This window comes from Salarias fasciatus, chromosome 5 (genome assembly GCF_902148845.1).
Source record: "Salarias fasciatus chromosome 5, fSalaFa1.1, whole genome shotgun sequence".
In the NCBI taxonomy this organism is placed as follows: Eukaryota; Metazoa; Chordata; class Actinopteri; order Blenniiformes; family Blenniidae; genus Salarias; species Salarias fasciatus.
This window is the reverse complement of record NC_043749.1, coordinates 15,045,166-15,181,657: the sequence shown is the minus strand read 5'-3', so window position 1 is coordinate 15,181,657 and position 136,492 is coordinate 15,045,166. Positions and strand designations below refer to the sequence as shown.

General features: G+C 42.3%; 8 protein-coding genes across 15 annotated transcripts in view; 3 read left to right on the top strand and 5 right to left on the bottom strand.

Moving 5' to 3' along the window:
* abhd14a (abhydrolase domain containing 14A) overlaps nucleotides 1-1,958 on the bottom strand; it is a 5,328-nt gene extending 3,370 nt beyond the window's left edge. The window contains exons 1-4 of one of the 3 annotated variants that reach the window (XM_030092617.1): nucleotides 1,647-1,958; nucleotides 670-827; nucleotides 252-532; nucleotides 1-103 (exon numbers count right to left, since the gene is read on the bottom strand). The exon at nucleotides 1-103 is cut by the window's left edge and continues 13 nt beyond it. In XM_030092617.1, coding sequence (XP_029948477.1) covers nucleotides 1-103; nucleotides 252-532; nucleotides 670-777 — 492 coding nt within the window. In that variant the 5' untranslated portion in view covers nucleotides 778-827; nucleotides 1,647-1,958. The remainder of the gene's footprint in view (nucleotides 104-251; nucleotides 533-669; nucleotides 828-1,646) is intronic. The other 2 variants (XM_030092618.1, XM_030092619.1) reach the window with 2 other exon arrangements.
* Nucleotides 1,959-2,216: 258 nt separating this feature from the next.
* hyal2b (hyaluronidase 2b) lies at nucleotides 2,217-8,849 on the bottom strand. Of its 3 annotated transcripts, none has more exons than XM_030092721.1 (4): nucleotides 8,741-8,849; nucleotides 5,266-6,245; nucleotides 5,017-5,106; nucleotides 2,217-4,922 (listed from the first exon to the last, which is right to left on the bottom strand). In XM_030092721.1, exons 2-4 carry the CDS (start codon nucleotides 6,214-6,216, stop codon nucleotides 4,533-4,535), a joined length of 1,431 nt encoding a protein of 476 aa, XP_029948581.1. In that variant the 5' UTR covers nucleotides 6,217-6,245; nucleotides 8,741-8,849; the 3' UTR covers nucleotides 2,217-4,532. The 3 variants fall into 3 exon arrangements, with proteins under 3 accessions (XP_029948581.1, XP_029948579.1, XP_029948580.1); XM_030092719.1 differs by lacking the exon at nucleotides 8,741-8,849 and adding an exon at nucleotides 7,472-7,608; XM_030092720.1 differs by lacking the exon at nucleotides 8,741-8,849 and adding an exon at nucleotides 7,446-7,600.
* Nucleotides 8,850-11,535: 2,686 nt separating this feature from the next.
* Nucleotides 11,536-14,840, bottom strand: tusc2b (tumor suppressor 2, mitochondrial calcium regulator b). Of its 2 annotated transcripts, none has more exons than XM_030091701.1 (4): nucleotides 14,704-14,840; nucleotides 13,225-13,471; nucleotides 12,390-12,510; nucleotides 11,536-12,302 (listed from the first exon to the last, which is right to left on the bottom strand). In XM_030091701.1, the coding sequence occupies exons 2-4, from the start codon at nucleotides 13,371-13,373 to the stop codon at nucleotides 12,237-12,239; spliced, it is 336 nt and encodes a 111-aa protein (XP_029947561.1). In that variant the 5' UTR covers nucleotides 13,374-13,471; nucleotides 14,704-14,840; the 3' UTR covers nucleotides 11,536-12,236. The 2 variants fall into 2 exon arrangements, with proteins under 2 accessions (XP_029947561.1, XP_029947562.1); XM_030091702.1 differs by having other exon boundaries at nucleotides 14,708-14,839.
* Nucleotides 14,841-16,018: 1,178 nt separating this feature from the next.
* rassf1 (Ras association domain family member 1) lies at nucleotides 16,019-19,400 on the bottom strand. The gene is made up of 6 exons (XM_030091877.1): nucleotides 19,061-19,400; nucleotides 18,347-18,471; nucleotides 16,894-16,998; nucleotides 16,500-16,791; nucleotides 16,300-16,415; nucleotides 16,019-16,222 (listed from the first exon to the last, which is right to left on the bottom strand). Exons 1-6 carry the CDS (start codon nucleotides 19,350-19,352, stop codon nucleotides 16,073-16,075), a joined length of 1,080 nt encoding a protein of 359 aa, XP_029947737.1. The 5' UTR covers nucleotides 19,353-19,400; the 3' UTR covers nucleotides 16,019-16,072.
* Nucleotides 19,401-24,387: 4,987 nt separating this feature from the next.
* Nucleotides 24,388-27,136, top strand: cyb561d2 (cytochrome b561 family, member D2). Its single transcript, XM_030090857.1, has 3 exons — nucleotides 24,388-24,714; nucleotides 24,793-24,830; nucleotides 25,836-27,136. Exons 1-3 carry the CDS (start codon nucleotides 24,591-24,593, stop codon nucleotides 26,337-26,339), a joined length of 666 nt encoding a protein of 221 aa, XP_029946717.1. The 5' UTR covers nucleotides 24,388-24,590; the 3' UTR covers nucleotides 26,340-27,136.
* Nucleotides 27,137-27,308: 172 nt separating this feature from the next.
* Nucleotides 27,309-39,651, bottom strand: rad54l2 (RAD54 like 2). Of its 2 annotated transcripts, none has more exons than XM_030090844.1 (22): nucleotides 39,512-39,651; nucleotides 38,114-38,309; nucleotides 37,663-37,972; nucleotides 37,440-37,576; nucleotides 37,206-37,346; nucleotides 36,863-37,095; nucleotides 36,579-36,761; nucleotides 36,328-36,461; nucleotides 36,034-36,230; nucleotides 35,578-35,920; nucleotides 35,297-35,474; nucleotides 34,967-35,197; nucleotides 34,764-34,882; nucleotides 34,357-34,475; nucleotides 33,863-33,962; nucleotides 33,528-33,733; nucleotides 33,226-33,401; nucleotides 32,882-33,078; nucleotides 32,560-32,744; nucleotides 32,057-32,146; nucleotides 31,548-31,640; nucleotides 27,309-31,325 (listed from the first exon to the last, which is right to left on the bottom strand). In XM_030090844.1, the coding sequence occupies exons 2-22, from the start codon at nucleotides 38,256-38,258 to the stop codon at nucleotides 30,319-30,321; spliced, it is 4,524 nt and encodes a 1,507-aa protein (XP_029946704.1). In that variant the 5' UTR covers nucleotides 38,259-38,309; nucleotides 39,512-39,651; the 3' UTR covers nucleotides 27,309-30,318. The 2 variants fall into 2 exon arrangements, with proteins under 2 accessions (XP_029946704.1, XP_029946705.1); XM_030090845.1 differs by having other exon boundaries at nucleotides 37,206-37,343.
* Nucleotides 39,652-40,819: 1,168 nt separating this feature from the next.
* On the top strand, nucleotides 40,820-48,599 carry bap1 (BRCA1 associated deubiquitinase 1). Its single transcript, XM_030090854.1, has 17 exons — nucleotides 40,820-41,035; nucleotides 42,477-42,506; nucleotides 42,617-42,671; nucleotides 42,858-42,990; nucleotides 43,814-43,933; nucleotides 44,158-44,219; nucleotides 44,369-44,511; nucleotides 44,635-44,713; nucleotides 44,798-44,921; nucleotides 45,158-45,299; nucleotides 45,378-45,562; nucleotides 45,776-45,906; nucleotides 45,984-46,447; nucleotides 46,591-46,820; nucleotides 46,966-47,058; nucleotides 47,147-47,219; nucleotides 47,384-48,599. Exons 1-17 carry the CDS (start codon nucleotides 40,999-41,001, stop codon nucleotides 47,515-47,517), a joined length of 2,235 nt encoding a protein of 744 aa, XP_029946714.1. The 5' UTR covers nucleotides 40,820-40,998; the 3' UTR covers nucleotides 47,518-48,599.
* A 1,419-nt stretch (nucleotides 48,600-50,018) lies between these two features.
* On the top strand, nucleotides 50,019-121,027 carry bsnb (bassoon (presynaptic cytomatrix protein) b). Of its 2 annotated transcripts, none has more exons than XM_030090843.1 (13): nucleotides 50,019-50,342; nucleotides 58,100-58,493; nucleotides 75,251-76,039; nucleotides 104,288-105,103; nucleotides 106,266-112,565; nucleotides 114,247-116,341; nucleotides 116,730-117,559; nucleotides 118,220-118,331; nucleotides 118,426-118,572; nucleotides 118,723-118,778; nucleotides 119,029-119,137; nucleotides 119,427-119,639; nucleotides 120,701-121,027. In XM_030090843.1, exons 1-10 carry the CDS (start codon nucleotides 50,164-50,166, stop codon nucleotides 118,761-118,763), a joined length of 11,703 nt encoding a protein of 3,900 aa, XP_029946703.1. In that variant the 5' UTR covers nucleotides 50,019-50,163; the 3' UTR covers nucleotides 118,764-118,778; nucleotides 119,029-119,137; nucleotides 119,427-119,639; nucleotides 120,701-121,027. The 2 variants fall into 2 exon arrangements, with proteins under 2 accessions (XP_029946703.1, XP_029946702.1); XM_030090842.1 differs by having other exon boundaries at nucleotides 114,244-116,341.
* Nucleotides 121,028-136,492: the final 15,465 nt, after the last annotated feature.

Here is a 136,492-nt window from a genome sequence, read left to right as displayed (position 1 = left end):
TGCGAGAGCCTGATAGCCGTTAACTGCCAGCAGGGTCATCGTACCAAGTTCTTCCCAGGTTTTAGATGTGAAAGCCTGGCCATGGAGGAGGACCACCTGCAGCCTGCACCAAGACATTGCTTTGTTATTCAGAATTAAAAAGAAGGCAGTGTTCACTTATATTTACTATAATCTATCCAGTTTATAGTTAATAAAGACAAAGAATGTTTGCTGCTGAGTCTTGAAATGGGTCCTTCCACTTGTCAACCCACCGTGGGAATATCTGCCGTCCGGTGCTGTCGACTGGCAACGCCTCTCGGAAAAACAGAGGCGGTTCCCCAGGTAGATGTCCGGTGCGGATAGTTATGTTGGTGCTTGGAAGTGGAGGGGGGGAGGTGGCCATCAGCCCCAACTTCTGAGCTTCAAGAGAAGGCTCCATGTTGCCCTGGCGGATGGATGGCAGTAGGAGATACAGCAGCAGGGTGGCCAGCATCACCAGGCCCAGAACAACAAGACGATTGCGCAAGAAATTCATCTTTCCACGAAGGTCGATCTGAAAAGTAATAGAAGTAGTAGTGTCAACATACAGTTTTAATTTTTACAAATGCATTTAATTGTCATACATTAAATACATATGCATTATGTTATACTGTCAAAGTAATACACATCATCTTCCAACTTTTTACTGACCATGGTAATGACATTCAAAAAAGCAAAAGAGGAGCTGTCATTAGATGAGGCTGCCTTATGTAAAACCACAATAGCCTGGAGCTTCTTCCTCCTGGTGGAAACCAGCATGCACGCAAACTGCTGTGGGATGGTGACAGGCAGAGTTTGGCCCAGTCAAACTGTGGAGATATGGAATTGTCACGTGCAGCAAAATTTACTCCAGATTTCTTTCTGCATGAGAAGTTGCATTGACATATCTGAAGAGCAAAATACCTAGGAGCACCAAAAGCTAAATGCAACACCAAAAATGCTTGTTAGCATTGGCAGAGAGATTCTTCCTCCAAGGGAACCACCCACATGCTCCCCCCCGTTCTGTACACCGTTCGGTACACCGTTCCTTGAGAATGTGGCACCAAGCAAGAGGAAAAATGATTTGAAAGTCCTTTATTTGTCCCACAGGGGGAAATTTCAGTGTTCCAGCACCACAGAGAAAAGATATATAAATAGAATAGAATAGAAAAAGGATCAGGCTTTTCATTGGTACACGTTTAATGGGCTATATGCACAGCTCCATTACTTCCTGAAGTTCAGACAGCACCTGTATTTCCCGTGTTTCATGATAGGATGAAATGATTAATCCAGATGTGTCTGGTCATTTACTGAGGTCAGACACACCTGGGTTAATCAGTTCATCCTGTGCCCATCCCTCGAAGAAATGTAACAATGAAATAATGTACCAAACACAGATGGCCATACTTTTGCTGTACATTTTTCAAGGAGGCAATAAGGATTTAACCATAATGGACTGCAGGCGGCTGTAGCTTGACAGAAACCACATCCCAGAAAAGATAAATTCGACAGAAAAACGAACAAACACAAAATGCGTAACATGACTGACCACATTCCAGGAGAGGAATGTGCATGAAAGGTAACATTAGCTGGATGCGCCGTGCTGTAGAAAGAGAGCCTCGAAATGCTACAGCAGATGGAAACATTACCTACGAAGAGGAGAAGCCCAGACACGCTCAGAGAGAGAAGGACGAGCGTTTCCTGTCCATCCTCACGTCTTCTGCATCGCTGTTCGCTTGAGATGAGAGCTGCGGCTGAGGAGCTCCAAACGATGCTGTCGGTGGCTAACTTGGCTTTTATAACTAAAAACCATGCACAGTGATAAAATATCCCTGCAGTTATGGGCGACTGCCAACCGGAAGGAGGCCAAGTGTAATGTGTCGTAGGTAAAAACGTCAAAAAGGCTTATTCACGTGAGAATATGTGACCAGTAAATCACCAGGATCTTAAAGCACGTGTTTCTCGTCGGGGCGCATTCAGTGCTGCACATAACAACACAGCGCAGCCGACGTCACTTCCTGTGGTAGATCTCGAAAGTGCTTATAAAGCGATGATTCAAGTTTGTTAAAATTTAACAACATATTTATAACTCCCTGAACACTTTAAAAATTTGTTTTCATTTAAAATGAGAAGCACTGATGTGATTAACACACATTTGTGTTGGTCTACTCTGCTTCAAAGCAACCATGTTTGTTGAGATAAAGAAGACAAGTCATCTGTACAGATCCAGCATTTATTTGTTCAAGTTAAAAAAAGATTTTACAAAGATTTAGACTGTATTATTTAGTTGTTGTTGGATCACAAAACACAAGGCACCGGCATCAAGTTTATACAGTGAGGATTAAAGGCTTGGCATATTTCATAGTTAGTGAAAAAAATTACAGTCCCTGGAAAATGCATATGCTAAATTGTAAAGTTCATCCTTCAGTAAATCCCGGGTCAAGTAGTTATGTTTTTTTTTTTTTTTTTCAAAAACAAATCTGAGTGAAATTTGGGCAAAACAAGACTCTCTGATGCAGAAAACATTTTAACTAAAGTTTGTCTACACAACTATCTTTTTTGAATCCCTTTGAGTCCCTTCGTAACTAGTAGTCACTGCCAATAATCGATCACGTGTTAAGAACAAAGGAATGTAGAAATAAAGCATAGGTTCTTTCACTGTTAAAAAAAAAGTTTTAAAAAAGTCATAAAAAAAACCGAAATCTTTCATTGCTGATCTGAAATGCTGAGCGGAGCATACATAGAAGTACCAATTTCATTTTAAACAAGATTCACAGTGGATCATTTCTTTAAAATTACATGTGAACAAAAAGTGTTCCTAAGCACATTTATACTGCAATGAGAATTAAAAAAAAAAAAAAAAACGGGAACACCTCACAAAACAAAGCCCAATCAATCTCAACAGACAAATGTTTAAAGTGCAAATAAAACATCCTACAAAAACACTTTTTTCTGTGCCAATCCCAGTTTTTCAGTTTGAAGAAAACAACACAAACACTGGTACTATGACTCATGTTTGCTCTCTTCCTACACAAGCTGCTGTATTAAAACATGAAACATTCAGTCCGGAAATTATATTAACAATGAAAGCAGATGCGATCATTAAACAATTGCTGTACAAACAAGTCAAATATCAGCAGATCCCCAGACTAGTGTAGATGTTTGAGGTTTCAAATAATTCATATAAAATGGTTTTTTGACATAAACACTTGAAAATACAACCCTTATGTTTCAGTTTTGTTGAAACCAAAATGTTCTGAAAACCATTTTACAAATAAATATATCTTTGGCATTTCTGTCATTGGGTTTCTCACAGATCTGTACTAATATTAACTAGATTTACTAGATAACTAATTAGTTGTATTAATATTAAATCCTATCAGATGTAACCTGCATGTTTTCATTCAATGAAAAATGTTAATAACAGTTTGGCTTGACTTGTCTTTATCATAAGTTACTTAAATGGCATGTTTAAATTAATTACTGACACCTACATTTTCTGTTATTCATTCCTTTTCTTGCCATACTTGTTTTTTTGTACATTTGCTTCAGCACATTTTTGTTTACTTACATCTTTGTAGGCATTTAGGAATTAATGTAACTATATTCTACTGAAATAAATTCCCAAAAAATGTAAACAAAAAGAGCTGTAAATATATACGTATATATATATATATATCACTCTGTAACCCTAATAAGGCAGTGATGGTCAGAAACAGGCAGGTCCAGCCATGTTGTTTCTATTACCAAAAAGAAAGATCTAAAAAGCCATTCAGTATCCATTCACATCCCTTCACAAGCAGGTCTGGGTCAGCATGAAGCATGACTGAGGCCTTTGAGCTACGGTTGAGATATTTAACATAATATGATATAAATGATAACCAGGAGTCGGGGCCATCGCACTGCTGTATGACAGATCCTTCATTTGCCTGTGCTCGGATGAAGATCTCCTTTCAGGTGACAGGCTCTGTAAATGTGACTACTGGCATCATCCGTACACTGTAGCTCACCACTGCCAAATGTGGGGTTGTTTTTGTGATTTTTATTATTAAATATCTGATGCAAAGTCCTGAAGAAGACACCAGAGTCAAACACAGACGTATATAACCTATCATGGAGGAGAGAGATTCCCCAAAACCATCAGACACCTTTCAAAGTGAGGCTCGGCTGGAAAGAACAACTGAAAGCTGGTGCTGAGGTACTTCTTCTCTCTAAATTGGCACTGAAGTCTATTTCAGTGTGCTCCCAGGACCAGGCTCACAATTTGTTAATTCCACCTTTTTGGAGAACCAATATGCTCCGCTGCATCGGGCCATGCTATTCTCCTGCAGGATCTGTGTTATTAAGCATCTCGGGTGAACTCTTCTGAACCCTCTTTGTTTCAGTATTACACTAAGTTGGGATACTGTGTTGGACTCATCTGGAATAAGTTTGGGACCGATTGCTTCAACCGTACCACATTTACGACAAATATTCTGAAGTGTCCTTTTCAGGGCTGGCAGAAGCTGTGAATAGTTTTGGTTTCTCCTATTTCCTCAATGCAGCAGAGTGAGGAGGCCAAGTGGGAGTAAAAGGCAAAGAGGCCAGGTCCCAAAGACAGAGGAAGCTCTATTCAGCCCTTTTTCTTTCTGAACGCAGCCGTCGCCCCTGTACCCACTGTAGCACTGGCACTGGAAGTGTGTACGGAAAGCAGCCAGCTCAGCTTGGCCGGGCGCTCCTGTAACCTTCAGCTTCCCACCCTGACTGCTGATCCTGTGCGTGGAGGGGCTGAGATGAAGATACACGTCGCTATCTTGCAGTCGGCGAAGGCAGCGGCCGTGGGATTTACACAGCTCCCGACTGCACTGCTCAGCCGCCGTGGACACGTTGAGGAGATACCGGCCCAGTGCTCCCTTCAGGTAGTCGTTCAGGGTTAAGCAGTTGGCCTAGAGGTTTTAGAAAAGAGGAGAGCTTAACCTCGAATTCTCTTAAATACCGTGCGACTCGGCATGAAACAAGTCAAAAAGGCAGAGGTCTTACACTGCTGCTTGCGTAGGAGGTGTCCCCCCAGAAGATGACCCCTGCAGCTCCAAGCGCGACGCTCTCTCCGATGGTGGAAACCAAGTCAGTCTGTAAAGAGCTCAACATTATCAATGACAGAAAGATGACACCGAATACATTACCACATGCAAAAGGCAAGATTTCAGTAACATTTACAGAAGTACGGTAGCTATTGGTAAGTTTTTAAATTGGCTATGACGGTTTGAACGTATGACCGCCTCCTCTCACCTCAGTTAGGAGTGCCATCTGACTGATGTAAGTGGGCCGTGTATAAACAAAAACAGGGCGAGCGAGTCCACTTCCAACAGACGCCAGGCGCATCGCCTCCTTCACCCTGTTTCGCACGAAGAGCCGCCCGTGATTTGTGGAGCGGAGCGCGGCGCCCATGTAAATGGACGGGAAGAGCGCCGTGCATTCCATCCACAACCAGTTGAGCTGATCGTTGCGAGACATCTCCACAGCCGGACAGCGGCCGGTGTAGTTCTGCAGGCCAGCCCTGTAGTCGTGGTTGTAACAATCCGGGAACAGATAGAAGCCCCACAGCTGATTGGGCCTCAGATTCTTGGCGAGTTTCAAAGTGTCCAGCATGAATTTTCGTGCCCATAGCTCGAAGTCTTGCTGCGCCACTTTCCCCACCTGTTCTGGGGTCCACGTCGGGTTCTTTTTGGCCACCATTACACGGGATTTATTCCTATAGATATCTTTAGTATCCCAATTTCTGATCCACAGTGGACGCCACTCCTCCCAGTCAATAACAGCCAAACCTTTTGCATCAGGCTCTCGTATATATTTTTGCACCCCCTCGGGCATCTTTTCATAGTGCTGAGTGAGGCTGGCGAGCTGGGGGAGGCCTCCGTTCACCGCAGTGCCACCATGCTCATAATAGGGATACAACCCGAGGCGTTCCTTATAGAAAATAGTGAGATTCTGTCGGACAAAGCCCTCATTGGGAGATGCTACAATGTGAAACTGATCTAAAGACAGAGCTACACGATGTCGTGGCGTACATTCCTGTGTCGGTGCGTTCCAGGCAAGAAGTACTGGCTTTTGGGAATATAAAGGCCATCTTGTCTGCCTTATATCTGCTGAACACAAGGCGGTCCATGTTGAAACCACAAGCAGGGTCAACCACACCAGCTGGCCAGCCGAGGTGAGAGGACAGTGGGACATCACCTCCATGGTCACTTCCCACCTTCACGCTCCGTTCTCTGAAGAGAGACAGCAGTTTTGTTAGATTAATCAAACATTTATCTGTATGTCACAATACATGGCTCAGTGATAACGCACAGTGATAAGATACATGGGAGAGAAAGGAAGTCTCATGATTTCAGTGTCAAAGACAAGAAAATCCACCAACAAAGAATAATCGATCTCCCACGGAACAATTCTGCTCAGAAAATTGCAGAATGTTATCCAGAACGAGGATGAAACCGGCTCCTTAATGCGAGTCATCAAGATGGAAACGAAGAAGAGACTCATAGAGACAGAAGGTCAGCTGGATGGTGAAGCTCTTTGGGCCAAATGATTGATTAACAAATTGTTTTTGAGTGGTTCACTATCTGATTGTTAACCACATTATGATAAGGACTATCTTCAGATATTTTCATCTCAAAAATTCACAAAAAACTATCTGTGGATCAAATATGAATTCTTGTTATTAACAGTTTAACAGTGAACCTCACCAGGTATACCCATGTTAAAAAAAGTTTATATATAGATAGATAGATAGATAGATAGATAGATAGATAGAGAGAGAGAGAGAGCTGTATTGTCTTAAGTGTTCATTCTTTGTAACAGTGTCCTAGTAGAAGGAACAGTAGTTTTTTTTTACTTTTTCTGCTGGTATCAGCCTTTGGTTTCAGGATTTTAAGATCCAATTGTAATTAAAATGTAGTTTTTTCTTGTGTCATTTAAGTAATCATATCACATAATTTAAAGGCTTAATTCCATTGACAATAGTCAAAAATTGTGCTTTGGGTCGAATCTGTCAAATTTTTTCAAGTTGGTAAAAATGAAAAGAAGAAGCAAGAAAACAACAAAATACATCTACATAAAGTAACATGATCGTAAGGTAAATATTCATTGCACTATTATGCCATCCATCAAACTTCTAGTTTTAATCTGAACAGTTACAATAAAATTAAGTAAAGGCAGAGATGCAGAGTCAAGTTTTAAAGAGCATCTCAAAAGAGACAGGCTAAAAGACTTCTGCCAGCTTTCCCTGACAGATGTTCATCAATCTTTCATAGTCAGATATGCATTGAAAGATGAGAGACTCAACGCCGTGTTCTTTATTAAACGAGACTTTTCCCTCCGAGTGTGTTTTAAAGCTCTGCAGTGAAGGGCTTTAGCCACATTAGCTCAAAGTTTCATTGAAATTGACCACCATGCTACGGGAGCTAACGGACCTCTTCTCCCTTCCGTCCGGTCTGACCTGTTCCGCTGAAGCCGAGGACGGCCGGCCGTTATTCCGCTAATGTAGCCACCAGATAAGTTACATTTCCAGCGGCCTGCCATGTGAAGACGAGCTGCCGGAGCCCGTTCAGTCCATCCCGGTGGTTTAACACCACGTCCACAGGCTGAGAGGAACTGGAGGAGCGAATGTGCCCGTAAATGTGTTGAGCAACAACAGTTCGCTGCATCTGGCGCTCAAGCAGGGGGGTGTGGGATTACCAGAAATTAATAACACGTTCTATTTAACCACTTTTCTTAACACTTTGTGTATTTTTAATCATTAGTGACTATTAAACTTTCTTTTATAGTGATTACGATTTTCTTAGCGTATTTTTTAGGGTAAAATGACGTCTCTGAGCTGCCTACCACCCCTCAAATCAAAATCTGAATAGTGTGTTCTCTGTGGAGGAAATTTCTCTGAATTAGTTGCCCCATCAAACCCAAAACTGAGATTTTTGCATTATTATTTACTTCGTTTAAAAGTAATCCATCTGCATCTGTGCTTATTCTTGGAAGGTTTTTTTTTACTATCCTGTTTCATGAGGACTTTGTTAAGAAATTTTCTGATTATTTACTGTTTTTATGAAGAAAAAAAAAGGTGTTCTAAAAAGAACACTGTATTTTGCATCAAATACTTTTCAGGAAATTGATATTTTAGGTTTTTTGAAAAGTACTGCTTTGAAATCCTAGTAATTTTATATGCATTTAATAGCATTGCAACAGTTAAAAATTTCTGGCAACTCACTCTTTACACTTAACCTTTATCTGTCAAACTAATCAACTGACCAAGAATCTTTGCAGAGCAAAGATAACATAATTACAACATAACTGTGAAAAGTTTCACTCTGGAGTAAGCAGATACAGAAGTGATCAAGAAAGTTTGTTTTAAAACTAAAAAGAGGAAAACATCAAAGATAATAATAATAATAATAATAAACTAACATTTTAATTATTGTTGTTGTGAATTCAAAGTAATCATGCAATGTTTTCACCTAAAGTTTAGATCCTAAACCAAATCAGAAGATCCATTCCATCATTATGTAATGTTTGACCTGTACTTGTATTTAAGAGGTTCGTAATCAGTTGAAGATCCTAAAAAGCACACTACTGTCGTTTCTGGAAACCAAGTGAGCTGGGCTCTATGACCAAATGAGAATTATTATAGATACAGCACTAAAAATAGCTGGCAATGATATTACTTTAGCTTTTACTTATTTTTCTCCAGAAGAGCCAAAATGATCTCTCTTACCTTATCCTCTTTGAGCTCCAGAGGAAAGTATCTCACAGTTAGTTCAAGTTGTTAAGGATCAGGCCGCATGAGGAACAAGCTCATTATTATGCTCCAGCATAAGCCTCTGAGAGCCTTTTTAACATGAGTGATAAAGTACTTGTTCATTGCTATTTAAATGTCAGGGAAGTCCCGCCTGTTTGATCTTCAGGTTAGTCATACATGCTGAACCTCTCTCACTTATGTAGCCTTGCCCACCTCTCATTCTGAGGAAAGAGGAACTACTGACCAGCTTTTGTAACATCTAGACTTTAGCATGACTCAGCTCAAGGAAATAAACAGCTGAAATTTCTGCCTGACGTGCAATAAATTAATGATCTGGAGTAGATTTGCATGGTCAACTGTGAAGGGCAGAGACTATATTTCATCGAACAATACTTTAATTCTGACGTTTGTTTAATTTTCTGTTCTTATTTTTCCTGTTCCCAAAAGTATTAATTCTTTTTTGAAATCTAAACTAAATGGAAAAAAACTAAATATATATATATATATATATATATATATATATATATATATATATATATATATATATATATATATATATATATGTATATATGAAAATGTAGTTATGTCATCAATTTAGCCAAAAGTTAAAAAAAAAAAAAAAAAAGCTTTAACATTTTCAGTGAAAAACTTTCCCATTTCAATAAAGGTTACAGGGGCACAGCTGCAATACACTTTTTCAGATTTTGATACATTTATCAAGAAATGAGTGGTTGCAAAGTTCTCTCCAATACAGACCTTTTAATGCCATCAGAGACAAGAGTTCATCCAGATGTTCAACCCTGAGTTGACTGAAAGAGGCTGTTTTAGAAAACGATGATCGGCTCTGGTCCCTGAAAAATTGCAGTTAAAAAGAAAAACTCATCCATCTGCTTTATCCAAACAAGGAGGAGCCATCAGTCTGGACTGACCTCCGGTCCATCACATTGAAAACACAGAGAGATAAACTGTCACACAAAATCACACCTGGAGTCAATCCAGGAAACTGATTTGCAAATTTTTGTGTGGAAACCTGAGAACCCATAAATAAACTACACTGGCATTTGTAGAAGATGCATATTTCAAACTGAAACTAGTCAAATTAGATTCTATCTGTGAAACCATTACACCTGTGGTTAACCATCTTAAATCTCAGACATATCGAAATTGAACGTCTGCTAATCGCTCAATCATGGATTATTGAATTACTTTGAAAGGATGTTCAATAAAAGTCAATTTGCTTAAAAATCAAACAAAAGTATTCACTGTAGACCTTTTCAAACACACATTTAAATGGGCAGCTCTTGATGAAGTAGTCTCAGATGTCATTATTGAACCTGTAATTATTTCTCCACACATTAAAATAATCGGCTGTATTTTGGCAATACTCCCTTTAAAAAAAATTGGCATTTGTGATTTCATAATTTAAACTGTACCCAGTCCTTTGTCAGCAAAACCACCAGGTGGGATGTTTTCTGAGTCAATTTCTGAAACGTAATAGCTCAGTTTTCTTCATGGCTTTCCGCATTATTTTAGCTTTATAAAAGTAAACAACAGAAAGTAATTGCACATCCATGTCTCCCCAAGACTCAACTAAACTGCAGTTACTCAGAGGGGGCAAATGCGCAAAGACATGAGCAGAGTAAAATCAATTCTTACAAGCAATAAAGTTGGGTGGATTTTGGCACAGACCTCCTTATCCTCTGAGGAGAGCAATAACAGACAGCTTTGCACAAAACCTGTAGGAAACCTTTTCCCATGGAGACTATACGGATGGCCTTTACTGCACTCTAAACTTCAGCAATACCTCATTAGCAGGCTCTTGTACATGCGCCTCGCTTCCAACAGTGACTTGCCTTCGCAATTTCCTCTGCAAGTGGATCAGTTCATTGCGGGTGGAGGTCAGGATCACCGCAGATATCATCTGGTAATTTCAGTGGTTCTTTCAGGCTTTGTGGACAAGAAGCTCTTTTAAACTCTGGCTGGAAATTCCTCGTTACCGTACAGCAGAACTCCAGAACCAGACATACAACAGTTCTATCCACAACGCAACTTTGAAATTCTAATCATGGTCCAGATGAAGCATGATGAGCAAATTCGACCATCATCTCATTATTTTAGCATAACTCGGCTAATTTTGGTCAGAGTGAAGATTTCTGAGATTATTCCACAGTATTCCGATGTAACTTCTCCAATCTGACCACCAATGCACCGAAGCTAAAAGTTTAATTGTACCCCTCTGATTTTTTTATACCCTTCATTCACATAACTCTCATATGGCTGATCTAACACATCACAATTCTCTTTATTATTCATATATTCACTTAAAACCTTTGTGATTGGTTACTCTGTATATACGTACATGAGTACGTACACCTGAATTCTTTAATTTTGATCACTGATCAATTTGGCTGCACTCTGCTACTTTGCAGTGCCCATTTGCCCCGCGGTCATTTGATACCTTCTTCTGTGATAACCTCCCACCAGTGAACATCAGGGATGCCGAGTCGATCTTTCCTGATAAGCTCCATCTGATCAAACCGCATCACTATTAGATTTATTTTGCTATTTCCTCACCTTGTGACAGATTGCGGATAAAACTCGTTGCCACCTCTGCGCTTTCCCGTCTGTGCACTGCAAGTAGATTCATCTGAAGTTGGTTATGAAAATGTTGCAGTGGTTCAATACACTCTTTGCGTGTGAAGGTTCCCTGCCTCCTGAAGTAAATCAACTATCATACGAGGTTTAAAAAAAAAAAAAACAAGACAACGCAGTTCAGCAATTCAACTTGTAATTAAAAACATTTATAATAAATTAATAGTGAAACATAGTTTGCTAAAGCAGCAAAGAAAACAACAGGATCTCTTAATAGACTCACTGCTGCTGTGTACATGTGTGGCTTTGCCGTCACTGAAGCCAGTCCTTGAAACATTACTTCATTACATGAATCCACTTCACAATTTGTGGGCTACTGATTGTCAACTCCCGAGGATATAATCCATAAGCAGATCCTGTTCCATGCATATTGAAGCAAGTCTTAGCAGTGTCAAAAAAACCAAAGTGTGCGCCGACAACTTTCCTACTTTGACCACTGGCTAGATTCTCTTGGAACTCCTCAGGTTATACGAATTATCCAGGAAGAGCGCCCGTCGCGGCCGTGCCTCATCCCGCACACACTCACACCAACATGCACACAAAATAATTCGTAAACTGAGCATGTTTTTGCCAACTTGGCACCCTTCGAAGGTCCCCACTGGTGACCTACACTGTGTCAAAATGCACACAAGCCAAAAACAGATCACATGCAGAGGCTCAGCACACGCTGCATCAGCCTGTCCACGGAAGGGCATGAAATATATCAACAGATCGGAGTATTTCAAAAGCTGGTTTTTGGGTTTCCATCATTTTGGGGGGGGGGGGGAAACCGAGGACGGAGTTGACACAGTGGCTTGTCCGGGAAGCTCCTCAGACGTTGTCAGGCTTCACACAAGACAACTGGGAAATCTACATGGATGCACGGGTGGTCCAGCTTTAGAATTCCCTGCAGGGACACAAAATACATCCCAATGATGTGGACTGGTGTGTTAAACAGCTGGCACCGATGAGTGAGATTCAGTTATTTCCTCACCTGAGGTCTTAAGTTTTTCTGAATCCTTTTCAGCGTGGCCCGTTTACGGCCATTTTTTGTCAAAATTGTTTCTTCATAGAACTCGTGTGCCAAGTCACCATCTTCATCGAAGAACATAGAGCTGCAAGCAAAGGTACAAAAACATTTGTTTCAGTCTCGCTGTAGTCATGTTCCATGCCCATACATTTACAGACATAAAAGGAGGGGCAAGCCACCAAACACAACAGAAAAGGGGGAAAGGAAAGGTTTTAGAGTGTGAGGTTAAAGTAAAAACACACACTCAGCCTGTGTTTTGGGAATATTCTGCGGAAAATTGTAATGAAAACATTCTGTCGGCTGAGACCTCCTGGTAGAGAAATGGTTGATTTTTTGATGTTGAAGGCTAACAAAACAACAGCTCAGTAAAACAACACCGTAGATCTGCTACGGCAGCAGTACTCTCGAGTCCACTGCTGCCAAATCAAAAGACTGCATTATCAGGAAAATTCAATAAACAGACTTCAGCTGCTTTAAGTTTTAAAAATGAGTGACCCGAAAATGTTGCATGGACCCGTCTAAGTTTATGGTTTCAGCTTTTCCACCGTCATCAACACTGGACCAGGATGAATGTGCAACTCAGCGATTGTGTTTACTGAGCAAACAGAGAACAATGACGCTGGATTATACCAATAATTTTCTGATGTACAATTGAATTAGTTTGGTTTGGGTCCGACAACTTAAGGCGTGTCCATAACAAAATACAAATATGAATAATGATAATCATAATATGATCTTAAGTGTACAAACGAGTGTGTTTATATTCCAAGAAAAACAGTGAGGGAGAAGCTGCATTTACCTTCGTCTGGTAAACACAAATGGTGTTGCACCCGGGAAACTTCGAACTCTTGCCAGTGACTGCTCGTTTCCATCTTTGGTTGAATCGTCCACATTACCTGAGCCAGAAAAAGGCCAAACTCCTTTGGATTTGGAGCCGCTACCACCCATCTTCAGCTGCAGCTCATTATTTTCTCGGTCACAAGGCTGCCAGGGGTGCTACAGTGTGACTGTATTTGATGAAACGTGTTTCAGGAACAAGATGACTCCTGTAAAAGGTGGCCCAAGAAGAAGGAGCTTCATCATTTCAGGAAAAAAAAATATTACCATAAAAACAGAGCTATTTTTCTTTCCAGTTATTTTGAGATTTGACACATTTCTGCAGGATACAGCATACAAAGGGAAAATGCACACACACACACACACACACACACACACACACACACACACACACACACACACACACACACACACACACACACACACACACACAAAAGGTTGTCTTTTTAGTGTATACACAAATTTTAGAAAAGCAGTAAAAAAGAAAGACACAGTGAGAGAAGTTGCTAGAAAAACAGAAATGATGTCAGATATTTTTAGAATCGCCATGATAAAACCAGGACAGGGACTTCTGCTTTGCTTCAAAGAAACATTGTGAGCAGAAAAATGAGCTGATTCAACCATTTTCAGACAGAATGAACTGACAGTCTATATAACAGTCATGATTTAGGTATGAGAAATAAAATGATTATTTTAACTGTAGAGACAACACTGAGGTCACAGATGAGATAATAAAATAAATAATTGATTAATCCCCATAATGATGTTGTGGTTTTAGAGGTTAGGAATTTAGTTTCATTATTAATGCTGATCATGATATTCCTGATTTCCTGGAAGAAATTTGGACAAATCACATCAAATAAATATGTATCTTTCATGTGAGTGTAAAATAAAAACAAATGAAATCTACGTGCCGGCGGATTTGATTTAAAGAACATTTAAACTAAGATTAAACAGAGACCAGTTGAGGAGGGTGTGTAGGCTCACTCCAGCTAATCTGAGCCATGTCCTGTACAAGTGTCAAAAACAGCAAGCCACTACTGACATGGCGGTACTTTATCAGGGCAGACCTCTGCAGACTTCACGTACCCACCACCCTGTCCCCTCCAAGGTCCAAAGTGTTTGATCAAAGTGAATCACATTTTAAAAAAATAAATAAAAAAATAACATGACACCAGATAGGTCTGATGACAGTCTACACAGGACACCGTGACACTACATAAAAAGATTTGACAGCTAACTTGGCTACATTTTCTTTTCTCACAGCACTAATAAGATTAATGCTATATGAGATACTTTCATGTCACTTTCTGTTGCCTGCTTTATCACTGCGAGCAGTTAGTCAGCAGGACATGTTTCTACAGAAAATAGCGTCTCACGAGGCTAACCTTAGCTGCTTTTTTAACCGGCGTTTGTCTCTTTATCAAGGCTGTAAACATACCTACTGCGGATTGCGGTGGGTTCGCAGGTGCAGTATGTTTCTTGGGTGAAACTGTCTGAAGAAATTCCTAATTCTGTACGACCGCAGACCTCGAAACGCACAACCGGGTTAGCTATTTATGCTAGCTCGCTCTTCTTCGTGTATTTGTATTTTTTTCACCCCTTTCAATTTTCAACTCACCTCAAAGCGCTTTACCGCCCTCTCGTGTTGTGGAGGCAGTATTACTCATCCGCGTCAAATACCGTCGGTAAAGTCGATGATCATTCAATACGGAAATAAGATAAGATAAAATAAAATCAATCAATACATTTTGACAGCAATGATATATCTAGCGAATAATTTAATTTTAAATTCTTGAAGCATCGTTGAGTTTTGTTAAAATACTTGATTAAAACAAAGCAGACATAACACAACCAAAAATATTACAGAATATTTTCAAAACCTTACGATTATGAGAAAAGGCCGCTATTTAACACATTTCTTCTTTTATTCATTTTATTAGTTTTTCTTATATATATATAAATTCATGAAATCATCCATGTGTGCAGTGTTCTTGCTGAGCAACACTGTATATGCTATGTGAAATTTGTCTCCAATATTATAACAAAAAACAACAACATAGCATTAAACATCAAACTCTATAGCAAACTAACAATACTGCCACAATCTAAATTATGTTATAAATACTCTAAATTAGTCAAAGAACAGTTTATCAATCAATCGTTCAATCATTATCTCTAAGCAAAGATGTGAATTAATTCATAAATTTGACTAAAGCATGTAGTTGGTTTTATTGTCTTATAATTTTGCTGCAGTAATTTTGCATAAGTACATTTTAAGCTGCTTTTACAGTTTGTATTATTTTTGCAGTGGTTTATGGTACTAACTCAAAGATGCAGAGTTTAAATTCAACAGACCAGATGACACATGATGCTTTATCGATCATTTATTAGAACGCATTTTACTTGTATTCAAGTTATATTAACTGGCACTTTAAAGTACCAAATTAAAAAAAAGGGTTTAAAAACAATTTAAGAACTAAATACAACACAACATGACCATAACAATTACAAGAAAAACTAACAATATTTATAATATCAACACTATAAAAAAAATTAAGCAGCATCAAGGGACTACATCCAATTAAGCTGAGAAAAACCTTTTACAGTCTGAGCAAAGTAATTTCACTGTTTACAAAAAAAAAAGTATGACCTGATCCTGTAAGTAGTTCACATTAAATGTAAGCAAAAACTTTAATTTATAACATTATCTCAGCCTGAGCTCTTTCCTTCCCTTTCACATTTCACCACAGATTCCAAGGAAACAGAAAGTGCTTTTTAATGATTAAATCTGAAGCCGGGTCTGAGCATCACCCAGGGGTGGTTATCCGGGCCATGGCCTGCTTCATCATGTCTCTGGCAAGAGTGTAGCGCCGCACAATCTGTCGTACGTGCTCCTCCTCCTCACGCTGCAAGATTCGCAGAAAGTTGCGCAGCTCCGGAAAGCTAAAGGCATCCCACTGTGGAGGAGAGAGATTTCACCTCAAAAGCAGCACAATCACAAGTGGATGACCATCAGAGCCAAACAGCAACTTACATTTACTTCTCCAGTCTGATTTTCTTTCAACACCAGACTGAGGACAGTCTCACTGGGGCCGGCACACAAGCGTAGGTACAGAGGACGTTCATCATGAGATAGTTTACGCATGGACACTAGAGAGAGAGAGAAAAATCTTCAAAATTAAATACTTGGCCCTGTTTTGTTTTCACAAAATACCAAAGTATCAAATGTCCTACCTTGACTTTGTTTCTCAGTGCGCTCAAACAAGGCAAACTTTGCTGGGTTGTCCACCACAGTGAATTTATTAAGCAAGGCCTCGATGACCTCTCGTACCCGTGTTTCAGAGCTTATGTGCAGGTGCTTCGCTGCATCTTTGGGGAGGTAGAAAGATGTGCGCCGCTTCATCCTCCCGCCCTGCGGATCGCCGTCTTCCGCCGGGTTCAGGCTCTGAGGAGGAGGAGGGAGGGAGATGGGGCGGACTAACTGAAAGTGGACCTTGATGAAACCAGTGTAGGTCCCGTCTTTATTCTGCAAGGGAAACAACATCAACATATTTCATCATGTCAAAAAAGTAAAATACATGTTTCTTTGTGATTTAATGATCAGAATGATTCACTTCTCGTTACTCACGTCCACCATGTAGAGGTTACTGTTGATCTGAGCATTGTATTCCTTAACCCTCTGCTGGATCTTTTCAGCACTCAGCTCCTGTTTCCCAATCTCAATCTGTTCATCCTGAAAAGGGAAGAATAATACGGAGGCAGGAAACTTATCAGCACAACTGGGCTGCGAGGATAGAGAGTGACAGAAAACAGACCGGCCACAGCATGAGCCCGAGTAAAGCCAATTTTATTTTCTGGAGTTAGAAGAAAAGGCATTCACGATCAAATATAAATAAATTATAAGCACTGTTAGCTGTCAAACACAAATGAACTCACCGCGGCAGCCTTGTGAAAGAAGGAGGTATATGCAGTGAAATACAGTTCCTCTGAGTCTGGGTCATCCTGGCTGAACCACGAGTCACTGGCTTTGCTTCCGTAAGTCATTTCACCGACTCAGGTGAGGAACAAATCAGATAGTTCTCTGCTGAATATCTATCACCTCTATCGTACGATAATCTCTGGAGCTGTGAGACCAAAACTGCTCCGCCGTCCCGTCTGCTCTTTTGACCTCAGCGTTTGCTCCTCCCCGACCATAAAACCTCACAATGATGTCTGGAGGACCAAACCACTCCCAGAGATCTGCTTAAAGTTTCCAAACATCACTGAGAATAACTCCAATCGGTCTTAAGTAAAGGTAAATACATTTTAACATAATAGAATTTTGACTTTAAATGCAGTGATGCATGTTGTTTTTTTTAATTCTCTTGGGAACAGAGTCTCTATCTGAGATGGATTTGAGCTCGCAAAAAATATTTTGAAAAGAAAATCAATGCGAAGCTGACTGAAAGCATGAACAGTGACCTTATTTTTGAAATTATTTATCTGATTTTGCTCCTGGCATTTGCTAAAATTCACTGTAAAATTATGCAGTTGGAATTCAACAAAGAGAGAAGGCTGTACTTCATCTGAAATGATAACAGTAACAATCTGAAGTAAATGCACAACTCAGCAGACAAATGAATGAACAAATACGTTATAAGTAAGATAAAATAAGAATCACCCTTTTAGGCCAAATTAAAACAGTTAAAATAAATAAAAACTGAAATCTGATTTTTCTATCTGTGGTTTTGAAACAATGACAGCTGTTGTATTGTTTAAAGTTGTTAAGTTATTCCCTCCCCTCCCCGTAGCTTTATCCTGACTTGCTTTGTTTACACACGTCTTGACAATAAGTAGGTAATAAAGCAGCATCTCTGAGGACATCTGGGTCAGTGATGAGTCTGGGACGGCAGCGGCCTCCATCTGCCTCGACACACCAGACATCAGCTCTATTTGAACCTGGGCAGCGTGAGGCAATATTTCCCCCTGAAATCTTTGGTTACACAGTTAACTAAGTACAGGCTACTTTGATTGTTATTTTTTTTCCAAGTAAAATCTGCAAATTGTACTACTGTTAAGAATTGTGTGGCTTTGTTCTTTACCACATTTGTGTCTGTTTCAACGGACTCAACGGAGAAATCTGCAGGTTCTGGTATCAGACTCCCATGTGCGCTGCAGTCCAGCTGGATGAACGGCCGGCAGCGGGCGTGGCAGGTGTAGCTGCAGTCTGAGGAAGAGAGAGGGAAACCGTCAGAGAATGCAGTGCATTCATGTTTAGGTTCCTGAGCTTTACAGCAAAGCCCTGTGTTTACTGGTCAGTCTATGATGTATGGTCGTAGACTTCAGGTCCTGACGATGAGTCTGCTGATCCAAGAAGGCCAAAGGCAGCGAGGCAGAGAGATTTCCAGGCGCTCTCTGCACCAGAAACGCCTTAAAACATGATGCTTTCCAGAGCTTCCTACAGATTAGTACAAGCTAAGTGATAAACTTTCTCATGGGTGTAAAACTCACTCGCATGTGTTTCCATGAATATACACTACAAAGTGGAAAATAAACCAAAAGAAAGTCGTGAACTGATCATCAGCTTCGACAACAGCTGCGCATCAAACAAGAAACTGACTCAAAATCAGTGGAAGTGGCCATGATCTTCACAATGAACACTGACAAAGCTCACTCATGTGTAGTTGGTGGTCTATAACACAGAAAAATAAGATAAACAGCCCATTAACAGACTTGTTTATTCGGATTTCCACGCGACTTATCCACAGTAAAATACAGATTATCATGAGCATTAACATGCCGGGGGCGGTACTCACTGGCACACCGTAAACTCTGCCTGTAGAGACCCCAGATGAATTCGCCACACAGGTCGCACCAGGCCAGATGAGTGTAGCTGTCCGGCTGGAAGTCATGACCCGAGTCGGCCTCCCCGGCGTGGCGGCCGGGAGCCTCGATGCTGACGCTGTCTCCAACCAGCCGGACGACGTGGTAGGCGCCGTGCGGGGCTGGGCTCACAGGCGGCGGCACGACGTGGCCGGCTGGAGCGGCGAGCTCTATGGGGTCATTCACACTGAGGTCCTTCAGCTCAATCAGCTCACATTTAGACATCCTGTCCTTGATGCAGATGCTAACATGTCAGAGGAGGGTTTTCTGTCCATGAACCACTATGGGTTCAACACGCACATGGGAAAGGACGGCACCGTGGGCTCCTTTGCATGCTTTGTGATTCTCCGCATCCCATGAGGTGGAAACAGTGTTGACAGCAGCGCCAGCTTTGACCTTTTTTTTTTTTTTTTTTACAGTAATTCAGTCCTCCTCCAAATGGTTGTTGTTCAGAGAGACCAGTAGCACCTAAATCCTCTGGAGCTGAAAGACAGTTTTGAAAAAATCCACGGTTGTGGTACATTAAAACAGCATGGGTCAGTTTAACACAGCAATCTGACATAAATCTGTTGTTAGGCCGCCCATAAGCGGTACATTCAGTGTCTGAAATGTGTTTTAGCAATAGAAAATCAGAAGATTAACCCCTGTTTCTGATGCTGGGATTCATACGATTATGATCAAATGTGGGCCAAGATGACAATCATAATCCTGCACAATCCCGGAGCAACTCACTATGTGACCGGTTAAGAGAAAAGTATATTCTAGTCAGAAACCTGTCACACACAATTAGGTCAATGCTACAGTACGTCACTGATTTCTTAACACATAGAACATATTTCTATTTTTATATGTTTATTAGCTGTATGAACAACAGTTGCAGATGCTGAATAGATGTGGCAAGTCAGACAGTGACATTGAAATATGTTGTTGCAGAAAGACAAAAATGATTGTGTTGTGATCAAATGCTTGTTTTTAAAACAATTGTTTTAAATGAATATCTGTTATTTTTTTTAACTGTGCATTTGAGTGAGACAAGTGTTACTGTAATGCAGAAATGCTTCAGCATTGGATTTCAATTAGGGGCTTATACTTTCTCACTGACAAAAACAACACAGGAATTTCAGGGAGCAACAACAATAACAACTTGTTTTCCTGAGCTTTAATAATCCACTCTTACGTCTTAATGCATACATTGGGGATGAAATGTTTACAGGTGCTCCTCAAACTTTGCTGAATGAGTTTCCTTGTGGAGCTGTGACTCGAATATGAACAAGCCGGGCTCTATCTGCCAAGTGGGTCACCGCACGGTGCAATTATCCACACAGCGGGCAACAAGAGCGCATTGTCCCGGCAACATCCCGGGGTTTCTGTCATGCCACTTCAATCCACGCTCAAAAAACTGTATAGTTCATATCATCTCATAATATGTCTTCATTTGTCATTTGTTGCTGTGTGCAGCTCGGCATGCAGCCCAGCGGGACGCTCCGGTCTAATCCAGCAGAGAGGAGCGGGACGACAAACTCACTCCAACAACAAATGTTCGCTTCGTCCGCGAGGAACAGGACAAGAAAACGGTTCCTACCTGCTTTGGTTTCATCGCTTTCCCCTCGTGGTGGCAGAGATTTGGAGAACGGAGGCAGTTTGTGGCTGAATTGACGCACCGGACCGTCCTCCCGCAAGACGCGCGCACTGGAAACCGCGCATGCACGTTAGTGTGGGATTACCGTCTAATCCCACATGTGTGTTATTACAGCCCGCACTGGCTGCCGGGGCAATCCCCCCACTCTCCATCACTGGCAGCAGCACAGGGACGGACTGGTCTATGATTAACAGCTATTGACTGAGTTAGAATGCACTTTGCATTTAATTTACAGTTAACAAACGGAACAAGTTTAATAAGTATTTAAAGCTGACCTATTATGCAATTTTTCCAGTCACGTAATATAGGTCACAGAAGCCCAAAAACATAGTATACAAGTTTGTTTGCCCCAAATTCATCCTGTGTTCGGAGTTTGAGCGGTCTGAAAAGTGGCTCTGAGGAGCCTGATTTTCACAGCCTACTTTCCGGGATGCACTTGAACGCATCTGGCCACTAGCACTCTCTCACACAGGGTGGGGGCACAGTCAGAGAAACTTTTCCTCAACCGTTTCAGATTCAAGTTTCAGTTTCATTTTCAAAAATGTGATGTAGCACTACAAGGAGGAAAAAGACAATTTTCAAATTTGAACGTCTTAATGAGGCTACGGCAACACATAACTATAACCACCTGTCCGGGGTCGGCCAGTGGTGTTCCTCTTGTTGACGTAGACAAAGTAAGATTTCAGACTCGCGTGTTTGAGTGTATATTTCCTTAAAAGTGGAGTGCGCAATTGAGGGAGGTGACTGAATTTTTCACTTCTGGGGGATCATACAGAGGCTCTGGGAGGTAATGTGACTGTAAAGACACATTTTTAAAGTGAATTTTGCATAATATGACTCCTTTAAATTTCAATTGAGAAAATATATAAAATAAAGAAATGTTTTGTTTTTCCTAATTTTGTAAATACCAGATGTTGCAGAATGGTTTATTTCTTTTCCTCACAGCAAGAATGTTAGTTTGAGTCTGGATTAGGTTTAAACTGAGGTTGCATGTTCTCCCCGTACTCCATGTCTTTGTTTTTTCAGGGTCATCCAGGATCTAAAAATGTGTGCTTGGGAATAGTTTGGGAATAGCTTGGGAATAATTGGTGATGCCTAAGTTTGTGTGTGTGTGTGTGTGTGTGTGTGTGTGTGTGTGTGTGTGTGTGTGTGTGTGTGTGTGTGTGCTGACAGTGTCTTCATCAGCTGGGATAGGCTCCATCCTCAGGGGGGCTAAATTGGATAAAGGCTGGATTGGGCGTTAAGGTGAACAGTCTTCTCTGAGGTCAGGTCAGCAGTCTCTTTGTCATTTGTAGTCTGGAATAAAGGGTTAACACCTTTCCTAATGTCATTTTACTTCAATTCTAATAACTTTCCATGTGATTGCATTTCTTTCATCCTGTTTAATTTCCTTTCTTTTTTGAACCTGCATCTTGTTTTTAGCTTTCACTGTCAAGCATGATGGAACCTTGGGTTTGAAGTTCCTTGTAAATAAACAAGCTGCCTGATTAAGTGGGTATGTATCAGTTCAGTTATTCATATTTCCAGAACAGAAATGGCAAAAATATTGCAGCTTTTGAAATCCCTTAACTGATTCATGATTTAAAGATGAATCTTCATTCCTGTAAATTGGCAGCAGGGTTTTTCTGAAAGTCATTAGGTGGCTTAGTTTGAACTGTAGTCCTATTTAATCTTTGATCAAGACACATTTGGAAATCATTCAGAAGCCTTGAGGCTCAAATATGGCAGATAAAGATGTCTCTGTTCTCCATTATCACTCCCATGCTGCAATAATTTAATTTTTAATTATGTGGCACTGTGTCATTTTTATCAATGACTTTGTTCAGTCTTAAAAACTGTGGAGATGGGAACAAGTCCACCTCTCAACTGCAAACAAATCCAAATAATTTTGGACATGTTTTCAAGATCAATAATCGTGATACAAACAAATATTTTCAGATTTGAAAGCTTTATTGAAATAATTAAAAATCTGAAATGATCAGACATACCCTTGATCTCAGTAGTGGATTTCTATCTATCCATCCATCCATCCATCCATCCATCCATCCATCCATCCATCCACATCCATAACACAAATCTAATTCCAGACATCTTTGGCTTGAAGCAGGTTTGATTTGAAACAGCTGAATGTGTTTGTGGTGGAGTTTTCAATAGTTTTGATATTACATAATTAAAGATGGTGTTGACTTTACCACGGTTACCAGACACATCCTGTTTTGAGATCCTGCCACAATTTAGACAATCCAGGTAATCATGACACACACACACACACACACACACACACACACACACACACACACACACACACACACACACACACACACACACACACATACGGTATTCAGCAAAGGCAACAACAACATACATTCAGCATTTAGGGCATGCCTTTCTCTGCTGTGTGTGTGTGTGTGTATAGAGGGAGGGATTGAGAGAGAGAGAGAGAGAGAGAGAGAGAGAGAGAGAGAGAGAGAGAGAGAGAGTCACAAGCTTATGAGAGTAAATAAACCACAATAGCCACTAACAGCGCGGTAAGTTTGGATGTGACATTCAACACAGGGGAAGAAATTTTCACTTTTAGTTGAACTGAGGATGTAATTCTGCTTTCACTATTTCTGTTCATCGTGGGTGACTATAAATCACTGCAATCTGTATAAAAGCTGATTTATAGAGCCTGCCAAGCTTTCACACCAGATGTACTCAGGGTAGTCAAGCCAGTCACGTGTGACCACACAGATGATGGTCAGTACTGTCACTTCTCTGTGTGCTCTGACTGTCAAACTCTGCCAGAAGTTTGTGTAATTCTGTAAAAAGTCATCCACGTCACCCAGTGAGTGAAGTTAGTCAAAGTAAACAGAGGGTGCTTCCGAACATGATATTTTCACAATATAACCAGGTAAATGGAGAAGAAACACAAATGTTCTAACAAAGTTTAGAAAGGATCACAGGTTAGATAAAGCAGAGAAGATTGTTGTCTTTACTGAATGTGACAATGTCGAGACAAAAAAAAAAAAAAAAAAATTGAAATAGGTCAGTGAGGTCTGACTGTGTCTTCCTATTCAGGTTCATGCCTCTTTTCAAAACCTCTCAGACATTAGGATATAGTGAAAAACACATGCCACATGCTTCTTTCATATTTCCATCATTCTTTGGTATTTTAAACAGCATTATCTCTCCTAATGATGCTCATTGTCTAAGAATAGATGTCATTCCGTCTGATATATACACCAATATAAAAATGTGTTTAATTGTTACTAAACACATTTCTGAGTCAAAAATTAGAATTACAGTGTGACTGTACTCAGTGATTCTGTTCAGATCTATCTCCCAAAAATCTGTTCGATGATCAACAAATTCAATCTGTATTCCTTTGAGGTGACAGTCTTAACCACAAGAATCGTTCATGTGTTTCAGTGAGATTTGTGAGAAAAATTTAGGTAACCACAAAATAAATAAATAAATAAATAAATAAATAAATAAATAAATAAATAAATAAATAAAAAGAAATTTGTGTAAATGCCGAAACATTTTGTACTTATCCACGGCAGTATTATTTTATTTTGAAAATCCAAACAGGAAGTAGCGTTCTCGTGGCTGGTAGGTTAATTGACACTGTGGCGCGGCGCGTGTTGACAAGTGCGGAGTTCTGCGCTCTTGTTGTTTCGGTTTTGTATAATTGTGGCCTAAAGATGGAGGAATGAGCTGAGGAGTGTTGCTTGTTTGCGGTGTTCGGATGAAGCGGAGCAGCAGCCGCAGCGGAGGAAACAGGACCGACTTCCGCTTCTGCTATCAGAGAGAGCTGAGTTCAGGTCGGGTTAAAGTCAGACATGAAGGAGGCTGAAGCGGAGCCCGGGCTGTACCGTGCGGCCCGAGCAGCCTCCTCGCTGCTCACACACCTCGGCTGTCTGCTCTTCACCGGGTTCGTAGCGTTTCTGAGTCGACCCGGAACAAGTAAGAGTTCTGAACTGCCTCACATCTCAGACTGTGTTGGTGAGCGGACCTGACTCTCTCCTCCTCTTCCTCCTCTAGGCTGGTTCTCCTGGCATCCTTTCTTCATGACCCTAGCTGTAAGTTCAAATTAAAACCTATGCATGACGAAAATTCTATCTAAGGCCATTCAGTTTGAGTCCATATGGGATTTGTCAGGAAAAAAATCAGTCTTTACATCATGAAAGTTTGTGTTTATTTATTTCCCAAACTAGTCAGAACATGGATTTAAGGTTCTGGCCTGCAGCCACGAGGTTTTCAGTTGAAATAGGGAGTGAAATACACTCACAATCGAAGGCAGAACAGTGATGGAAACACTTATTGTACAACAGTCATTTTCTTATTCACTGCAAATTTTGACATCACAGTATAGCAAACGTACATAAGAATGACATGGTGGTGAACAATGGTCCAAATGAATCAAAATATTAATCTTTGCAAATTCAATATGGCTTAAATATGGCATATTATTCAAAGAAAAATGGAGACAATTGATCAAATATGGAGAATACTTTTATACTCATAGGTGAGCTGGGCATATAATGAAATGTCTGACACCATCTTAGTTCAGGTGCAGCATCTTCAGCAGTTTGAAGCATCAGTTTTCTTCTCACAGTAACAACTTCAGCATGCAGGTTGTGTGATTCTTTCAATCAGGGGAAAACTTAAATATAAACATCCAACATTGTAAAATAGTATGTGATGGAAAGGTTGACTTGAAAAGTTTAATCCGATATGCGTAAATCAACCATCATAATATCAGGAAGTTGGTTAATAATTAAATAAATAAAAAATGTTAGAATTGAACTTGTTCCCATTTGAAATATTCATGAAAATAATGGATAAATAGGCGGCACATTGGATTAGTGGCCAGCACTGTAGCCTCACAGGGAGAATGGTTGAAGTCCTTCAGGGATCGTTTGGTACAGAATTTGCATGTTCTCCCTCTGCATTTTCCTCACTCCTTAAGCACGCATTTGAGTTTTTCTGTCACATACCAGTCCCTACTATCAAGCCCCTTAATATCAAAGAAAATCCAAAACATTAGTTGTTGACCTGTTTTCTTTTTTTTCTCCTCCGTCCAGTTCAGCCTCCTCATGACTGAGGCCATCCTCCTCTTCTCCCCCCACGGCTCCCCCATCAGGAAGTATCCACACAAGACCAAAGGCCGCGTCCACTGGCTGCTGCAGTGCCTGTGCGTGTGCTGCGCCGCCCTGGGCCTGGCCGCCATCGTCTACAACAAGCAGCTGAACGGCAAACCCCACTTCACGTCCTGGCACGGCCGGCTGGGCCTTCTCACCGTGTGCGCCGCCGGGGTGCAGTCCCTGGCCGCCGTCCCCCTCATCTACCACTCCCTGGCGAAGGGCTGGTCCCTCGCCAAGCTCAAGCGCTACCACGCGGCGTCCGGGCTCGTCACCTACCTGCTGGGCAGCGGCAGCCTGCTGCTCGGCCTGTGCTCGACGTGGTTCACGGCGTCCGCGGAGGGACCGGCGTGGTACCTGTCGGCGCTCGCCCCGGCCCTCAGCACGCTCGTCGTCATGAAGCAGGTCTCCTCTGCTTACATCGCTAAGAAACGGCTGCAGTCCTGACGGAGGACGGATCGTTGGACTGATAAAAACTTTGCACCAAGAGATCCGTTTAGGTCCAATCTTACAAAACTGATTTACTTGAAAGCTGATTTTGGCAGGTGACTTTTTTACAATTCCAGGAAAAAAATGTTGGATCATCAGCTTTTATTGTCCTGCTTTTTTTTTGTTACACAAAGTGCACAGAGCCAGCAGACAGACCTGTTTCCTGCTTTCTATTTTGCCATATTTTCAGTAAAATCTTACACGTACTGCATTAGCTGCTTCAGAAAATATATATGAAATATCAACTATGCCCTTAATGATGCTTTGTATGTGATGTTAAATGGTACAGATATTGTGAAGAATTCACATTTAAATTAATATGACTCAGGTATGATTTCACTTTGTTCTTTTTCAATTTTCTGAAAAATTTGTAAGAAAAAAAATCTAACCAGCCAAAGTGTCTATTTTTTGTTCTGAACGACATAAATTATTGAAGTGTAACCACTGTATCGTGTTACGATCTTGAATGATAGTAATTTTCCAAGTCGTCGTAGATATTTTAAATCTGTTTCAAACTGTCAGTTTTACTGTTGGATCACATTAAACCATCAGCCTGTTAGAATTAAGAAAGCAATATATATTTCTTAAATGTCAAACTGTGAAAGTGACACATTCAAACTGCAATTACTTTTAATTAAAGAGCAATCGAAACATAAATCAAGGTTATGTTAAAAAAAAAAAGCTTGTTTAAATTCTGACTGAACTGACAGACTGAATTGGGAGAGGAACAAAGAAAATCAATGAAGAAATCCAGAGTTGAGGCATGAATTTCTTTTTTTGTTTTGGCTGCAGCTCTGAATATATGAGTTTATGTTTGTAACGCTGATGGATCACTGTCCTGATAGACCTTTGCTGCTGCTGCTTTTGGTTACTTTGCATATAATGAATAAAACTAAACAAGAAAAATCACAATTTCTTGAATAAAACTACTTGTTGACACTACAATAGAAGAGTGTTTTATTGTTAAAATAACATTGATAACAGTTATAATTCGCTTAAATCTCGGCTGCATGTATGAAAGTCTTACTGGATCAGCCAATAATGGGTCAAAGTGAACAAAATGCTTAAAAAACAATTACAAAAACAATATATTTTCCATTATAAATAAATAAATTTCAGACACTTTAGACTGAAATGAAGGAAACAATGGCCAGGTGAGTCAACAGCAATAAAAAGTTATAAAAAACATTTTTGGGGAAAAGAAAAAAGAAAAAAAATCTGAAGCGACATTAAAGATGTGAAGTGCCGACAGACTGAAAATAAAAACATGGATTCAGCCTTGTACACTTTTCTAAACAGATATGAGCCGTCCACAACATGTTCGCTGTGCTTTCAGATCTGAAATGAACCAAATCCCGAGTTCCCAAGAAAACCAGAGGTGAAGGTGAAGCAGGGAAAGGAGCCAGCAGCTAATTCAACGTGAGCAGCGATCAAACCGCAGGAGCAAAACGTTTGACGGACAGATGCAAATCAAGAGGGAACGATGTTTTCTCTGGGGTTATCCAGTGTTTTCTAAAGGCTAAGAACCACCGCAGCTAGCCTAGGTTACCGACGGAGGAAGGAGACTTCCCTAAATCTAAAGATCCGGATGTGTCGGGACAACACGGAAACACGAGAACAGCCATGACCGGAACTCCCTACAGCACTGATACCTACACTGACTGACACTACGGACACAAGCTACTCACACTGCACTGCGGTCGGGTGAGGAGCTACCGCGATGATGGCACCGTCAGGTTTAAGAAGGCCAGCTCGACGTGGTTCCGCCACAGTCGCAGCGAAATGTCGAATGTCTGCTCGGATGGTCGGCGGCTACATTGAGTCAAAGGTTTGATCCCCTCAGGCTGCACCGACGCAGTGGGTTCTACAGTTTGTTGCTGAAGGCAGCTCCAGAAGGATTCCACAGTGGAGACTGGACAGGCTGAGGACCGGGGGTCTGCAAACTTCAGGATCAAAAGAGACGTTTTGGCCACTTTGAAGCCAAGAAAATGAGTTCAGAGCCTTAAGACGAAGATAAGACTATTAGTATTGCAACAACACATCAACAGGGATTGAAAACTAACCTGTCCCACGATGGTCTGTTTTACAAAATATGCCCAATTTATTTTCCATTTTGTTCAATTTCACAAGTCAGTTTGTTTCTTTTGTCCTTTTCACTTTTATCGATTTAAATCATTTCGGTTATTTTACATTTCAGGGCATTTTTTTTTTGAAAATGTGTCTGGTGTATAAATAGAATAATAATCCAAATTACATATGTAACAACCATTATCCATTCTGAATGTAACAATGCCAATATCATGACAACTTTCCAATAGTGTAATGATTGAGTGTTGCAGAATATCCTCAGTTAATCAATGTGACGACTATCTCATATTGGCAAGTTAGTACACTCTGTGTTTTATTCCACTGAAAAATGGCCAAATGATCACATTATTGGTTGCTGCACTGTAAAGTTTTGCGAACACGTGCAGGTTGCAGACCCCCGGTGTCGGCCGAACTGAGCGATCGCGTCAAATGGAGGGGCTACAGCAACTGAAGAGCGATGGGGAGCTTTAGTGAGCAACATGAGACCTCGGCTTGAGCCGTTCGGCTTTCACACGACGCCGAAGCTGCCCTCAACGGGTCTGGACTTCAAAGCAGACTGTCAGGACGTCAGTAGTTCTTCCAATAGGTTTGTAAAAACGACGTAAATGCTAAGACTCAAGACCCCTTTGTGTTATTTAAGGCTAAAAAACTGAAAGAACACAGTCCGAATCCATGTCCCGGCCCCCTGCGTCGTCACCGAAGGCTATCATGAAAGTACATTCATTTTAGTTTGAAGGGGAAACAGAAAAAGAAGTCATAAACATAATTGTATTCTTCCCCGGCGCCGACGCCGGGGTGTGTTTATCATTATGATAGTCGCTGTATAATAAACCATCTCCCTACCATGGAAATCTACACACTGCACATTTTTTACTTGCAATATAAACAATGATAATGACTGTTATTTACAAAGTATCAACATGTTCAGGTACCGGCTCACACAGGGGATGCTACGTCTATCAAACTGCTAATCACTAAAATTTGCTCTGAAAGCCTAAAACTTTAGTTGTTAAAAGGTAAAACCTGGAAAGGATTTTCTCCAAATGTATTCTGATGGTATAATTTCTGTGACTTGAACCTCAGGCTGAATTTATTTGAGTGCAGCCGCAGTCAAACGCGTCACAGCAATATATCGTGAGAAAATCCGCCGTTCTGCAGTTTTTCTATTTGTATCATTCCGTCTGAAGTGAGAAGATATCAAAGTAATTGCTCAGCCAGACCTTAAAAACAGAGCAGGCGAGGCTTTGAACAGCCCCGAAGGCTTCAGCTGGTCCCCGTATGAAAAAGGTGTGTTTCCCCACCCCCACCCACCCGACTCTGCCGCTCCAGCTGAACCAGTCTGAGATATTCAGCATCAGGATTTTGTTACTTACGACTCTGTCAAGTCACTAAAGTCCAAGTCCGCTCACTTGTTTGCAGGTGAGAGTCGCTGTGAACGTTTCAAGGGGGCATCAGGAATGGGAATTCAGGTTTAATTTTACCGAACAGCCAATAAAAAGTGCTGAGAAACATGTCAGATATTTTCAAAACAGGAGGAACGTCAAACTTCGGCGTATACAAAGTATCCAGTTTTGATAAATGTCACTCATAATTTTATTTTTAACAAAACCAAAGCTTCATCCAAGTTTATCTTTTCTCTAAACTGTTAAACCAAATTCTAAACGTGCTTTTTAGTTTGATGGCACGATGAAAATACCACGGACGATCCCAGCTGCCTGTGAGCCGCGGCGGGCGCCCGACACCCTGGACTCTCGGCGTTTTCACGCCAGTTACTGAATGATTCCCATTCCCAATGAGCTTGAACATGTCGGATTTCGCGCGAGCTGCTTCTCGGGGTCTTTGTGAGGCTCTACTGTCCCGTCACCTCGATGACGTCGTCGTCGGAGGTGTCCCCGCCGTTCTCGGCGCCGGGATGTCTGTCGGGCTGGGTCAGCGCCGCCCCCAGCAGGCTGGAGGTGGGACTGTTGAAATGGGACAGGAAGCTGGACGTGGTGGAGCTGGAGTTTGGCGCGGAGAACCCCCCGGACCCGGACAGGAGGGGGGCGGGGAACATCCGGGGCTCGGAGAGCAGCGACTGGCTGTAGCCGAGCGGGAAGCTGGACGAGAGCAGGCCGGCCATGTTGGGGTTCATCAAGTACGGCGGCAGGGAGGAGGAGGTCGTCGCGGAGGGCGCAGACGACATGGGAGCCGTGGTGGAGGCGGAGGAGAAGACGGTGGGCAGGGAAGACGAGGAGGGGGAGGGGAGGTGTCCGTTCCCCGTGGCCGGCTGTCTCAGCAGGTCGGCGCCTGCCGAGGGGAACATGGTCTGTAGGTCGGCCAGCGCCTGCCCGGGAGTTTGAAGGAATGATGACCCGCCGCCACTCGCCATCAGAAGCGGGTGGCTCATGTGGCCGAGGTTCCCCAGGAGGGAGGAGGAGTTCAGGCCCACGGGGGGGAAGCTGAGCCCGCCGGAGCCCATGGACAGGCCGGGGAAATGCGCCGCAGCCGAGGCACGCTTGCTCCCCGCCTGCGCGTTGCCCTGGCCCTCGTTGCTCTTGCGTTTGTTCCCTCGCATTTCCAGCGCCGTGCTCAGGGCGTCGCCGGAGAGCTGCCTGCTCAGATCGCCAGACTGATAGTTCTGCGAGCCGCCTCCGTCGGCCGCCGGCACGGCGGAGGCCTCCGACGGCGACGGGAAGGAGTTCCCGAGGCCGGCAGGGGCTTCGCCCGTGGACGAGGTGTAGCAGCTGAGCTCTCTGAGAATCTCAGAGCTGAGAGGAGAAGAGGAGGGCCGCTGCTCGCCGTTCGGGGAGCGGTGCTGCTGATCCACAGGGGACGAACAGCCGTTGCTGACTGGATGGATCAAAGAACCCTGGGTATCTGAGCAAAAAACACACAACAGAAAGCACGTACGAAATATCATTAGAAGAATTAATTAATCAAATTGACAGTTTTTGGGCCATTTTGTCTTTTAAAAAAGACAGAATACATCCTCCAGCTTGACTATTCATATTAGTTTGATAGGTAGGACCACTGGATCTTCCTGCATGCAGGACTTCTCTGGTTAGTCTGAATGTAACATTGTGAGGAATCGAGTTGTACCTCTCGAAGCAGCAGGGACTCCAACTACTGGCCTGCTGATCTTTCCCGATCGAATAGCAAATATTCTTCCGTCGTTGGTCCTGATGTAGGTTCCTGTAGGAGAAAACATTGAAGAACTTCAATAAACCTTGGACAAAACACAACAGCAGTGTCCTGCGTGTTGAGAATGTGCAGTTTCATTGTGGGCACACGCCCGAGACAGCAGTCGCTGAATCAAAGAGAGAAAAAAAATCCTAAACAAATTTGGTCTTATGTAGATAGCAGTAATATTCTTTAAGGCTATGGTTAGATGAACAACTTGCACACTTCAAAAAGGAATATTAAATTAAAGCCCTCATACTGACAACATGCCCATCAATAAAACACTTACCTTCTTTTAAACTATCAAAAGACAACTTAATGTGCTTCTAACATGAGCTCACATGAAAGTTTCAATACAGCTCCAAGGGGCTGAATCAAGATGGATATGCTTTGCATGCAAAGAGAAGTGAAAATGATGGTGAAACTACCTTTAGATCCTCTGATAACGTGGATGCTCTCTCCTGCGCTGATTCGGGCCTGAACATCTGTTGTGCTGTTGGCTCCTGGGATTACGATATCTGCAGGCAAACGGCCGATGTTAGTCGTTTCTCTTCTGCTCACAGATTAGAGGCATGTTCACGCTTGTTTGGTAGAATTAACTGCGACTGCTGCGTCACTGCGGTCCGGTTGGGAAAGCGCGAACGCCGCTATCTGACCGCCCAATGCAAACTGAACAAGCATCGCTCTATCCACCCCCAAATACAAAGTAGCGAGACGCGGTTTTGCTCAAATACGGCTGCAGGCTAAACCGAAAACAGGATGCGGCAGGCTTTAGACGGACTGCATCTTATTAGCTGGCGTTGGCGTTTGCAGTGAGTACACTGAACACAGGACAGAGACGAAAACTGGAGCTTTGTATGAATGATTTTTAGAAACCTCAACCATTTAAAACTTTTTAAAACTACGCGGCAGTTTGTAAATGACACGTTACCAGTTGTGGTGACGATTCGCTGCACATAAACTCCAGCTTTTTGAAGGAAGTTGACGGGGAGGCTGCCAGCGGAGCTGGAGCCGGCCATCCCCATGGCGACCTGGCGGGGCATCATGGGGATCGGGGTGGACTGGATGGGCCTGACGCTCGCCACGGGCTTCTCGTCCGGCCTCGACATGGGCCGCCTGCGAACACGGGCAGACGTCAAAGAAGGTGAACAGTTTAGCAGCTGCGTCTCTTTTGAAAATCCTAAAAGAGCTGAAAATAAAGACTAACAAAAATGATCGAATGAAAAAAACGTAGGGAGAAATATCAAACCCACCATCCACGTTGGTTGAATGCTGGTATGTTTGCGAGTGAATGATCGCTGGTTGGATAATAGGGGGCGTACGACGGACGGGAATATGGCACAGAAGCTCGTTTCTCATCCTCATAGCTCTTCTTGGCAGCTCTCTTCTCTGCTTTGGTCAGCTTTGACTCTTTTCTGTCCACCAGTAGAGTCTCGTGGTGGAAAGGTTCCTATTGAGAAAAGTGGGAAAAAAACACAATCTGCATTTCAGGGAAGAGGATAAATGTCTCCACACTGCAAAAGTAATCTGGAGCCAATAACTTAAGACGTCAGTTGCTGAACATCTGAGCTGAGGAGTAGAAACAGTTCAACTGCACCTTGGTGATGAAGTGCGGGTAAAGCTCACAGGCGTTGTATATCACTTCCTCGAAGTCTTCTCGGGATTCCAAACAAATTTTCTTGGTCTCAGGCTCCTCTTCTACAAAGTGCAGCAGCGACTCCACTTCTTTACGAGTGAAGTTCAGCACTGGGTTCAGGTCGTCAACAACACGATCTGAAAACAGAAAAAAAATTACATCTTTCAGATCAAGGTAGATGTTGTTGAACCGCTAGATAAGATCCGGTGAGGAGCAGTGATCAACTGGTTCTGTAAGTACTCTCAGTGTGTGGCGCGGCTTACCGGACATGCCCTGTTTGGACACCTGGCGATCGTAGATCTTCTTCTCCAGGGTGAAGTCACAGACAAGACGGTAAATGTAGCAAGGCTTCCTCTGGCCGTACCGGTACACCCGGCACACGGCCTGGGCGTCATGGCAGGGGTTCCAGGACGCGTCGAACACAACCACACGATTGGCCCCGATCAAATTCACACCCAAGCAGCCCGCTCTGGGGGGGGGGGGGGGGGGGGGGAACAGAAAAAATTACATAAAAACCTATCGTCGAAGAGTATGTTGAAGAATGGTTAAAAAAAACAGAAAGAGAGAGAGCGAGAGATAGAGAGAGCTAGGTACGTACCTGGTAGAAAGTAGGAAGACCCATGCTGTGCTGTTCTCGGGGTCATTAAACTGATTGATCAGACGTTCTCGCTCTGATGCAGACGTACTCCCATCCAGTCCTGTGGTCAGATATACTTCTCTTAACACTAGAAGAAGCTAGTGAACTTACAGCAAAAGGGGTTGATTTGCTTTCCACATGTGACTTTTTTTGTAATACATATATAAAACTGTTACAAGACATGGATATCCTTGTAGGATGCAGATTAAAAATGTAGACACAAAGAAATAATTGGAAAAAAACGCGCGTATAAGCAGTATATAGAAGTGCCTCTGAGCTTTGTTGTTCTCAAGGCGCATAGTAAATATGCCAATAAAAATGCTCAAATGAAAGAAACTGCAGCCAGGGAGAGAAAAATCAATAAAGACAATCTCAACTTTGAGGTTTCAGTGTTGGAGCCTCCGCTTCCCGCAGAACTGATAGTGTGGAACGAGAGCACAGATTGGATGACTCACTGTAGTAATTGAGGTTGCGAACCCAGGTTTGGTTCTGACCGTCGGAGGAGGCGACGCCTTGCGGCATCGGCCTTTTTGACAAAAAGTCCTCGATGACCGTCAGGGTGGACAGGCTTTGGCTGGGGAGAACACATCAGGAACCCGTAATGTAGATAAATGTAGATTGAACTTTCAATCATCTGTGTTTTTTTTTTCTTTGACTAAAGGCTAACAGTAAAAGAAACTAAAAAAACAATGCAGAAAACTTCGAAAATTATAGGACAAATCTAGAATCGTATAAGCAAAAAAGCCCAGAAACACTACGAAATATCCAGCCTGATTAATTAGCTATAATGCAGTCAATGTCTTCTGTAAGCTGCTTAAGGGTGGATTTGTGTTTAGTGACACTTGCTAGGTGCAGAGCTTACCTAAAGACCAAGATCTTGTCTCTTCTCTTCACACTCTCATCAATCAGGTGGAAAAGCAGAACCATCTTGGCCGAATTCTCCAGAACTCCTGCCCGGTAGTTCGACATTATGTCCTTTGCCTGAGTTGTAAAAATGAACCCTTTAGTGGTTCAAACGATAATAAAAGACAGTTCGGCCTGAAACGGACTGTGTCCACGACGTACCCATTCATATGTGATGACCTGATTGGCTCTGTCCTGAGAGGCATTGAGTGTCGGCAGGGTGTTGTTGACTTTGCTGTTGCTGGAGTCTGCTACTTTGGCTTTGATGGCGGCGCCGGGCGCGTTGCAGCGAGGGTTACTGGCTGAAGTGAGGTCGTCCAGGTCCAGGTCCTGCTCGTTGGCCTGGTTCTCCTTTTGCAAGGCCTCATAGAGGACGTCCGGGTGATTCCAGATCTACGGGAAACGAGAAGCAACGGGGATCAGAGAGCTTATACACAAAAACACAATTTGGAAAAATCAGAAAGAAAGCATGAAAGGTTTCTGCAAACTCACCTTGCAGCAAACACAGAAGGCTTTCAGAGGATTCAGACCCAGCCAGCCGCTGTTTCCCGCTTCTCGAAATCGCTTCATGAACTCCGTATAGAGCGCCCTCTGGACCGGGGAGAGGCGCACTAGGATCACATGCTCCTCTTTGGTGGGGAGCTGGTCTCGCAGCACATCGTGACCCCGTCTGGGGGGAAAAAGCAAGGCATTCCAGAGAGCGACGGTATTGCGATCGTCTTCTGGTGTAGTGCTGATCTTACGGTGTGCAGTTTCGGACGATGACTCCTTACCTTTGGACAAAGCCCTCCAGCAGGCTGTGCAGCACGTGGCTGCGGTAGCGCATCAGGCGGACGTCTTGAGGAGTGCTGTCGACGCACTGGCCGTTGAGGATCGGGCGCTCAAACATGTTGCTGAACTCCTGGCGCGTGCCTAAAAAGTCCGGCCGAACAAAGTCGACCATGCACCAATATTCAATGAGGTTATTCTGCAGCGGGTAGCCCGTCAGGACCACCCGGCGGCGCGAGCGGATGTTCTTCAGGGCCTGCGACGTGCTGGCGTGGTAGTTCTTTATACGGTGGCCCTCGTCACAGATCACCACATCTGGGCCGGGGCGAGCGATGGCTTTCTCAATACCTGGAGGAGAGAATTAAACGGGGGAAAAAACTGAAAACACGATTTCTATTTGGGATTGAAGTTTTCACAGCACGGTTGCATTAAAATGCGACACGTCTGTTTGTGTTGGTCACCTCTCATGAGTTCTTGCTGTCTGTCTTCTTCATCCAGGTCAATGATGATCGGCCCGGCAGGCTTCTTTGATTTCCTCTTCTTCCCCATCACGAAGCTCTTCTTCATGGACAGCAGCCGGTACATTTCATACCCCATCAGCAGCACACCTCCGTCTCTGGACCAGTCCTCTACCACCTTCGCTCTGGCCAGCGTTGTTCTACAGGACACACACACACACACACACACACACGCCGTTACATTGTCAGAACTGAACTTCTACAGTCCCGAACTGAAGCAGACGGCTTGTTACTTACTTGTGCTCGTCGTTGAGGATGTGGACTTTGAATGTGCGTCCGGTCACAAGAGTGGGATCAGTGTCAGGAGGGAGCGCTTCTTGAGGAGGGAGCCAGAGGTTGAACTCTGACAGCCAGTTCTGAAGAGTGTTCACCTAGTGGAAGAAACAGGAAATTTTGATTTTTATTATTATTATTATTTTTTTTTTTACACATAAGGAATGTGATAGAGAATAATATCTAAGTATATTAAACATATTTTGTTTACTCACGGGAACAATAGCCAGCACAGTGTGGGCCTCTGTATTAATCAGCAGGATGTCAATGAAGGAAATGACCTGTAGTGTCTTGCCCAGCCCCATGCTGTGAGCCAGGATGCAGCCGAAGCCACTGCTGGACTTATACCTCTCCAGGGACTCAATGAGGTTGTCGTAGAGGAACCTAATTCCTCCGATCTTGGAGACGAAAATAAAAATATTTCCAATAAAACAACCTGGACAGTGACTCCACGCAGTGGAGCATTTCGTTTGAACTTGGAGTCAGACCAAGTGAGTACCTGGTGAGGTTTGACAGCCCTCGCCAGCTGCGGGGCGAGGTAAATGTCTTTCTCCTCTGCAGGGTGGTTGATGTTGACCAGTACCCGTCCCTGAGTGTCCGGCTGGTTCAGAGAGTCGTTGATGTGCGCTCCACTGCTCTCCTCGGAGCCGGCGGCCCCGTCGGCCTCCTCGTCGGCCGACTCGCTGCTTATCTGCAGCGAGTCTTCTTCCCCCGAACTGAGCTCAATCACATCTGCATCGCCGTCGACAAAGTAAACACATTATTAGCACTCAGTAAACCCCCGACGGGAAGTACTCGCAGATAAAATCTTTCTATCTGCACAGGTCTGTTGACCATCTCACCATCTCTGATGGCGAGTGCGGGAATCTTCGTCTCAACAGTTTCATCCTCCTCACCACTGCTGTCCAAACAGATCACGTCCTGCTTGCTTAGGAGAGCAGGGAAGTGAGACACCTCACCTAGAATTGAAGCCGTGTCCACTGCTGGAAACGTGAATAAATAAATGAATAGTTTAGAAAAGAAGCTGCGATTCAAACTAAAGCGTCGTTCACAGTTTACTGAAAGAAGACAGTCACCTAGTTGAGAGTCTGGGAGAGCGGGTGCTGGTGTGGGGAAGTCCTTCCTCTGCTGCTCCAGACGTTTCCGCCTCTCCATCTCTTCCTGCTGAGCAGCCTTGGTGCCAGCCTCCAGCTGGTCTTCCTTCAGCAGCTTCCTGTGAGCACCAGCACACAGGTTCCATTATGCAAACATTCAGGTTTAAGACATAGAGCGACTGAAAAAGAAGAAAAACAAATGTACCTGATATTCTTCCTCATGTGTGCTGGCTTAGGTGGTTTGGAAGGTTTGGATCCTTTCGAAGACTTGGAGGATTTGGTTAATTTGGAGGCCTTCTGTTTTTTTGTTTTGCTGGAAGGTGGTTTGCTCGGGCTTGAATTCTCCGGGCTGGCTGGAGGCTGACAACGAGAGGCGGGTCTGGAGGGGGCTCTGGAGGACGGGCGGGATGACGGCTGAGACGGAGGGTCAGACGAAGGCTCTCCGGAGGTAGCTGAGGACGAGTCCCTGCCATCCTGTGCAGTTTCTGCTTGACTCTGTGCACTCGCAGGTCGTTCTGAGAGAGAGAGAGAGAGAAGAGACAGTAGATTCATGTTTAAAATGTTGTTCTTTGTTTTAGAGCAACAAAATGCAGATCATTACACACTGGAGGTAATAAAATACTAAACACAAGGAGAAAAACTAATTTTCCACTCACCCACACTGTCGTCTTCATCATCGCCATCGTTTTCATCCTCATCTTCATCCCCCTCCTCATTGTCTTCCTCTTCTTCATTTTCCAAATATTCCTCTTCACTAAGGCTGGCCTCCAGGTCACTTTCTGAAAGGGCCTCTTCAGACATGGCGTCTAACGGGGCTCTCAAAGTATTACCTGCACACCTTCATCAGGAACTCTGAAACAACACATCTTGTGATGACTGTACTGTCCACCACCTCGCTAAAACAAAACTAACATTTTAACCATGATGGACAGTGATTGTTATATTACTGTTTGGTCACAGTCTGTTATTCAGACACTGCAAGGTTGTCAAGAAGGTTCAAAAAATGACCAAGTAAACAAGTGTGCTTTTGACATTCAACATACCAGCTTAAATAAATTTCTTTAACTCAATTTAATGCTGTTTTTGCATTACACAATATTTGATCACTAACAGCATTTCAACGATTGTACTGTCACTACTTTAGTCATCGCCTGTGAAGCAGTTTGATCTCTAAATTACACGAGTGACGCTATTTAAAACATGTTTGATGGACCAATACATAAGTTGCATGAAAAAAGCAATGAGAAGCTCAACCAGGTAAAGCAGAATCTGCATTTCATTTTCAACCAGACTTTGGCTACACTACAGGTTCAAACTGGTGAGTTAATTTTGTTAGTTAAAACAAAAAACATGAGCAAAAATACAAGAAACTACAAAAGAAGGTGCATCTGAAAATCCAATACTGATTCAATGAACAACACTGGCACGTCCTTTCAAAAGGGTTATAAGCACATATTGTTGAAAGTATCTCTACTACAATGTAGCTATGTGTGCAGGTCAGTGGATTAGCACTATCAGTGCAGAGCCAGATGTTTATTATTTAGACGTGGGGTGGGAGGAAATTCACCCCCAGTGAGTGGAGGATGGAGGCAACGAGCATGAGCACAAAGCCCCCTCCGCTACCTCCCTAGTACAATGAGGGTCCTGCAAATTCATACTTAAACAAAGCGGGTTTGCTTCCTAGTTTTCTTATTTAATCTGAGGTAACTCGTAACCTGCATAGAGATGCTGCTGCTGCTGCTTATCCGGGCTGAGTCAGCACACGGGACACGCTAGCTTAATTACACAACAATAAACGCATTTCCAGAAACAGTCGGAACCTTCGCGCTCCGCACACAGCAGCAAAGCAGCCCGGTCGAGATGCGAGTCGAGCTGGAGGAGAAGCGGCTTTCCCAGCCGAGCCGGCTCCTTTGTTAGCCCCGGAGAGATAACGATCAAATCCTGTGTGTAGGTGTAACGCTGGTGCAGCTAAAAGCTAGCCTGTATCACAGCGAGGCTAACACACTAAGACGACCCAGCACGAGCATAAACACCCCGCTGCGGTCAGCGCTTACCTCGTGAACACACAAGCTGAACTGCGCGAGAAGTCAGGCTATAGGTTCAGCCAACTATTGCTCAACCAATAAGTACAATAACTGTGCAAATGGACTGATAAACGTTGCTAATTTCCAATTTTTTTTCCAGTGTGACTATAAAAACGGTCCCCGTAGAGGTTACTCAAACTTTGGTTCCTGCTTCATGACGACTATTCCCTGTTGTACTGCTGCTCATTAACAAAACACACTGAGCGGAATGCCGTCAAGTCATGCTCGTATGAGTATTGTCATGCTTACGCTTGATTGTCTGAACATTGTCATACTGTGAAGTCTTTTTTTTCTGTTTTTTTAAAAGTTTATTTGAATTTTAATACAGGAAGGAAGCACAAAATACAAGGCCAGATATAAGATCACGCATTCATGAGACTCAACATCAAAGTCAAATGGAAAATATGTACTAATTGATAATATACTTCTGTCCTAGTATTTATAAGCTGAAGAAAGCACACATTGCGAGATCTTACCCTGGTATTGATATGAAGTAAAGCCAAATGCGAAGCATGTAGAAGAAAAGCAGAAAGACAACTCCAAGCGATTAGATTGCGTGTGTTCATCTGTCAGATTTTGTGCAAATTAATAGCTTTCTCTTCAATTTACATTTAGATATTCTAAATAGTCTTCTAAATAGGTTCATACATTTGAGCCATTTTGTTAATTTTACATTGATAGAATGTCCATGTAAACTGGCATATTGGAACATTAAAGACTGGAAACAATGTTTCAAAATTCCACTGACCACTGCACCACTGGCATGTTGTTTAGACATTGAAGTTAGTCCATGGAAACTGGAATCTCTTTTCTGTGATTGTTTCTGTTTTAATTTAAGAGCTGAATATTATTGAATGAATGAATGAATGAATGAATGAATGAATGAATGAATGAATGAATGAACTGAATTTATTTTGAACCAAAGTTCAAAATCAATTCAGTTCATTCATTCATTCATTCATTCATTCATTCATTCATGAACCAAAGTTCAAAATCAGGTCGAAAACCTGCAATCTTGGGATAGATATAAATGAAAAGTATAACTCCATAATGCTATTGCTTTATCAACATCATTTATTTACACAGATTCTCACATATGCTGCTAAAATACCCCACTGTTCCTCAATTTCCATATGAATATTACCGTGATATTTTTAAAATTTCAGAACTTAAGTTGAAATGAGTTCTTTGTTTGCGTAAGTTTGTTTCTTCATGCGGTGAGGGACTCGGTGAGACTCGTCCATTCATTCCACTCTCAGCTCTGCTTCATGTTTCCACTCGGACGGGTTTCAGCGTTGGACGGTGACGTGTTTTGTAGGCGGCCAGTCCATTGTGTTTATCTTGTGTTTGTTGCTAAATGGAGAAGACGCAGTTTGCGTTAAGGATTCTCACTCTGCCCTCGGACATGGACTGGAAATCCTCCTAAATCTTGGTCAGAGCTCTGCACAGATACGAAAATGAACAAAGGGTGGCTGGAGCTGGAGAGTGATCCAGGTGAGAGTTTTGGACAGACAGCAGAGCTAGCCAGCGTTAGCCCCCCATATGAAGGCTCACAGAGACCCTTCCTCTGGGCACAGACCCCTTCATCCGTCATTCATGAAATATTTTTATTGAAACAAACTTACGGTGTGCAACGGGTGCTTAAAATGAATACGTAGTTCATGTGTATACCACCATTCATGAAATACAGCTCAGGAAGCTTCAGTATAAACAACATTGAAGGCAAAGCAAAGGCAAACTTGTTTTTGTAGAATCATTCAGACACAGCAGGGCTTGGCATGGAATGAAAAGAAACATTTAAACAAGTCTTTTAAGGAAGACATGCAAGGAGAATAAGGTAGAATATAGGAGATGAAGGTAATAAAGTAAGTAAAATCTATTGTTTAATTCAACAGTAACCTCCTCCTGAGGGTCTGAAGGGTCTGGATGTTTCACAGTCTTCAAATAAATCTGAGATGTGTTTAGGTCCGAGAACATTAAAACCTTTATAAACCAGAAGTGAGATTTTAAAGTCGATCCTTGGACACACAGGCAACCAGTGCAGCTCAGGTGTAATGTGCTCCAAGAACTTTGGATGAGCTGCAGCTGTCATACAGATCTTATTTTTCATTGGGACATGAAAACATGCTTTACAATAATCTATTGTAGGGAAAATAATACTAATAAAAAAATCTTGAAAAAGTTTGCCCAAATTCTTCTTTAATTAAATAAAACAGTTCAAGTATCTGCCTATCTGCACACAGACATCAGCAGAGAACAGCAGATATTTGAGGACAGATATTTAAGCAATCCAGCAAGCAACAAATATTCCTTTCTATTGACTTATCAACAATAATGTGATTAATTATTTATTTCCCAAAAATAAGGCTTTAAAAAAGTAATCTAGATTTTTTGGGAGGCAGTTGTTCGTGGAGGTGCATTTTAAATGCAGAGTTCAGCCTTACGTCGGCTGCTCCCCTCACAGGTCAGCAGCAGATCATTTACCTCCACCTCACCCTATCCCCGGCCTCTTCTACTGTTACCTCAGACGTCTCCATGTACTCTTTCACTAAGGATTCTGTACAAAAGCTATTCTCAGAACATTAGTCTTGTCTTTATATTGCTATCGTCTATGTACTGGTTATATTTATCAGTTGTTAATCCATCAGGTGGTTTGTAAACAAATAAACTGAATTTTGAAAGTTGAGTTGATAAACAATTTTATTCTTGTAATTAAACATCCAGTATTCATGACATTGTCAGTAACATATTTTAAAGTTAAATTTCACATTGTAAATTTTCTCTCATTTGTTCATGAACTATATCTCAATCAAGTTTATTTTTCCTTTCTACTTGCTTTTCAATTAAAAGAATTTATACATACTGAAGTGATGTTCATTTCGTGACTGTGACAGTTTTAACCAGCTTTTGATGTGAAACGGTTTTGTACTTGCAGGACTGTTCACTCTGCTGGTGGAAGATTTTGGTGAATATCTGATGCAGACCAACACAAACTCTCTCATTTTCACAGTAAATACCTGCAGCCCCGATGGGAGCAACTGAAGTGTTTGTTTGTTTGTGTGTCTGGTGTTTAAGGTGTCAAAGGCGTGCAGGTTGAAGAAATCTATGACCTCCAAAGCAAATGTCAGAGGTATGGAAATGGAAATCCGTTCTGTGTAGATTTGTTTGATAAGCAGCTTCGATATGGAAGAATTCAAAGCATCAGGCAGGTGCTGTGAAAAAACAAACTCACGTGGGGAAAAGTGAAACTCCTGCACCATCTATGATGTGTCACATAAACATGTTTAAACTGCTTCATGTCATTGTTCTTTCACAGTCCGGTGTACGGCTTCATCTTCCTCTTCAAGTGGATCGAGGAACGCCGCTCTCGGAGAAAAGTGAACACGTTGGTGGACGAGACGTCTGTCATTGATGAGGAAATTGTAAATGACATGTTTTTTGCCCACCAGGTCAGTGCATTGTTTTTCAGTAAGGGAGACGTTTACAGGTTTATTACATGCTGCCCTGTTCTAATTTATTTTACTGTCTTTGTTGAAATTGAAAATGTTCTTGATTAAATATGTTTGATATCAATAAATGCATCCTCATTAAATAATCAAATATTAGAAGCTGTTTTATAGTTTTAAGTAGATTCATTCTTGTAGAAATGTGTGTGTCAGCAGTGAACTTCATTTCTTGTTAATTTTTGAGCCAATCACTTGTATGAATTTACTCAAAGCTGAAGTCAAAACCAATTCACGTTAAATAAGCAGGGAGTGGTGGAATCGAGTCATATGTACATGCATGTACACAAAGAAAAAAGATTACCTGATGACTTGTCCACTTTTTTCCTTTCATCTTCCAACTTTTATGCCTATTTTAGTCATGATGGGATCAAGTGTTGGTCTGTATTTCAACTAACATTCATAATATATTTTCTATTTACAGAAGATTATTCTCTTTCAATATGAATAACATGGAAAACGACATCACATTATAAGAAAGTGTCTTATTCCTGAAAGACATTATTCTTTTGAGAGAGCCATGAGTTTCATCATTATATGTATGTTGTTGTACCACTGTGCTATCTGTATTTAATCTGCTGCCATGGTGTTTACTTTTATGCTGGTTTAATGTTCTAATATGTAATTCTAAGTTCATACAAATTGTTAGTTGTGGTTCAAGTATGTAAAAAAAAAATGTCTTCATTTTCAAATTTTGCAAACAAAGCTTCATATAGAAAAATTCCCCGTCTAATTTTAAATGTGTTTCATGTTGTTTTTTTGCGTCCAGCTCATACCAAACTCATGCGCCACTCATGCTTTGCTGAGCGTCCTGCTGAACTGCAGCGGAGTTGCACTTGGCACCACCCTGAGCCGCATGAAGGCTTTTACAAAAGGCTTTAGTCCAGAAGTGAGTTGTAATTCAGTGGTACCTTTTTTTTTTTAATTATTATTTATTTATGTCTCTTGTAGGTATACAGTTTTAAAGAATCATAGCGAAAATATTGTTTCACATTTATTTCTGATGTCTCCTTCCAGGTCTCAGTTGCACATTTATAGAATCTCTCCTTGCTCCCTCTTCTTTTGACATGCTGTCATCCATAACTTTCAATTTATTTTTCAATGCATTTTCAGAGCAAAGGTTATGCAATCGGAAATGCCCCGGAGCTGGCCAGAGCACATAACAGCCATGCCAGGTGAGGCAGACTCAGTGGTTCCTTCTCAGAGTCGGCGAATAAGAAAAAAAAAAAAAAGTCTTCTGTTGATCTGTTCGGCTCTGGGAGATGCTCTGTGTTTTGTGTCAGTTTCCCGAGCTCTCTCTCTTTTTTTGTGTGTTTCTATGGAGACCGGAGCCCAGGCACCTGCCGGAGAAGCAGAACGGGATCAGTGCGGTGCGGACGATGGAGGCCTTTCACTTTGTGAGCTACGTGCCCATCAAAGATCGGCTGTTTGAGCTGGACGGACTCAAGGCTTACCCCATCGACCACGGTGAGACTCATAGTTCTCCATAAAGTGCATTGAATAAAAACTGACTCAACCTCAAAGGCTCATGCCTCTTCTATTAAATAAAATCACACTTAAATGAAGTATAATTCTTAAACCATATTTCAGGTCCCTGGGGCGAGGAGGAGGAGTGGACTGATAAAGCACGGAGAGTCATCATGGAGCGGATCGGACTGGCCACCGCCGGGTGAGTCCCGCGTCCTGAAGCTTCACTCTTCATGCACACGCCCTTCAGCTCTCATTCTCATGCTGCTGCTTCGCTCCCTTTCAGCGAACCGTACCATGACATCCGCTTCAACCTGATGGCAGTGGTGCCTGACCGCCGCATGAAGTACGAGTCCAAGCTGGAAATTCTTAAGAGGAATCGGCAGACAGTCCTGGAGGGTCTGCAGAAGGTCAGCGACTGAGCCCAACTAAGTTTGATCACAAGCTCACAACTCTCGCCGACCTCGAGAGCATTTCGAACTTTGTTACGTCTTCGTTCAATCTGAGACTTGAAAGGGAAATGAAATTGAACCAAAATGCGACCGCACAGCTTCTTTTTAATCATATGCAGGGATACCAGGGTCGTATCGTGTCTCGGTCATGTGGACTTTTGAGGAGTAATTTCAATCTTTCGTCACGTGTTCAGATGATTCGACTCACTCAGACCGAGCACGTCCACGACAAGAAGCAGCAGGAGTCGGCGCCCCCTGATGAAAGCGCCGCTGCCATCAAAAAGGAAGCCGACGCCGAGCCGGTTTCATCACAAGCGGCCGAAAAGGCCTCCTCCGGTACTTCACATACTATCCTCTAAGATCTGCGAGAACTGACCATGAATATCACAGGATTGCGTAACGCTCTAATTTTAGATGCAGCCGATGAGTCAGGAGCGCAGTCCAAAGACGCCCCGAGCCCTTCAGGAAACGCTAAGGTCATGGGAAAGCCACCGGTCCCCACAGCAGGAGGTCCTCAGCAAGTCACCAGTCCCAACCCCATCGTTCAGCGGCTGCCCGCCTTCCTCGACAACCACAACTACGCCAAGTCTCCCATGCAGGTGAAATGAAGACTGGTTAGATGTGTGCGTGAAAGCAGTGAACCGAATTCATACTCGGAAACAAAGCGGGTGTTTGGCATGTTTTGGTTAAAAAAAAAAAAAAAATGAAGTGTTGAGGGTTGTTGTCGAGTGTTTTACGTAACCGTGACGTGAATTTGTGAGCTCGTGGAGAGATGTTGTGCGTAGGCTCAACAGAGATTGCGTGATTGACAGGAGGAGGAAGATCTTGCAGCTGGCGTCGCTCGCTCTCGGATGCCAGGCCCCCCCCAGCCCCCGTACTCCGATGACGATGACTATGATGACGATGAGGAGGACGTGAGCGGCTCTGCTGGCACTTCCACCAGGTAGGCCGTCAGGAGATTCTTTGGTTTTAGGTTTCTTGTTGCCATTTGACCTGAGACTGTATACATTTTTTTCCTAGAATCAGGCGGAAAGCAAGTCTGCGTTCCAGAACGGGCCGGATTGGGACGGGCATCGAGAGCCAGATCGCGCTCAGCGTTTTGGCCGAGAAGCTAAAGAAAGAGGTTCAGAGGAAAGACGCGCTGAACACCCCCCTGTCCGTGCGCACCGAGGGCCGCACCGGCGGCATCTGCATCACGTCCGCCTCGCAGCCGTCGCCCACGCCCAGCAACGAGAGCACCGACACGGCCTCCGAGATCGGCAGCGCCTTCAACTCCCCGCTGCGTTCGCCGGCGCGCTCGCAGGCCGCCACGCGCCCGTCCAGCCCGGTCGCGTCCCATCTGTCCCGCGTGCTGTTCGGAGAGGACGAGATGCTGAGGCTGGATTCCAGACACAACCGCGCCGTGCGAGAGCTGGGGCCGTCTGTCAGCGTGGCCCTGCTACACCTGCAGGAGAACGGAGTCATCTGCGCTCTTCCGCCATCTGGTGAGCTCCAACTGCCGGCCACGTTTACAAACCTGGTTTAGACGCCTTTGGGCTGTGTTTGTGTGACGCATGTTGTTTTTCAGGAGGGATGTCTCTGTCTGAATTTTGTCAATAGACGGTCATTTCATTTGTCATTTTCGTAGCCGATTTAGCAGCTGACGGCACAAAGAAACCCTGTACTCCAGAGAAGATAAAAGACAAAGAGAAAACCAAGGAGGAAGAAAGCATCAATGAGGGCGATGAGGGACCGTCTGTGGAGGTGAAGAAAGAAGAGGAGAGCAAAGAAGCCGAGGCGAAACCCAGCAAGGAGAAGCTCAGCACGGTGGAAAGTCCCGCAGACAGCAAGCCCTCTGGGGACAAGTACTCACCCAAAGTAAGTCCAGACATTTCCACGTTCCATAATGCACCCAAGTTTGAACCTATCAGCCTGACACACTTATTTTAGGTTCACAGTTTGCCTCACCTTTTTCTTCTGAGAAACCGTTTTCTGTGATTAATAATGATTTGGTCTGTTGCAGGAGCTGCTCGCACTGCTCAAGTGTGTAGAGGCCGACATCGCCAACTACGAGGTTTATCTGAAGGAGGAGGTAGAAAAGAGGAAAAAATATAAGGTAGGTTTCCCGGAACTCCAGTCAAGTGTTTTGGGTGGTATTTTCATTTGAATTTTAACTCAATTTCAAAATGTTCTCTTTTGATTAGATCGATGATCAGAGACGGACCCACAATTATGATGAATTTATCTGTACCTTCATATCAATGCTGGCCCAAGAAGGTAAACTGGATCACTGAGAATGTCGCCATCTAGGGAGGAAAATGTGTGAAATGAGCTAGAAGTGCAGATTTATGTGCTTATTGCAATAAAAATTGTGTCACAATAACACCTTCTTAAGCATTTTGCATGATCTCCCGCCTCTCTCTCTGCTCATTCCTCCACAGGCATGCTGGCCAGCCTCGTGGAGCAGAACATTTCCGTGCGCCGTCGGCAGGGAGTCAGCATCGGTCGCTTGCACAAACAGAGGAAGCCCGACCGAAGGAAACGCTCGCGACCTTACAAAGCCAAACGCCAGTAAATTAAAAACAATCATGACTTCTGTGAGCAGCAAGCAATCACCATGGAGATAAAGAATATTGCTACACTCCTCTCTCCTCTCGTAGAGGCAGGTTAGCGTTGCATTTCGGTCTGAGCCTCGCCTGTTTTTTTTTTTTTTTTAAATCAGTCAGGCGTTTGCTCCGTTCTTTATCAGTTTTGTATATACGTATCCCATTTTTAGACTCTGTAAATGTCCTGCTTTGTGCCATTGCCATCCTTCCCACTGTAAATATGAAGCAAGGCGTGTTTCCAGCAATGCACTCGAGGGTATTCTCGTGGTATCTTCTCTGCAGTTTTATGAACCGTGAATTTTGCTGGACTTCCTTCAAAAACTTTCTTATGTCAGTTAATATACGCTTCATGTCAATATCTCTGCAACTGCATTCTTCTCATGTCTTCACGGTGCCAATGGAGTATTGAATTCTATTTAATTCACAGCATTTAAATACAGTAAAGTCAGTATAGACAATTCATAGTCCAACGTCAAAAATATCTTTTAATCACACGATAGGTGGACAGTTTGAATATCATGACTCGTCATGGTTTTGTTTTTACTTAAACGTCTTTTCAGCTAAGGGTCTCTAGTTGTGTAAGATCCTGCAAATTGGAAACGAGCTCTTGTTATTTTTGTAACTTAAAAAGGATCTCAAAGAGAGTGAATATTAAGTTAAATGCGTGAATCTGTGTGTTTTGTACATACGTATGTGTTTATTGGCTTGCCAATATAATGAATTCAGTTTTTTTTGTGCTTGCCAGTTTCTTCTGCATTAAAGTCTGTGAGAATATTTTGTTATAATCTACATTTCCTTGTGTCTTTGGGGTTGTGAATGTGCAATGACTGCAATGGTTCATGAATGAATATGGCATTATAGCAATGGAATAACTAGGTGTCCTTTGCAAAGATATGCTTCAAAATTCTTGTTAGTTTCTCAAATTGTCGAGATGCTTTTCAGATGAAAGCGCTTCATTGCAGTGACAGTTTGTGTACACTAGGGAGAGCACTCATTTAAAGGTGAGTGAAACAATGACATGGCTTTCTCTGGACACAAAGGAGAGTCAATTAAAAAAACTTCGGTTTTTCCACATTAAAATCCATGTTTTACAGTGGTTGTAATGAATTTGTTTATTAGTGTCTCTATTTAGCTCTGCAGTTGTTCCTGTTAGTCTGTTTTGTTCTTGTTCAGTCACTTTTAATCTACAACATTGCTGCAATCTAAGGCAAATACACTGCACTGCTGCTGCTTGCTTGATGAACAAATGTCCTACATTTCCTTGTCCTTGTAACCATTCGTTTGGAATATCACTGCTCACCATTATGTACACTGAGATTATCATAACTGGCCATCGATCCAACATGAAAAGGACTTCCGGCAGTCTGCATATTGTTTTTTTCATGGATGCTGTAGTTTTTACCTCTGAGAATAATATGATGAACTTGTAAACATGACACTGGGTCTTTGGCAGAGCAGCTCTATGTGGGAGAGGGAGCTAAAAAAATAAAAAAAACACCCCTCAGCTACACATTTTCAGTGCAGCAGATGTTTGTGTTAAATAAACCCATGCTGTAGTGTTATGTCACCACTATCTGCTGTGGAATTTAGTGAAGAAAGGAACCATGATCCACGTCTATCACAACTGCATTATATAAAAAAAACCTGAAACTGTATATATCATTGTTTTTTCTAATTTCTGTAGGGACGAAATGACATTTTGATGTTTCTCCCCCCACACTCCAGATAACAGACCAGCACAAATGAAAAGCCTGGGGGATTGTGCGTCCTTTTGTTTAAAAGACTTAAAAGATTAGCCCAACCAGTTGTCATAGTAAGTTGCTGATTATTTATCTCTTAGCTGACAAACTGAATGATTTCAAATGAATCATAGAACATGTGACCAAATACCAAGTCTGTGTCTCACTGCTTTTCTCTTTGTGGGGATTTCATCATGTTTCTGAGTCAGTTTGATTGGTACATTAAATTAAAGTGGGGCATACACACTCCCTGTTATCTCATTGAATAGAAGCAGATCTCAATATATTGTATGTATGACTTATACTTCTACAAAAAGCAAATATTGACATTATGACAATGACAATTTGGGATTATCCTGCGTTATGTAATAGGATAGAACCTGTTTGGTCTTGGCACAGTGGTGGTTTAGGTTTATTTTTTTTTATTTTGCCACTGGATCTAAGGCTCAGAAACGCAGAATACAGTCAAATGGAATAAACCGCGGTGTGACTTCAAGCCCGCAGCCCGCGCTGCGCGGTGTCTTCATCATTTAGGTTATAAAACAAATGCTCCGTAAAAGGGAGCGACGTGAATTGAATCAGGGAGGTCTCGGCGGGCTCCTGTCATGCGCTGTGCGGGCTCGCGGGGGGGAGCTTGCGTGGTGGTGACTTGAGGCGACGTGAGCGCGCACGTTCGAGCCACACAAGTCACCACCCATTGCGTCAGCGCGCTCCCTCAGCCCTCTCCGTCAGCGCGCGTGCTCCGTGCGTGATGCTGAATTGTAGGTGATGATGGCGGAAGGGGAGCAGCGCTGAGTTTCACCCGAGTTTTCGCCACAGCTGTAGATCCATCTACAACATCGTTTCTCTCCCGTCGAGACCTGTTTTCCCGGAGCGATGGGGAACGAGGCCAGCATGGAGGGGGAGGGACAGGCGGGACAGCCCGGCCCCGCCGTCCCTGCAGCGGGGGCTCCGGCTTCCATTTCAGCACCACCGGGCTCTGGACAGCTCCTCAAGCCCAGCAACGGAGCGCCGGCCGGGGGAAGCGCGGCCGGACCCGGGCCGGGGATTAACAGGTAGCCGCGATAGCGACGACGCTTCTTCCCTCAGGCCAGAAAGTGTGGAGCGAAATCAGGGAGGCTACGCGGCGGCGTGGCGGCGGAGTGCAGCGTAGAGACAGGACCGACCGACTGCGTGTATAGACTTGAATGGGTGCTTAATTATTTATTTCATTATCCTTGTCAACACAATTCACCACCCCTTTTCACATACTCCCCCCCTTTTTTTTACGCTTTTTTGACCGCATTACCCGTTTAGTCAGATTGATCGAAGTCAAATTTAGCACGCGACGCCGTTGATGTGAAATCAGCAATGAGGAAAATATCGCTTTCAGACGGTTCAACAGGAATTTCTACGCCCGTTTTCACGGTGTCTGTCCTGAGGCATCAGCAGGACGTTTCTCCTCCGCCGTGCAAAACCAAGTGGACGTAAATACTTTGAAAAATGGATCTGAGAAATATTGACGTCCTCATAGCTCGAGGTGATAAATAAATTAGAAATGTAAATGATGCACAGTGCGCCGGGATCTCACGTTGAAGGGCTCGGTCGGTTCCATTACAGGTTGATTTACTCGGCGTGCTTCGACGTGAATGCGAGTAAATACGGAGTCATTGTGAGAAATCACCTTCCTCGGGGCGAGCAGCACACGTCTGGATGCCGATGACAAGGCTGCCGTCAGAAACCGGGATCAGAGCGCATATGCCACAGTTGTCTCCGTGATCAGATCCCAGACTCAGACCAATATGGAGTTAGTGAAAATTGTTTTCCGCCACAGTCAGCTGCACACGAGAAAGGCTCATCTCTCCTGCAAAAGTGCACTTGCATTGCATCCCTTCGTGAAAAAGCCAGAGCTCAGATTGGTATACTGTAGTACTCTTGCACAACAGTGTCTCCTCACTACTGTCGGTTGCATTATGCAAACCCCAGTCACTGTAAGCTGATAAAATATTAGCCCTTTCTAAAAGCCAGCCCAGATCATTAGTGTGATCTCACAGCAGCCTGTGGGTCTGTACTTTCTGTGTGGGTGTGTGGGAGGGATTACCCTTCCAAGATCTGACAAGATCTGATATTACCTTAATTACACAGTGCAACTGTTTCAGACCTGAATACACACACACACACACATGCACACAAACGCACACAGCCGCACAGCTGCATCTTGGATTAGCCACACCTGTTTACTATCTGTCTGTGGTTGCATTGCAGGTTGACGTTCTCGCAGATGCATGGATTTCTTAACGCTTCACACCAGATCTGTCTCGTTTTAGTGAATTACTGCTTGATTTGTTGTGCTTCTCTGATATAATGGCATGGTCTGGGTGTGCTCTGCAGAGGGCTGCTTTGTACTTCTGATAATGTCCATCCCTCTCTATGTTTCTATTTGGAAATGCACTCACTGTTCATCCTGAATATCCACCGTGGGACAGGTTTAAAGGCTCATAACGCCCTTGTAACCTCCTGATTCTTTTATATCCTGATTTCTCTGTGGTATCCACCCTAAGGTGGATCTCATAAAGTGATGTTGAGTGGAGAGAGACTGAGTGTGTGTAGAGGAAGAGCGAGGCACTGTGAGAAATGGGCAGGGGGGGGGGGGGGGGGGGTAGGCGAGTATATCATATAGCTAATTTAAATGTTTTTTTTCAGATCGCAGCCCCACTTTCAGTCTCAATCTCGCTTCAATACATTGTCTCAAGTTGTAAGGGTATGGGAGACTGTAGCAGAACTGACACTGTAGATAGAACACTTTCAGGTTAATTAAAACCATAGCAGCATTAAAAAAAAATGTATTAATATGAACCAGTGTATATTAAGCTTTATGATCTTATTCGAATGGATTCCATATAGGGTTTTCTTTTACTGTGTTTCAGAGCATTTTATATTTTATTCATCACAGTCAGAGAGCTACATGTGAGCCTCTATAGGAGCCTGTAACGCTGTGGGAACCACCCTTGATTTCTGCCTCGCAGAGCGCCACAGCAGTTGTTTTCTTCCATCATCCTAACAGTGTTGACTAAGTGCACAGTCATCCTGACCTGATGAACATAACCGAGAACCTCTCTGACACCAGCTCCAAATATTTCCTGTTGACAGTAACTTCCTCGGCGTGCTGCCGCTGTTTTTGTTTCTAATAGCCGAATTAGCGAGGAGCTGCACTTTCTCCGCTGTGTAACAGCCGCGGCCGTGAAACCTGGAGAGAATCTGTCTGTTCCACGTCTGCCTTTCTGACGCGGTTTCCTTTCGAACCCAAACAATGCTCCAGTTCATAAAAGCCATAAAATTAATGGACGCACTCGTACTCCAAGACAAAGTGTTCAAACAGTACGTCCTCATAATTTATTTACATTGATGATGGAAGCGCTGTGCTCTATGTAGCCTACACATACCAAATGGTTGTCATAACTCAAACAAATAATGCAGAAGAACTTGTCATTATTTACGATGGTAGAGCAGCTACCTGCCTCCGATTTGTCGTCAGTGTCATGGTGATGTCCTTGACCATACATCAGGCACATTTGAAATAAGAACGTGTGTATTGGTTCTCCTTTACTGTACCTTGGCTTTTCACTAGCAGCAAATTCAAAGCCAAATTACTGCAAATTCACAATGCAGAGTGTTTGAGGCAATTTTCTTCCCCGTCAAACTAAATATGAGTGGCTGAAACCGTATAGAGCTTATCTTTCTCCATTTCATGTTTCCAGACTGTAGATGACGCAGACATGCAACAATCACCTAAAGCAAGTTCTAGCTGTAGCATACAGTTCGTGTACACTCTGTGAGGCTGTTGTTTACAGAATAATTGTAATTTGTTCAAGAGTAATTAATGCAGTAAGGCAAGTTTCACATGTAGCGTTTGTAGAAAGGTTGACATTTCAATTTTGCACCAAGAGGATATGATTTACAACATATAAGTGTTTTGTCTGATACTGAATGGCCAAACAGTGTGGCCTTTTGGTTCCCAATCTGGGGGTTGAGATCCCCCTGGGGGGCTGCCAGTGATCACAGAGAGCCTTATCCAGTTCTGAGGGTTTCATAATTAAATTAGCATATGTCAGACTAACCAGAAAAGGACACTCTGCAGAATCTAAAGCAGATGGGAAACTGCTGAAGGTGTTTATTTTAAAGACTCCTGTTTTCGTATGTTTGTGGTAGTGGGTGTGTCTACTAGCATTTGGCTTCACTGTAATGTTTGGCAGATCGGAGAGGTGGTCTGCCACCTTTTTTATTTACAGCAACAACAAGTGGGGAACTATTGGAATATAATACTGCTGCTGCCCATAGTCATTCATTTGGTGCAATTCCTAGCAACGATAATTTTCAAGTATTTTTATTACATTCTCCATTACAGCTTTGCCTGATTGAAGAAAATGAATGGCATTAATTTTATGTCCGGTTTTTTTTTTTTTTTTTGGGTCATATTTTGTCAGTGCTACCTTGCTACTAATTGGCTGTTTGGCTTTGGACATAACATATGATGAAAAGGAGATTTTTTTTCTTTAAAGGATACGTTTGTCACAGTTTTTGACAGGAATTAAATGTGCCTCAATTGTTTTTTTTTTTTGTTTGTTTGTTTGTTTCTCCTCAACCCCGGTGATTCACTTCATCACACACAATGTCTTCTAGCAAGTTAAATGTTCAGCAGCTGCTACACTGCAAATTACCATAAATCTGTCCTGGTAAACAATTCTAAAGCTGAAAGTTTATTTTTCTGTTTTGATAAAAAAAACCTCTTTTAGGTTTACCCGTGTTCTATTGACTGGAAGCAACCTTGTTAGTTGTTGATGCTGTTTTGATGAACACATGAATTATTAATCCTTCACTTGACGCTTTTAGTATTCAATTTGGACACTCAAAACAAATGGTGTGCTTGAGCGTATGTAAGTCTGATTTATCTTATATATTTCTGCTTTGACCTTTAAATATCGCTAAGTGCCACAAGATAGCTTTTCCACTGGAAGCCTCAACAGCACGGCTTCATTTCCAGTGGCCAGAGGTATAAATCAATGCCAAACATACGGAGGACATTGATACAGTTATCCATATCCGGCTGAAGCCACATTTCTATCACAGGGGACGTATTTGACAAGAGTCAATGTGAAGTCACCCTTGTGGGTTTTATTTCTGAGAGAGAGAGATAAAAAAAATTATGTCATGCTTGTGACAGTAACTGGTTGATATTAATCGAGTGTTTTGAGTGTCCTGTATCGTTTACTAAATCACTGTAATTTAAGCATTTTGTGAAACCATTTTTATTTGTGGGTCAAAACATGGGTTTTGTGCATTACCTTCAATCATATTTTGCTATACTTTGCTATGCTTGTATTGCTATATCCAAAATGCAAGTCCAGCCTGGACAGAGTGCCAGTCTGTCGAAGGGTAAACCGCCCATACTGTCTATTTAGAGACACCAATTCACATATCACACATTTCTTGACGCTGTTGGAGGAAACAGGAGGATTCCCACACATGCACACAGAAAACACCAACATCATGCGTTTTGGAAGATGAAGCAGAAAATACTTTTACAGAAACATTTATTTTGGTGTAACAGAAAATATTGTTGTTCATTTAATTTATAAAAACTTTATATTTCTCCCAGCAAGAATTGATCGTAACTTGGTGATATTATGATGGAAAATGTGTGAAGTCACAGATGGCTTTTGATTTCAAAGAAATACAGCTTTTCGTGGCATTTGGCGGACGTGTACCTTAAGTTTGATCTGGTCGTCTGCGTTGGCGCTCATTGGTTTTGCTGTTGCAGTCTAACTGAAAAGCTCTGCTTTCAATGATCTATAGGATTCATTATTCAAGATATTTTTCCTTGTTTCCAGTCTCGGTTGATCTTGCTGTCCTTTCCTTGTCACCCTGTACTCCTTAACACAGATATGACAGTCGTCTAGCTTCTGGTGCTGTATTTCTCAAATTGTTGGCTCATTCCTTTAAGACCCATTTTTCCCAGCAGTAGCAATTTTAATTACTTCAGTGTGCTCTGTGTTAAGTTTTCCAGCGGTGGAACCATTTCACGTGTATTATTGACACTGCATAGACTTTCTCTCCATCTTCCCACCTCTTTAACGATAGACGGTAGTTTCTCCAGGAGCTCCTGTTACAAAAGACTAGCGATGTAGAAACGACTCGCTATCCACTTTGCAATAAAGCGAGTAATTTGTAGCACTTTAGACACAGAGCTACAAGTTGTTCTCGGTGGACTCTCATTTGCTGATGGAAGAAAATATCTAAAGGAATCTTTTAAAAAGGTGTCTGCCTGTTCATGCTCTTTTTGACTCTCATTAAGCCATGCCTCGGGCCTTGCATAAATCACAAGAGACTCTATTAGGTACCTTTACTATTCCAGTAAAAATTATTATGTGAAACTGCCTTGAATCTGGTGAAAACGTCCAATATGTACGATTCAGAGGGAGATCTAGACTCCGCAGTGCATCAGTGCTCCAGCACCATCTGCAAACATCTAGTTTAACCTATCACAGATGCGGTGACAGTCAGCATGCTGATGACTGTCAGAACCCAAATTCGATAGCCCATTGATTTGAAAATAATATATGAATACGGCATCACTGCAGTGAGCGCAGTGTTCGTTCAGGGAGTTGAACACGGTTGGCATCGTGCTGCAGCCAAAGTCATGTGCAGTGACTCACAAGTGCTAGCATGCTGTACTTTAATGCCTTTATTCCTCCCTTTATTTCCACACTTCTCCTCGCTGTGGATGCAGAGCCGCTGCGGCTGAGGCTGTCTTTGAAGATGACGGCCATGACAAAACAAGGTCTAAGCTGTTATGACATATCCATTCGTATTTAACTATTGGCAGCACTGCCTCAAGGCCAAGGAGCAAGAAAACTAGGAGTTCGCAATACTGATACGCCACCTTTGTCTCAGCGCAAATACGTCCCCAAGGCAGGAGCAGAGGAGCTTCAAAGGGTGATAACAAGCCTCAAGAAGCATTTCATAAAAAAACAGATAGAGGCGAAATAAACGAGTCAACATCATGAACTACAATGAAGTCTTTTAATGCTTTGAGGAGCGATTCCAGCCCAGATCTGGAGGGATCCAAATTATACAACAACTCAAGAACGACTTGTGCTGCTGCTACATAAAAGGAAGCAAAGGAGGCGTTACTGCAATACTGCAATGAAATGGTCCTGAAGAAAACTTTAAATACGGCATAATTTGATGTTTGTCTATAGATATGTACTGTAAGTTGTACCTCCGTATTTGTGCTTCCATCTGTCATTTCTTCTCTGTCCTTTCCAAACTGTTATTTCAGTTCTATTCTCTGTCTTTCTCTAATCAGCTCCCTCAGATGTTGTTTGCAGGGGAAGCTTAAAATGCAAAAAAAATAAATAAATACAAAATAGAGCCCATATGTAAAATTAATGAATTTAATTTGGATTGAAATGTATGGACTGTTATTTCTACCCCTCAGCTACGTAAGTTTTTAATTAAACAATCAGACTCATAGATGTCTATTAATGATATTGTGTGAGCGATTGTGAGGACCTCTGTCACAATATTTATGTATTTTAGTGCTGATTTCTGATTGGATGTAAATGTGTGATTGCCTTGAAATAAGTAACCCGGTCTTTACTCTACTTCTTATATATATTGTGATACATTGAAAAAAATCTCTTCCTAAACCTGTTTCAGTGAAAAAGATGAATGTGAAGGTATAAACTGGTTGTTTATTAAAAGTGAATAATATTAAAAAGACATAAAATATAACAATGACTTACCAGAAAGCTCTGAAATAAGATAACTTTTATTTTTTTCCAAATATAGCAGTGGCTTTGTAAATAACATAAATATCTCCTGTCTGGGCGTAGAACCCGTAACTCTAATTCTGCTTCCCTGGAAGCTGTGATACTGTCCGCTCAGCTAAACACTCATTTAGTGACATTAGTGGAAGACAACCAGGTCCAGTTGTGTCTTTGGCCACTTGGCAATTTATATGTGAGTGGAAGAAATACTTTGACCAATTCACTTCTGTTCCAACCCTTTTCAGTCCTCTGTGTCTCGGCCCGGTGTTTAGTTTGTACACCTGAACAAGTGGAGGTGGAAGGAATGTCTTTTTATTTACCCTGTTTACGTCTTACGTTTGTTTTCGCTCCCCTTCTTGTAGTCTGAGTGAGTCCTGACCTTGTTTTTTTTTTTGTTTTTTTTTTTTCCTCTCCAGTAGTTTTTATTTTCCCTATTTTTAATGCAATTTAGGCACTCCCAGTTGAACGTGACTTTTGTTCTGTTTCTATATTATTCTAATCATTTATAAAAAATAGTTTTACTTACACTTTTATTTGTATTTGTGTCCCCTTCCTCAACTTTGACACTAATATTTATTGGTGCTGTTGCTCCTGTTCAGATGTGTAACCTGCAGACACTGCACACCGAAAAACAGCAGATCAAGCTTTAGCCTTAGTCTCATCAATATCTACTTTCAAATCACAAGCTTCACTGTTATTGAAGAGCCTTCTTATAATTCCTCTCTTTGACGATCTTTTGTGATTCACAGTTTTTATTTTTGCCGCTGTGTATCAGTCTCCTTTATAGTTTTATGTCTTTTGTTGTTTTTCCCACTCTTCTTTTTGTATTTATGCTTCTCATGCTTCACTTTGTTAACGCTGTTTTGGATGAGTTCTGTGTGAATAGACTTGAAGTATTACATCAAATAAAATCACCTGCAAGCATGTTGTACATGAAGAGAAATCAGCACAGACTCCCGGTTGAAGATGAGGACTTCAATCCACTCTGCTCTGTGTCTCTGCAGACCTTCTCCGTCAGATCCGGGGCCTAAAGCAGGAGTCCAGAGCGGTCACCACGGGACGGGCGACAGGTTGGCGGCCCACGACACCCCCCAGCACGCCGCGCCCCCGGGAGAGCAGGGCCAGGGCCACGTGTCCAGGAAGAGCCTGCAGGTGGACGTGGGCAGCAGCCGGACCGGGAGGTCGCCCTCCGTGTCCCCCGACCGAGGCAGCGTCCCCACCTCTCCTTACTCCGTGCCTCAAATCGCGCCCATGCCCAGCAGCAAGCTCTGCCCCGTCTGCAAAACCGCCGACCTGTCGGGCGCCGGGGACGACAAGCCCAACGCCAACATCTGCACGCAGTGTCGCTCCACCGTGTGCAACCAGTGCGGCTTCAACCCAAACCCACACCTCACAGAGGTAGGCGGCGCTGCGTCAGCGCTCTCAGTGACGGTCCCAGAGGTGGACTTGTCCGATTTTTTTTTTATTATTTTTTGTTTTCGGTTTCTATCACAGTAGAAAACATGCTGTCGGTTGTGCCTGCGAACGCACCGCTGTCGCTCTGCGGCGCGGTCAGCATCTGTCACTGTGCAGTCACACGGAAACCCAAACATCTAAAACACACCTCAGAAGAAGGCGGCTGTGTAATCGACTGCACAAACGTTATTTTCCAATGAATTCAGGCACACGGCGGTACAGAGCGCCTGAAGCCAGAGAGAAAGCGAGGCCAAAGAGCGATGGTTTAATATTGACAAAACAAGCACGTGGTTTCCCTCAATGAAACATGTTAGAACATCTAAATATTTAACGCGCGTGTCCGTAGGGACATCACTGCATGTCCTTTTGAAGTCTGTTGATTTTGATTCACTGTAAAATAAGACCGAGCCTCTTTCTGCCTCCAGGCGCTGCAACACTTCCCCTTGTATGGATTACAAATATGAACATATGAGTCATAAATGTATGCTGCATGTCTGGTGCGTCATGCAAGTTTCTCTTGATTGTGCCTGCCTTAGAATCTTTCAAGGCGGCGCTTTGCTTCCCATTATCATATATTCTGAACATGTTTTGGCAGTGGATTCAGATCAAGGCATGCATTGTTTATACCATGCACAGGGTCTTAATAAAGCCCCCTTTGTCTTTTCACCCTGGGAAAGAGACAAAGCTGTTCACCCATGTTCATTGTTCGCATGAATAAATCATTGTAAATATTCTAATGATGCGGGTTAGAAGTGCAGCGTTTGCACTCCACAGCCGTAAGGTTGGGTTTTGAATGTGGCATTTTCCGTCATTTGCATGTTCATCCATGTGCGCAGGAAGGTGAGCGCACGTGGTTTAAATTAGATACAGGTGTGGAGGAATGAATGTGTGAGTACCGCGATGACCTTTCACCCGCCTCCGTCCTTAAAAAAAGTGTGAGTTCAACATAATCTGACAGAGTGACCTGCAGTCAGACTTCTTTACCTAGATTACCCTGAAACAAAGGCTGTATTAAACTTTTCCTTTCATTTCTTCAGATGAGGTAAATATGTTACTCATATTAAAAAAAAGCGTTTTGATTGCTTCGTTACTTTTATAGTCACATAGATTTTCTGGTCAGATCAGTGAAGGATGTCAACTAAAACCAACAATACTTTGTGGTATTTTTTTATAATTTAGTTTATTATGACTACCACTAATATATTTATGATATGAGATCTTTATAAATTTTATAGAATATTGCATCTTTCTTTAAATTGACCCAGTAATGTTTCCAAAAGTTTGGATAACTTTCAAAATCTAGATATGTAATTAGTGCATGGTAAATGTAGTTAGAGATTAAATTTATACACCAGCTGTGCAGCAATTATTCATATACATCATTCATTATCACAACATTGCCCCCTCACATTTTAACATATTACCCAAACACTCAGCAATTTTCTTTATTTCAATTGTAATATTTTTCCTGCTTCCTATAAATTAGTAAATTAAGACACTTTGATACATTTCTTTAAAAAAAAAAAAAGTCCTCTTGTGTGTCTATATGACGTATGAACAGCATCTCCACAGGACATTTCAAAGTGTTAGCAGACATTTTCTTTGGTGCTGAAGTGGGCGACTCAGGTGATTCATTTCACTTGAATTTGTCCAGTGATAATTGTGCTTCGTTGGCATTTATGAGTAATGTTTCCGATGACTATTGTTATCAGCGTTAGGTGTGACTGGCTCGCAGGCTGAATTGTAGCCGCTGAATGAGAGTCAAAATGTGAATTAGTTTCATGCTGGTTGAAAGCTTTCAGCTGGTTGGTGAAATGATTATTAATCAGATGGAATCTTGATGTGTTGTCACCTCATGTTACAAAGCGATTGTGTGAAATTTATTATTTGTACAATTAACTTTTCTGCACAGAGGCAAGATTTAACCTCATTCTGCAGTAGTGGGCTGAGGCGTGGGCAGTCATTGATATAATCTCATTTCCTAAACCCCAGCACCATCCCCCCTGAAAAAAAAAAAAAAAAAAAAAAAAAAACTTTTTGTGAAAACTGCTGAAAGCAGCACAACACATTTCCCATCATCCACAATCATACGCATCTAAACACTCATCACTGCTAACAGGTAGCTGAGAAAGCCTATTGCCGTCATCCCAAAATAAATCACTTGCCTAATTTGAATTAGACTATGCTTCACTGTTACTGTGAGTCAAACGCGGCTGTGTCATCTGTCACAAAGTTTCACATCAAACTTCAGTGAGTCACGCCGCAAATTGCAGCTAAGATCCCATGTCCGTTACACAGGCCTACCAGCCATCACAGCGACTGGAGCCTGAATAAATACCAGGTCAGGATTGAGTAAATGTTTAGTCTAAATGTTTGCATGTAACTGTTGAGGATAATAACTTCTAGGCGTGCGTGCACACGTCATGGTTGGACGTCTGTGTTAATAAGTGAAGACTGCAAAAAGCTGGGAGAAGGAAGCCGTGGGAGATGGAGAGACAAGAAAGAAGTGCGTGGACTGAAGTGGAGACAGACAGCAGAGAATAGATCATGGCAGGGAGTGAAGGAGAGCATGGCAGTAAAGAGAACAGCGGAGGTGGATACTTTTCTCCTCAGCCATGGTGAGCTTGTCAGATGCTGACAGAGAGAGAGACACACAGAGGGAGAGCGCTCAGCCTCTGGAGACCCGAAGATTTACCCCCTTAACCTACTTAGCATGGATTGGGCTTCCGCCTCTCTGCAGCATATCTGAAAACGGCCTTATCGCTCATCAACACAACTGATGAGTCCACGCTGGTGCCGATCGAGGTGATGATAAAGCAAAAGATGATGATGATGGTGATGATGATGATGATGACTGGAATTACGATTATAGTGATGGAGGCGGGCCAAGAGAGGAGACGGAGAGGAGTTTCTCTTTGGCCAGGCGGGGAAATTGTTGTAAACACTGCAACTGCGCGTCAAACTGCTTGAGCCGTGTCAAGGCGCTTTGCATGGCCGCTCACATTCACCTCTTCACAAACACACACACAACCGGCAACAAAGCTGCCATGCAGGGCGTCTCACACTCCATCGGAGTCAGGGGTTTAGAATCTCCCTCGAAGACACTTGGAACCATGAACAAATCCCAGATGGAGATGGGATCTCGCTGTCCTGAACCACATCCGTCCCATTGATCCTGGAAGATTAAATATTGTCAAATGAGCGGATATAGAATAAAAGAGTAGGATTTCATCACAATTCAGACCAGAGAGCCAGTCGGTCAAGTTTACAATGTAATTATAATGCTTGTTTTTGTTTGTGTATTTTGTGTTTTGACAGACAGAAAATCACCCGTGGCCTTTTCTCATAAACACAGAATCTCATTTACTTCCTGGATGAGTCTCTTGATGAGTGCAGTCAGTGATCATGTCATGCTTTGCACCAAAAGTGTTTGTGTTTAGAAATGGTTTACAGTCGCTAACTGAACTGCCTATAAAAGATAATATGAGCGCAATCTGCCACTGAAGAGGATCTCCCTTTCAAGATCACAAAAAAAAACGACGCTCGTTACGTCTCAGAGGCGGAGGATGATTTCATCCCGGAATCAAATGTACATTCATCGAGGAGCCGTCTTATCAGGGAGCTTGATTCAATCATTTATGTGGGCTGGATTGAGTGATGAAAATGATTGTTGAAATTGAAGTCAGAGCCGTGTTGAACAACCTGGTGATGGGAAAGCAATTTAGATGTAAGCGGCAACAAACGCGTGTCATATGCCACAGTCTCTCACCCGACTGTCAGTCAAGCTGAGAGGAGAACGTTTTATTTAGAGATGTAGGCTGAGAACGGAGAGCTGCCGTACATGTGAGCCCCAACGTACATGTGATGCTCTTTTGACGCAGATGACACAAAAATAGCTCGAATAAGGTGCTCATTAAAGAGATAGTGATCATGGAGAAATCCAGACGTTTAGCGAAGCGAGGAAATCTCAAAACGACTTTAAACCTCCGACAACAAGAGCGCAGAGGAGAGACGGTGAAAATACCACCGATGCTCCCTCGACAGTGTGTTCTCCCACCATCATACCGGAGAACATCTGCTTTATAATTGGTCCACTTTCTATTTATAGCCGTTACCCTCCTTCTGTCTGCAGCGATGGCCTGGTCCCGAGAAGCCACAGCTGAGAGAGAGAGAGAGAGAGAGAGAGTGTGAGAGAGAGAGAGAGAGAGAGAGAGAGAGAGAGAGAGAGAGAGAGAGAGAGAGAGAGAGAGAGAGAGAGAGAGAGAGAGAAACCAAAAAAGAAAAAAAACACCATCACCGTGAACAAACCAGACCAGTGTCTCAACATTAACCCGGCGCTTAGAAAATAATAGAAAATACAACAAACCATAAGAAATAACACTCGGCTTTGCTGTGCTTCTCCTTGAAGAAGTCACCGGCGTCACCGAAACGCTCTGGAGATGGATCCAAGGCGTTCTGTGAGCAAGTCGTGAAGCGATGACTTTTTAATGTCTCTCTTTGAACGGCGCCTCCGAGGCGCTCCTGTTTCTTTTAACCAACAATCCCAGAAGCTGAGAAACAGTTTTATCAAACGCTCCCACACAGTGTTTCTCAATATATCTCCTCCTCCTTGTTCAAAATATATCAGGTAGGTGGCCACAGTTTGCACTTCTACAAGATGGATTTGTAACCAGCCCAAAAACAGTCCTGGACTCCTGAGTTATGACTGGAGGAAAAACGCCACCGATGAGAGACAAAGTTTTTTTTTTTTTTTTTTTCGAATTAGTGTGTTAAAGCTTTGATTAAAATTAATTATATAAACACTTGTGCAGTAAAGGAGATGGAGAAGAAGTCCACTGATGTGCATTATGCTTTTCTAACTCCCCTGAGAAGCACAGATGTTTTCAACACTGTTCAGCTCATTATTTCGGTTAAATGATCTCCTTTTTTTTTTTTTTTTCCTAAATGTTTTCAACTCACCCATTTGCAAATGCAACTGGTAAGGTTTCTGGCTTTAAAAAACAAAAAAATACAAACCCTAAGTACTCTGCTGTTCAGTTCAACAGACAGTGTTAGATAACACAATGTTGCAGCTGAATTTACAGATATTTCCTTTAGGAATTCATCTGGATCAAAACACGACTGAAAGGAGAGTGAATATGAGACTTTTAAAGGCCGTAGGAGTTGCTTTTTTATTGATTTATTTCTGTTCTAAGCAGTTCTTGGTGCTGTAAAAATAATGTAACAGTATGAATGTATTCACAGACAAAACGCACATTGTTGATAACCGGTGGCTGTTTCTGTTCTGTAGCGACTGAAATAGTGAGATAGCAAAGATACAATACTCAGAAATAGAGCTGGTCAGTCAAAGCAGATGATGTGAATGAACATAAAGACCAAACAAAGTGTGTAAAATCTCATGAAATAGTGCAATAGTTAAAATCCATTTCTCAGCCTGGGTAAATTTAGAACTAGTGTCGGACAAATATAGTTTTCTACATTGTTTTCTGAAAAAAAAAAAGCCTTTAGCTGTGACTCATACTGGTGGTCCGTGCATGTTTGAGCTCCCCTCCTCGTGCAACAGCTGCAAAATCCACAGACTTGTTGTAAAATCCAGAGTTTTGTCGTTAGACACATTTGAACTGACTTTAATGCTGCCCAGCTTCTAATCCCAAGGCTGAAAATTGATTTTCTCAAGCCTCTGCAGCAGCAGCACCAAGCTGCAGGAGCAAGCTGCTCACAGTGTCGTAGGTAAACATCCAGTCAGTTATTCCAAAGGCTGCTTCAATCCAGCTCTGTTTTTCTGTGACATTCTCAGTTACATTATTCAGTTTAGGCGGAACTTAAACTCGATTATTGGAGTTTTCATGATGCCCCGCTTGAGATTACAGTCAACTCTTTATGGAGAAATGGCTATCATATCCTTAACTAGTGCATGACATGATTTCTTTTAAGTCAGTAGTGGTAAACTGAAGTAAATACTAGAATATAGTGGAGCTCTGCTAGTATTTGAAACCGATGTTATATTTTTAGCATTCAGTAAAGCAGCATAAACACCGTTCTTTTTATTTAGCAGAACATCTCTGATTTCTATTAGCTGCATGTGGTTGATGTGTTTATCAGGAAAAACAGAAAAAGGCCTGAAGTACTCAATTTGAACATTAACACTCTCCACAGAAAAGTTTCAGGGAGTCATATCACTGTACCTTTTTCGAATTTGATCTTTGTATTATGTGAGAGTTGTACTCAATAATGTGTAAACTATTTTTTTAAAGGGGATTAAATGCTATTTAAAATATGGACTGAGGACTCTTTTTGGATTGTGAAACATGCAAGTCTTCTATAAAGAGTTAAAATCCAACATGGTCTAATTTTCTTTGTATGAAGGACAAATAATATCCAGATAAAAAATGAATTGTATGAATGTAAACTCCAGTGATGCAGTCATATCAATGGGGGATAAGTCCATTATACCTCTGGAGAGCCAGAGCATTGTTCCTAATCCCCTCAAATTGATTCAAATATTTAGCATCAGTCATCTGTAATCCCCCTCCAACTTTGCACTGTGCTGCACGAGAGATTCAGTGGAACTCAGATCTGGCAAAGTGTGAGACAACGAGGTTGTTATTTGGAGCTCTTTCAAGAAAGGACATATAAAAAAAGCGTCAGTGTAGAGAAGGATACGATTTTAAGACATTAGTTCATCGCTTCAAGGTTTGGGGAAGTTTTCAGCTTCTTCAAGGTCAAACAGTAGAATAACTGGCTTCAGTTCATCTCACGTATTTTCTTTTTTTTTTTATGGGTTTCTGAATTATTCTTCTCACAAAACTGACAAACTCTCTGCGGTATCTGTCAATATATCCTCTTTTTTTTCTTAAACTTGGAGATGCTTTTAAAAGTAAATGAAAAATAGACTTTGAAATAAAATATGATGTGTTTGTTCGTGGGAAGCTGAGAGTCAGTGAAAGATCCACGGAACAAAATGTGTTTTTAAAGGTCTTTAACAGAAACAGCGATAATCAACACGCCCTCGTGTTTTCTGTGGCGAGGTACACTGTGAAAAACATTAACAGTATATGCAGTAAACTGACAATCTGAGTGTTTTGACTGCTTTTGGAAGGGAATTAAGTGAAACATGCAGTCTGACACTCAACATGTTCAATATGAAAAAATGCATTATTCTCTCAAGCAGGATGAAGCACTTCTAATGGGGTCTCAGTCTTTTTTTCTCCTGATATGTCTGTTTCATTGCAATGCTTGACTTGCTGATCATTCACCTGACATACCATGAATATACATTGAATTAGGATTTTCTCTGTATGGGACGTGCTACTGTTTTGGGTGCAGCTTTTCAGCACAGTGCTCCAGGATGTCATCACAGACTGGCACTTCAAGTGGACAAACAGTGGGAACTGGGTCAGGAATCCAGCTGAGACGCTACATGCTGAATTTTGCATATACCAAAATATTTTGCAACGAGAACTGCCAGAAACTAAATCTGGGACACTGGTTTTTAATTATTACCCCGTAACTTGCTGCATTTTAAGTCTAATCTTGCCGTAGTCACAGGGACTGTTATCTCCAGCCTGGAAAAAAAAAAAAAAAACACAGCGATCGTCACATTTTGTGGGTGTGCAGACGTGAGCATCTTGAGTTCATTTTAGCCTCTGTGTAATCGTTTGACACGGGAGACACCCAGGAAGCTGCTTTTATAAGATATGACAAGATGAAGGCAATTCTGGCTTTTTGTGCCCCCTTTTCAGGCCTCTTACTGTGCTTTGGTACACTGACCACTTCATTTCACTCCATAGCTTGTCATATCACAGAAGTGACTGTTCTGCAGTAGATCTGAGTAACGGAGAAGATTCAGCTGGAACACAGAGACAGAAAATGGCTGAAAAATAAAGTGTAGCCCAGTGAAAAACAGTATTTATGAAATACAGCTTCACTGGGAGGACTATCAGATTGTCTGTCATATGAGTCCACAACAGTGTCCAAGCAAGCAAAGTTATGTTTTTCCCATACAGAAAACTGTTAAAAGACATTTAAATTACTAAAAAAAAAAAAGAGAGACACAATGTCAGAAAGTTGTTTTTATTAGTTTAAAACGGAGAAGTCCTGTTGGGTTTATTTTGAGGAAAAAAAAAATCCAACAACAATCCACAAACTTAAAGGGCAACTCCGGCTTTTTGACACTTGGACCCTATTCATAGGTGTGTGCATGCTCATATACTCACTCAGACAAACATCGTGCTGCTCAGAGTCCTTCAGAAGTTATTTAGATCCAACCGATTTAGCGGGGGCCACGGCAAGGGAGCTTCAGAGTGGGACATAATCTCCGCAAAATCGCTCATTTCGGCTATATTTTTTCAGCCATCGCCAGCGCCAACTCGGCCCCAACTCGGCCCCTGGAAGTCAGAGGCCCGGGCGCCGTGACAGCCGAGGCCGACTCAAAGTGCCTCTCTGCTGGGGAGAGGAGCTCCGCAACGTTCCCATCCGAGCTAATTGCGGCTAAGTTAGCGAAAACTGTCAGCTCGTCTGCCGTCTTCAGGTGGGTCAGCTGACCCACCTGAAGACGAGCTGAAGACAGTAGACGAGCTGACTTTATGATAACACTGGCAATGGATGAAAAAATATAGCCGAAATGAACGATTTTGCAGAGATTATGTCCCGTGCTGAAGCTCCCTTGCCGTGGCCCCCGCTAAACTGGTTGGATCTAAATAACTTCTGAAGGACTCTGAGCTGCACGATGTTTGTCTGAGCGAGTAAATGAGCATGCACACACCTAGAAATAAGGTCCAGGTGTCAAATAACCGGAGTTGCCCTTTAATAGACTCTCATGTCATGTTATCCTCCCCGTAGTTGTTTTTCAGCAAACACACATTTACAATTATGATTGATGATACAGTCAGTCCGTCAGAAGAAACTGGGCTTTATAGGCTCCTACAGGCAACTGCAGTTTTAGCAGGTTTATAAATTCATTACTGTGTAACATCAATTTCATATACTTGGGGATGACAGCATGAAGTCGTTTTCTACTCAGCAAGAGGTGACGAATATGACACAAGAATAACAAAGTAATCCTCTGCATCTGTCGCCATTTATGTGGATCATCTACCAACAACGCCACTGTCATCAGGAAATAAATAGATCAAGCAAACCAAGTCCAGTGGTTCTTGGAGCATTAATGTACAGGGAAAGAGCTTCCTGGCAGTAGTGGGCAGATATTGTGAGCAGCGGTCAGAGTTCAAAACATATAAATAACAGCAGGAGCTCTTCATGATGAACCGAAAGGTTCAGCTTGAGCCTAAACTAAGGCAAGACAGGAAATATGAAACACTAAATCATTAACACACTTGACAAGACATAACCAGTCCAGCTTTCGGCCTGTGTGGGCCATATGCAAACTGTTGTTCTAAGATAGTGAAATAGTGAAATAAATAATGAAATTTGAAATGACAGTCAAAGACTACTACCAGTACTGCTTTTGCTTGACCCGTTTTTAAACCTGGTTGAATGTTGAGATGGTTTCTGGATCAGACCAGTGCTGTAGCTAAAGTCATCACTGGAGTGACAGTCTCGGCCACAGAAATACGTCTGGAATCCCAAACGCAGTTTTGTTTACTATACATTAAACATTATTTCCAGGTGAACAGACGGGGGAAGGTCGTCCTCATGAATGGGGGTCATGCTAATAATTTGTATTGTTGTAAATTGTTTTGTTTTCTGCCGTTTCATGAAAGCTGCACTTCACTAACTGTAGTTCCATACAGCACAAACCACAGAGAGAAACAGCCCAGTGATGCAGTCTCAACAAAAATAAATATATAATATTATTCGCACAACTCAAAGCAAAACTTTTCCAGGGATGCTGTATTTCACTGGATTATAAAGCGCATATATTCCCTGTATCGTGCCCATCTCCTGTACTCCACATTAAAATTTAATAGCATGCACACGCTGCACACCTCTCCTGCATCGATACACTCGGTGACAAAACAAGCAGCATTAACAGAAACTAATCATTTCTGCCCAATCTGAGTTTATTTTATTAAAATCCGCTCGACAACATTTGGGAGTGAAACAGATATATTTTTCCGGAGGTTGGGAGCGTTAAGATGAGAGACAAACTGACGACGAGAGATAAAGAAGAGGGGGAAAGGCACTGTGAAGAATTTCAATGTCTTTGGCCCAATTTGCTAGGAATTGATAAACCGCTGCATCCCAGGCATCCTGATCTCCAGACCGCAGTGCTAAGCTGCTGCATCCGCCGCACGGCGATGCCGCATTGGGATCGGCGAGACGGGGCTTCTCTCCTCGTCTTTTGTCAGCTGAAGTTTGATTCCCTCTCCGAGCGTATTCCTTGCCCGGCTTTCTTCGAGGACCGCGCGACGTCTCACACCTGTCAGCAAATGAACAGAGGAGGAAAAGGTGGAAACTTTGTAGGCGTGTGTGTGTGTGTGTGTGATGTTAGCAGCGTTTAATCTTTCGACTTGTGTAAGCATGTGTCCTCGCTGCCGGTCTCCAGAGGAAAGATCTTCTGCCACTCATCATGACGCTCATAGCGAGATTTTCACCTCAGAGGTGTGAGAGAGTTTATTAACAAGTTAATACCTGAGTACGCCTTGAGTCGTTCGCCAGTCCGTCACAGTTCAGACCCAGAGAGACACTCACACACAGTCAGGCATGTGTTTGTACAGTGTGAAGTAAACTAAACTGTGTTTCAATCAATTCAACTTGAAATAGAGGTACAACATTAAAGAGTCAAAATTTATCTTTAGTTGGACTTGTTTTTTTTTTCATTTCCTTGACAACTATGAGCTAAATGAGATTTTAAAGAGTTCTGTAGAAGACTTGTCTGACCAGTGGTGGAAAAAAGAGAGAAAAACAGCATTCAAGTTGTGACTTTGATTGATGTTTGAATAGGATGAGTAATTACGTGACTTTGGAAGTGAAAAATAAAACATCGAAGCCCAAGAAAAGCAAAAGTGTTCTGAAATCTATCATTTCGGTAATGGCCTTTCTAAATAATTAACAGTTTTGCTTTTATGACACTTTAATCTGAAGTGACTTATATCCAGAGTTCACACAATGCAAGAAAAATGAGTAATAATACAAGGCCAAGTGTAAGTCTGTGCAAACAGACAAAAGAAACCATTCCACCCCTTTATTTCATGAACTGTTTGAGTGTAAAGGTGTTCACACAAGACGACTGAGCTCTACTAGAAAACTCCTCCAGAGAAGAGGCTTTGGGATGTGTAGTTGTGGAAGCGCCGGATGCTTATTATTCACAGTTGTAGATTCTATATTTACATTGGCTGAAGTTGTTTTAGTTTGGACGTCGTAATCAATTGTCCATGCGTGCACGCATCCGTCTTCTGTGCCACTTTAGCTAATTCGGGGTCAATGGGGGGCTGGAGGTGATCGCAGCAGTCAGTGAATGAACCGGTGAACAGCGAGCCACACACACACACACTCACATTCATATCTGTGTGTGACACAAGGGGATATTCTCAGTGCTGGGAGGGAGTTCTGATCGCTACAGGGACGTTTTCCAGTGGGTTTTTCTCAGGTGGGGTAGTGTTTGTATGGACTGAGATCTGGCTTAGAAAGACAATATTAGATGATACACACGTTACGGTATTTATGCTGAGTTGGTCACAGATTAGAAACTAATTAAAAAACGTTTAATATAAGAAGCAGAAGAATGATGACAAACTATTAACCGGTTGATTAAGAATGTATTAGCATGAAGAATGTTTTGCTTAATCTTCACAGTGAACCAGAAACACTCTTCAGGAGGTAGTGGGCGTTTGGGTTTTTATTGTCAATGATCACAACGATAAAGTCAGATGTAAGACAGACAGTTAAGTTTCTTGCATTTTGTTAACAGTTCAGTTGTCAAACATTTGAAGGTAACACATTCAAGACTTTGCTGAACATTAGCTTAAAATTCAGGAAATTCTGAAAAATTTTAATCGTTCCGTGTTTAATCGAATGTTATTATGTGAATAGGAATGAAAGGCAAGTGAGTAGATCAAAATGAGAAGAAAGAATAAATTACCGGGAGTATAAAATTCTATCCACATCAGTTCAAAATACTCCTGTGTGTCCTTGCTGATAATCCTTTTTCTCTCATCATTTGATCCTCATCCAACTCTCGGTCGGCTCCTCACCGCTGAAGGATCTATTTCTGGCTGCGTGTTTTTGCTCATGAAGTCATGGTGCTCCAGCATCCTGTTCTCGGCCCCGGCTCGTGACCTCTGGTGTGTGTCACATCATGGCAGTCACACACACAAACACATATCCTGCACGCTAAACTGGGATGCATTTTAAAAAAAAAAAACAACGAAGGCCGGCTGGGAAAACATCAAACATTCATGATGAAGAAAGTTGAGAGGAAGAGATTTGATGTGAGAGATGCAGATAAGGAGAGAGATGAGGGAGAACAAGATGGAGGGCTGCAACAGAGAGCTGATAGAGAAGCGGGGCAGGAGACGGAGTGTGCAGTGTGCTTGTTTTTGCTGATACAGATCAGATTTCATAAAGATCCACATGATTGCCTCATAACAAGGGGGACGCAGACAGGAATGAGATGGAAAGATGAAGCGCAGGCGAGCAGAGACATGAAGAAATTGATAAATAGCTGCCTGCCCTCCTCACAGCTGTTTGGTTTGTTTTTCCCGGTGTGTTTTGTCCCCGGTGGGTTTTATACGATTATCATAACTGTAATTTGAAAGGAAAAAAATATCAAGGACAATGGCAATTACGGGAAGAGGAGTTTTCCACCGGAGTCTCTGATTGGCTGGAGATCCTTCGCCGCTCTCCTTTTGGATTTTGTGTCTGTCCACTTTACTCCGACTGTCCCCAGGGTTCACCTCTGCTCTGGGCCTCTCAGTTTCCCTGACTGACAGTGAAAACCTCAGCCTCATCACTTCTTATACCGAGGACTGGCGAGGAGCCAGGCAGGAGGCGAAGATGCTGCTGAGACTGGGACTTTACTGTGTCCACACTGACTTACTGAATGACTGATCGGATGACTGACTTAGAGAGCTTCACAATCACCGTACAGCAAGAGGACCGGCTACGAAACAACAGTTTTAAAAACATTACCATGACAAAGTCAGAAATGGATGAAACAGTTGTGTCGAAGTAATATCATTAAAATATTATGTCACCCTTGGAATTGCATGTATACTGTTCATATGTGTATTGTTGCTTTAAGGGTTTCACAAATTTACAGCACTAACCTGTTAGTCCTTAAGAATTGTACTCTGGATTCTAAGACTGACATTAGAAATGTTTGTTTCAAAAGCTACAGACTTTTAAACAAGTCGTCACAGCACATTTTCCATATATTCTGCAGTTATTTTTTGTAAAAACCTAAGCTGACATTTATAATTCTATCCATTCTTCTACAACTTTGCGATTTTCCTGTAATTAATGCTTTTCTCTGCAGCAACACATTTAAAAAGTTGATCAGTGCATCACAGCTTTCAGCATGTTTCTTCTGACAGTGTGTGTTATTGTCTGATTTGATGATGCACAAACACTTGTCTCAGTCTGTCCCCGTATGGTAATTAAAGGAGAAACAGCTGTGAAATGGTGAATGCATTTTTCATTGGATTCCATTTTTAAACACCCTAAAACTACGTTTTACATAATCAGGATCTGATCCACTTGCTCAGATAAAAATGGAAAGATCTAAGAGATTTTTTTTTTTTTTTTATGCCTTACATTTGTGTTGGAAGCCTGCAGGAAGTCAGCACTCAGGCTTGGCCGGAGGAAGTCTCTATCACACATGATCTCCTCCATTGGAAATTGTTTCTTCAACCAGAGGAAGCAGTCGTCTGTGAGCACAATCTCAGAGCTACGAGAAAACGCTGAGCGGTAGTTCTGGACTCTGAGGTCCAGAGAAAAACTACAGCATCTCTCACTGCACTGGTGTAACCTGGGATGTTATATTGTACCTATAAAAACACATAATAGGGATTGTAAGGCTAAACAAACCAAGCACATTTCTGCGTCACTTCAAATAAGAACTTTGACCCCTGGAGGCTGGATTCAGGACACGTGAATCACTGTCCACTTCAAATACTGAGTAGTTATGAATGAATAATGAAGTTCAGCAAAATGACATCCTAGTCAAAGATCGGGCGGCAGAAAAAGTCTGATGTTATCAGCTGGAGTTGAGTTACAGAGTTTCTTGCTTAACTACAATTCGGCGTACAGCAGTGAGTCAGTGGAGCAGCGCTACGCTTTAGGTGTAGTGATTCATACAACTGAATTTTGAGACGACAACCTGCCTCTAACTGCACATGATCTCAAGCAGCATGTTACAACTGGACGTGTTTCAGTTATTTTATGTGCATATTTATATATCCTAAATTCCAAAGTGACAGATACTCTCTTCAAACTGTAAGGATCAAAAATGGTTCTTTCAAGGGTTTTTCTTTGCTCTTGAAGTCCACGCCATCCACCACTTCTTTTAAGTATGGCCATAAATTGAGAAAATATTGCTCTAAATCTGCTTCGTCATCAATGTTTCCTCCTTTAGTTTCAGCCATGAGGCTCTTCCTCCCATCATGAACAGCATCCATACGGAACAGAAGAAGAAAAACTGTGATCTGGAATATGTCACTCTTCTGTTGACTCTTGTTTTGTACCTTTTCGTATTGAAAATGTATTGTAAAAATGATTTAAGCATCTGATTGAACACTTTTTCAATATATGGTTTGAATATTTCAGGCATGAATTAGGTTTGATGTAAAATATAAATACAAACTTCAGGAAGTCCACATTCCTTTCATGCACATTTAACAAGTGCCTATATTTTCTGATCTTCTTCTCTGTGATCATTTTTACATTTTGTATGTCTGGCTTGCATTAAAAGCTCTTATGGGTACAGATAGGAATGGTGTCACCAAGAAACATCCAGGATTATTTGAAGATTGTATAATTATTACATAAACGGTATGACACTTAGTAATTGACAGTGCAGATGTGTTTGTTTGAATCCAATCTGCTTTGCCAGTTTACTGCAAAGACATTTAATACGACAGTAACATCAAGTCAAATGTTGCATAAAATGCACTGTTGCATATAAAGTCATTATGTGTCCAGTTTGGCAGGGCCTTAATAGAGAGTCTGACCTAAAGATACAAAAGAAAAAGCCGCTGGCCAGGCCTCCCCCTTCACTGTTTGTATACAAGACCTCCGACCAATCATCAACCTCTCTGTGACTGCATTTATAATGCATTGAGGCATTATGCAATGGCCACGAATCCAAGACAGCTACAATAGCGTGGCAGCTGTCGAAGCACCAGGATGCCAATTACAGCATGTGGCCGTGTGCCATCACCAGCGCCTCCCTGACTTTCACCTTCTTATATGCCTACATGGAGCAGAGAGAGAACGAGAAGGAAAAGGGTGTAGGAAAGACATAAAGGAAATGGCAACTGCAGGAGAAACAAGAGGGGGTTGGTGGGAGGATTTTAATGAGGACGGGAACATCTTGTGTAATGTAAGAGGAAGCGAAAAAGAAAAGAGACGCACAGAAATGACATGAGGGAAGGCAACAAAATCAGGGAGAGTCATGATTTATTGAAGATGTCCAGGGTTCACCCCATCTGTCACATTTATTTCCCACACATTTCTTTGTGGAACAATGTTGTTTACCAATAAATGGGCATACTGAGGCACGGCGATGCTTAAATCCTTCCTCAGTGAGACATTTTAAATCATTCACGAGAATTTCTTTCATTCAATCATTTTCCACACATAATTTTTTTCCCTATTCAGAGCGGCTGGAAAATACCCCAGCATGCACTGGATGAGTGGAAGGCAGCCAATGCATCACATGAATGCTCACATTCGCTCTCGTAGTTGGGTTTTTAGTTCATCCTACTTGGATGTCTTTGGACAGTGAAGAGAAAGTGTGTCATCCAATAGAAGCCTTTTGGGGATGCGGAGAGAATATGCAAACATCAATCTCAAGCTACTGTATCTGTTTAAAAGATGCCATGATTATTAAAACCCGCTCATATTTTTGCTTATTATTTGCAGTAGCTCTGCCACCAGAGCTGGCTGTAATGCAGTAATCACATTACTTTTATCTGCAATATCCATCCATCTGATTTGACAGGAGGATCTGAGCTTGAAAACAAAGAGATTGTTTCTTTTTTTTGTGTTGCATAGTGGAAACATGTCTGGCTCACACATTCGTCCGTTTGTTGAGTTACCTCCAAAACACGATGTCTGACGTTTATTGGTGACTCTAAATTACCCGTATGTGTGAATTTAAGTGTGTTGCTTGTCTTGCTGTGTGTGCCCTGTGATATAGTCGTGATGTGTTAAAGTTGTACCCTGCTTGTGCTTATCGTCAGCTGGGATCGACTCCCGTCCCCCTCGGTCTTAAATTTGATAAAACACTATAGGAGAATGGCGGGGTTAGAAAGAAAATGTTCACTGCATTGTAAAAATTAAAACTCCTGTGACCAACCAGTCATGTTGGAACAGCACATAAACTAAGAAAGAAGTTACTTTTTGAGGAAAACAATATCTGTGTTCTTGACCAACACCCCTGCAGTTCACCAGCTTACTTCATTTACTGTGCTCCTTCTTTACGAGTTGATTGGGGAAACCCCTTTAAAACTCTTGAATACTGAATACAAATCATTGAATGCTGACGTCTTCTCTCTGTTCTTTTCTGTCTTTTCAAGGTCCAGGAGTGGCTGTGTTTGAACTGTCAGATGCAGAGAGCACTGGGGATGGACATGACTACACCTCGGTCCAAGAGTCAGCAACAGATCCACTCTCCTTCTCATCCCACAAACCCAGAGATCAAACCGGACGCCCCGACTCAGGCCCCACACCAGACGAGCGCCCCCCCTCAGTCGCAGCCTCCGGCGCAGGCCCACCCAGTGCCTGGCCCCACCAAACAGACTGGTCCCGCCGGCCCAGGCCAGCAACAACAGAAGTTGCCTCCAGGGGCGGTTCCTCTCCCCGGGATGGCAAAAGCCCCATCCCAGCCCGATTTGTCCCGCAACTCTCCAGCCCACCACCCCCAGCACCCCCGCCAGGACCAGACCCGCAGTGCGGGGAGCTCGCCCTCACGACAGCCGCCCCCTCCAGAACAGACTTTCGGGAAGCTGTTTGGCTTCGGCGCATCTCTTCTGAACCAAGCCAGCACGCTCATATCTGAGACTACTCAACCCCAACAGCAGCCCCCAAAACCCGCCCCAAAGCCAGGAGGGCCTCCGGGTCCGGGACCCGGGGCGGGTAAACCCTCAGGACCGCAGCCTGCGCAGCACGGGCCCCGAGCCCCCGCTGAGCAGCACCAACAGCACGTTCCCCCAAACGCCTCCAAATCCCAACCCTGCTGTCCCCTCTGCAAGACACACCTCAACGTAGGCAACGCGGCAGAGCAACCCAACTACAACACCTGTACACAGTGCCACTCCCAAGTGTGCAACATGTGTGGATTCAACCCCACTCCGCACCTCGTCGAGGTAAGACCCCGATCTGATGTGTGTGACGAAGTGTGAGCGGCTCCGCAGAAGATTTCAGGTCTGGGGATTCACTAAATTAAATGAATTATTGACATGTTCTTGTGAGAAAAGCTGTGTCACCGCGCGGTTCAGTGGGTTTTATTGTTATTCATTTGGAGGCTGCCTGGTCTTGGAACGAGTGGCTACGAATCACTGAGGAATCCTGTGTGCATGATTCAAGTGTTTGACTCCAGGTGCTGTCAGCAGTTGCTGGCATTGACTTTGCCTCTGAGGTTCTTCACTGTCTTTGGCTGCGTGTCTCAGTGGGTTTTGTTGTTCCTTGGTATTTTTTAAAGAGTCTTTCATTATTGTTCAGAAGAGATTAACACATTTCTACAAAGAGGAACAAGCTGTGATTTCAATCGTGTTTTCAGAAAAGATCATTTCTGCAGTCAGATTATTAATATTCACATTTTCTCTGTATGCAACTTTCCACATATGTCTTTATATAAAGCTTGTGAGGCCGCTCTTTGCTCTCCAGCCTGTCTGTCTGTGAGTTTCTCAGTCAGGACCAGCTCTGTTCTGCTCTTTCTGGGCCTTTCATGTAGTTAGCAGAGTGAAGTCCGGGCTGTGACTCACCTCATCAGCGACTCTCCCCTGCAGCAGGACAGAAATGTGTGAGCGGTCTAAAGCCACCACAGTCTGACAAACTTCAGTGAAATTGATAATTTCAGTATTGATTAGTCACAATCAGAGGTCAGCTGAGGGTATTTTCCTCTATTAAGAGTCCTTGATTTGTGTCATGGTGGAAATCCAGTTAGTAAGAACTGAAAACTTGCAATGGCTTCCTGAGCCAGGCAATAACGGAGTTTAATTATGCAAATCAAGCCCAATTGAATGATAGCAGTAATAACAGGCTTGCTGCAGAGCGCTGGCTTTTTATGGGCGAGTCTTGTCTTCACAGGCATCTGGTTGTCACAGGCACTAGCACAGGCCATTCATAGATCGCTATGGAAACAGAGAGATAATTTGTTTGTCAGCCGTCCCTTTCATGCTTGGCTGCCGAGATGCTGAGCGTCCAGAAAACTTTCAGACTGCTACTGCTCTGTTTTCATGAAAGACTCGGTTATTACGTGCGAAGTGTTTCTGCCCCGCTGACTAGGTTCTGTAACTCAATCCAGCATAAGGTGCATTCTTTCCAGACCTGTGAGCAGTTTTTCTTGTCCTCCCATGCAGGCTGGCAGGTTGGGTCTCTCCGGAGTGAGGGAGAGCCATTTGGACATGGTGTGAGGCTTTGTACTCTGAGTTGTGGTTGCTCAGCTTGATTTCCATAGCTCATTTCTCACAGTCATTCTCTCCTAATCTCCTCAAACTTTCCCTTTTTTTTTTTTTTTTTTTTTTTTTTTTTTAGCTATTTCTGATAGAACTGTAAACATTTTCCCCTGTTTTTATGGGAGCTGTGTTTAAGTATGAATCATTGGGGTCAGGGTGTATGCACTCGCGCTGCACTCACAAATCTATTATAACACACCCGATGCCACTTTTGGGTGATGGGTGACAATGCATTAACCTCAAGCTGGGCGAGCTGGTAACAGGCCAGGGTCATGGTTCACAGGTATTTTTAGCTAAGTGATACAAACAGTTTCCTGAAGCATCTCCGGTTGAACGGGTTTCTTAATACTAGCAGGGACCTTTCTCTAAAACCTCTTCCAGAATATTTCATTTGTCAGTAGTTTTTTTTTTTTTTCAGCAATATTATTTATTATTGTTACCTCCACTGCTGAAACCTCAGATAAATAAAAAGGAATGGACAGGAGAATGCAACAGAGGAGTGAAAACAAGGGAAGAGGGCAAAAAAAAAAACTGAAAGAAAAACACAACAAAGAAATACAACATGAAAGCAAAGATGAACACGTGTGCATGAAAACAGAAAGCAGGAATTTATGGATCACAGTAAATAATGAAGCCAAGTCAGCTGCTTGCTTGTAAATAAAGTTGCTTTGTGACATTACCATAACTGGCCTTTTGCTCGCTGTAGTCCAACACCTTTACCTCTGTCACCACAACACCGAGGCCGGATTTAAAGTCTGTCTGAGCTGTGTCAGATGACCCTGGCCACACCTCCTCTCATTGCTCCATTGAATTTGAATGACAAATGATTATCAGCTTAAGTTTTTGGAGTTGCAATGAAACTTCTGAAGCGTTTGTTTTTTTGATTGGCCGTGTCGTCCATAACTTTTTACACCCAAAAATCCCACATTAAACTCAACTTATGGTGTGGTTTATCAGATTTATGGAGGCTCAAGGCTCAAGGCAACCCATTCGGGTGGATATTATTCACATATTTAAGGCATTTTTCATCAGTACATCAATCTCTTACTGATAATCTGGCTTGGAAGTGGAGCTAGTTGCCCTTTTTGAAACAATGTCGCTTTTCCTCCTCTCCACAGCAATTGTTTTCATTTATTTTTTTGTCCCCAGTTTGTTCATTCAAATCAGCTGCATTTGATTGAACTTGTTGTACTGAATTGCTCCTGAACTCAGAAGTACCCGACCCTTCACACATGGTCCACTATTTTCTCAACAAAGCAGTAGACTGACGGCCCGTTGCAGCTTGTTTCAGCGTTCAGCTGGGCATCACTTGCTCGGCCTGTGTCTCTCATCGGCTCTGCTGCACAGTGGATCGATTTGTTTTTTATTCTTCAACAAGTCATACTACAAGCAAAGCACTTTGTATCCTACACTCACTCATCAGCCAAGCTGCAGCAAGTGCTGTTTTCAAATTCATTGCACCTTTATGGTGTGACTTATAGTTTGTTTTGAAAATAAAGACAATGGGTTACACAAAGTACTGAGGTTTCATCCATCTACTGTACAGCTTTGATACTTTCTGCAACCTGGATCTGACAGTTCTGGCTGTGGCCACCTGTCCGTCACAGGGCAAATGCAGAGAGACAGTCACACACTCTCACATTCACACACTCACAGAATTCATATGTTTTGTGGGAGAAAAACGGAGCACCAGGATAAAACACGTGAATGCATGCATGTGGAGATCATGCAAGCTCCATTCAGCTCTTGCTGTTTGTAAAGAGCACTAAACACTGTGGCTTACTTAGATTCAGTATTTTGAAACAAGTCGGAATAATAGGCTTTCATTTAGCTTTTAAGTGGATAAGTATCTTCTTAAAACAGCTGCTTCGTGTAGTTCTCAACAGACAATGCTGAGTTGAACAGCCTCTAATATGTTAGTGAGATGCAGTGAGAATCAGCTGCAGCGAGTTATAGTGCTGAGAAGGAACTCCGTCATCCACTGACTCACTGAAGCTCATGTTTTTGAACAGTTTCGGTTAATAATGAACATTTGTGGCGCGGGGAAATCAGCTCCACCACTTTAGGTTTTGACGAGACAGGAAACACTCAATTAGGATTAATTCATTGTTGGTATTTGCCGTTTCAGGGAATTTGTCGATAATGAAGCAAGGCAGTTTTATTGCGGCGCGCCAATTCAGACACAGCAATACAGAGTGCTTCACAGAGGCATGGAAATGCATTAAAATTAAGACATTAAAAAGACATTAACATTGCATTTTAAAAGACTATAAAAGCAAGACCACTCAAAGTGATTTATAGAGCCCTGGTAATACTGTAAGATTAAAGTACATAGTTTGAAAAATGCAGTTTATTGCCAGACTTGCTCCACAATATTAATTGCGGGAGCATTAAACTTATACTGGTACATTATGGTATCTGTTGTCGAAGTGTTTCTGTTCTCCTACAAGAACAAACAGTCGACAAAGCAGTCTTCAAGTTGCTGACAGTTCAGGGAATGTTCAGTGACAGCACAAGAGTTTAGAAAAACAAGACTTGATATGAGAAGTTTTTTTTTTTTTTTTTTTTTTTTTTTTAAATTCTGTTTCACAGTTTATTTTCTGTTCCTTGAAGTTGAGCTGTTGGAGAAAAAGCCGGTCCCAGCTGACTATGGTCACACAGACTCAGATTCATAGGCGATTTTAGAGTTATCAATTAACCTCAAAAGCATGTTTATTTATACAGGAGTACCTGGAAAAACATGCAAACTTCACACAGAAAGATCTCTCATGAGTATTACATAACATTCGCACCATTGCAATGCACGGTTACTTTTAGTTACTATACACCACAGTGTATACTAATTGATCTAACTGTATCTTAAATAATAACTTCTAGAAATATATTATTTGTGTTCAAAGCTTTTGCTCAAGCCTCCTCTGGTTCGATGTCACATCCTCTGTTGAAATATCCCCTCACAGCGACAATTAAAAGAATGACTTTAACTTGTGAAAGTCAGAAACAATATTGGAAATATTAATGAAAATACATTTCCTTTCATGTTAATAGTGACACAATGCATTATTCATTCAGAGCGAATGAGACAGCTCATGTAAAAAAAAAAAAAAAAATTATTCAACCCCTTTTTAATCTGTGATGAGTGCCAGTGTCTGCAAGTCTGAGTGGGGAAATGGAGAAGGAGGGGAAGGAAAGAGGTGAAAGAGAGGGAGGAGGGCGAAGAAAGTGAGATTCTGGGATAATGAGCGAGAGGAAGCCAACTGTTTGTTACACGACAGAATATTTCACATCAATTAGAGCAGAAAGTCATGTGCGGCTCTAAGTAAATAAGACGTCCTTGTTCAGAGACTCCTTCCTCCCCCATTAGGAGATTAGAACCAGCCTCGTGTCATTGTCGTCTCCAAAGAGTTTGGTTGTAAATACAACATAAACTGCTTAGTCTAGTTTGTGGTTGTCAATCCATTTCCCCGAATCATTTCTTTTCTAAGTAAAAGCCATTTCACACTACTGAAGCGGATGCGACTCGATTGAAGGTTGAAGGACCGTATACAGGCACAGGCACAGGTAGAGGCAGTATGCTATGTTTCAGATAACAGCAGCGTTGCTGTTTCCACATGTGGGCAGGAGATCACACTCTGTGTGTTTATTATGATGCTATAGAATGTGCCCATTATTTATGAGAATACACAGGCCCTAGGTGGATCATTATTAAAACGGCTGAATTTCTCACAGAACTGTAGAAAAAGTGTAAAGAAACAGAAAACACAGCTCATCAATAATTCAGCGAGGGAGAGCTTTATAAATAGTTCATGCTGCGTGGAGCAGTGGAGAGAGCTGTGTTTGATTCTACATGTCACATAAGGTCAGTGTGTGATGGAGTGTGTATATCCACGTGTTTGTGTGTGTGTGTGTGTGTTTGGGAGGAGAGATGCATACATGCAGGTGTCTAACACTCTGCCACTTCAGCTGAATATCTTTCCTTCAGGCTGCCACACACAGACCTGGACCTCTCTGACAGCTAGTAGCAGATTAATTCTCTCGTCTGTACTTGTCTGTTTCGCCTCACACGGCTTTCCAGCTACTTATCATCACTCCCTCACCTTATTAAAGCAGATCAGACAGACTTGAATTGATTATTAGCATTTCCAGGTGATGTGTCAGCAAAGCGAAGTTCAGCCGCGGCCTGTTCTGCTCCTCCGTAACATTTATTTTCTCAACAGAGAGCTGAGGTAAGGACCGCTTTCAAACCACTGATAAATAAATATTACCTTCTACTCTGTGACTTTATATGGAAAAAAAAAAAAGGTCACATTATTCCTTCCATTGTTATTGCGCTGCTGCGCGACATCTTGTGAGCTGTAATCTGTAACTCTTTACATTTACAATCACATATCCCAGCAGTCCCAGAACACTCAGATCCTTTTGTTCGACAAAACTGACAAGATGTCCACGTCTTATTTCCCCATATTAAAGTCTGAGATGTTTGATGTAAATCTTTTTTTGTTTTGTTTTAATTATAGTTGTTTTTCCTCCGTATCTCAGTTGGATTTGGGTATTTTCTCTTACAGGATTATTCCATAATGTGAATATATCAATATATCAAGGGCCATGTTGTTGTTGTTGATCTATGGACTGGTGAATAGATGTCTTTGAAGACTTACAGAGCACATGCACATCTGTGGATGGAAAACTGAAAATGAAGAATATTATATAAGTGTGCATATTTCTTTTTCCATTTTCTAATTGCCAAAACCAGCATGAATGTGTTACAGTTGTGTTCACAAAAGACCAAAAAATATCTGAGGCAGTAGTTTTGACTGAATGTTATGTTCATAGTTTTTGTACATATTTCTGACTGTCGACCAGATCAAATCACATTTCATAAACAATTCAAGCAGAAAACAAGGAAAGCTTAAAGGGTCCACAAACTTTATCTTGTTTCTGTATTTACTAGTCAGTGACTCATTATTTTACTTTCAGGCTTTAATGCAGTGCAGGATAAAGCCATCCATGCCCACAGGACACTATATTTATAGTCGCACACACCAAAGCACTCTGAGAGTGTCATTCTGTACTATGCACAGCTGTGGCAGGGCAATAATAGTTAGAGACTGTGCAAAGAAAGGCTTTTTAACAGTCCACAACACCGGCTGCTGTAACTATACGATATATTGGATCTTTTCAACACGGGATGCAGTAAACTCTGCTGTTCACACATGAGATGTCATGAAATTACATTTGCCCTTTAAAAACCAAGTATTCCTCCGTACAAGTCGAGTTTGAAGGTGCTGCTGAGGACAAAACACCAAACAAATCCATATCTTGAATTACGGAGGGTATTGATCTTAATTTTTCTATTTCCTTTTAGCTCATGAGCCCAGCGTCCTTGAAGACACAGCCGGACGACGGTGAACATATGTAGGACATGTAGTATTTGTGAATATGTCACGGCTCCACAGGAACACGGTTGTCGGCGTTACATGGAGCCACAGTATAGATGAACGTGTCATTCTTATTCTCAAACACGCTGGAAGTGTTTTCTGAAGGTTGGCACCGGCCTGTGTCTCCCTCAGGAGTCTCATCCAAAGCCAGATGGCTGGCGGCATCAGGCATCCAAGCCTGCCGCGCTCAGCCTGGCTGCTCCCAAAGTGATGATGGTACGCCATCACAGATTCTAACCACCCACCCGGCCTCAATCAGCTCCTCACCACCTTTTAATACTTTCCTATTTCTTTTCTTTCCTTTTTTTTTCTTCGCTGCAGATACAGTACGCCTAAATAGTGCACTTAGTGGAGCAAGAATTCAGACTCAACATGAATCTGCCGTCGGATAGGTTTCATGTACTTGCACAGACTGAATTTGAGTCAAATATTACATTACAACCTTTTTTTTTTCATTTTTATATGAATAAAGAGATAAAATATAATATATTCAGCCAATAAAGCCCACTAGCAACGCTGTACTATATTCAATAAAACAAAGAATTGTTCTGTAACAGCTGACATCTTTCCTATGCCTATTATTCTCCTCCCGACAACCATTTTAAAAATCCAACAGTAGCATCTGGTACTTTTTAAAAGAGACATATTTCAGCTGTGCAAATACAGATCACACTTGCTCATTGGGATGCTTCCTCTCATTACTGTACTTCATCCTCCTGCACTCTCACTTCAGATATGTGAAACTGCTAAGCTGTGGGAGTAAGAGGCCTGACTGTAAAACTGCCCACGTGCTGAAGGAGTTTCAGATGAAAATGTCAAAATCGGTTCATGCTTTTCAACCTCAGTCCGTAGTACTGAGATGTTACACGTCCAGATTGAAACATTAGATCATACATGCAGTAAAACGTGGTTTTATTTTTTGTCTTGTCCCTCTTTCCAGTTTAGAGTGTCCCTCTTTTTGCACGTCCCACTGATCTTCTCCGTCCCTTTGTATTCCTTATCCTCCTGTCTGCATGCCTCCGTTGTGGACAGCTTGCTGTTGACACATTGATCGAATTGGCACTTACTTCTGCTTGAATTGCTTGCAGTTGACATTGCAACATGGGTACTCAGCGCTTCTAATTTAGGCTGCGTTGTTTCGAATTAGCCGCAACAGAAGGAGCGACACTTCAGCGCCTCCCTACGTAGGAGAGACTGTTTTGAGGCCGTCACTCAGACACAGAGCGACACAGAGGGATGTGTTTGGTGTCCTGTGTGAGAGTTTGGGCAAGTGTTTGCTTGCGGGCTTGTTTTACTGATGTGGCATCGAGGTTTATATGGGTTTATACACTTTATTCTTGCTGTATTTAAAAAAGACAGTTAACATGAAAAGATTATGATTACCGTCAGGATCGTGAATCAGTACTTCAGAGTGAGTTAGTGAGTATATTTAGTCAATGAGTATGCTTTATTAGTAATGCTGGAGAAAAATGTGTGTGTGGGGTGTGTGTGTGTGTGTGGGGTGGGGGGGTTTGGAGAGGGAGCTGATAGTTGAGTGTCACTAATCCTTGTTGAGGGAGTGAAGTGATCCCCTTGAGTACAGTGCTTAACCTCAGCACATCATTGTAAAGTCCCACCCACACAACCAAGTGCCATCTGAGAATAGTAAGCCTTATTGGGTGATTAAACTGAGACACATCCATTTTGCATCGGTCTCGTGAGGAGCCTTTATTAGTACTGAAGGCTTGTAATAGGGAAACAATAGTTTTACACCTTTGTCTAATTTTTACAACAAAGCAGAACATGTCACGTTTGTTTCATATTCAAAAATGCGCAGTGATCAAGAGCACTTATATCCTCTTGGACACTAAAGTAAAAAAGATTAATTATCTTTTTCATGTATTTTAGCTGAAATACAGTTGAATGCTGGGAAGACACGCGATGATGCAAAAGATTTCTGGTTCCTTTCAGATGCAAATTCTATAAAACCAAAACTGCTGTCACCAACTTGTTCTGAAAATGGAAGTCGAAGCCATAATCAGCTTACCTGTGTGTGTGAAAGCTGACAGAAAAATACAGGCTTTTAAGCAAAGAGGGAGCAAGGTACGGACTCTTTTCAGGCCTTCTTAGGAGCAGTAACAAAGCGTTTGTGCTTTTGCGACTTCTCACCTCTGACAGTGATCCAGTTCTGTGTGTGACTCTGCTGCACTGTGACAGGAAGATGATGTGATCTACAACAACAACCGCTTCTTGTTGAGATTATGTGGCACCCAGCACAGATGGCTTTCTCTGGTTTGGAGGCTTAAATGCCACTCATTCTCATCTCTGGGACCTATGAGTTTGGCGCCACCCGCTTTAGATTGAGTTACATGCACTTCGTCTTAACTTGTGTCGCTCACAGATTCCCCGAGACAGCCGTGGTCAAAGCTCCCGGAAAACTTCTGGCATTGAAGTTTTACCTTTTGAGCTCCTCAAGATGCTTGAAATTTTAGCTTTGCCTCTGTGTGAAGAGGAGCATGACAGGAAATGGGACGGTATGAGAGGAAACTCTGCAGTGTCTGGAGATTACAATGAAAGAGTGTTTTTTTTATGCTGCATTTCAGGACTCCGCAATGTTTTGCTCAGATATCTTGGAGGTCAACCTCCACCCAGCTTTGTCTGCTCGGGCAATGATATCAGCTGTTTGATGAATGACTGTCTCAGGAGCACAGTGACCATACTGAACTTGACTTACCCTTCCAGCCCTGTGGTTCCATCTTCAAATGCTCCTTCCGTCCCACCTTGCGCGCAAATGTGCTTTGAAGCCTACAAGAGACCTCGGCATTGACTTAATCACCTCTTCAAAACCCATCATCTTCAAGGCCTGGTGGCTATGCTAACAAGCTTTAGCGACGCTCGGAGGCCCGTGGCGCCGCGGCGTCTATCCCCGCTGTCAGAATCAGAGAGGTGGGCCAGTGCGGTCCTCCCACCGCCGCTGCTGGGCCCTCCTGTCTCAACACATCACTTCAGCCTCCTCGTCGGTGCTCTCGCTCTCTTTCCTGCAGCACCCCGGGCATGCGACTACTCCCTAATGCTGGCATTAGGAAGGAAGGAGGGGGTTAGTTGAAAGTGCTCTTTGCTCAGAGGCTGCAGATACTAAAAGGTTGGTGACACAAATGTGAGATTATAGGAGTGAGACGTGTGGTTGTATGTCAAGTAAACATGAAAACAGCGCCAGACATCGGGGGGGAGATATATTGAAAAGGAGCAGGAGATTGAGAGACAAAATGAAAGGGATAAAGCTCACTGATCGCTCAGATATTACTTTTAACCCCTTGATAATCTTCTCAATACCACAGCTGTCGGGCAGCGTTCAAGATCACCATATCAATTTCATCAGGTCTGAGCTCCTGGCCGCGACAGTGGCTTTTCAACAGTCAACAGCAAACACAAAGGCAGTGTGAGGACGAGGACCACTGCACTCGCTTCCCTCTGCCAGCCTGCCCCACACTCCTGTTCACTAATGCTAACATTCTCAGGAACGCCTTAACTCACTGAGAAACAGATAGTCTTTTGTGGCATCCTGTTTCACACTTTTAGAGCCAAACTACATTAAAAAAAATAAATAAGAAAAATGCAAAGATGTCAAAAGGATCTTTTCTGTATTTCTGTATGGAATCTCTGCAGTGAAGCATTTTGCATCCATTGAGTTGATAAATTCAATATATTTCATATAAACATGAATACTCAAGCAACACTTTGTTTAGAATGCATTTGCTTAAAATGAAAAAAAAAATAGTATAAAATGTATAAACATGGTTTAAGACATTTAAAACTAAAAATAATAATAGCCAAATAATTTAAAAGGCAGCCGTAAGGCAATAGAAATCAAGTTTGAAAGCATTGGAGTGTAACATTAACTCCAGTAGGTTAATTGTCTGTTTATGCCCTGCTTGAGGAGATGAGTATAAAATGCATAATAACATTGTAGACAAAAGAAAAAATGCCAAAAACTGTCTAACAACAACACTGCTGTGGGGTCAATGATGCTGACCAGGTTTTTCACAGCCAACTTGTTTTGTGGAAAAATGCTTCCTAGTTTGTTTGTTTTTTTTTTTTTTTTTTAGAATCTTCTGTCCTTTTTCTCTTGTAGCAATTATTAGAATGTCTGTCTGAAATAAATGTATGAACATTTTCTGTCTGTTTGATGTTGAGGAGGCGTGATATCGGTGGACTGAGTACAGATGGATCATCTGGTGTCTTGAATCGATACAGCTGGGTGTCATAACACTAACATATTGCTGTTTCCTGAGGTGAAGAGGTGAGATCCTGACGGCCGCCACGGAGCGAAGCAGACAGACCATGATACAACAGCCCAGTCCGCTCTCATCCCACACAATCCACTTTATTTTTCCAGAAATTACATGTGGAAATAATGATATAGCCAGTCTGTCTGTCTGGTAACCAAACCAGCGTTCGAATCTCCGTTGGTATCTTCCACAGTGTTTACAGTGTGTGTTCAAGCCAGTGTCCTCTGGCCGGGTTTCAGTTCGCTGCTGATTTCTATTTTCACCATGTGAATGAATGAGCCATTTTCCACCGCTAACAGAAACAGTCGACCACATTTACACCAGAATTAACTGGCTGGCAATTAAAACACGCAGAGACATCTCTAAATGTTCACAAGTAAACAGATATGGAAAGGCGCAGTGGGGGAAAAAATAAAATATCTTTCAAATATTGAGCTGAATCGGGAAACAAGTCTGATACCTGTGGCAAAAAATTAATCAAACTATCATTTTTAGATTTTAAGATGTTGATGTAGTTTTGGGGAAATGTCATTTATACTCTCTGTCCAATTATTCATTGACAAGTGTGTTGAATCCACTGTGAATGCGATTCACACATCTACATCCCAATAAGATATCTCATGAGGTTATCTCTGCTATTAGACCACAGATAAGCTTTTAGTAGTTTCTTGTTTAAGGTGCTTTACAGACTTGCTAATCAAATTTCAATGTTATTTGTTTAACGTGTGCAATGAGCAATCGGTAAGACTACAGTAGAATTAGCAGACAGGCATTTTGTTTTCCCTTGGCTTGTTCCATTAAAGTTATCATCGTACCACATCCCACCAAGAGGTTACAGATTGTATAACTTGTCTCAAAGTCTAACGTGAGGTACATAAATTTTGCTTGCTTGGCTGATAGCTGCAGCTTTTCCTGGCAGGAGTAATAGAAACTCGTCTGAAATAAAACAGGGCTGAGGAGACAGCCTGATTAACTTGTCCTGGGGAAAGACATATGTGACAGGATGAGACACATGACTTGTTTGGGCTCGCCGGCCAACCACAGTGTAAAATAGGTTTTTTTGACTGCTACTTGATTAACATTTTGAAAAGGGAGATGTATCTTTACAGCTCTGCTTTTTCTTTATGCCACTGCCTTTATTCTGTTGTTTGCCCCCAAGGAGTTTTGCAAAAAAGAAAAAAAAAACATAACTCTTTAATCTCCATCCCTAATCCTTCATATGATGTTGCAGATAGACCTCATTGTTCTAAATTAACTCATTCATCTGACTTAATCTCAATCAGGCAAACTTGTGATCCAGTATCCTATTATCTTGCTGACTTTTAAGACCCAGTGCTGATTAAAGCATGTAGAGGTGGAGAAGAGTGAAGGAGTCGGGAGGCAGGTAGTGCAGGAAGGTTTAGATAAGACACATCAAAGACGCTTTCACTGCATCAGACAGTTTGACCCCAACAGGACTGCATTCACTAATCTGAGCTGAGACGCCTGCAGTCACTCTGGGTGCTTTTAAAGAAAACCTGCAGAGGAACAAACACAGTAAATCATCTTTAATATTCTCAGGGTAAATGTACAGAACTGGGTTATAAAGACTTATTGGAAAAAAAGGAAATACCAGTCGTCCTTTGGATGTTTGTCTTACAAGTCCTCGAGTGTGAAGAGGGATATCGGATTGTTCTTGTCCTCTAGGAAAGATTTTGCTTCTTTGAAGGGTGAAAGAGGTGGATCCACAGAATCTCGGTGATGATTCAACTATATTTAGTCATAGTGGAGGCGATGGATTAAAGTTATTACTGTACATGCTTTTTAGGTCATAGTTTATTTATTTACCTCCTCCAGTGTGCATTTCAGTTCATACATATTTGTGCTTTGCCACACAGTTGTTATGCTTTATAGCGAGATAGTCCCTCCCAGTGTGTTTGTGTGTGTTGTGTTTGCCCTGTGACGGACTGGTGACCTGCGCAGGTTGTACCCTCCCTTCACTGTTGGCTGTGATTTGCTTCAGTGCCCCTCGACCCTGAGCTGGATACAGCAGTATAAAAGACGGGATATTGAGCTTTCTACTTTTTTTTGCCACAAGACTCAGCACTTCTGCACATTCCAGCGGTGCGCTATATGCCCCGTAAAATGATATATTCCTTTAATAAATACAAGGGTCAACTAGGGTGGTGCAGTAGTTTCATAAAGTTTGTGAGTTTTTGCCACTTTTGAAACAAGAATATACATTCATGAACCGCAAGGTTTAGAGTAGAAGTCTTGTTCACAAGAAAAAAATGACATGTATGTTGTACCTGGTCATCTTCATCATTTCACACAAGTGAAAGGAGCGCTCAACTGGCTGTGCATTTTTCACTGTTTTTTTAGATGTTAAACTCATACACCCAGATAATATAAAAAAACATAGTCAGACTCAGGAATACATCAAATGTCCAGGCTGCAGTTTGCCCCAAAAGAAACACAGACACTGTAAGTTATTTCTTTCATATTGTAATAATAATAATAATAATAATAATAATGGATTTTATTTATAACGCACGTTACATTTGTGGGCAAATCTCAATGTCCACAGTCAAGAAGACAATAAAAACAATAATAAAGACAATAAAAATCAGTAAGACATTAAATACAGTAAAGGCAATCAATAGTAAATTGGTTTATTGGTAGAAACATAAAACATAAAAAACAAAGGTGGTCCTAGAAGTGACCCCAGTGGTACTCCTAATGTGATGGACGTTATATTATATTGGTTCATATCATTAATAATGGTAAATTCAAAACATTTTCCCCCCTCTGGTTCAACAGACACATCCTATACCAGACAGTACATTTGCTGGAGTTGGTCCAAGTATGAGAATTGAAGTCAGAATGCATTAGAACATGTATTCAGACAGTAATTTAATGAAGTCCTTTAATGTTTTGGTTCATTACCCACTCTATTTTTAATGCATTGACAGCGCCATGCTGAGATGGAACTGCCTCACCGATTTGAACAGCCCGCCTGCGTGCTGGGCATAAAGAGGGCACCTGTTGCCCCCTTTGAAACAAATGGAAATAGACAGAATATGTAAATAAAGAGCAGGAAACATGACCTGACCCACTACTGCTCTGCCCCCGAGGGGACGACAGGCACACACTCTTAATGGCAGATGACACTCTGATGTCCTGCAGCAACACACACACACACACACACACACACACACACACACACACACACACACACACACACACACACACTCACACACACACACACACACACACACACACACACACACACACACACACACACACACACACACACACACACACACACAGTCATTTCGCTTTGACATTTTCACAGAACAGGTAGTTTAGCCAGTTGATTGTTTTGCTGATTTTGTCCAGACTGAATTATCTTTACAGTGATGATTGCCATGATGTTGCCATAGCAGACTGACGTGTCAAAGATTGAATGATAATGCCTTTGTTGACTGTCCTTATTTTTTTCTTTAATTGCAGCACGGTTGTAAATTGCAGTTGCTAACCGTAAATGGTAGATTGATATCACTCACGGTACATTATAGTACATTATGCATTGGGAGCAACTTGCAGGCGGGGGGGCGGCGGGTTTGGCTGGGGATGTGATGGTGGGTGGTGGTGGTGGTGGTGGGGTGTTCAGTGTCTTGCCTGAGGACATTGTGGCATATGGAGAAGCAGAGATGGCGTTGGATTGCAAGCCTCGTGATCTGTGGGTTGTGTAAACTAGCTTTTCCTGTTTACATTTAACTGCTCATACACTTGAAACACCTCTGTCATCAGCATATACTTGTGTTTTTTTTTTAAATTTCATCTTGAATGTCCGCTGTGGGACCACAGACCAGTGACTGTGACTGTGCCTGAGTCCTGCTTGCTCAGTGGATGATCCTTCATTTCCTCCCTAATCCACAGGCCTCACCACGTGTCCCCATTGAAGGAGTCCCGGGGGATTGACCTACATACCTGCTGACTCTTACTGACCTGTCACAGCCGCGGCATGGCGTGGCACAGCCTGGCACACTGTTGGGACATGTGCTCAGTCACGCTTCCCACTGCTCACTTAGCAGTCTTAAACTACGTTTCATTCAGACAGTACATAACAGGAATGGACACGGTGGTTTAGAGCGAGGGACTCAAATGAGGGCTGAGCAGAATAACCTTTCCTGTTGAGCTTTGAGTCTTATTCTGTTTATTATTTCACTGAAGAAAAAGTCTGGTCACCTGTTTTGGATTAAACCTTGACATTTTTCTGATCTTTGACAATTATTATACTATTTTTATTTACTGGTATGCGAGACTATAAATGCAGCCAGGTGTGTGTGTGTGTCCACACTTCTGTGCACCCAACTGTGTGTGACATATTTCCCCACTCACCTTAATCTCACCCTGTTCATTCCCACTTGGCAGCACGCCCTTGTTCACGTGCGAGTTAATAATTCACACTGACCCTGTGCTTCTGTGACCTTCGCTTGTTACGAATTAATTATGACCTCCTCTGTCGTACGCCTCATTAATCTCTGCCAGACACAAAACTCAAAGGATTATTATGAGGATTTCCGTCTTTGTTGTTCATTGCGATCCTTTGAATTTCAGTTCTCTGCTGTAACTTTGAAGGTTCATGTGGCAGATACTTTTCTGGCGGACTGTCAAAAAATAACTTAAAATTCCGATAACGATGAGGGCTGCTTCGATGGGAAGCATGTCAAAGCTATTATGGAATTACTCTGGTATCAGCGGTATAAGAAGGACAAGAGATGAAGTTTGACATTTAGAAGTTTTTGGGAACACAATCAGTAATGAGGCTTGACGATGTCGTGACAGATATTTAATTTGCTTGTGCATGTTGTTGCAATCACATCTCTACTTGTGTGGACTGGCGTATTTTGCAACAAAAAAGAAAAGGGTAACTGGCCTCAGGGGAAGCTACAGTACAAAGGATCAATGTAATTTAGTGGCGGGACACTTCAAGAAGCGAAGCATCACATTGCTTCCTTTCATTATATCGACATCAGGTCAGACCTCGGCAGCGAGCAAGGCTACTGGATACTGAAGTCAAGAAAAGAAAGATTTATACTTTTACCCTTCAAACATTCACACTGAAACATCTTAATCACTGTCGTGATGAACATTTACTGTTTGTGAAATATATTTGGGTGATAGCTATTGACAGGTGTGTTTTCACACTGTCCTCAGAGTGGATTCTGTGTGGAGTTTGCATGTTGGGTGTACAGATTCTCTACCGCAGTCCAATAAAGCATGCTCTTGAGGTGATGTGGTGACTCTATATTGTCTGCGGGTGTGAATATGACTGTGTGTGACTGTGTTTACACTGTGACGTGTCCCAGGTCTAAGCTGCCAAACTGGAATCAGTTGGATAAATCAGCGTAGATGATAGATGGATTGATGCTTTCTGGTGAAAAACAGAGTGTTTAGAGAAGTGTAGATAGAATTTTAATATTGTTGTAGACGATAAAGGTGTTAAAGAGCACATTTGGAACTTTTTTCCTGGAAATATGCCTATTGTACATGAGTGATATATAACCGTTCTTTTGGTTGTTTTACAGTGCCTACAGTCAAATGTCACATTTAACCACGCTTGACATAATTGAATGTGTTATCTGATATGTGGATTCCATATGTGTGTGTGTATTGTTCATTGGACTAAATCATTATTTACCTGATAAAAACCCACCAATGATCAAAAACTTTGTAAATGAACATTCCTGTGGGTTAAATATACATACAGGCTTACAAGTATCACACTTCCATATCGATGCATTTTGTTTGATATTGTATCTAAGCCACCTTTTTAAATTCCTTTCACTGCACTCATACGCATTGGGCATCAGGCTTTATTCTGCATTCGTGTTTCAGCCGCAACATGCTGACGGACTCAGACACTGGGGATGAAAATCACACAAGTGTGTCAATGTAAGACTACCTCAGACGGGGGGGAGGGACTCAGCTCTCCCGCTTGGTAATGGGCACCTGAAATATTATATCTCAGAGAGCTATGGGACTGCATGACAGCTGACATTTCTTGCTCACAGCTTGAGATCTGGTTCCTGGCAGAGAAACCATGTGGGGGACAGACTCAGTGAGTTGACTGACAGTGGGACAGGAATACTGAGGTTGTGCAGATAGCCCACGGCGCTGCCCGCACACGTGTTTCTCACCCTTTTCTGACCAGCAATATGAAGGTATTCCAGTGTGTGTGTTTGTGTGTGTGTGTGTGTCACGGGCAGAGTGGGACGAGGGTGTATGTCTGTCACCAGTGTTTACACAGGGGATCAGAGGTGAGAGGAGAATTTGAAGAAGAAGAAAAAAAAACAGCTGCTGTAAAGGATGCAGCCAAATTCAGTTACTTCAAGAGCAGTATTGAGTAGGATGCTCGAATCTGACTTTTTGAGCACGCTGTTTGTTTTTTTCAGTTCTGCACGCTCGTGTTGTTATGGGGGCGTGTTTGCTCTCATGGGGCTTCAGAGCTCTCCATGAAATTGTGCACTCTCTGGCTCCCTCCATGGGCAGGACGCATTCAAGCTTTCTCCCGGCAGCGGCCTCGACTCTTCATTTCTCTGGCTGTGCTTTGTGCACTTTTTTTTTTTTTCCCCTCCTTGTAAATATCACCTCTGTGCGATTGTGTCTTGATGGTCTAAACTGCAAAAACAAGGTCTGTGATTTGTGAACAGGATTCTTAGTAGAGCCGCCGAACAACATGACCTTTTGTTTGAATCCTGGAGAGAAAAGAAAAACACGCGAGACGTGCAGCGCTGCATTGTTAAGAGAGAAATAGGACAGAAAGAAAAACATTCTAAATGTGAATGTAAATATTCTAGTTACAAAACAAAAAAAGAAAATACTTTATCTACTGCCTTCCTTTCATTTTCAGCACCTTTTCAGATTGAATTATAGAAAATTCCCCATCTATTTGTGGAACGAAGGGCATTTCTCACAACATATGTATGGAAAACTGTAGATTACTGAATAGGGCTTTACTCATATAGCATATTTTACCAGTTGAGCAGTCTCAATGTGCGTGACAGGATTGGTCACATTCACCCATTCACTCACACACACCGACGCTCCAGTAGTGACGGCTGCCACGCAAGATGCTCGCACCAACTGGGAAAACTTGTGTGTCTTGTCTGAGGACACTTTGACACACAGACAGGCCGAGGCGGGCTTTCAAACTGACAGCTTTGGGAATTAGAAGAACATTTTTGTTTAATTAACTAAAATGTGATAATGAAGCAGTGCTGAGTTTATAACTGCTTCTCAAAGGGATTTCACTACAACCACATGTAATGTTTGTGCTTGTTTGTAAGATATTTTTAAGTTTTCTTTGGAATTGTGAAAAACAGCATTGTGAGAATTTGAAAATGAATTTGATCATTTCTTGTTTTTTGTTTATTACCCATCCAGCCTTGAGTTCACCTGCTATTTCTGCGTGGTTGATTTTCTCGCTCCTTTCATTTCAGCTCCTAATATCTTTTTTTTTTTTTGATCTTTCCTAACAAAGACAGACAGGTGAACGTCATTGGAAAATAATTCACGGCGGCCCCATGTGAGAACCGCTTACTTTTCATTCGGCTCGGTGCTCAGAGCCTCGGTGGTCATTGAGGATTTTCCAGTCGACATCATTAATGTACTTTGCTTCATGGTCAGTAATACTGCCTGACACGTACAAGCTCACACACACACACACTCACACACACACACACACACACGTTATGAGTGATCAGGGCTGTAATGTCTCGCCAAACTCTGTGAGAGAAGGATCAATCTGTGAGAATGGGATCAATCTTTCTGACCTTTTCCTTGTGGTAACCTGCAGTGTTCAATCTCTCATTATTTTGACAGTGAAAGGGCAGCTTTTCCGGCTGTGAGCTGACGGGATGAAGCATTACTACACCCGTGTTCACGGTACTCACCTCTGTCTGTCATGGCAGAGCCAGCTTTAACGCACGCTTCTCCTCTCTCAGCTCCATACTAAGAAAAAAATATATTTCTTATTTTTCCTGCTGCCTCAAACAGATTGTCAGCCTCTGCTTCAGCTGTAATATTTCTCAAGTGAAACTTTGAGGGCACCGTGATCGCCCTCAAGGTCATTTTCTGACTATATATGATGTAATAACGGCTGAACAGAAGTACAAATATTGAAAAAGATGGTTGATATTTTTCTCAGGGACGGGAGAGCTCAGTACACGACCGTTCAACAATGAAATATGAAATCACAATAAAACAGTCAGATAAAGATCTCGACAATCTTGCAGCATTACATGAAGATTTATACAAACATACTGTGGAAAACATTGAACATGAGTAATTTGCCACAGTGACCACATTGGCTCGGTTGTTTTTCTCGTTGCTTCAATTAAAAACTACTACTTGGAGAAAAGTAGCTGTTGCAGTACTTTTAATTGGCCTGTGCACATAGCCGTGCTATTATGACACATTAGCTGAGCTGTCAGCATTACGTGGGGCAGACTGATTTACTCATTAGTTTCAGCTGAAGGTCTAAAATCTGGATGCGAACCGGGATGTATGAACTAATGAATGCAAGAACGGTCTCGAAACAATTGATACAAACTGCCAGCCAGCAGGCGGGTCTTAAAATGGCAGCCGAAGGTGCAGTCAGAGCTGATGCCATTCAATTAGTGACTCTTCGGATTGAATGTGGAAACTCATCAACTGTGCGTCACAACATGGATTTTTTTTTACCAGTGTAAAAATTGGATATTACTCTGCAATCTGGAAACCAGTAAGGAAATCTGCTAGTGTTTTTCTGGAGGTAAAAAAAAGTGATTTTTTTTTTTTTTTTTTTTTTGTGAATGACTTAAAAATCTGTGCTGTTGCAGACAGAAAAAGTACAAAAATATTATTTAAAAAAAAGTACACTTGCATTGAAAGAATTGTAAAACTAGAAGTGTTGAAGCTCTTCAATCAAGTAAAAGTTGAAAAGTCCACATGTATTAAATCTAAAACTGTACATTTATTTACAGTTTCAATTTGTTCTTGAGCTCCTTATAGATTGTGCAAATTATACTTTTAGGATGTCGGAAGTGAAACTAAAATGTTACACTCAAGACGTAGCTTTTAATGTCCTCAGTGGAGCAAATTACTGAACATTTGCCTTCACATAAGAAGTATCCCTAAAAAATAATATAGTGTCCAGTCAAATTCACATTTTTAGAAAATTTGAGTCTTATTTTGGTCGATTGGTTGTATAACCTCATTCTCTTAAAGGAATACTCCACCCAAAAAACGATTTGGCCTCATTTTCTACTCACCCTCATGCTGAGAAACACTCTGGAGCACTTTTTTGACGATTCAAATGCAGTTGGAGATGTTTGGGGATTTTCGTGGTCAACAAACAGGGACCGACAGAGCCTGACAGAAAAAATGGTCCATAAAATCCACAAAACGTTCCCATTTTCCTTCATACTGCTCGTCCGCTGTAATCCAAGTGTCCTGAGCGCGTAACATCCATAATTAATTCTTAACGAGGTCATTTAGTACATTTTAAGAGCCCAAACAGGGCGCTCTCATACAGCTCCATTGCATGTCTGCACGCGCACCCTGAACTACGGAAGCCGCGGCAGACCAAGCAACACGCTTGTGCCCTTTCAGCAGGACACCGAATTCAAAGCTTTAAAACAGTAGCCAATCACTTTTGTGATTGTCCACAGCTCGGTCACTCACAGCAGAATATAAACAGCGGAACTTCTTCTTCTACGCTTGCAATTTAGAAAAGTAGTCGCTGAAAACGCGCAAGCCGCGGCTTCCGTAGTTCAGGGTGCGCGCGCAGACATGCAATGGAGCTGTATGAGAGCGCCCTGTTTGGGCTCTTAAAATGTACTAAATGACCTCGTTAAGAATTAATTATGGACGTTACGCGCTCAGGACACTTGGATTACAGCGGACGAGCAGTATGAAGGAAAATGGGAACGTTTTGTGGATTTTATGGACCATTTTTTCTGTCGGGCTCTGTCGGTCCCTGTTTGTTGACAACGAAAATCCCCAAACATCTCCAACTGCATTTGAAACGTCAAAAAAGTGCTCCAGAGTGTTTCTCAGCATGAGGGTGAGTAGAAAATGAGGCCAAATCGTTTTTTGGGTGGAGTATTCCTTTAAGCAGGGAAATTAAAGTTGTGTTTCTTGTTCCAAGAAAGTGACGACTGTATTACACATGAACTAACTGCACTTTTTTTCCTTTTCTTGTTGGAGCTAAGAACAAACTTTACACTCTGACAATGGATGGCTATAAACTTTAGATAACAGCGTGTAGTCTTGTCAGCTGCATCCGAATTACAGATCAGGGCTGATGTTAAGTACACACTCCACTCTGCAGACACGTTAACCTCCTGCCATTTAATGAGGTTACCAGATTCACTAACAGGATGATCCACTAACAAACGGAGGCTGCTGCCATACAACTGTACCACACACACACACACACACACACACACACACACACACACACACACACACACACACACACACACACAGTGCTTCATTGACAAATCCCTAAAAAAACACAGAGCGGATGCTAAGATAAAACAAAGCGGCTTCAGTCGCTTTATGATTGCAAAAAACAAAAAAACAAAAATGTTTACAAAATTAATTCTCTCCTGCTTAAAAAAAAGACATTCATTACTTGTCTCCTTTGTAGTTTTGGCTGCAGTTTAATTTGTGCGTGCTGAGCTGCCGGAGACGGGCACTGCGAACCGGCCGCTGTTTTCTCGGCAGCACAGAGGTGCAGTCTTTTTACGCGGACCTGATTTTCTCCACGCCGTGTGGGTAGAGGTGGGAAACGCGGCCCACACCGCTCACTGCCGTACAAGCTAAAGCACTCTACATGAATAATTTGCTACTCCCTGCTCCGGTTTGGCCTCGCTCTTCTCTCTCTTTCACCCACGCACTGATGCTATGCTGATTCAGGAACAAAGATGGGGAGTTTGGCAATGCCAACAAGGCAGGAAGAAATTTGGTCAACTGGAAAAAAAAAGAAATGGAAAAAAAAAAATTCACTTGTACCTAATTCTGGCCGTTTAATTAGATTTTGGCTTTTGTGAGGATGCCGGAAACAGAAAATTGAATGTGGTTTTGCCAAGGCTGAAAGAAAGGAGACCAAACTTCCCAGGCTGATTATTGTTGGTTAATGTTGCTAACATATGTGCATACGTGCACTGACTACACACACACATACACACACACTATTCACTGTATTTTTTGTTGCGTAACTTGGGTAGCTGTGTGTCGGTCTGAGTGTGCTCTAGCTGTCCACAAACACACAGTCGCTTGACGTGAAAGAAGCGGCACAGATGGCCAGTTCTGAGACTACTGCACCTGTTTATATATAGCTTCTCAGTACAGCACTTGAGAGATATGAAAACAAAGCAAGTCTGTCTGTTTGGCAGGCCAGTGGCTCCAACCATTCCTGGTGGTTTTAGTTTTTTTTCAGACAACAGATTCCTGGAGGATTTGGACTTGTTAAGAAAGCGCTTTTTTTTTTTTTTTTACATCATGAACACAAAAGCATAGCATGCTGCACATGGATTTTAAATGATTTCGCCATGTCAGCCTTCGTTGAGTTGGATTGCGTAACATTCATTTCAGCTTTTCGTGTTTCGGAGTCTGACTCTGTCAAACTAAGTCAGTACCTTGCGGTATTTTTCCTTTCTGGTTCGTGCCGTCATTGAAAGAGTTCTCAACCTGACCGAGTGTTTGCCAGGGTCTTATTTTATCTTCTTTTATCTGTAGCTGCCCACGCTGTGGTTACAGCACCATTATTCAAGGTGAACTGCATATTTTCACAATATTCATGATTCAAATGGCATCATTCCCAAAGGAAAGAGTTGCATAATTTATTAGTCGTATTACATAAGGTTTCTGATTGAGTTAACATAAGGTTACATGTTTGCTGTGTCAGTGCGTGATACTGTATTGATCAACGGCCACATGAGGTGTAGTATGTTTTTGGGTAGGCTACAATGTACAGAAAATATATCCATGGTCATCAGGATGAAATTGATCTTCAGCAAATGACAGTTTATTGACAAAAGAGTTAAGACAAAGTTGATTGATGACTAGCTGGTGAAGAAGAAAATTCTGATTGGTTTTAAATTGTTTTTTTTTTTTATGGCGCGCTCACATCTGCCAATAACTTTTGCAAGGGACTCTGTGGTAACACTGATTCACTCAGTGAGCATAAATTCTTGTGGCCATTGTCTCCCCTCCCATCATTATTCAGATTATTCTCCTCGCACCTTCTCCTTCCTGCCTTTTTTTCCACCCTCCTCCTCACACTTTCTCATCCTCCTCTGGTACACGAGAGCTGTAGCTTTGTCTACTGCCGCCCACAACAGCATGTGACGAACCATTATTTGTGGATTATTTAGTGTTCACAAATCAGCTCAACTGGACAAATTGTGAAAATGCTTTGTGGCGGCGTGTTTCACCCTTCATGGTGAGCCAAACGGAGGGCCCACCAGGGGCCCTGCGAAGGAGAAAATAATCAGTTTCTCGCTCACACAGGGCGTGATCATTGTCTCCACAAAGATTTAGTCTGAAGGGATTAGAAAAGGCAGAATGTGTTCAACTCCTAAACCTTTCCACTGGAGACTCCTCCGTCAAATTCGTTTTTTTTTTTTCCAGCTCTCCAAACGGAGATCTGTTTTGTGGTGTCCTGCTCTCACTAAATGACTGTCACTTTTAATCAATCCCTCTTTGTTTTGGCTGTAATCGTGGTGTTTGTATTGTTTTTTTTTTGTTTTTTTGTTTTTTTTATGTAACCAAGGATGTCCTCTTTAGGCTACCCTCCATGGCTGAAGATTCATAGAAGTGACATCTTCCCAACAACTCATGAGGACTGCTTTCATTTGATTGTTGGAAAGTGAAGTAAATGCAAAGGCATTCAAAAGAAAACAATACACCTACAAGTATACTCTTGACTGTTTGTCCCGTGGTAAAGATGCCCTCTGATACAGGCTCTGAACACCTGCATTGTTTTTATTTATTAGCTGTTACTTGGCTTGTTGTTAAATTCTATCTCCTCTATTTATTCACTTTTGAAATATGACATCAATATAAGAAATGATTTATTGGAGGGATGGTAATCACCAGTTGAGATGTCTATGAGGTCATTTGTGGAGTCACACAAGCCCGTGGCACAACACGCTCCGTCTTCAGGCCTCAGATAGAGATGATTATCATTAACGGAGGGCTTTGTGACAAACATGGTGCCCTCACCTCGATTTTCGGTTTTCATAACCTGTAATATAACCATTGCCTCTCACTGAGCGGCCTTAATGATTTGTTCCATTGACCTGAAATTGAATCTGTTTATGTTAATATCCTGTCTTCGATGGCTTCTGTCATTGATTTTTAAGCATTGTCAGTGTCCATAACTCCAGACTGAGCAAACACAGGTCTCAATAAGACGACTTGTCAAGGGCAAACGCTGCCCCTGCAGACAGAGACTTTGCTGTGGGTTCCATAAAAGGTCTAATGACTGCTGCATCCCCTTCAATCTAATAACAGATGTGTTAATTTGTATTCACACTGCACCCATCCTCTGTGTACCCTGTTTGAGAGTGCTTAATGTTGTCAAATGATTAAGTCTTCTCAACGAGATGAAAGGCCTTGTTTGGACAGGCTTTCAGATATTCAGTTGTTCAGCCTAGTTATACGGAGTCCTTGGCTCTCCATGACCATTCAAAAAGCAACAGCATTTTGATTTATTTTTTTCTGACTAACAGAGATATTTATGTGCATGTACCAATTCATCATTGGGAATAGCAGCAGAGTGATGTGTATACATTCCAGTAAGATTCCAATTGTTAGGCATAGTTTAGTGCAGTTAATTATCAAGGGTTGTTCAGCTGTTCGACTGAACACTTTTTTTTCTTCACATTCTCAGTGAAATATGTCGATGCATATTGTTGTTTGAGCAGGTAGGAGGCTTTACAGAGAGAACTGAATCAGGCCAACTGGACTTGGTCTCATGCCCCGGAAGACTTTTGCCCCTTATCCAAGTGGCTTCATCCGTTCATGCCGTTCCCTTGACTAGCAGCATGAAGTGATGAAGCCACTTGGATAAGAAGCAAAACATCTTCCAGGACATGAGACCAAGTCAGGTTGACCTGATTCAATTTTCTGAGTGGTCTGCCAATGAAAGCCATCTGGCAATCCCGCCACTTCAAAGCTCAAACTTACTGAATAGGCTCTTGACTTCAGTAGTTTCTCTGCAGTGTCAAAAGCTGCTAAAATGTATCTGATCAATTCAGGCCATCTGATTCTTCTGAGAAATTATTTTTTTTCAAGGGCAGTTTTGCTTTTAACAAACACATTCAGTATGATGAAAGAGATGAAAACAACAAAAAGCAATATTTGTATTGGCTCTTGACACAATCTGTTTTCATCTAAATCCTGCTAATGTCAAACTGGGACTGATGGTACATATGATCAGAGCTCAACATTTAACATCCTCTAAAAGCAAGTGGGAAACGACTTGTAACTTGGCCAAGTCTTCCCAACCAATTTGATTGAGGTTTTCTGTCTCTCGTCTCCCGACATCAGCAGATGTGGCGGTGTGGACTGATTTGCAAAATATGGGGAAAATACAGGAATGAGTTGCTTGAGAAAAAAAGAAAAGTGCAAACAGTGGTGACAGACAAGGTGAAGGAACAAAAGAGGAGATTATTCAGGCTGTCAAAAAGCGAGTAAGACAAACAAGTGAAAAAAGTATGACACACACACACACACACACACACACACACACACACACACACACACACACACACACACACACACACACACACACACACACACAGAGAGAGAGAAATGGACCTGGGACTTCAAGGAGTTCATTTCAATTAGAAACGATAGTAAAAATGTCCATGGATGAAACTGAAACTGCAGGCACAAACTTGTTCTGAAATTGGAAGTTGAAAAACTGCCTATGTGCCTACGTGCCTGCGTACGTGAAGAGAAAGAAATAGAAAGAGACTGAGAGAGACGTGCATTAATGGTCAGGAATTGTGTGAATGGTGGACCAAAAACAGGCTTGAAGGCTGTGCTGTCTTAGAGGATTAGCAGAGCAAGCAATTGATAACTCTGATATAACAATCAATGAAATGTTTCAAAGGAAAATTAATAGAGATATTTAAACTCCTGTCATTAACATTTAAAAAGGTTGTGAATCTCTTTTTGGGAATGAATGGTCACACCATAGTGAACATTAATCAGATAATATGCTAATTCACAACAAAATGTCACAGATAGTGAAGATGTTCAGTAACATTAGGAACATCTGGAAACCCACTCACCATAATGTCTGGTCACAGTGATCCAAAATGTTGTTGTTGAGCCCTGTTCATGATGCTTTCATAACTTGTAGTATTCCAGTTGATCAAATCATTGCAGGGTAGACGACTGCATGGACACAATCAGTGAACCTGCTGTTGCTTTAGATCTCTTGATGCTGGCTTGACTTTGCCCTTGAGCTGAAAACCTAAAATGGGTGAGTTTAGCTTTTATCAGTGAGCTCCAAACTGGAAAACAGAACGACTAGGATTGTTTTCTTCTGGGAAAAAATGTCATTATGTTGGCCAAATTGCGAAATGCGTCTTGTTTTGTTCATAACATAGTGCTGTGGGTCGAACCTTCACCACACGGTATCGATTCGAACTTGCTGGCTGATGAAGCTTTTGTGTTTCACTTTAGCATATTCTCTCTGTGACAGTGGGGGTTTTCTGCGGATGCTCCCAGCTTTCTCCTGTATGAGATGGGTGTTTTATGATAGGACTAAATTGATCACAGATGTGAGTCCTGATTCGGGCTGCATAATATATCATAAATATATTATCATCACAATATCAATATGTGCAGTACACATATGTTAAAGCTAAAGCATTGCTAAGCAGCAATGTTTAATGGATTTGCCTTCATGCTCTGCATGTCAACATATGTGTGCAGTCTATGTGTCCAGAGTGAAGCCTTACTGCCTTAGTTGCATGCCCAGCAGGTCAAGATAAGTTAATGATGTCCAAAAGTAAGTGAAGAGAGCTTAGTGAGGATCATGATGGTGAAACGGACAGAGAAAAGTAAGAAAGCTATGAAAAAAGATTTATGACAACTTGGTTAAAACTTCAGGACAGGTTGATGCAATGGTTTCAAGGGAAAAGAGTAAACTTTCATTGTGTTTTTATTCATTTATCTTATAACAGAAACTTTTGGACCTTAATGGCATATTTTTGAAAAATTCCAGAGTTTTCCATCTCTGTCTGACCAGCGAAAACAAAAAGCTCTCTGAAATATGTAGTACTGACACAAGTACTCTGCAATTGCAGTGAATAGCTTTTCTGCACATTCGAGTAAAATTGACAACAATACAAACGATTAATTGTGCAGTGAATTTATCAACACTTTTTCAGTGAAATGTGTTGTGTGTGTAGCTTTTTTGGTGTGCCATGAGTGCACATCGCACTGAAAGGGATTTCTGGTCATTTTAGACCTGTTTCTACCTATGATGGTTTGTAGCACGAAAACTAAATGTCTTTAATTCACCAGAGCAATGTTAGGTTACCTAAAGAAGACCAGACCAGATGGGAAGTTGCTTCACAAAAAGGCATGACTTTGACCATTTTCAAAATAAAGCACTGTGTTGAAAAACAGATCATATTTCATTTCATTACTGCAAAATTATGTCTTACAGAGCAGAAGTCAAAAACAACAAAAACACTGCTGCCTGGAAGTTTTTACCAGAATGTGAATGGAATCAATGAAAAAAACAGGACAATCCTCAAAGTACAAGGCATCTGCATTTTATTAAGTGCTTGTGTTTATTGCAAGTGATATTGCCATCTCCATTCTCGACAAAATTACTGCATATGGCATGTTCATCTGATGCCAGCCCTGGTCCTGACTTGGCTGGGATCTGCTCCAGGACCCTGCAGCCCTTGTCTGTGAAAATTAGGTCTTGAAGATAGATGGATGAATGAATGAATGAATATTTTGAAGCGGATTAAAACTACTTCTGAATGAAACTGTAGGATGTAACCTATTGTTCATGTTATGTCAAAACTGAATCTGTTCATCCTTTTTCATCCTTTTTCAGGAGTTTATTTTCATGATCATGCATACTGTGAAGATGTCATGTTCTCCTGACTACTTACCGTAACAATATTACTGATTTTGCTTTATTTGTTTTTGTCTTTCAGAAGAAGGAATGGCTATGCCTGAACTGCCAGACTCAGAGAGCTCTGTCAGGAAGCCTGGGAGATATTCCGCCTCCTGTTGCACAGCCCATGGGATCGCCACGGTTACCTGCTCCAGCCAATCAACAGCCACCTCAGCAGAAAATGCCCAATCAACTATCAGGGCCAAGGGCCTCAGGTCCTCAACCACAACAGAAACCAGCGTGTCCCCAAGTAAGTGGCCCTCTTTCTAGTGTGAAACAGGCCGGGCCTGCCCCTCAAACAAAGGGGATCAGCCAGGCTTCTCCTCACACCAAGGCTTCTGCCCAACCCACCCCTCAACCTAAGGGTTCAGCACAGCCATCCCCTCAAGTTAAGGGTCAGACACAGCCACCAACTCAGAGTAAAGGACCTGGTCAAGTCAAAGGTCCTAATCAACCGCATACACAAAGTAAAGGCCCCTCTCAGCCTGCTAGTCAAACAAAGGGCCCGAGCCAGCCCAAAGGGCCGACCCAGACAAAAGGATCCGCTCAGCCCTCAGCTCAGACTAAGGGCCCCTCTCATCCCCCTGGTGCCAAGGCTTCATCTACTCCTGGTAAAGTTGCACCCAACCATGCCAAGGCATCATCCGCCGCCTCAAAATCAGCACCCACTCAGTCTAAACCCACAGGTAACAACCAGGCACGCAAGCAACCCCAAAGCCAAGAGAAGAACAAAGTTGGATCTAAAGCTCTAAAAGAAGACGTCAAAGCCTCACCGAAGAAGGCATTATCAGAGACTGTCACTTCTCCAAAAGACATGAAGATAGACGAAGACACTCTGAAGTCAAGACACCACGAAGTGAGCTACCTGCAACCTCTCCGCCTTATCTTTTTCTTTTTTGATGTATCACTTTGATTTGTTTTGCTCCATTCAAATAATTGTAACCATTGCAGTATTCATATGTCAGTTTTTTTGTATTACTTTTATATTTGTTAAAGCCTTTTTCAAATCCTTTGAAACATTTGCTCAATCCGTCAACCATCAACATCACCATTATATTGTTTAGTTCTTTTTTTTTGTACTGTTCAAGGTGTTAGCACTGTTATCATCAACAGTTAGTCCTTAATTTATTATGTTTGCATACATGTTTCATTATTACACCTTTAGTAAAAAAAAAAAAAAAGATGTATATCTGTCAGAATCATTAGGTTCCCATCATCATCATCATCATCATCATTACTTTTTTTGTCTGCCTGGTTATAGATTTGTTTTTATTCGTAACAAATGCAAGCTTTTTGTTCACTGTGACACTTTGCAATGATATTTTAAGCATTCCAAGCATGTTTGTTATTCTTCAGCGAATCGAAGAATGCAATACAGAATGTGTCAAAGATGGAAATCAAGCATGGTACCAAATGACATTTGTCTGTCTCTTGTTCTATGTTCCACTGTCTGTTATATTCACTATGTGTCAATGTATTTATCCATCTCTGTGTATGTATTTCTGAAAGGCAAACTCAATCCAAATCATCAGATTATGGTTGAAACCTAAAAACTGTTATGAGCGTGAATATTTTATCATAATTTCTGTTTTTTAAAATTTCAAAAAATAATATGGAGGAGTTTTTATTTTCTGGAACGAGTTACTTTGAGGAAGTGAAAAATCATACATGGTGAACATTTGGGTTGAATTTAGCCTGTGGTATGACTTTAAGCAGTTGTTTTTATACTGTAAAATGTTTGTTTGTATATATATGTATACAGTATATCAACTATAAAGGTCTATTTCAGTTCTATTCAGCTTTCATCTGTACTATGTGTAGTAAATTAATTTCACTTCTAATTAGCTAAAAAATGCTCATAGAAGTGTCTGTACTGATGAGCTGGATGGAAAAGTAGAATATAAAGTGTGCACTGAAGCTTGTAATAGACCTTTCGATGAGTTAATTTAGGGTGAAATTATGCTCTCTTTTTTATACTGACCTCTCTTGTTCTTTTCTGTCTTTTTTTCTGCCTTCAGGATTACAACAAATCAAGTACGCAGAGTTTGAGTGACACTGGATATTCTTCAGATGGGATCTCCAGCTCTCAAGGGGAAATTATTGGTCAGATTCAAGAAGAAGGGATCAAACTGAGTGAAAGAGGTGCTTCAATCCCCTCTGAAATCACCAAGCTGGAGAGCTCAATGAAGCCTCTGCTGGAGTCAAAGCACAGGCCTCACTCCTTGTCTGTTGGGCAGGAGAGAGAATACAGCCCTGAAGATGATGCTGGAAGGGATGAATCAGAGGATGACTTTAGCTGTAAACTTCGACATGACTATGTGGAAGATAGTAGTGAAAGTGGTCTCTCGCCCTTACCTGTTAGACAGAAAAAGTCCCATAAAGATACAACTGATGAAGATTATATGAGAAGGCAGATAATGGAGATGAGTGCTGATGAAGAAGAAATGGAAGAATATGGAAACCAGAAAACTAAAAAGGCACCGAAGAGTAGTGGGGATTTGACCAAAGAGAGACGGCGACTCACTCATCCTTCTAACAGCTTTGAGGAAGACACCAAGGCATCAGATGGTGCTTATAAGGCTAATGAAGAAGAAGATGTTGTTATGGCTGGAGGCCTTCGGCGTTTTAAGACCATTGAGCTGAATAACACCAACAGCTACAACCGAGAAATGGAGCTCAGTACTGAGCATGACCTACGAGAACCAGAGCTAGAGATGGAGAGTCTGACTGGTTCTCCTGAGGAGCGGTCAAAGGGAGAATATTCATCCACTCTGCCAGCCACCACTCCCAGCTACACCTCTGGGACATCCCCCACATCTGTATCATCTATGGAGGATGACAGCGACAGCAGCCCTAGTCGTAGGGCACGGCTAGAAGAGGCAAAGCAGCAGAGAAAGGCTCGGCATCGTTCCCATGGGCCACTGCTGCCCACTATTGAGGACTCTTCCGAGGAAGATGAGCTCAGAGAGGAAGAGGAACTGCTTAGGGAACAAGAGCAGATGAGAGATCTAGAACAACAGAGAATCCGAAGTACAGCCCGTAAAACGAAGCGGGATAAAGAGGAGCTACGGGCACAGAGACGCAGAGAAAGGTCCAAAACACCTCCCAGTAATCTCTCTCCCATTGAAGATGCATCGCCAACAGAAGAGCTGAGACAAGCTGCAGAGATGGAGGAGTTGCATAGATCATCCTGTTCTGAATACTCACCTTCAATGGACTCTGAGGCAGAAGGGTTTGAGATAATTGGCGGAAAACTTTACAAATCAGGAAATGAATTTAATCTTCCAACTTTCACATCGCTCTACTCTCCAACAGAAAAGGCATCAGCAATGTCACCATCTGACAAAACATTAAAAAGTGCTGAGGAGGTCTATGAGGAGATGATGAAGAAAGCACAGCTCATGCAGAAACAAGGACAAACAATCAATCAGCAAAAAGGTTCCTCCCAGACTGATGGCAAAAATCTTGAGGCTACAACTGTCCTTACCCCTGGCTCCAGCCCCACACAAGTCGGTGCACCTATCTCCTTTTCTACAACAGGCAGTGATCCAAGAATACATGCAGCACAACATCTTTCAAAAGAAACACAAAACAGGATTATGACACAGAGTGCCAAAATTGAAGGTGTTGTTGGAGTTGCCACAACCAAAGCCCAGTCTAGTCACACTTCCACAGCTAGACAGGCAAGTACCACAGTGCCTGCTGGCAACAGAGCAGGCCCCCAGAGGTCCACACAGGCAGCGCCTGACCCTGGATTGTCTTCCCTCAGCTCCAAAGTCTTCTCACTTTTCAAAGGTCCCAGTCCCCCAGTTTCCCCAACTCCATCCCCTACACAAAGTCCAACACATACACCATCTGTGCGCCCAACTAGCAGTAGTGGCAGGCAGTTGCCATCTATACCTGGTGGATCTACATCAGCAGCTGTATCCCATGGAGCTCAGGTGCCTCAAAAGGTAGTTTCACCACGCCTTGTACGACAGCAGTCTTCACAAGATTCACCAGTTATGGTAATAACGCTAGGCTCGGAGACCACTAGTCCTGCTAAGCCACTCACTGTAAATTCTTCAACTTCCCCTTTGTCATCTCCGACACAGGGCAGTTGTAAAACACTGTATAGCTCACAGCCCCAATCTGTAAGTTCCCCAACATCGCCACAAAGACAACAGTCACTGAAACATTCCTCTCAGATGACTCAACATGTTGAAAAAGTAAATATTGGTATTGGTGCTGGGACCACAACTGGTCGTGGATCAATGGAAAATATATCTCTCTGTAAAATCTCAAATATTCCAGGCACTTCAAAAGTTGTGGGTCAGAGTCAAACACATCAAGGCAGTAATGTGGTTGATCTAAGAGCCCCGATAAGGTCAGCTCCAATTATAATGACAGATCAGGGCATGGACCTCACATCCCTTGCCTCTGATACAAGGAGATATTCTGTGGGAGTAGAACAACCATCTGGAAGACACACAGCAGTGCAACCTCTGATTATGAACCTAAATGCACAAGAGCAACCACATGTATCTGTATCAACACCAACCACTGTAAGTGTCACTGTTGCAGGCTCAATGTTTGTCTCCCAACCGAAGCAGCCAGTTGTGTACGGTGATCCTTTGCAAAACCGTGTTGACCTGGGACAAGGTGTTGGATCAGCCGTTTGTTTAACACAGACTAAGCCACCAATTACTGACCCATCAATTCCCAAAATTGATGCCTGTCTAGAAAACTTAGGCATACAACAACAGCAATTGCAATTGCAGCAGCAGAAGTTGCTACAACAACAACAGCTTCTTGAGCAGCAGCTCCAGCAGCACCAGCAGCAATCCTCTTTTGCTCGTTACAATTTAGCTAATCAGGTTCAGCCGCTGCTAATCAAAAAAGACCTTGTAGTGAGCCAGACAAGTAGTGCCCAGCCTGCAGTGACTGCTAGTGCTATTCCTAGAGTATCTCCGCTGGGTCCACCTTCAGTATCAGGGGCTCTCGTTACTAACGTTCCTCATGAAATGTATAGTGGAGTTGCCTTAGAGCTTAAAAATAAACCAACAGTAGTGAACCTGTCCACAGGTAAGCAACATGTTATGATGGTGCAGCTTGATGAAAGTAACACAGCACAAAGTGGCACAGTCACACAATTGGTAAAGCAAGAGGAACCTCCACCCCCTCCTCAGGTCTTGGATCTCACAGGACAGATCAAACCAGAAAACCAAGTGGCTTGTTGTGATGTTGTTTACAAATTGCCCTTTGCTGGTTCATGTTCAGGGTCATTAACTCAGAAACCTTCACCTGTATCCTCAGATAAAAACCCCACTACTGAAACCTCTCAAACCACCTATCCTCCCCATCCACCACATTACAACGTTAGCCAACAGCAACATCAACCTCAAGTGACACAAGGAATGACAGAGGAACACAAACCATATCAATCCCCGGTGGTCCCCTCAGGAAAAATACAGCCCTCCATGTCTGATACTAATCTGCCTTCCATGACTGAGGCGGGGCACTATCCAAGCAGTGTTCAAGGGGGTCTTGCTGTGGATTTGAGCAGTATGAATCAGGCTTATGATGCAGGATACCTTGGCATGGGAGCACAGTATGGTTCTTACACAGATTTACGTCATCAAGGAGATTTTACAGGTCCTTCATTACCCCTTCGGCGTTATGGCTCCATGTCAAACATCAGCTCTGACTTTGCCTACAGTTCACGTGACCTGACAAGTTCCCAGGATTCCAATCTGGCTCAATATAGTGCAACTACTGCTCGTGAAATCAGTCGTATGTGTGCAGCTCTTAACTCAGTGGACCAGTTCAGTCGGTATGCTAATAACCCTGAGCTGTCACCTTATGGAGTTGGAAGGGGCGGTCCTTTAGCAAGACTAAATCTGCAGCAAAGTTTAGCATCAATAAGAGCAAATTTGCTGTATGGTCCAGACGGGAGACCAACAGCCAATGGCCAAACCTTAACAAATTTGATCAATGCTAGACAAGCAAGCTTACGCGCCTTGTACCCTGGTGCTATGAGAGGAGGTGATGGCATGATTTATTCTACTATTAACACTCCCATTGCCTCTACATTGCCAATTACTACACAACCTGCCTCTGTTCTGCATCCCATGCCTAGAGGAATATACAGACCATACCCGACAGGTGTAACTGCTGTACCTTTGGCTAGTCTTACCAGGTTGCCTCAAATTACTCCCAGAATGCCTCTGTCCACACAGGGACCTTATTCTTACCCTCCTCCTAACCAGTACCCTCCTTCAGTCACACCAATGGGAATTATGCCTGCAGTAAGCAGCACACAGCAGGAAACACCAGTATATCTTGGAAAGCCTTTAACAACAGTTGCTGGACAAGCAGCTGTAACCATTCCATCAACCCAACCTACACCACACCTAGGAACACAGAATGTACCAGCTTCTGGTATGCAGTCAACCACAGGTCAACAAATAGATCACATTCAACTTACCTCACAGAGTATTACATCTCTCCCTCAAGGTCAAACCCCAACTGTGCTGCCAGCACAGGCTCAAATACAGCCTCAGCAGCTGCCTGTCCAAACTGAACCTTTGTCTTTGACTCAAACTCAATCTCAGTCTCAACCCAACAGTCAGTCTCAACCGCTGGCCCTGCCACAAAGCCAGTCACAAGCAGCACCACACGGTACTGTCCCAGCACCAAATACCAAACTCTCTTCTCCTTCAGAGGTACACAAGGGCAAAGAAGATGAACGACTGAATCAGCAACAAGAGCATGTTTTGCAGCTAGAGAGAGAGCGTGTAGAATTGGAGAAATTAAGGCAGCTACGCCTACATGAGGAGCTTGAAAGAGATCGCATGGAACTACAGCGTCACAGGGAGAAAGAACAGCTACTTGTTCAACGTGAAATCCAGGAACTGCAAACAATAAAACAGCAAGTCCTACAACAGCAGCAAGCAGAGCGTGAGACTCAGCTGATTATGCAAAGAGAACAATTGGCTCAACAGAGAATGCAACTAGAGCAAATTCAATCTCTACAGCAGCAGCTCCAACAGCAGTTGGAGGAGCAGAAAAGACAAAAGACGGCAGCAGTTGAGGCAGCCGCTGCTGCGGCCGCAGCTGAAGCTGCAGCTGCATCGGCTGCTGCTGCTGCAGCAGCAACATCTGCCCAGGGAGCTATGCAAGGGGTTGTTGTTGGAGGAGGGCATTCTCAAGGTTTTATTATCTGTGACCAGACTGGTAGAGTTATTCAACAAGACGGGCAGAGCGTTCAGTTTTGGCAAGATGGACAAGTGGTCCAAGCTGTAGTGGCTGCTCGACCAATCCAAAGTTCAGCTTCTGAAATGTCTCTAAGAACCACTGACAAACAAGTTGATTCTAAGATGATGAAAAAGCAAAACTCTATGCCTCGACTGAGGGATGGCTCAGAAGACGACTCAGTGAAAAGGATTGCAGATAGTTGTGTTCAAACAGATGACGAAGATGGAGAGGAGAGATTTATGAATAGGCGCAGGAGGACAAGGCGTATTGCAGACTGCAGTGTGCAGACTGATGAGGAAGACCAGGGAGAATGGGACCAGCAGCCAGTGAGGCGCAGGCGATTGCGTGTGTCTAAGCACTCTGAATCTAGTGGTGAGGCGAAATCAGACGGGTCATCCAAAGTGGCTTCTTCAAGTATAGCTATTCAGACCACTAATGATTCGTCATGCCAGACAGAGTCAGATCAGCTCGGCAGAGTTTCGCCTGCAATCCACATCACCATGGCAGAAACCTCAAAGGTGGACTTGTTGCATTACATCGCGGCTCCTGAAAGGACCCACAAAGGAGAGAGTCTGGCCTGTCAGACAGAACCTGAGTCTCATTCTCAGGGTGTGGTTGCCCCACAGCTGAGTGTCCCCACAACAATCAGTCCGTACTCAACAAGCCTTCATATAGTGGGTGCAAACACAGTTGATCCGACGTCTCCTCGACTTCAAGGAGTGGCTAAGTTTGAGAGGAGAAAACCTGATCCTCTGGAAATTGGCTATCAGCAGCAAAATGAATCTCCATCTCGCCAACCACCCAAGTCTCCCCAGGTGCTTTACTCCCCTGTATCACCACTGTCTCCTCATCGCATGCTCGAAACAACTTTTGCCTCCCAAGAGAAGCTCAACAAGGCGCATGTTACGCCCCAGCAGAAGGCTTTCACAACTGAATCACCCCAGCGTCATCAGACTCTTCCAAGGCCCATAAAAAGTGTACAGCGCTCGATGTCAGATCCAAAGCCTCTCAGCCCTACATCGGAGGATCCAGCCAAGAACAGGTTCTCTCCATATCATCAGCAAGCTCTGTCCAACAGTCAGGTAAATTATTTATTTATTTATTTTTTTTTTGAAGTAAATTTCATTGTAAAGTGATGTGAGCCACTGAACTATAACATAACAAGACCTAAACTAGCGTCATATGCATTAACACAAAATCAAGCTTCTTAAGGTGCTCAGTGCTTAATTTTCCAAAGAAAACATGAGGAATTTACCAAAATAAGTTTTAGTCAAATAGAAACTCAAGATATTTAATTTCAATGTTTAAAATTCAAAGGTGCTTTTCTGCTCTAAATAAATAAATAGCCAGTTAATTGTCTAGAGGCAATTTTTAAAAAAATATATAGACACAGACACACACACACAAACAGGATGCTTTGTATTTGCCACTATCCCACAGGATCTGGCATCCAGGAAGTGACAGAATGTTCTCATAAGAGTAGGTGGCCATGCCAGAAAAGCTTTCCTGTATTTCTTCCTTTAGCTTCTCCCTTTATACTCTCTGTGCTCCTTTCCTCCCTCCCTCCCTCTCTCTCCCTCCCTCCCTCTCTCTCCCTCTCTCTCTCTCTCTCTCTCTCTCTCTCTCTCTCTCTCTCTCTCTCTCTCTCTCTCTCTCTCTCTCTCCCCACCCCTATTCCCTCCTCTCTCCCCTCATTTTCTCCTCCTCTTCTCCCCGCTCTGCCAATGCGTCTAAATCTGGCAAACCCTAAAGTGTTGCCACAGGGATACACAGTGTGGAGGGGTCCTGGTGCTGCTCTGCTATATCTCTGATTGCTAGCAGTAGGTCAGAGTTAATGAACATTGTTCTGCACTTAGACCGACATCAGTTTGAGAAGCTTTTGCACCTTTCTACCTCTAGTATTTAGGGCTTAAAAATGAACATGGTTCTCTTGCGGATACTTAACAATATCACAATGGATCTACACAACACAGCCATTTTGTAAGTAATAGAATAGTATAGTACATATTGCTGAAATTGTGTATTAATTTGAACCTTTTGATTTTCTAACTGGCATGTCATACCCATGTAGAGTATTTGTAGAGAAAAAAAGTACTTGAAATATGTGATTTGAGTAGCAAGGAAAAGTGCTGATTTGTCTAAAATATTTTAAATATTTTTCATTTTCTCTGTCAGTTTGAAAACAAATCTTATATTCATTTACTAAGCTGCTAAAATTAGCATTTTGTCCAGTTTTCATTTTAAATAAGATAATATCTTTCTGTGTTTTCTATTTAAAAAAGTTATCTTTGTCAAGATAATACAATATTGATGTGCTCACTCTGGTAAAGAAAAAAATGACATGTCATTTATTGTCAATTTTCTGCTCAACTAGACAGCATGAATTATATTCCTAAGTGGCAATATAAATATGTACAAATTGTGCTTTCTATTAAGTCACACTACTGAACAGTTCACTTGACAGAGTTTGGCATAAAATGAAGACTGCTACTCAGGGTGTCTGGAATCACTTGAAACAGATCTTCAATCAATATAATAGAACTTATCTATTTTAGATGAAACGCTAAAGGAACTAACTCTCCTGTAGTGCATGGTTCGATTAATGAAGGGTAATCTAATAGTTAGCTTGAATAGTTAGCCTTGGAATGAGGAAATGTGCAGACCTTCTTCAAGCACTAAGTGTACAGTAATAACTTTAATTTACATAAACATGTTCTGTTTATAGCTCAGTGTTTGCTAATGTGTCTCTGCCTCTCCTAGCAGATGGCCTCCCTGCAGCAGCAGCAGAACTCTCTGATGAGGAAAGTAAAGAGAACTCTTCCCAGCCCCCCACCAGAGGAGACTCCACTCCCCATTGTTACTCCAGCACAAATGTACAGCTCTCCTGGCATGCCCCAAAGGGTCCTTCCAAGACCTGCCCAGGGAGTCACCAAGGCTGGCCTGCTGAGTGAACTGAAGGCTGTGGAGCAAGAATCATCGAAGCTTCGCAAACAGCAGGCAGAACTGGAGGAAGAAGAAAAAGAGATCGATGCTAAGCTACGTTACTTGGAGTTAGGTATCACCCAACGCAAGGAGACCATGGTGAAGGAAAGAGAGAGGAGAGAGTTGGCTTACTTGCGGTGTATGGGTGATGCCCGAGACTACATGTCTGATAGTGAGCTGAATAACCTCAGGATGGCAGCTGCGAGTGGAACCTTTGATGCTAATGGTTTGCTGACAAGGCCAAGCACAGCACCGCTGAGCCAGTTTACTAATGACCTCAATGCAACCCCCCAGTATCCTTCAACTTCTTCCTATATGTCATATCCTTACCCTCAAAGTCAACCTTCAACACAGCAACCAAGCTCTGCTTATCAGCAGATAGGTTTCCAACCTCCTCAGTACCCCTCATCCTCAGCACCCCAACCAGGAACTTTTCAGCCCCATCCCCCACCAGGCCCTGGCTACCAGAACCAGGGATCCTACTCCTCCCGTATGTATGCCCAGTCTTCCTATCAGACAGACATGAGCATGCAACAGCATGGCCACCAGGGCTTCCACACACCTGCTCAACCTATGCCAGGACAGAGCCTTCCTTACCCCACCCATAGTTCTTACCAACCTGGCCTGTCTTACCAGACCCAGGCAGAGATTCTTACGGTTCATCAAAGGCCAAGGCAAACTTCTTTGGCTGACCTTGAACAAAAACTCCCTACCAACTATGAAGTCATCAGCAACCCAGCAGTGTCAGTGGCCACATCAGCTCCAGATACCAGCTTTGGTTCTGCCTATAGCAATGCATATGGACAATACCGAGCACCTGAGCCTGGACTGACCCACTCTGTGGACAGTCCCACTTCTGCTTACGCTTCAGATGGTCTTTATACGTCCAACCTCGAGCAGAACATTCCTCGTAACTATGTGATGATTGATGACATCAGTGAGTTGACTAAAGACAACGCTGGCCAGCCCACTGATGCCTTAGGTCATCCAGTAGGAGGTCGCTATCGCAGTGAGAATGGTTCTGCTCGAGGAAGTGCCTATGGCAGGCCTGAAGATGAGTCTGTTGATGCTTATGGGAGACCCACTGGTTCAGCAGGTTATCAAAGCACGGTGGACAGTCGCACGAGCACTACAGTGAGTGGAAGCTCTTCTTATTACTACGATGATTACAAACACTCATCACGAAGCAGCTCTGGTGGCCACAAAGTCACGTCCAAGAATCTTGCCCCAGCCGTGGTCTCCTCTAAACGGAGTAAGCACAGGAAGCAAGGAATGGAGCAGAAGATTTCAAAATTTTCACCTATCGAAGAAGCACGTGATGTGGAGTCTGACCTTGCCTCTTACACAATGACAACATCCACGGGGGGAACCTGTACGGTGGTGTCAAGATCCAAAAAGCTGCCAGATGATGGCAGCTATGGGATGAAGAAAAATGCATATGATCAGCAGAAATATTATGGTACCAGTCGTGAGGGTCTTGAGGAGGAGGACCGCATGTACAACTCTGGTCGGTCTAGGTCGACAGGATATGGCATGGACAAGATCTCCTCCCGAGATGGCACGGGTCACCGAAGTAAATCTTATGAAAGAGATGCTATGGAACGGTCGCAGAGAAGTAGCCGCAGTGGAAGGCCTCCAATGCGTAACCAAAATTCAGAAGAAGAGAGCCCACTTAGTCCTGTTGGGAAGCCTGTAGGCATGGGGAGAGGCACTGGCATACCAGAGGCCCATGATGTGAGAAACCAGTACGGCTCCAGCCATTCCCTGCCCGATGTTCAGGACCACCACAAGAAGGACCTGCCCAGGAGTCATGTCTATAAACCAGATGATCCTTATCTTGTAGACGACATGCACTGTGCTGTATCTGACAGTGAAGGTAACTGGTGCTGAATTGTTTGTGTTGTATTTTGTTCTTCCCGTCTATAAAGTATGCTGAGAATACTGCATGCAAAATGTGGGGAAGAATGCATTTGTTTTTGTTTTGTCTTATCATTTTTATATGGACTGTTCCCTTTGATATATAAAGCCAAATATTTTTTTAAGTTTTGCATGAACCATTTTTAGATGTGAAGTAAGATGTGGACTCTACTTTTTGATTTTTTTCTCCTTTTTTTCTATTCTTTTTTTGTTGGATTCAAACGAACTGCATGGTTCTGGAGTGTGGAGCATGTATTCTTTTTTTTTGGCATGGGATTAATGTGCATGATTCTTTACTCATCACATAAAACCAGTGACTGACAAAGTTTGTATTGGTTTTCAAAAAGCCTATCATTTGGGTCAAGAGGAGACTGATTGGTTTGAGAAGCCACGGGAGGCCCGTTCTGATCGCTCCAGACATCATGGTAGTGGAGGCCACTCGTCCACAGGAAGACGCAGCAAGCACACCTACCATGATTATGACGAGCCTCCGGAGGAGTATGGTCAGCAGGATGAGTACAACCAGCAACGCCATTCATCCTCAGCTTCACGGGAACATCGCCATCATGGCAGCAGCTCTGGTCGACACAGCTCTTCGCGACACTCATCAGAAGACCCCAGGTCCTCGCGTTCCTCCAGGACACACCCCAAAGACCCCTCTGGCCGCTCTGATGGCAGGGGCTCCTCTTCTGCGCAGAGAAGAAGTGGCGCTGACTCCCGCTCTGCCCAGGGAAGCCCTCGGAACTCTGGAGACTTCTCTCGTGACTCCCCTGGACATCACCATGGCACTGGGGGACGGAGCCAGCGACCACAAGGTGATCGCGCAACCTCCAGGAGACAAGATCCTTCTGCACCAGGGTCCAAGCAACAGTCACAACAGCCCCCTCAAAGCCACTCTGGGCAGCCGCGATCAGGAAGTCAGGGCCAGTCTGGAAGACATCCAGGCTCTGAACCAGTTGACAGTACCCAACATCAACAGTCCCAGCAGCAGCAGCAACAACAGAGCGCACAGCAACAACAGCAGCAACCAATGCAGCACAGCCAAGGCCCTCAGAGCAACCAGCCCACAACAACGGCTGCAGGAGCTGCACCAGCACAGCAGCAACCCAAAACCAGTCAGGCCCCACCGCAGGGACGGCAGCCAGGGATAGGGTCTGCAGCAGGACAGCCACCTACTGCGGTAAGTAGATCCAAATCTGCATCTACCTTATTTATATGAAAGAGAGTCACAGTGTGTTTCTATGTATCTTAACAATCGAAACAACTATTATGATGGTTGAAAAAGTGATTCTGACCAATTTGGTGCCAACATTCGAAAATCTGCATTGCAAAATGAGGAGTCAGAGCAGGGAAGTAACAAAGTTTTAGTATCTAAATAATTTCCCAATTATCTGTAGTTTACTTGATAATTCTGTTTTTTTTGTTTGTTTTTACTCAAAATATATCAATACCAAAATATTTACTTTTCATTTAGATATTGTGAGAGGATTCTTTTCATTGTTAATGTCCCCAGCATTAACGCTGATTTTAACTTAAATGTATGGAACAATAATATGTAGAAGACCGTTCCAGTTAATGTGTGGCAGACAGAAAATGAACAAAATGAAGTAAAACTCAAAACGACATATAATAGTTATCAAAGAAACTTTTGTGATTAAAGTTATCTATTCAAAAACATTCAAACTAGTAATAATGTGACTGAAAATTAAAATGTGTATATTTTTCTGCCTCTGTGTTTAATGGATAGAGACTATTTGGCACGAAACACACTTATTTTAAAAATAAAAGCAATTATACTTACCCTGATGAATATTTGTCTCAACCTTATTTTCTGCAGACCAAAATGGATACGACACCTGCAGCAGCTGCTACACAAATGAAGCCGACAACAGGAGTCCCAGCAGCGCCTCAGCCTACCAAAATAGCCACGCCCCCTCTAACAGGCATCGGTAGGGTTCACTTCCATCGATGCCATAAACTGAATCACTGCAGGCGATACGTGACACAGGTGAGAGTATTGCTGATCTGTTTTTTGGTCCGCAGGCTCCAAGGCTGCTCCTGTTGGGATTGGCAGCAAACCCGGTGGTATCGGCAGCGCCGCAGCAGGCCAGGCTCCTGCTGAAGGGGAAAACGTTCTCACCAAAATCCTGCAAGGAGGGGCAGCAGAACAGGCAGGAAAACTGGGAGATGGTACGTTCATGAAGTGCTTCACCAAACTCAGATTTTCATTTTAAATATTTCTATTCATGTAGCATCTGTGTGTTGTATTTCAATGATATACCATTGTGATGTTGAGGTTAAGTCTAATAGTTGCTCCTTTCTTCACCACCATTCTCACAGCTTTGTCTGGCCTTGGGAAGAAGTTCACCTCATTTTGGTGAGCTGAGGACAGGCGGGTAAGTGGAATTTACGTGATTATATATTACTGCTATCCAGTCAATAAAAGTGTTTTTGTTTCTCACACTGTTGCTCTCTTAATATGGATTGCATTTGAAGATGGGTGGAATAAGCAGTAATCATCAGTAAAAGTCCTGAATTGCTTCCATATTTTAGGTTGTTGTCTTTGGAAAAATGAGGCCCACAATGCTACTTGGCTTCGCTTGCTTATTTTGAAATCAAATATTGTTTGTCTTTTAGGATATGCAGAATTTGAATAACACGGAGAGGTACCTCTGTACTGGAAAACCTATGAAACTGCATTTAAAAAAATTCACTTGACAGAAGAAATGAAGGAAAGAAAATCTGAATTTCATCAGTGAGTATGGATGCTTTTTTCATTTCTTTCAATCACAAATGACACGTGACAGTTTACCTGTTACTTTATATTCGGGAGGATAGTCAAACTCCAAGATCCAAAAAAACATAAGATGGCATCACTTTTTGATCAATGGATTAAGTGCTTTGTCAGCTTTATATTTCCATAGATTACCATCATCCATGTCTGCATAATGAGAAGACTCAAGTGAAGTGATGACTCATTTAATACTGATTGCATGTTTGAACTGATTCACTGTACCTTTGCCTCACCCCAAATTACTGAACAGAGCTGGAATCAAAGGATGCCTTGTCAGCACTGAATTCCCCAGACATGGGCACATGATAGAAGCGAATTAAGTGAGGATGATCGCTAAGTCAGCATGGTGTTACAAGACATGAGCAGAGGGTTGAAGAGGCCTGAATGTAAGTGGAAGCTTTGACAGTAACACAGTCCCACAACAGTGATTGCAAAGACATCGGGAGGCTTCATTAGACTAGAGGTAAGTTAGAAACTGATGGTCACATGCATTTTTAAATGTTGTCATGCATGTGTGCTTGTGCTGATAAGATCTATTTATGACAGGCAATATGAAGTTTTGCATTTGCTTTGTTCTTGTCCTATCTGTGTTTTTGCTTTAGATTTTTTTTTTTTCAGTTTGAAGTTGTGTCAGACCAAGTATTTAGAGCCATAGTCCACTTGAACTCTGTCCTGCTAGGGTTAAAGGCCAAACGAAGCAGGTCAGCACTAGTATGGTTTTACCTTCTGATTCTACACACCTCCAATAATCTGGGCCAAGCACACCGAGCTATAATTAGCCTGCGAAAGCTAACTGCGGGTTGGCTTTAATGTCACACGAGCAAAGGCGCGCAGGACACACAAGAGCGCATGTAGACGGACAGAATCATGACTCATGGTTTGCTTCGTTCATTACACAGTAGAATAAACTAATCAGCTAATTCTGCTCAATGGAGCAGAGCTTCAGAAGTGCAATTGAAGCAGATTTCAGTGCACTTTATTTAGCTTCCACCAAGAAACACATACAGTGATTTCCATGGATGAGACCAAAGCTCATTTGAATGAAGGTCTGTCACTCAGCTGTTATTTCGTCTGTGGTGATGTTTGGATTAATACGACTGGCCGTGACAGTCGCCTCTGTGTGTGTGTGGCCAGTCCCGAGGATTCCGAGGGGGAAATGTAGAGATAAACCAGACTCAGTGGCTCAGTGGATTAGTGCCAATACCAGCAGGACCGTGATAGGCTGGAGCGCCCTGTGAAGTCGGAGGGGGCAGGCCTGCAGACCTGTGACATAAACATAGCAAAGGCTTTGGCCTATGTCAGTATAGGATGTTTTGCTTTTTCTCAACATGTAGGATTTTTGGCGCAGATAATTGAAATAGATGGAGGGTTGTTTTTTTTCCTTTCTCTCTGCTTTTCTTCAGAACCTGTTTAATGAGTGTGACAACATTAACGATGTGTTGCCATATAATTTGGATGATTTGACATCATGCTTTTTAATTTTCATTCCATCCAACATTTACAGCTGCTTCCTGTCTCTTTCAGGAGGCCGATGGTCAATAATGAGGATGCTGTAAACCGACGGGAAGGGGGGGGAGGGGAACTCGAGGCCTACTTTACTTTCTCTTGTAGAGAAATCCTCCAGGGATCCGTGTTACTGTAAAAGCCCACTAACAGAAGCAGGTAGATATCATTGGATGGATTCAGCGTGCTTATCCGTGCGTGTCCTTCCTGTGAAAGAGCTCGATAGAGGAAAGGCCCACAGCGCCCTCTACAGGGAGGATAAAGCAACAGCATGTCTGAGGAGTGCACGTGCTCCTCTCGGGGATCCTTGATTCTGCATTGATGTCTTCAGAGTATTCACAGGAAAAAAACACATCAAAAAAGAATGAATGAGGACTTCATAGGTTTTCCTTGTACAGAGAGACCGATCTTATCCAACAGTGACTCAAAATACCAGGAGACGACGAGAGATATCACAGCACCAACAACCTGACCACTCCGCCACAACCCTCGAATGCTTGGTTTCTCTGTTCTCTACAGTACATTCCAGTATAGGGACACTGACCCTTTCTTTGAATGTGTTTTTATTTTCCCTCTATTTCTCTCTCTCTCTCTCTCTCTTTTTTTTTTTTTTGTTGATGTCTACAGAATGCATTGTGTAAATGTAGACAGGAGAATGCACGCACAAATGAAAAACTGGAAAAAAAAACAAGCCCATAACAGTACTTTTCCACCAACTGTAAGAAGCCGCTAGTCATTAGCTGTAGGTTTTTAGGGAAGGGATTTACTACCAGTGTGCCCACAAAGTGTGAGATTCACACAGATGAGAGGACCAAATGAAAGAGTGGCCACGGCTCTTTTTTTAGCCATTGCAAAGCCATTGTTATCGTCAACCCCAGAGCCTTCTGGGACTATATCCTTTTTATTGATTTGTCTCATCTATTAGTTTCTTTTCATTTTTGCCTGATAATCACTGAATGGAAGAGCCTTATTCAGTATATGTTTTTACTTGTATACCTCATATGTTTTGAAACGTCCATTTTGTCACGCATTTCTTTTTACACTGTATACTATCGTATGTACATAAAACAAATCAGAGATCTAATGATGTAAATTTTGTCATTTGTGTATTTAATGAATCACTTTCCAGTGACTTTCTTTTCTTTCATTGTAATGTGTTTTTTTCTTTGGTAAAAGTTTATATTTTTCACTTTTTATTTATTTGAATTTTCAGTTTTCTTGCACCAGTTGATTTGCTTATTGATTTTTTAAAAGCAATAGCATGCAGAAAATGGTATATAGCACAATGGTGTAAATGTTGTTTAGGTTGTTATAATGGAAATTATCAAACACTTCTGTCAATAAATATCCACGACACATCTCGTCAGAGGGTTTACAACCACAGTACCCTGTTACAGACGTGCATGGTATGTGCAGAAGCATAAGAGCATGCAGACAGGTACCGACACACTCACACAGATGATCTCTATCTCTCTTCTTGTAAACACTCGTACGCTACACACTTTGCTTCCCAGTTAAACTCCAGAGCCAAGGTTAACGGATTCCCCACTGTTGACCTCCTGCTGATTAATGAGGTTACAAATTTACCAACAGGATGATCTCTCTAACAAGCTGGGCCCACTGCCTCTATTTGTGCAACGACACACTCACACACACACACACACACACACGCGTGCACACAGATGCTCACACACTGTCACACACACTAACTTACAAGCATACAGTTACAGGCGACGATGAAAGCAATTATCAATTCAAATGTTCTATGCAATGACTCATTTTAAACCTGGAAGTGATTCAGCCTAAAATGTTTATTACCATCCTTGTACTCACAAGAAAACAACTGAACTGAAATGTCTAAAAAGAAGAAAAAAGTTCTGAAAACGTTTTTACTTAGCGACTTGTCTGTCTGGATTTGAATATTGACTATTGAACTAGAATTGTTTTTATTTTCGTGGCATGTTTTGATCCCTCACTCCCCCGCACAGGGGACTTGTTGCCAAAGGGTAAACTGTGTAGACTGTCGGTTTTGAATGTCCACCATCATGTTGCTTTGAAGCATGGGTTTGCTTGGCTTTGTCTGGCTGTTTGTAAGCCCTCATTCGGTTTTCGTGCGTTTTTTGGCTGACCTGGGCTCCTCAGTGTTTGGCTTGCAGTGACTGTCTGTGCTGCTATAAACCTGTGATACAGATGGTCAGCACCTCTCATCAATACGTGTCAATGTACATATTGGGTGTCAGTATAACCTGTGGGGAGAATGGAATGCTTCTATCGGATATTTCATTGTCGATCAAGTCACTCAGCAGCCAAGCGATTGGAAAGGTGCATGATTAGATCTTATATTCTTGGGAGTTGTTCCTGAATTTTATAAAGGTAAGGCATGATTCTACCAAGGTTTGCCTAACGAACCTTGACTTTCACTGGCCAATGTAGAGAATATTAATGAGTACAGCGTTCAGCCAGTCATTCACAAATCAGGGCATGTCATTTTGAAAGCACAAGCCTAACTGGTAGCACTCGCTTCTCGATAAAAACAGAAATAAAGAGGTGGCGTGACGGTGCCTCTTACTGAGACAGTCTGAGATCAAATCAGGGTGGAGACGCAGCGTGATCAATATGAGGTGCATGAGACAAAAAAAAAAAAAAAAAAGAAAAAAGAACAGCCTTTGGTGCAGCCATCAAGATTAACAAAAAGGCAGACAGACACATTTTCACATTCTTAATGTATATACAAACTCATTCTTCTGTACAGCTTTTGAGTTCTGAGTACGGCTGTCATGTGCATCCCCAGGCCGTATTTGCTGCCAAGTTTTGTGTATAAAAAAAATATTTATTATCACAAATAACGAGGATGATGATGATGATGATGATGAACCTAATGAAGATGATGATTAATATTATTGCATAAGCATTGTGTATGTGGCTGACTTGTATTGACTGTTTACAACAGTGGAACAAAAACCTGTATTCAGAAACATATCCAGTCTGTGTAGAGTTTCTATACATATTGTACTTGTGAAAACAAGAGGGAGCAACCTCCGTGGCAACTGCAGAGTAGGATGCCTTTGTCAGACTATCAGGAGGTCACAAGTTTGATGGATATGATCTGAAGAAAGATGAAGGGCGACCGGGAAGATTAACAAAAAAAAAAAAAAAAAAAAAAAAAAACAAGCTAAAAATCTGGAAAATGTCATTCACTGTTGTAAGTGCAATGGGCAAAATGTCAGTTGTGTATCCATTGTGAAACCTTGTGTTCAATTCAGTGTATTCCTGTAAACAGAGTAAATTTTGGTGCATCATGTCAAGTAATGTGATTAATGAAAAATATTGATCCTGCAATTTCCAAAACAGAGAAAAGAATAAAAAGAAAAGGAATATATTGTGATTTCTGTCTTCAGTCTGTGTGTGAATGATTGTGCTGTGCTGCTGCAGACGGTCAGTCGTGTGTACACCTTGAGTAGTCGGCTTTGCTGCCAGCAGAGGAGAGATCACGAATAAGCCACGGAAGGCAGTGAGACTGTTCATCTAAGACTGGGCTTTATGTGATAACTTATCCCAATGTGGGTGGTAAATGGCAGCAGCAGTGCAAGCAGTGACTGCCAGTGCATAGGCAGAGATGAAGGAGTGAGAGAGAAAACATGCATGGACAAGAAAAATTAGATGGTTTATGTGTTGCTTATGTTTTGAGTGCCCAAAAAAACTACCTTGAATGTCAATAATATGTAGAGTTTTTCAAGATGGTCACAATATGATTTTGGTTATATAACAACAGATATCGAAACTTATCAGAAATTGCTTATTATTAGATTCACTGGGAGAATAGAAGTGTTGCAGTGAGCAGTGACAAAGATTACATTAACTAGAAATGTGTTTCTTTGGTGTCCATTGGGTGCTTGAAGCAATCAGTTGTATTTTACCACAAGAAAATCACTAATAAAAAGTGATTTTAGTCTGCTTAGTGGGTTCAGACTTCTGATCATCTGCTTGTAGGTGTTCATCTCAGATGCATTTTCCAGCACTGTTTGCAAGTATCGTTAAAGACAACTAAATATTTCAGTGTCTATAAACACATATTTTTTTTTTTTTTTACAAATTATCTCTCCTATTCTGAGTGCAAAAAATGTGACTCTTACCTTCTAACTCACACCTGTGTTGGGTATTGATTCTACCAGAATTCATATGTCCTTTGTTTGATCTGATCAGATCTGACATGGTTTCCCTCTGAGAAAACATTTTGCGGTTGTAGTTTCAAACAGAACATGTTTCTGGATTATTCATACATGATGTGTAAGAGAATTACATAACTGACACCTTCTGAGGAAACCTCAGCAGACGCTTCAATAACAGGAGCATCTGCAGAACTTGACTGCCCTCAGCTGGTTCATCACAGAACTGGAGGCAAGGCCAGTCCCAAATCATCCTTCCATCCATCCTTCCATCCATCCTTCCATCCATCCATCCAAGTTAATGTGGAATTCCATCTTCAGGTGAAAGATGCTTCAGCAGCCAAACCTTCACATATGAACAAAGTCTATGTTTTAAATATTTACTCACCAATATTAACTGCCGCAGTGCAGTTACAATAGCAAATACTAATATTATCAAGCAAATCCATTCAGATGATTCAAGTCATAGATTAATAATATATGAATGAGCATATTCTCAGAGAACAAAAAACATGGCATCTCAAGTTCATAAGCCATCGTCGTCATGTCAAACCTTCAGCTGTGACGCTTTGTTCAGTATCCTTGATGATTATTCAGACTCTGATGTGGTGAATTATGAGTCAGACTGCAGAGTCAAAGACCACCATAATGTGTGGAGAAATGACGCACAATTTCCTGCTCATCCTGGAGTAGAAAGAAACTTAGTGATTTGTTTAATGAGGTCGGTCTGTGCACTGAAAATGCATCAGCAAAATGATCTTTTGATTCATCAAAGCAAGGAACAATTTCTACATCCCCGTAGCATTTTCTCCAAAGGTTACCGCTTCAGCAAAACCTCCGAGGGGGTAATTGTTGATATTTAAAAGAACTCAATTTCTTTCAGAAATGTGAGATCAGAACTAAGGAAACAACATTAAAGTATGAGATATGAGACAAGATTTTTGACCTTTTCACACTTTATCAGAACCAGCTGTACCAAAGATTTCTATTAGCAATTTACTGGGGAAACACAATGGATACTGGACTTCAGTGAGAAATACTGTCTGATGAAGGTGATGGAAAAGGTTCACAAAGGTTAAAATCCCACTAAAAATTCACCAATAACCGTTGGGAGCTATCAGTGAGAGTATTGTCAAGCTTTCAGTCTGATCTTTGCTCTACCACAGATTAATTGCTGCGCCTGGCAGCGAACGCTACAGGGCTGGAGTGCAGCCTATTGTTTCCTTTCAGGTCTGTCTGAAGGAGAATATTAAAACCATCTTAATATATAATTGTCCTGAAATCCCTGTTTGTACTCTGCAGGTTATTTACTCAATAATACATGAAGCTCTAGGAAGTTTCTTGGCGCTGACTCCATCTAGTCTTGCAGGTAAACACTCAGATACTGAAGGCTGATTAATCTCTTGTTATTCGGTCCTCAGTTAGAGGTCATTGACCTGAATGTCCTTGTATTCAGGACATAAATGTTAACTCATTAAACTGTAATTAGGGTGCTTGCATTCATCCACTTCCTGAAAGCCATGACGGGCACTTCTGGTTCTGAAGATTAGCCGTTCATTAAGATCAGCAGTGAGCTCAGAGGAGCAGGAGCTATATGACTCATCCTCAAGCGACTGGAAGCGGAGGTAAGAAGCAGAGGGTGACCAGAAGTGAGGGCCGCTCATCTCATAAATCAGTCATTTGTCATTGACACAATCAAAGCGTGCCCACAGATTACAGGAACTGAACCTTACAATTGAACTGATTCACTGCCAGCACAATCATATGATGTGATTATTGTGGGATGTAATCACATACTCTATTACTCCCTAGATGCAAAATATATGGTATGTTAAAATGTGTTCACTCGGTTGCCTCACCTCTGGATTAAGCTAAATCTTACACATTAGTCTTTCAACAAGAAGTTGATGAATTCACCTCCATCAGCAAGAGGCAAGCAAAAAACAAATCCAGTCATATCAGCCCTGAATATGTCAAGATCCATCAAGCCGTGGGGCGAAATGACAAATGAATGGGGCCGTGGGAGCAGTGACAGCTCGGGTTTTCCTCCCTCATCTGTCACTCAGGCTCAGTCTGCCAGCTGGCCAGTCCTCCAGACTGCATTATCAATACACCGTCCTCTAATGAGCAAACAATCCTTCTTCTCACTGTTATACTTATATCTGTGTTCTGCTGCCACCGCACCTCAAAGATATCAATAACCTGATACTAGTCATATGTCTCAGTAAAAGAAAAATAACCCGATGCATCAGGATTTAGAGGATTTTCTGTTTATAATCCAGTTACGAAATCTTACTCAATTTATATTGGATGATATGATGAAACGATGAAGACTTTAAGGGTTTAAGTCATTGATGCTATTGTCATTGTTTCACCTTTAAATGTCGTGAAGAAGACTTTATGACAAAGAAAATCTAGAGATAAACAAATAATATGGATGGTACAAAGAAAATCACATCTAGTATTATTTCAATTAATGACATGTGAAGGCATTGTCTTTCAAAGCACCAAAATGATGAAACTAATAAAATAAACAGAAGTATAAAAACAACTAAAAAGACATAATCTAACACAGTGTTAAAAAAGCATTGTTTTAATCCAAATGTTTAACTTTTCTCTTCTAACGATGTGTTTATTGACACCTTTACTGTTCACTGTCACCTCAACAAATGAAACCTATTTTTTATGCAAGGCTTTTTACAATCCAAATCAGCAAACAAAGTCTGCATCACCTTTTTCTCCACTTTATTAACAAACAACCGTCAACACACAAACATTTAGGAACATGTACAGACTTGAACAAGATGCCTCAAAGCATGGAAAATAATGAATGCAAAAAGTAGCAGACTAATAATAATAACATCAAAAACTAAAATACAAACCCAAAACAAAGATAGTTAAATAAAATGAGTTTTATTCAGTCTGGCATCATTTTGACCTCCATAAGAAAACTTACTGAGATAAATGTTTTGTGAATATTCATAAATTCTGATTTTGCTTTTTTTCTCTTATAATTTAGTCATTCACTGTTCACTAAGTTCCATCCGCTGCGAAGGACCTGCTTTAAAAAAACAACTGTATTTCATTCCAGTGTGGTTAAGCTGATGGGAACATTTAGATCTGCATAAAAACAAATACAACAACAAGTAATGCGATGCTAATATTGAATGTTTTGCTTGTGGGAGACTTTCATTTAATTTTTCTTTGTGAATGTTTTCTATTATTCTGACAGATAAGAGGCAAGACTTTATTTTTCAATTATAGTTGGTTGATGCAAAGTCTGTGCATGTGTGCAAATAGCAAACTTGTTTTTTAGACATTTCCCTGATGCACAGTGTAACTGTAGTTTCTTAAACATTGCAGCACCTCAGAGCACACAGGTAGACAACCATCCATCCCTCCATCCATCCATCCATCCATCCATCCATCCATCCATCCATCCATCCGTCCATCCATTCACTGACAGGGAATGCTGGAGCCAAACAACACATCATGGCAGGCGACACCTGAGAAATGTCGCCAGTTGATCGCAGTGTACAAACAGAAACATTATGAGCAAAAATGTTGAAAACAGAGGTTCAGCCTCAGTGTCTACACCAGACAAACTCATTTTAAAGCAGAGGCAATTTATAGCCGCATTTATTCTCAAGTGGTCTAAGCCAATAAATTGAAAGCATAATAATCTTCATATAACAATAACTTGATAATGTCACTTTATTTTGGAAGAAAGAAGTTCTTTTTCATTAAACTTTAGTAACCTGCTTTATAATGCTTACTCCTGCAAAGTACAGTAAATTACACCAACATAAATCCCCTCCATAGACCTTCTCTTTTTTTCTTTTTCCAAATGGGCAGAAAGATTGGAAATCCTCTTCCACAATGTTTCTCTTCACACTATTGTGGACAAAACCCTGTCATTTCTCAGGTCACAAAGTGCCTTGCAGTCCTCGGATTAGTAAACTTTCTCAAATTCCCTGCTGAGGGTCGCTGAGCAAGACTCTCACCAACTGCACAGGTTTGTCAAGAAGGACATCCAGCATAAAAGCTTTTGACAAATGAAACATGTTGATCATACGATGGCACTGTAGCAACATAGAAGCAAAACAGACTGAATATGGAATGGACAATAATGCTTATATTCTTTTGTAATATGCTGCAGCATTTTTTGCTGAACTCTCGAACATCACTGCACTCTGCTGTGGACTTCTAGGTCTCAGTATGGCTTTCTGTCAATATGTGGGATCCCAAGGTAAGAAAAAAAAAATACAAACAGCAGTTACTTTTATTGATTGGTTTTTATTTTTGGGGCAATCTCTTGTTAGTTTTACATTTTGAGAGGAAGGACCTCCCAGGAGCCAGATTAGATCATATGATGAGCCAGATTTGGTCTCCTGGTCTGAACTTTGCACTGCCACAGGTCTTTCTCAGTCTGTGCCGAGGATGTCCTAATCAAAGCGTTGTCACACAGAGAAAACAAGGATTCATGTGTGTTTACCCCCATTCCCTTCATTTTCTTTCAAGGCACATATGAGAAAAAAATCCAGTGAGATGAAGGGAACAAGGTGAGTTGGTTTATGTTTGTGTGTTCAGGACGCAGAGTTGCTGATGCCTCTCCTTTGGGCCCTGTCAAGCACACTTAGTATCAGTGTTTACAATATAAAACAGGAGTAAAGCCTCTCTAATTCCAGGAGGCCAGAAGGCAGGCGAGAGCAGGAAGGAAGGCATGCAGGAGCCAGAGGGAAGCTGTTCTGTTTTGGAAAAAACCTGCAGGGCTGTCTGCTCTAGCTCTCATGGAGGGCAGGCTCACTTCATTCTGAAATCACAGTCTAGTGTCATGAGTTCAGATTGACTTATGCTGCGGGAGAAGTCCCTGTGTCAGAGCTGATTTGTGATCACCCTCAGGAAAATGTGATTTCTGAAGCTGGCAGGTGGAATACTGGAGAGGAGCCGGGTCGCCGTTTCACAAAGGACTCTGCAGTATGTTTGTGCTTTATTGGTTGCACCATTCTTCCAAGTGTTTGATGTACTGAATAAACAGAGGCTCGCTGCCGTGGTTAGCGTTGGCTTTCAGATTTTGAAGGAGCATTTCTGCCTTTTGCAAATGAGTTGGGGGAAAGTAAGAGGAACGAATAATGCCGCATCCTGTCTGTGTGATGGAAATTATGCTTCTGTAGAGGTTAGTTCAGTAAAGCTAACAGCAAACACAGCACGATTCATTGCTTCTGGCCAAGAAAGAGTCTGGAAAATGAGTCTCTATTAAACACGGTGTGTTATATAACACTTTGTTTGAACAATGTCACATGTTTCAGTGGGACTTTAGAGGTGCTGATGGTTGGATTGTGATGGCTGGCAGTTTCTTCTATAGAACATCTAAACTGGTTTGTGTTGTAGCTTCTCAGCTTTGTATTTTATCGGCTTCATATTATCATTTATTCTGCACTTTATTTTCATTAAGGGTGCATTTTTGGCCTTGTTGTGCATTCGATGCTTTTCTACCTGCCTTTGTAATCATAGTGTTTACAATATTGCCATTCTGGTAACAGAAAAACAAGCGATTCACCTAATTTCTACCTCTTAACTGTTGTTGCAAGAGTGAATCATTTTGACAATCAAAAGAACAGAGAAATTTCTGTAAATTTAATCTCAAATTCATGATTTTGCAGTGGATGTTTTGCTCACTACAACAGAAATGTGTCTACAAAACTACAGCCAGCACTGTTCCCGTGTTTTGTCTCTTCAGCTTTCACTTCATCTCTGGGACAACGGATCGACTTTCAGTGAGAGCAGATTTGGGCGAGTCTGCTTCTCCTGCTCAGCCAGCATGAATTAAGTGGATCAGATGTGTAAGAGTCATGTTGAAGCAGTAAAATCACAGGACAGATGGAGGCGAGTGGAGGCTGTCAGGATCCTTTCTCCTGCTCACATCAGCAGTCCAGTAACACTCGGCCCCTCTAAGTAACTAGTGTGGGTATAACTCAGTAATTATAGCCAAATACTGTGTCGGCAGTGAAGTATATCTATCTATCATCATTCTTTTTAAGAAAACAATGATGCATGCCGTAATTAACACATATTATCACACCTGGGGAGAAAACAGACAAATCTCATTATTTCTGCCACCATTTACATTTGTTAGATTTATCTGCAGGCAAAGTTGATATATTGTTGATACGGACAAGAATGATTTACTGTAATCTGTGTGTTGGGGGATATATTGGTATATTGGTTAGCAGTCTCGCCTTATGGCGAAAATGAAACTGGTTTGAGTCCAGGTCTGTCTGTGTGAAGATTGCATGTTCTTCCTGTAAGTTTTTTCTCATCCTATTTCCTCCAAGAGTCCAAAAATATGAGCTCGAGGTTAATAAAATGATAAGTGTGAATCAAAAATGTGGGTATTAGCAGTTTGCCCTGCATTTCTTGACACAATAATCAAGTCAAAAGTTCTCTTCAGATCATCTATTTTTAATAAATAAATAAAAAACACTAATGGGTAGAACAAAAAGACTAAACTGTCTGACCTACAGGTGTGACTGTGACTGCCAGGTCTCACTGTCCTGCACGCGCACGGTCACCTGTAAATCACCAGGAAGGATCTCTCTTTATAAAATGGAGCTAATATGAGCGGACCGGGGCCAATGACTCCCGCGAGGTGATGTGAATCCAGCGCAGGCCGCTCTCGCTGTCGCCCTCCTCTCCTCTCCGCATCCCATCCGCCCATCCCCTCCTGCCGGCCCAGCTGCCGCGCGCTGTAGTGGTGATGCTGCTCCCTGGCGTGTGGAGGAGGAGAGAGAGCGCGCGCGCTGCCCAATGACAGCGCAGGATGCTGCTGCTGCTGCGAGAGGCTGCTGGACTGAATGGAGGCGACAAGATGCCGTCTACAGCGGCGAAGGAGAGGAATTAACGTCGACAAAAAGGTAGGCTCGCTTGTCCGATTCCGCCTCGAGTGTTGTTTGCCTCGCGACACGAGAACGTCGGCGGTGGGGTCGCGCGCGGCGTCCTCTTGTGTTTTTTTGGGAGCGCTTTACGCGCGAATTGCCGGGAGGAGAATAAAAAAAAAAAAACGCACGGACTGTGTGCGTTTAAGAAAATCCTTCTCATTCCGTGGTCGTTGACGGCATTGAGACGGCCACTCAGCGGTCTCTAGACGGAAGGGGATTTGCGTTTTGGAGCCGTGGAGCAGCACCGTGTTTCAAAAAGAACGGCGGGTGAGACTAATATTTCATTGGTGTGTTCAGGTGCTCGACGCGCACCACGCTGGAGCCGAAATGTAGGCCCGGTGAGCTGTCAGCTGCCCGGTCGTGCCTTCCTACACTGCATCAAATGGAAAGCGAGCCTTTATTTAAGGACGCGCACGAGATTCAAATATTTCAATGAAGAAAAAGACAAACCCAGACGTAACCTAATGAAGCCACCGCGGGGCTGGTTTCCATCCTCCGTGTCTTTTCTTTCTTTCTTTTTTGTCTCCTGAAATCTTCCATTTAAGAGCCATTTATTTGGTCAAATAGGAGCAAAGTTGAACACAGTGTGCACAGAGGGCCATTTGCTGTGGCACGTTTCCATGTCCTGATCGGAGTCAGTGGGAGGCGTGGGGGCGGCGGGGCTGTGTAGTAGAATATCAGATGAGGAGCTGCATGTGTTGCACGGGCTCAAGAGGCGCTGCGCCGAAACGAGCCGGTTTGTAGGCTTCATCTCTGCACGAGTCAGGCCTGTCAGCTGGATCGCCAGTCCACGTTACCGGCTATATATAGATGGATGTCCTTTGTCCGCCATAGCCATGCTCCTTGACCCCCAAACTCAAAAATACTGTCTGCATATTGTGAAGTGGTGGACTTAATTACCACAGTTATATTTGAAAAGCTGCAAAATGCCCTCATGCTGTCTTTTAAAATGTCAGCCTATTAGAAACCAGTCGTCCTGACCTCACACACAGCCTGTGGTGAAAGCTTTGTTTCATAACATCTGTATCCTCTCAGCTGCTTCCACACCACTGCTCCCTGAATTACCAATGATCATTTCTTTATTGGCCTGTTAATTACATTGCATTGACAGGTTTTCTACCCCTGATCAGCAAAGTCTGTCATGTCAATATCTGCAGATAGAACTATTCTGTGCATCTGACTTTAATTTATTATCCTTAGCAGATGTTTTGGGTGTACTGGTGAACTTGAATGAGCCATTCTGGTAGAAATACAGACAAAGCAGCAATTTCATGTCAATTATCTTTTTTCTGGGTTAAGTTAATCACAGAATAGGTAGAAGGAAGAGGACTGCATTTGACACTTTCTGTTGGCATCTCTTGTGATTCCACAGCATTACCACTGTTTCTGCAGTAATTTGATATTGTTACATTACACTTTGGTCATTTCCCTCAACCTGACATGCTCAGCAATGTGCTGCGGTGCTACGATTGCAGATTATGTTGGGGTAAAATCCCTTATTGTAGATAAAAAAAAAAGTAACATCAAAGCAGAATCATAAGAAAAGCCTAGGAGCTGAAACATGATGGTAGAGATGATATATTTCACATTTGATGTAAATCTTGTTTGTAGTGATTTGAAAGAAATAGCTTAATGCTAAGAAAGAAATATAGCTGAAACTCTCGGGTCAATTATCAAATGAAGATGCCATCAAGCTTGAGAATGAAGATATTTCTTCGATCTAAATTGCGAATGGAAAGATGTATTGAACAGCGTTTGAGACAGCAAGAACATTATGTTTGATCTTAGTGGATCCATCCATCGACCTCCTGTACATCTTTATCTTCGTTCGGGTCACAAGAGGCTCAGGCAGATCCCAGATGGACGCATGAAAGCAGGTTACACCCTGAACAGGTCAATAGAACACACTTATACACACACACACACACACATATGGGGGAAACTGGGATGCCCTGAGAAAACCCCATGGATGCACAGGGTGAACATGGCGCAGGGTGCATTCACGCCATCACGCTATGTGGCAAGAGTAATAACCACGACATCGTTGTGAGGCCCCGCTGTTGAAACTGTGCCCTATTTTCTAGAATTATATAGAGCAACTGAGTAATTTCTTAATAAATGATTAAATCTTTGTGACACAGTGAGGAGCCCTCCAGGAGAGGTTAAAACGGGATCCACTCCGCCTCCAGATAGAGAGGAGCCAGTTGAGGAAACGGGGGTGTCTGTGAGTGTTTGCTCTGGATGGATGGAGAACATGAACAAATGATGGACATTTCTTCACCAGGTGCGGCTTTGTGTTGTGTTCTTAACCAGTTCTTGAGGAGCAACAGGAGTGTTTAGATAAAACAAGAGAATGGATGAACAGAAAAATAATAAATACCTGCTTAAATTGTTTAAAAAAAATGCAGGGTTTTGAGTAAACCGTCACCCCTGCACGTTTAGTGGGTTTACTATAGCAGAATTGAGCGTTTCTCTTTTATTCTAATAAGGTTATAAAATGAGTTTAGAACGGAAATGTGACTTTAAAGCTAGATCAAGGCTCAAATATTAGCTCTCATCATCATTCGAGTCTTTTAAAATACTCAGAATGTAACAAAGATTTCCTGTAATTCACAACTGAACCTGACTTGAATAACTAGATTTTAAAGAATACCTGACTTTTCCTAGCTGAGCTGGCAGACACGATGCTGTTGACAGTAAGATGCAACAACTTACAGCCTTGCTGCTGCATCAGAGATGACGTGCAGAAAGTCTGTCAATGTCATAGCAGCATATGCCAAAGTAAAGAAAAACCTAATTATAGTGGACCAGTCATAGAGGAGCCGAGCAAACACTGACTCAAAGATGCCTCATGAGTTATTTCGCTTGACACTGAACCTTGAGCCCTGACCGCTCGCTTGGCTTATCCACATGGACGAGGCCACTGAAATGTAAATGTTATGAGCAACAACATCACATTCTATACAACAGGACAACTGTAATCTAACGGAAGGCGTTATTTTGTTTATGTGGCCCTTTGCTGGATGTGTTTTTTTCTCTTTTGAAACACTTCCCAGCCACACTTCACAGACCTGCTGTTGCAAGCTGACCGATAAAGATAAGAGCCGCTGTTTGTTTTTGCATAATGAAAACTTGAATGTGATTTTCCAGTGTTTCCTGGAGGAGGCAGAGGAGCAAAGTGGAGTCATTTTGCACGGTGTAAAGGCTACGAGTAAAACATCTTGAGCTCAGGCCCCTCACACGGAGCCTGTTTGATTGGTGCTGCCATTTTATATTTGCACAGCCCTGTCCTGTTTCCTGACACCTGTTACTTAATATAACAGAGATGCCTCTGCCCTGCTTGACCCCCTCCGCCAGGCTGCGGCGTTCGCCCCAGGCCGAGTGTTTCCTCTCACATGATGAGTCAGGGAGTGCAGCCGTCGGTCTCTGACGTACAAAATCTCCCTGAATTTTTATGCAGACCTGCTGATACGTGTCTCTCAGTCTGCGCCTTGAATCACTATTATCATCTGTGTCCCTGGAAGTAAACCGCTACAAAAAAACACGAGGTCCTGGGATAACTGAAGAGATAAACCCCGAGGTGACCTTAGCGCACCGCCATTTTTCTGGACACACCTTTTGGAAATATGCAGAACCGCTACGCTTGACGACCGAGGCGCTTTATCGGCGTTAGCCCAGGCGCGGTCACCATGGCAACTGGGTCCGAGTAACAAGTGTCACCAGACGGGAGAAAGCGGCGTAGTTCACTTTGACGGAAGAGTCTAATTTGCTTTATTCACAGACAGTCCAATATTAGTCATCAGCCTGTGACATTAACAGCCTCCGTGGGTGTCTTTGTCTTCAGCAGTTGCCGTTCACCAGACGACTGTATTTGGCGAGAAAATACAGACTTCAGTGTAATTACAGGACATTAGAATCTTAATAAATTATAGATTGTGACGTTTCAGACGTGATGTATTATAGCTATGAATGGAGTGAAAGAGCACAGCCATTAATGCTGCATTAAAAATTTAGTTTTTCATAGATTTTTTTTCCTCTTTAATCCAGCAGGATCTGTTTTATTTTACAATCTGTGAATTTTAATGAGGGTTGTAGCCTGAAATATTGGTTTAATTTTGGTTTGGAGTTCAGCACATCTGTTATTATAATAAGAATGAGCTGATCACTTCATTCTCTAGGAAAATAATTCTTTTCTTTTTTTTCCTTCAACTGCTGAGAAAATAAAGTCACTATTATCATAACAGTCAAAGATGTTCAATTCACAATTCTACACATTATCATGTAGTTATCTCAAAGTTACTGGTCTTATTAAATCATGTGTTTATGAAACAAATGCGGTTCAACAAAGATTTGCTTTTTTCTTAATTGATTTTTTGTTTTTTACATTTGAATCCCAGATATTGTATTGATTCCAGTGGTTAGTGAAACATGATGCTTCGTATTGATGCACTGGGATTCTCCTCCTATTGTAAATGATGCGTCCTGTAGTGTTTAAACGTAAGTTATGGTTTCAGCTGACTAATTAATACACCCTTTTCATTTTTTTCTCTGCAGATGAAGAGCTTATCAGCTTTGGCTCACACTCACATAAACTGCTAATTATTTGCTTTTAACATTACTGGATTTAAACAATCAGTATTTTAAAAAGACATAATTATCAAACTGATGATGCTTTCTAAATACACAGTTAAACATTTACCTGTGTATTT

Bases quoted from the DNA above. Each gene is read 5' to 3' on its own strand.
- bsnb (XM_030090842.1), top strand. From the start codon at position 50,164: ATGGGGAACGAGGCCAGCATGGAGGGGGAGGGACAGGCGGGACAGCCC. The intron at 116,342-116,729 runs GTAACTGGTGCT...GTTTTCAAAAAG, and splicing joins TGCTGTATCTGACAGTGAAG to CCTATCATTTGGGTCAAGAG. The intron at 118,573-118,722 runs GTACGTTCATGA...CCATTCTCACAG, and splicing joins GGCAGGAAAACTGGGAGATG to CTTTGTCTGGCCTTGGGAAG.
- hyal2b (XM_030092721.1), bottom strand. From the start codon at position 6,216: ATGGAGGTGATGTCCCACTGTCCTCTCACCTCGGCTGGCCAGCTGGTG. The intron at 5,107-5,265 runs GTGAGAGGAGGC...AGCTCTTTACAG, and splicing joins AGATGGCACTCCTAACTGAG to ACTGACTTGGTTTCCACCAT. The intron at 4,923-5,016 runs GTAAGACCTCTG...TAAAACCTCTAG, and splicing joins CCTCCTACGCAAGCAGCAGT to GCCAACTGCTTAACCCTGAA.
- rad54l2 (XM_030090844.1), bottom strand. From the start codon at position 38,258: ATGTCTGAAGAGGCCCTTTCAGAAAGTGACCTGGAGGCCAGCCTTAGT. The intron at 37,096-37,205 runs GTGAGATGGTCA...ACGGCGATGCAG, and splicing joins CGCACTCGCCATCAGAGATG to ATGTGATTGAGCTCAGTTCG. The intron at 36,762-36,862 runs GTACTCACTTGG...TTCGTCTCCAAG, and splicing joins GGGCTGTCAAACCTCACCAG to ATCGGAGGAATTAGGTTCCT.
- bap1 (XM_030090854.1), top strand. From the start codon at position 40,999: ATGAACAAAGGGTGGCTGGAGCTGGAGAGTGATCCAG. The intron at 42,672-42,857 runs GTATGGAAATGG...GTTCTTTCACAG, and splicing joins CTCCAAAGCAAATGTCAGAG to TCCGGTGTACGGCTTCATCT. The intron at 46,821-46,965 runs GTAAGTCCAGAC...GGTCTGTTGCAG, and splicing joins GGGACAAGTACTCACCCAAA to GAGCTGCTCGCACTGCTCAA.
- tusc2b (XM_030091701.1), bottom strand. From the start codon at position 13,373: ATGGGTGGTAGCGGCTCCAAATCCAAAGGAGTTTGGCCTTTTTCTGGC. The intron at 12,511-13,224 runs GTAAATGCAGCT...CTTTGCTTGCAG, and splicing joins TTTGTGTTTACCAGACGAAG to CTCTATGTTCTTCGATGAAG. The intron at 12,303-12,389 runs GTGAGGAAATAA...GTGTCCCTGCAG, and splicing joins AGAAAAACTTAAGACCTCAG to GGAATTCTAAAGCTGGACCA.
- cyb561d2 (XM_030090857.1), top strand. From the start codon at position 24,591: ATGAAGGAGGCTGAAGCGGAGCCCGGGCTGTACCGTGCGGCCCGAGCA. The intron at 24,715-24,792 runs GTAAGAGTTCTG...TTCCTCCTCTAG, and splicing joins TCTGAGTCGACCCGGAACAA to GCTGGTTCTCCTGGCATCCT. The intron at 24,831-25,835 runs GTAAGTTCAAAT...TCCTCCGTCCAG, and splicing joins CTTTCTTCATGACCCTAGCT to TTCAGCCTCCTCATGACTGA.
- rassf1 (XM_030091877.1), bottom strand. From the start codon at position 19,352: ATGTCTAAATGTGAGCTGATTGAGCTGAAGGACCTCAGTGTGAATGAC. The intron at 16,792-16,893 runs GTGAGTAACGAG...TTTCCCTTGCAG, and splicing joins GTAACCTCTACATGGTGGAC to AATAAAGACGGGACCTACAC. The intron at 16,223-16,299 runs GTAAGTTGCTGT...TCTCCTCCACAG, and splicing joins ATCAGACTGGAGAAGTAAAT to TGGGATGCCTTTAGCTTTCC.